The sequence below is a fragment of the Semicossyphus pulcher genome, unplaced genomic scaffold (assembly GCF_022749685.1).
Source record: "Semicossyphus pulcher isolate SPU_LCO1_2020_fin unplaced genomic scaffold, fSemPul1.0.p SCAF_12, whole genome shotgun sequence".
NCBI lineage: Eukaryota > Metazoa > Chordata > Actinopteri > Labriformes > Labridae > Semicossyphus > Semicossyphus pulcher.
The window spans coordinates 10699130-10843308 of record NW_027211626.1 but is presented as its reverse complement, the minus strand read 5'-3'; the positions used below and the strand labels follow the sequence as shown (position 1 = coordinate 10843308).

Below are 144179 nucleotides of genomic sequence, written 5' to 3'. Positions count from 1 at the left end.
TTGGCTGTCCGCGTGCAGCCTCTTCATGTCACCAGAGGGACCTCTGTTTATTTCATAATGCTGACATTTTTTAGAGGAGATTTGATGAAAAATTAAAGTTCAACACAACAACACACAAACTTTTTTTTTTTAGTTAGTTAGACAGTTTCCCAACTGCCGACTCGGAAATCGACGTCTTCATGTCGCGGAAACTTTCCCCTTCTTGCATTAAATTAAAAAGTCAGCTTTTTAAGTGTCCTCACTATTTACAGTGTTATAAACACGCGCCACACAAACACGGGCCTCTTTTTAATAATGACTCCAATAACATGTAAATAGCTGCCATAAGAGGAAATATGTTTTCTATAGAGTTAAATTGCGGCGTTTTATTTACTGGCTTGGTAAATAATCGCCCTGTAAAGACAGTTCAGTCAGCTCCGGGTACTTGTGAATAGCGCTCTCCATTCTGCGCTGAAAGCTGTCTATTTAATTTCTCTCGTCTGTCCTCAGAGCAGTAGCTATTAAGTGCCTTCATATGTCAAGCCAGTGACACCTCCTCCATTCTCTTCAGCTTGTTTAAGCGTGCCCCTGCATTGTTGCCCGCCGTGCTTGACGTGTTAATAGCTTAATAACGTAATCTGGCAAATAATGACACCTCATCACAAAGAGCGAGGCCAAATGTTTACAAGGAGAGCCGTAATGTATGATGACAGTAATCTGAATAAAAATGAATTTACTGGCATCGTCTCATTTGCAGTAAATTTTCACTTCTTCCGTGCACAACTGATGCTCCGCGGACACCTTTCCTTTTTTTTTTTCCTCCTGCTCTCTAGCTGTCTCATTACCCGGCCTTTCAAGTGCTGGGAGAGAGGGGAGAAAAGAGATGGAGAAAGGGGTGAGAGTGTGAGAGAAAGAAGGGGGTAAAAGGAAGGGAGACGGAGAGGGCAAGGAGGAGAGAGGCACTGATAGAGCTTGTTATTTTCAAAGCTCCTCTCTATTGTTTGCGCGCGGAGCAGGAATAAGGAAAAAAGGGAGAAGTTCACACCGATTTCAAAAAGTCTCACTTCCTTTTTGACAGATGTGGTGTCAGCTTTGCTGTTTAATTAAAAGGAAATGAAGGTGATGATTGCAACACAGACGTGATCTGATATGATAATGTATTTACAATCATCAAGATGATCGTCATTAAGGATGTGTCAAGGACGAATTCATTGTGGGATTTGGGGTCCTGAGCTGTCAAGTGTATTTTTCTGAGGCAGCGGTGAGATTGTCAGGAGGACGCCGCGACTATGACAGTCACAATTAATAATTTGCTAAAAGAAAAAGTGATTGAGTTTTATACACTGTTTTGTCGTGGCCATTTTCCAAAGCCCAGGACGTTCACAGCAGCGGTTTGTGTGTGAGCGAGCAAGAGGCAGCGAGAGAGAGAGAGAGAGAGAGAGAGAGGAAGAAGGCCCTGGCATGACTGAAACAAGAGACAAAAATACCCTTGATACATATGCTGCATGGGATTCTATTATTAAATGACTTTGAATTATTTCATGCACGCCGGCTTGCATTTTTCATAAGAGGTGCATATGGAAGGTTCATCAAAACAAATTGTTCGATTTTGACAATTACTACAACAATCGCTGCCGTCTTTGGCTGCACCTGTTTGAAAATGAATAATTTGAAGTCATTTTAATTGCTTATGTGACAGCTAATCATCAAGGCATTAATTTATTTATCGAGCTTCATTTGAACTTCCTCCTTAGTGATAACATATCCAGCCTTACTCTCTAGAGTAACAAGATACTGATTAAACTGTAGCAACCTCCTTCAGTATTATGCAGATGCCGGGGAGTGAGCCCTGGAGTGGCTGCAATAATAAGATGCATGATCCGCGCTAAGTCGAGATGAACCGCGCGTTGGTCATGAAACGCGGGGAAAAAAATAACTTGTTGATTTAACTCAGAATATTTGGAGATAAATCCACGACGCTCAGGATGCAGCGGGAATGTCTTCAGTCAAATGTGCTTTTTAACGCCGTCGTCATCAGGTGACCCCGAATCTAACATTCCTAAACACCCGGTCGTGTTCCCTAAATCAAAAGACAAACTCGACAGTGTTGAGTTATGTGACGACGCACACAAAGTGAGGAACATCTGCCCCAAAACTCTCAGAGAAGCGGAGCATTAGCCTGAATGTTTCTAGCTGCTGGTGGCTCATCTGCAGTTGGTGGTGTGCCGGGATTGGTGCGATGGCTATGGGGAAATCAGCCACTGTTCTCTCTCTCCGGGTCCCAAGCATGGCCATTAACTGACTGCCAGCAGCTCTGGGAAGAGGAACAACAGATGCCAGCAACTGAAAAGCCTCCAGCTCTTCAGCTAAACCAATCCCAACTGAGTCGGGACGGGCCTCTGTAGATTTTTGGACATACAGCGAACAAATGTGGACATGAAAGGGGGAAGAGGAGGGCTGTTCTGGAGGTAAAGATTTGTTAACCCTCTTGAACTTGACAAGAGACGGGACCGAGGCACAGATTAGCCCTCTCAAAGCTGGCTTTTGCGAAAAGGTTGCCGTGTGAATATGTGAATGTCGGTGTGAAGTGGTGTGCGAGTGTGCACATATGTTTGTGTGTTTGTATGCGCTTGTGTTTAAACAACTTTGCCTGTTTGCACACTCTATATGCACACACGTACGGGCGATATGGCTGCTGCACATTAAATGGCACATAATTACAGCCGTGAAACCATTTAATTATATTGTAATTACATTTTACTTCTCTGCCATTATCATATCGGTTCTACGGCAAAAAGATTCCTGTTCAGTCATCAGTGGATATCACTGTAAGCGTTTGGCAGAGTGTTGAAAAGCTGCACCTCACTTTAACTTTCATTTCCTCCTGAAAAGACGGAAAATGCATCCGCTCCAAAAAAAAAGTCCCCACATGTTTAAATGATTCCAAAACTTGTCTTCTACTTGGAAATAGGTAATGAGGTAAGTATTAAGGTGCTAATGCTGCCTCCGGGTGCAGAGGTCACGTGCTTGAACATTATGTTACGCTTAAGCAAAGACACATGAGACAAGTCAAACGGCTCTGACCACATCAGAGCCGTGCGGCGACGAGGAAACGGGGGGAAATGACGGGACGGCGAAGTAGGAAGTGGAGGTGGGAGAGCGGGGTGGGGGAGCAAGAAAGCACAAAGCCTGGGTAAACACAGCTAGGTCTGCATCTGGAACCAACTAAAAAGATGCTTAATAATGCAGAGCCGTGCAGGCGGGCCCTGTGCAGCTGTTGTGTGCGCAGGACCATGAAAGACTCTCCATCTGACAGCTGGCTCCATCTAGCTGGCTCCATCACCCTCTCCCTCTCTCTCTCTTGCTTCCCTCTCTCCTCTGTGGTCCAGAGTGGCAAGGAGACAGCAGATTAGGGATTAGCCAATCCCTGCCATCCTCATCTGTCCCATCTGCCTGCCAGCCAGCCCGGCTTCTGATTCCAGGGAGAGACGGGACATTACTGGGAAAAAAAAAGGGGGGGGGGGGGATGGACGTGGGACAACAGAGGAGACAAAGCAGGGGAGAAATGGGACAAGGAGAGCTACACGGGATGAAGCAGGAGCGGAGGAAACTGTGTGTCGGACACATGAAGACTTGACTGGGAAAGACAGAGACACACTGCTGTGCAGTTTGGGGAATAAAAGATTAGAGACCTCACCCTTTCCATGAACTTCAGGCTACTTTAACAATTTCAGTCAATGCCATGATACATGCCACGAGTCTGTAATCTCATGAAACATTCAAGGAACCTGCCACTCTGAATATTCAACAGCTTTCCCAACGTAACCGCTGTATCTTAATCTGTGACTTTCTCGCTACAGGCAGCACATGAACGTACATTATTTTCCTGTGCAGAAATTTCACCTGAACAAAGCTGGCAACCCTTTCTAGTTGCTAAAAATACACCCTTGTATTTTGTCTCGCTATCAAAGAGACCACTTGTCTTTTTAATAATCTGCCAGCTCACATTTGGCAGAGACCAGAAAGCGCACTCAGAGAAATAATTGCTGTTATCTGTTAGAGTCAATAAAAGCTCTACAATCGCACTGTTTGAGATAGGATCGGCTCCTTTGCCATGTGTTCCTCCTAAACAAAGTCGCTCTAAATGATTTAGATATACGCTCACTAAGTATCTGCTTATACATTATGAGTGTAATAAGCTCCAGGCAATTGGAGGCTATTGGAAGCATCAGTCATTGAACTAAATAACAAGGAAACAAACTCCACACAAAATGCAAATCTGGTCCTGAGCCAAAAAAAAAATTTCATCTCAACGTGCTCTCTTTATTTTCTGCACATTTTGCTTTTACTGTAACCGCTGTAAGTGTATTCACTGTATATTTTCAAGTGCTAAGTGAACGATTCCAGGTCGCAACATTATAGCGTTTGTTTCATATTATAACAATAACGATTCAAACTTAAGGGACCGAGTTCTCAGCAACAGGGGAATAAAAGGAAAAAAAGTTAGCTCCCTTTTTCCTCTAGAAAGGCACCCGGTAGCTTAACAGGCCCTCTGCTCCAGTACCTGGCTCCCTCTGTGCACACCTTTAAATCACACCCAGGATAGTTGCCTTGTCAAAGCTCTCTCAGTGAGCCCGGCATCTGAGAAACATTAAAACACTTCCTCATGCAAGCCAGAGCCTCCCACAGGGCAGCGAACGGGAGCAGAGCCTTTCTCTCAGGCCCAGCATCCGGGGAGGATACCGCTCAGTACCGCTTGGAAAGTCCCAGCTCGGACAGCGGTGGTTAATATTTTAATAGCCTACGGCTGAGGCAGTTATCATCCAAGAGTATTCTTGTTGGTGGATTTAAAAAACCCACTCTCTCTCTCGCTCCCTCTCTCTCTCTTTCTCACAGTTAAAAACCCGATTTGAGTTTTTAATTATTCTTTTTTGAATTCCCCAACCAGCTCTCCTCTGTTCTTTTTCATTTGTGCTGTGCAGTTTTTCCAAGACTCGCACCCAGGGAATCCCTGACAGTGTCCTACTTAACTTTTCACTTTCTTTCCTGTGATTTGTTCTTTTTTTTTTCTCTGGGTTGAGGGACTATTACTGATCAATCCGCGGCTTCTCTCCAAACACCTGCGTTTATATTGATCAGTCGTCCGCTTTCCCTCCTTTTGAACTGAAGGGAAGACTTGTCAGCATTACAGGTAGAAGTGATCAAATCCCCTTATGAAGCCACTGCTCTGTACTGTGAAATCCTTTACATGGGAACAATGTTTGCCCGCAAGTGCTACACTGTGGACTTAAATGGCAGCAAACAATTCCCAATGTTGAACTTTGCAGCAGTGGAAATTCTGCAACTTTTGTTGTGTCTACTTATCTACATTTAAAGCTCCTACAGCGTGCTGCTTTAATGCACACCGCTCGGAAACAGGAGGAAAATAAAGTCAAATGAGCGGGGAGTGGAATAAAAAACAGACGTGTGCATGTTTGTGTGCTTACATTGGCATGTGTGCATATTTGCATATGTATGCATGTGAACATTTGTGTCCATGCAAATGCAGGTCTACAGGTCTTTTCTCTATGTGTGTGTGTGTGTGCGTGTGTTTGCGTGTGTGTGTGTGTGTGGCTGCTCTGAGCCAGCCGTCAGCACAGCCTGCAGGGAAGAGGGGCCGGGGTTACGGCATCAGCTGCAAGCAGGAATGAGAATGGCTGAGAGTCAGACAGACACTGCCGTGGGTTATTATGTTTGAGTCAGACCAAACACTCCTGGGAGCGCCGAAAAATATTGCTGTTACAGTTGTAACATTATCACAACAGAATAAATAAGAGCGGACCCGGGACACCCAAGGAAGGATTTAAAAAAGGGAATATATGCATGGGCTTAAAAAACGGAGCTGGGAATAATTAATTAAATAAATCTCATCACAGCACTCCTCTGCACACTTAATTGAAGTGCGCTAAACGTGGCGAGCGCTTTCAAAATTGAGAGGACGGGTCAATCCGAACCTCTGCACCTCCATAATGAAAGAGAAAAAGGAAGATAATAGCACACATAACCTCAAGCAATTAAAGGCCTCTAGAATGTGGTGAACAAGCTTTGCCCTCTTGGACACTGTTGACCCACAGTGCCCAACACGGCCCCCTGGGAAATAAGCACTTATTAAAAATGGAGGAACAGCCACAATCCCACCGAGGCTGTAATATGCTATAGAGTAATTTAATTCTACTTACATGTATCACTTCAGCTTCCGTGCAGAGTATGAAGCAATTCAGCATTTCATTTGACAAAATATGACCTGTCAAGAGACTGAATAATAACACAGCTAGATCAGATGTGCGGACATGTGATACAGCGGTTCCAGAAAAAGGTCCTGCCATTCATTGAGATAGCATCTCAGCGTAATTGTCGCTTCCTGCGCTATCTTGAAACGCTGCGTTTTTTACAATAAAAAGCCAGACATAAAAAAAAAAAGCCTCATCTACTTAAGGGATTATTTTGAAAGTCTCTCTTTACCCTCCAACAGGCTGATGAAACGCACTTCCATGCTTGATTTGATCATCCTTCATAAAGGAGAAGAAGAAAGTATATACAGCGGAATCACAAGTCCTGGCATGGGTTTGGGAATATTGGTTGTACCCTTCTCCAGAGTCGGGAGAATCCCTCGGTGTGGCTGCTCTTTCTTTGTGCCGTGTAGCTTCATCGCAAATAAACATACTGTCTGTTATTGTTTTCCCACATGAACGTCAGAGTTAAAAAAGTAGATTTTTTTTTTCTTTTGCTCTTCAAAATGAAATACAGGTCAGTGTCCTACATAAGTTTGCTGCAGTTTGGAAAACATTTCTGCGGCATATTTAAAGAGCGAGCGTTCTGCTAAATTCTGGAATTCACCTTTCGCAGCCTTTAAACTCAACCTGTTCAGAAAGAAAATCTGCTTGATGTAATTAATGATCATTGTTATAGGTTTAAGCATGAAGGAGGGGGGGGGGGGGGAGAGAAAAAAAAAGAGCTCAAATGCATCCATGAATAAAACAACTGCTGTAGGGGAACAATTTGGGACGTCTGATTCTCTCTGTGGGTGTCGAGATGAATAAAAAAAAAACGGGCCCTTCTTGAGCATGCATGTGCGGTTGTCTTTGGGAGAGCGGCCATGCCTTGTGGACAGATAAAGGAGTGATAGGACACCGGGGGATAGGGCAAGGACACGTGGCGGCCCGCCCCTGGTCATTGGTGACAAGAGCAGGGGGACGTTAAACACACACACTGGGCTGACTCCACACTTTGATTTAGCGCTTTTGCCTAATGTTACAAAGGGGGGTTACGGAGGCCCACTGGAGATGGGATCAGCAGATCTCACCGACTGTCGTCATAAAGAAGCCTGCGGAGGGCTCAAACCCCGGCTCACATCTGATGCACGAGCCGGTTTAATGCGTGTGTGTGAGAGAGAGAGAGAGAGAGGGAAAGAGGGGTGGTCCGCAGACCATAGAGAACAATACACAAAGGGGGTTTAATGATTCCATATTGATGCTCTGTAAATGCCTTAATTTGTCTGCAGTGCTGAAAACTGTATTGACTCAAAACACATGATTTAATACATATTAATATTAGATGAATGACTCATTAATGGATGCATCAGACAAATCATAATACTTTGCCATAAATAGATTGAGGCCTTTTTAAGAATTTATGGAATATTGGATTATTTTCCCGAACACTGCGATACAACTTCCCCTCCGTGTAGAAACTCTTCCGCCGCAGATGCAGGTAAATAATCCCTCCCTCTTTTTTTTTTTTTTTTTCCAGCTAGTTACTCTCACTGTGGGCTGGGAGCTGATCTCTGCTCCAGACACTTTCAAGTCTACTTAATGTAGCCTACACGGGGCTTCACAGGCTGTTTCATGCTCTTATGGAAAACAGGCCTTTGAAATCCCTCAGCAGCCCAATCTTAATCTCATTTGTGAATATGAGCCGAGCCACGACAGGACCGGGAACATCCTCGTCTTCCTAAAGCACCGTTTCATTTGTCAGGAGATTTGGGGCGGTTGACACTAGAGGAGTGATTTAATTGATTTTAATCACACACCTGAGATAGGGAGAGCGAGGGGGCTGCCCTTAACGATTATTCAGAGGGCCCATCCCGCGCCGTATCTCTGCTCTCAGCCCTCTGTTTGTTTTGATACATCAGCATTTTGATGGATAGGACTTAGATTATGAACTTACAAAGCAGTCGGGAATTTTAAACGTGACCTTGGACCTGCATATGCGAATAGGACTAATAAAAGCATTGTTCGTCAGAGAGAAGTGCGTCCAAATCCTGCACACTTTGGTGAGAAAGCGTTTCCTGAGAAGCAGCGTGCAATATGGATTTCCTATTTCCAAATGTTGCTGTCATCCTCCTGACAACGCTGACTTATTATCAGCAGTTGACTGCCTACTCAATGTTTAACGGACACACACTGTGAAAATGTTCCACAGGCAGCTCTCAACTTTGTACCGCTTAAAGATGAATTTTTCCCCTTTGCCTCCTCAGGAAGTTGGAGCCTTCTCTCCCTTTTCCCCTCAGCAAACACGCGCGGTAATTTGTTATGAAAATCTCCACCAAAAAAAATAAAAAAAGGCGGAGAGGGGGGGGGAACGCAGGACCACGTTGTTGCAAGCTATTAGTTAGGAAAACTGTTTGGTGAACATTATAATGCAAAGCAACGCAGGAAAGAAAAAAAAGAGTGGAAGGCAGCCTGGGGAGAGAGATTTAAATATGTAATAAACTAATATTTCATTTATTCCCCTCACATGGGAACCTGACCATTTAGCTGCAGCACATTCAGATCAGAACCCCTCTCCTTTAATGAGTGAAGCCAGCAATTAAGCACGTCTCGGAAAATATTTGAAAATAGATCTGAAGTAGGCGCGCTAAATATTTCAACGTACAAGTCACTGTCTCGTTTTGCTTATTTTGCTTACTTTGTGCATGTCGATTGGCGCGATTCCTGCAAGCTTTCCGACAAGTTCTTAATCTTCACGACTGCAGCAACGACAAAAAAGTGAAGTAAAAGTTATAAAGCTGCGTTTTGCTCCCTCTTCTTTCTGCCCTCATTCCTTCATTCACAGCGTTTCTCCGAGCTGCTCTCGCAGACGCTCTCTGTGTTTTATTATCTGATTTTTTTTTTCGCCCCGTCTTTCCCCCGCTCCGTGTAGAATACAATGGCATTCATTCTTGATGAGGTTGCTGTCACTTTTAATTTCTGTTAGTTCGGGCAAAATGAATGACAGTCGGCCTTGTAATAAATATAACATGCGCCGCATTAATTTTTCAGAGAACAAGAATAGGAGGCTCCCGTTACTATATCCTTTTCAAATGTTTAGATTTATGGCTTTCTCAATGAGCGCGCCTCTCTCAAACTTTGCTGCAGAAATATATTTCCATCTCATTAATGAGCAATTAAGGAAAAGGGGAAAATTCAGTCAGAACCTCCACACTAAAGGACACGTCTTTGATGACTTCTCAGGGCTCTGTGCGCGTGTGAGTACACATGTAGGTGCACGTGTAGCTAAATTTCAGTGCATATGTGGAACATTTGCTGTTTTTATTTTTTTAAAGTAAACACACATTTTGCTCGTGAAGCAGACGGTGCATACGAGCAATGTTTGTACACACAAGTCCATCATGATATGCAACGTGTGTTTCTGTGTGTTTCTGTGCGTGCGTGTGTGTGTGTGTGTTCCCACCTCCCCAGATAGACTCTAATTACTGTTGACTCTTATCCCTGAGTTTGCACTGTTCCTGCAGTCTGGATATCATCATTGACAGGTCCGCTCAGCTAACCCTCAGACGGTAAGGGGGAAAGCCTCGGCATCACCTCGCCTTGTAGCCACATCAGCGAAAAAATCCAGGACATAATGGTGCTTCTCAGTCGACGTTTTTCAAGCCAAAGTGAGCGTAATGATGGTTCTCTAATAAGCCCTTTATCAGCCATCTTTGTACTTTGTTAGGCAGGAAAATTCACGCGAGCAGTTTTTATCAGGCTGAATTAGTTGGTGTTGAGTCCCTGCTTTATGGCAAAAAATAGGTTTAAAAAAATGAGAGGGAGATGAAAACGTTTGGATATGCTCAAAAGAAGTCCTCTCTCAAAGGCAGTACATCCTCAAAGAAGTTGGGGGAATCTGATATTCTTTTTAATGTCTGGAAAGCTGTTGAAGACATGAGCTACTGTATGTCCTTGTAGTGGCTGCAGCGTGATGCTACGTTACATGAGTGCAGGTTAGCCACCGGGTATCCCCAAATATCACATAAAAGTAGGGATGCACAAAATGATCTGCACGTTATCAGTATCTGCAGATAATGGCTTGAAAATGATGGCCGATATGTCATTTTTCTGCCAATATTTCCTGCCTAAATGCTCTATGATTCCCGTAAAAAAGCTTAACGTAATGCTACAACATTAATGTACGCGCGCTGCCTAGGCAAAGTTATCAACAACATACAAATAAAGACACAGTCACAGAAACTCAAGCCAATGAATACAAGTTAAACAACTTTCACAACTCTTAACTAGCTAACCGTTAGCTCACATTCTCGTCATTTTACCGGACTTGACATCAAACACGCTGAAAATACACTCACAGCAAAAGCTGCCGCTAACAGAGTGCAACATAAACATCAGTGCAAAACTAACTCACATATTCATGGACGATAGAGAGAGTCCGTCGACGATCACTGATGTCTCAGTAGTAAGTGCAGTAAACAAGTCCGGGCATGTCTCCCTCACTGCCGTGTTTCCGGGGGGATGCTGCATTCAGGTGCGCTCAGAAACGAGAGTGATCAGACAGGTGACCGCACTTTCCGTCAAGCATAAAGAAGGGGGCAAGATGTCTGCGGTATGGCAGTTTTTGGCCACTACAATGAGAGTAGGCATGATATCAATTCCACTACAGGTGAGGCTTGATGTTCTCTGCAATGAGGTGGAAAAAAACATGATCCTAATATATCGGTATCAGCAATCGCATATCACCAAAAAAATTGCGTATATTTTATATTTTCATTTAAAATCTACAAGGTGGCCTTGACTTCTACTGTGCTTCACATAAAGGTAATATAGACTTCAATATGTATGCCATATTACAGATATACTGCCCTGTGAACGCCACATTCATACACTAGAAACTCTGACTTAAGGCTATGCAGTATGCATGACTGGCAGTAAGAATGATACCTTGATTATAAATTGGCAATAACCGCAATAATTTCCACGAGTGTCCGTTTTGCAAAAGGTTTTAGTGACATTAATTTTGGTTTTAACGGCTGTAAAAGAAACACATTAAGTGTAATTTAAAGGCATTGGGAAACTAATAACACGGACTAAATCATCTCCATCCAGCCTGTTCCTGGTGCAAATGTCATTCATATTTTAACCCCTTATTAGGAGAGTCTGCTGCCGCGTCTCTGAATTACATTTTCAGGACTTCCTCATCTTGAAAGACAAAATCATTTGAATTCTAAAGATGGCAGACGTTGACGGAGCCGCGACAGAGAGGGGGAAAATATATATAAATCCATGGATACTTTTTCTTCTGGGCTTTTTTTTTTTTAATGAGCTAAAATCCCCGCTTCTTGCCATTTCCCGGCCTTAATTGATGATTATGTTGTTACACAGTAGAAGCGCTTCCCTCTCTCCTCCCAGTCATTATGATATGGACAGGCAGCTCTTGAAGCTTCAAAGGCAGGATGGAGCGATTTAAGCTCAATTCAGCCATCCTCCTGGCCCACAGGTAAAAACCCTTGTAAACAGTGAATGCTAATTGCTAATTAGCCCTGTGGCTGAATCACACAATTTCTGTTTGAGCTGACCGCTGTTACGGTCCTGCTTAAGGGCATGTTGTATCTCTTTTGACGGCCCAATTAGAAATTCAGCTGCAGAACCATAAGGCAACCTCGTCATGAATATTTAAAAAGACTGCCACAGATGAGCACGAAGGGGGCACTGAACCGCATGTCATGGAGGGAATATTCGGCGAGTAACCACAATCAATAGTCTCTTGATGTTCCCGGTATTAACGTGATGATTGCTGTTTTTCTTGAGGAAGACTACAGGTCACGTGACGAGGGGGCGAAAGTAATAAGGGTCAGGTTCACACCGCTGAATGTCCAAATTAAATCTCCGGTGGACATGATCCTATCCGACTCAAAACATAGCAGGCACTCAGGAATCAAGCTCCAGCCTCGGCGGTTCAGCTCCATCTGAGGGGACTGGCAGGTCTGTGCCACTGCCAGGGAATAATTAGGCTACTGTCCTTCACAATATGTCAGGCTAACTGACTGAGGAAACGCTGCGTGCTCTCGCTGCACTTTCCCTCCGCCGCTGCACGCTGAGGCCTGAATATAGAGGTGTGCTGACTCAGTATGGAATATTGTGGAACATATACCGTGTCAAATGCAGACACGTCGCAAAGGGCAATAAAGCTATACACCATTATCATTGCTGCACAGGTTGAGAGCGCTTGCACGCCATATTGGCAGGCCCGACGCCAATCTGCTCCTCCGGCGTGTTCTGTCAACTTTTTTCCGCTGAATTTGTTTTTGCACACATCAGACATTTTTCTTTGCAGGTGTATTAGGGAATAATGGGCAGCTACTTCCTTTTTTCACAATCATTATGTTGCGAGTGTCAGGTAGACGTCGGGTGTTATGCGGTTAATTGGTATTTTAATGCACTACCTGCAACACCTTAAACTGATTCTTCATTTCCAATAACGCTGTAAAACAGCGTGCCATCTCGCATAATTATTACTGTGAATGTGAAAAGTGCCTGTTCAAACGTTCTTCACCTATTCTTGTGCAGGCGGAGCTGTGAAAGCAGAACAAAACCAGAGGAATTCTGGCAAAGCATCAACAGGATTGTGTTGCCTGTCACTGAATTACAGAGAGGTTCAAACACCTTTCTCAAGCAACTAAGGTAAACATGTTTTTTCAGCCTGGGGGCAATGGAATGAATTACCATTCCTCATCATTTCATTATACTGTACTGTATGGTAAACAGCTGTGCATACTGAGCATTATGCGGAATATATGTTCCTTCCGCCGACAGATCTCCCGCTCTAAAGGGTGATGCTTCCAGATTAGCTCCCCCGTCCACCTCGTCACGGATAAGCGAATACACCTGCTTTGATTCTAACAACGGGAGCGTCATTTGGAGGAGCGCGAAACAACAAGTGCACACCTCTCGCCCTGCACTCACTTACCCCGCATCACTCCAGGCAAATTGTTTTTACTCCGGACCCCACGACAGCAACTAAAGACCCACCTGCTCATCCAATAACAGCAAATCAAATCACATAGGCTTCCCCTTTCTTGGTTTCAAAGGGACATTCTCTAAGTTGATTCTTTTCATTTAATTCCTGCAAAGGGATAGAGCCCCCCCCCGCACCAACACCAGCACCAAACACAGCCCTCCACCCCCACGCTCGCCCTTTATCTGCTCGTGAGAGTGGGGGGAAGAAACAGAGGATTATCGATTTGCACTCAAACAGTGGGCCAACCTAAAAAGCCCCAATGAATTGTCACTCATTATTGAAATTATCAGGCACTAATTAAACTGGCAACCCTAAGCCCCCTGGGCTGTGCTCATCTCCAACTGAATTTCAGCTCCTCAGACAGTAATAGGGAGGCAGCATTAGCCGCTACTGGATGCTAATGAGACCTGGAAGCTGTCTCTCCCTCTTAGGGTTTCACAGAAGCAACTGCTGAATGTGAACCACAACTACAGTGCAGCACTGTTTGTGAGCGCTTGATTGGCAGAATGAGAGAGAGAGAGAGAGAGAGGGAGAGGGAGAGCGAGTTAAGCTGGCGACTGGATGGTCCTCCGAGTACAGCGTCAACAGTTACATTCAGCAGTAATTTTTAGTACATGGATTTGAAAGATTTGAGGCTTTTTGCACATAATACCTCCCACCTCCCCCTCAGTCGCTGCTCTGCATATTTCCGCCTTGCTCCGCAGCTCTCATCGCCGCACTGAAGTTGTTGACTTACTCCTCTCCTCTTTTTTTTTTTTTGCTCTCAGTGCGAAATCAACAGACGTGGTACCAGTGAGAGTCTGACTGACTTTATCACATGGTACACAGCTTGTTAATAACTTCCTCTGACAATTCCTCCTCATCTTTGCTGATGACCAGAGGGACAGCCGTGATTGTCATGTTTGTAGGGGAAGAAAGACTCTAAACAATGATGTCACGTCAGCCTCTCTATTAAAAGACTTCATATTTTGAGCGGCATAATTAATACTCTTGGGCACGTCGCTTCCAAGTTGGCACTCCAGGCAAAGGGCTGCCACTCACCTGATAATTATTTTTGGAAATGGAGCCCAAATTACAGTGATTGACAAATGCAACAAAGCAGAGACAGCCTGGAGCATTCGTGAAGAAAGGAATGAGGAAATAGTTAAGTGCTTAATGCACTTGCACAGTGGATTTCAGGTTGAAGCGGTTCGTCCTTTCATGTCTCAGATGTAACTTTGGCTCGGGTCAAACTGCTCAGCGCGGGTATCCTCTTTAAGGGACACTTTAAAACGCCTCTGCAGGAGTAATTAACACTTTCATCATTTCAGCGCTTAAAAGGTTTTTGGTGCTATTTTTATAGCAGCCGTATGCTCAGAAACATTCAGGGGAAAATACTGTAGTTAGCCAACTGTTACTGTGTCAGAGAGCTCTTCACAAATCACAGTCAGCAATTCATATGAATCCAAGTGTGTCCTCACTTCACAGTTGTCTGAAAAAAAGGCAAACAGTTGTTAGCCCGTCGGGTTGCATCCATTAGATGGAGGATAGAGAAAAGCGGCATGCCTCCATGCTTTTTACACCTCTCGCCATGCGTAAATCAGCCACTCTGTCATTCTCCTCGGCAGAGAGGGGGAGGAATTATGTCAAGTTATTTGTTTTGTACCAAAATGAAATATTTATCGGGAGTGAACACCTACCAGGAACAGACGATAGGCCAGGGTGCTTCATCTTCTCAGACTCATATTTGGCTTCCACCTCCGCAAAGGCCAAAGCATGTCCTGAGGGTTTTCAGTGATTCAGGGAAGTCCGCTAGCTTTGAATCCACATTTCAAAGCCTGTGCTGAACCGGAGGACTGTGCTGGAACTGGAGGGAGACATGTGTACACACACTCTAACCAATTATATGGTGATCTCCTCGATTTCTCTCTGTGTTTGATGGGAGCGAGATACATAACTTCATGCTTCCTTGTTTCCTCTTTACGTTTCCGCACTGGCTCTGAAATATGATTTAATATTTCTATAATGAAACATACCGGCGAGTGTGGCTGATTTATGCCTTCGCGGTCGGGAAGTTTTCCACTTAAACATTAGGCCGAGAGGGAGATGTTTAGTTACAGTGCAGTCATCGGGGGTTATTTTGTTTTCCTTCACAACACCCCGAACACACATCATTTGCCATAATTTAAGCTTGAAATACTGGTTTTTGGGAGGAAAACAGAAAGATTGATGGGGAGCAGTGAAGAAAAAACAAGAGGGTGGAAACATTAAATCCTAAAAGTAAAATCAAATTTTAGTTCTGTGTAACAGAAACAAAGTCAGGCAGGAAAACCACGACACATTCGTGCGGTTTTCCGAACGAGCTCTCGAAAAAAAATCCCTCCACGTCGGACCTCGTTGGAGAAAATCCTTTTCACAGGGTGGTAGAAAGGGAAGTATTATTTGCCTATAGTCCAAGTGGACCACTTAAACAGTTGTATTATTGATAGTGGCAATAATGTGGACCCCTGCTCTACGTCCTTCGGTACGTCATTAAAAGTGTTTCAACAACAGCTTCCACTCTCCCTCTTTGCTGGGAAATCCATTACGGACGCAGAATGCTAAATGCATTAACAGAAAAAGGTCGGAAGGCAGAAAGAGAGAATCATTGTACCTTTGTCCAAACCCATTACAACACTGACCCCTCTGACTTCAAAGCAACAATGATTGAGTTGGTGTCATCACAGGCCTGGACTTCCCTGCCAGTAGGCCTACCTGGAAAACTCCTTTTCCGAGAGGGGCCCTCGTTTGATCATGCACGCGGGCGACGCATGTCAAGCCGGGTTATTCCCACAGTTAATATTCTTTCATAACCCGCCATGCGAGCTCAACTTGATTATTTTGGCACCTGGGCAAACAGCTCCAGCTTTCAGGTGGTGCATACAGTATCAGAGACCCTGGTCACAAGGGTGATCTATTCGCTGAAAAGGCAGGGTTCTGGCAAAAGACTCAGCACCTTGGAGTAATGAAGCCAGCCCTACTCTGTGAGCATGGGCAGAACAGGTTACATTAGAAATGCATGAAGGCCAATAGGTGGTTACCTTAGGTCTGCTCCAACCCATTTATATTCCATCAACTGATATCAAAGCGGGAAAATGTTTTTGGAGAGGAGGAAAAGCGGCGAGCGGAGAGGTATATTGAAATGTCTGTGGATCAACAAAACATGCAGAAATGGCTGTCAAATAGCACTGGGCATGCGAAAACGTGCAGTGGTGTCCAAGTCGATTGTTACCACAGAAGGCAAGAGGCGTTTCTTTGGACGCCTCAACTGTGGCTTGGATAAAGCCTGGCTTGGATAATGAATCCTTCCTTTAACAACACTTTAAAAAAAGCACCATGATTTTTACTTTGCTGTCTCATTACCAGTGTCCACTTGGCAGAAGCGGGAGATTGTGCTGCCCAGAATTAAGGCCTGAACCTGGGCAACTTTCCTGCTGTCCACCCACCCACCCTCTCTGCTTTTTTATTTTTTTTTGCCTTTCTCTCTCAGAGACTTGGTGCTTACTTAATCATGATTAATCGCTGCCTGGATAATCAGATACAACATCAAAAGGTTGGAGATGACAGTCCAAGGACGCTTGGGAGGAAACAAGGTATACCAGGCATTCATTAGCTTTGGCATGGCAGTCATACATTAGCCCATAACCCTTTATTGTCCTAATTAGGCTGGAGAGGGGCTGCTAGCATTAACACTACCAATATTATACATACATATACATACCAATAGAGTTGCTACAACTTTTGGCCACACATTGCAAGCCTGAAATTGAACACCCTTTATGTCCTGCACTTTATCATTATTTTATCTCCCCCCCTTTCTGCCCAGGTAGCAGTTTGTCCGTGCAGTGTATTATGTTAGCTCACATCCAGCCCCTAAGCTGGGCAGTGTTCTTGATTTACAATCACTTGCTCGGGACAAACATAAGACAGGCTTCCCCTTCCTCCATTATTTTACTCATCTCACTTCACACTGTGAGGTGCAACCCATACTGTATATTTCATTTCTTTTTTCCCCCCTCCTCCCTCCCCCTGTTTTAAGTCTCCCTGGATGGAGCCTGGCTTGCGGTGCACCATTTTCCCAGCTACAGTAGCAGTGGTGCTGGGCCCTGTTCAACCCCATTATTTCTGGGAGCCAAATTCCCATGGTCCCAGGAACAGGCGTGCCAGCTCTGCCTTCTTGGCTCTCTTCCCTGGTATTGTTTCCTTTGTTACATCCAGAGCTGCATTTCAGCCCGTTAATGTTTGCGCTGGGAGGTCCGAATTCCCAGTGTTCAGCTTTAGAAAAGGTAACTTGAAGTTCAGAATGCATCCACTTTTTTTTTCTTCCTCCTCTGCAAATTATGTTTTTTTTTTTTTCACACTTTTATTTCTTCCATTTTTGTTCTTTGTTGTGATATAGTATATACAGTGGAAACAACACTATAAACTTGTTCAAGATAAAATTCTTGCATGCGGGGCGATCGTAAAATCCCTCCCCTGCAGATGCTTTATCGGAATTTTGTTATTACTTTAGATCAATTAAAATGGATAAAATGTACCTCTCTTAGCAAAGCTGATTGCACCTTTTATACATTTATATACAATTAAACTTTTAACCTAATAAACTGTGAAATATCTCCACCCCTAACACCAACGACATGACACTATCTCCAGATTACACGAGGCGCATCACCGCATAGCGAATCACTATTATTAACATTCAGGGTCTGATTTACTATTCAGGCATGATGGCATTTCCCCGTCTGTAATCCACTTTATCACCCATCCTTCCAGCCTTAGCACCCTAACTCCTTTTCTCTGATGTCAACTCATGTAGCCATCATGGCTGCTCACACATGGGATTAAATGCAGGGTTTGTTGGCTCAGCGCAGCATGGAGGGAGCATTTCCGACTGATGTTGGCTGTTCCACTCCGAGCCACAGCACTTGTCTCCCAGAGCGCAGACACGACGGTGTCAGGTAATTCTCTGAGGAAGAGCCACACGCCCCTGCAGAGAGCAGTGGGGGAGCCTGTATCACATCTCAGGAGTTGTAATAGCAGCTTTGAAGACTCCAGTCCACTAATCCCACATCATGTGATCATGTGTCTAATAGACCGCTTCCTAATTCACAGCATTGTGGGGGATTTTTAGCTGTCACTTCCAGCAGCAGAGGTTTACAGTGGGAGAGTGTTATGTTTTGTGAAAGTAAATATAAGAGAGTCCTGCGCGCGGCTACACATGGACACGCACGCACGCACGCACGCTCGCGCACACACATACATAAAGGATGATAAAAGCCAAAGCAGACATTTAGTTAAATTTTAAGAGCAAAAGTGAGAACAGAACTGATTTTACGTGTGTGAAGTCATCAGAAGCGTGGTCCACAGTGAAATGAAATGATGCACAATGAATAGTCTTTGTGCAGGACTAAAGCTCCCCCTTAATAAACAGTTAACAGAATTTATATTAGGTCGGCCTATGATCAATAATAGCATCTCTGGTGACTCCGCAGACAGTCTGATTATACATCACAGAAGATATTCCTTGTAAGAAATTTGAATCAAATACCTTGAAGACTAGTTTCATACAGTAGAAATTGTCTACTCCATAGTCATAAGCTGTCAAATCTTAGAAAAGAGAAAAATGCAACAAGACCCTCTGAGTATAGTGTGTGATCATCGCAGAAGCCCAGGTCTGCAGAGGTTTGTGTGACATTTTTAAGTCCTTTTTGAGTGATTATCTCGGAGGTACTATGCACATTAAATGCCTGAGTTAACCTTAACACATGTAAAACCATTACACCTATTGACGACAGCAGTGTGTAATCCTGCTTTGCAGTTTGATATTGACACTCATGATCAAATGCTAAGCTCCGCTAGCAGATAGGTTGTCCCTCTCTGGGGGACTGAGAGACAGGCAAATGAAGCAGCACCAGATTGATGAGAAATGAGTGCTCTGTAAATTGTGTGTGTGCAAGGGTGGGTGGGTGGAGTGGATGTGTGTGTGCATGTGTGTGTGTGTGTGTACACTCTCCTCCTGTAAGGGATACTGCAAAGCCAATCAATTAATACTTAAAGTGGAACCAATTCTTGTTTCACTTGGGAACTTACTGAGGGCTTTGCCCCTTCATTTTAATACCGAGGTCTGCATTCCTAATTATGAACAGTGCAAATGGATGTTAAGCCATGCCAAATTAAATCTTAGTTCATTAGATATAAGCTCTTTAAAGATTGAAAGAAAATATTTGAATTTTTAAAAAGTTTCAATGTGCAGTGTCCCATTTTTAATGAGGACGTTGCAATGTGAGGGAGGGAAAAAAAAGGGAAATGTCTTTGTGTGGATGAATAATCTAACCAATATGAAATATTAAGTCACTGTTTTACCCAGTGTTTCTCCTCAGGCTGCAGTGTTAGGCTGGATAATAGAAGATTTTCCTTTGGTGAGCTTCTGCTTTGAATAAAATACAGAGGTGCATGAAGTGGAAGCTCAACTGTCTAGAGGCGACTGCAGCTCTGAGTTACATTGTAAATATATTCATTATTCCGGGGAAAAAAGCGGCATTGTTGACAGACGTCAGTTGCATCATTAGAAGTCACACGGTAAATAAGTCAACGTCTTTGATTTTTCTGCAGGAAATTGTGCAAAACTTCACATTTTTAATGTTTAACACCGTCTCCCGCCTGTGTGAATGTACTTATCATAATGTTGGCTTAATCTATATTAAATGTGCAGATTGGAGCCGTGCGTTAAGGCTTTACCTGTAGCTTTTAAAGTGCTCTCTGGCTCCGCGTGTAATGGAGGAAGCAGATGTTCCGAGCCGCCGTCCTAACTCGGCTTCCTCACACCACATGAGGAGACCGTAATGAAAATCTATAGAAAGTTTCACACTAGAGCTATTAAGGGAACGTTTTCCTCGCAGCCCCTGCATGCTGAACGCAGCATTAAAAGAACACAATGTAACACAGTGTGCATTATAGATAACCCCCAATTACATTTCCTTGTTCTTTTCTTCGCCCTAATATCTTCCTGTTATTTGTCTGTCATTGAGTGTCTTTCAGAGACAAATCTGGTTCTAAAACGGGCCGCTCCGAGGCCCCGTAGTCGTAAGAGGTTTACACAGTGTCCATTGTGTAACAGCTGTAAAACACAGACTAAATTATTATTAACTCCGCATGCTGCTCTGCCGCTGCCTCTGATAAAGTGGAATCCCAGAACAACCTTTGGATTTTGGCCAATAACCTTGGAGGGAGATGGTGATTGAAAACAGTAGTATGAATCCAGGTCGGTCATTATGTCCACACTGCTGAGACGAAGACGCAGGACGGAGCTGCGGGTGTGGCGATGCCGTTTTATGCTTTGAAGGAAAACGAGGGAACAAGGAGAACATGTCCGTCTTTGTTCAAACCGTGTAAAAAGAAACCAAAATCTGCTCTCAAAGAAACAGAACTGCCACTTTCGAACCTGATGGATTCTTTAAAAAGGAAAACTCCCGCTTAGAATTTCTCAACCTCCTCTAATTTCACAATCACTCGCTTTTTTGATTCTCACTTTACCTGTTGGGACAGACGGGAATGTCGAATCCGCTCTAGCATCTTTCAGGATGATATGACACCCAAAACCCAGGAGTGACGGTGTCTCTTTCCCCGCAGGAGAAACAAGGAAGATGATTTGTTGAGGGGCCCCTGGGAGCGACTGCGCCTTGAAAACAGGTGGCGCAACATCGCACTGCAGCGTGCCTTCAGGGAATATTTGTAGATATTCAGGAAATGCAACAAAAACAAAACATTCCCCTCCGACTGAAGCGAACGCCACCTACAGTACGACACAAAGCGAGGAGGTGATTAACTCCGCTCCTGACATGTTCCCCCTAATGTCATTTCCTCACACTTGAAAGATTTTCCTTTTAAGTAACTTGGAGTTTTTCATCATGATGAATGCTTTGTTATGACTTTGCCTCTCATATATTCAACATGAGCGGCTGTAAGCACGAGCAATATGTCGCCCGGGCTCGTCAAGTCTCACCAACTGAGTCACTCACAGCTGAGCGAGATAGGTCAGCGGGAACAATTTCTTCATTTTGACAAATCACTCCAAAATGTATTAGCGGAGAGGCCAACTGTCAATCCAGCTGCCCAAAGGTCCTTACAGAGGCCTTTTGGTGGCTCTGAAAAATGATGTAATCAGCCCGTCCTTCCTTCCTACCAGGGCTCCATCCATCCTCTCTAAAGGCCCGCTCCCCTTGGCCTCGCTCTGGATCAAGTCCCCATAAGGCCCCCTGACCCCGTTAGAGGCGCATGATGGGCGGCCCTGTCACTTCAAATGGCTGCCCAGGTCCGGTCTGAGAGTAACCCCTCACTGTGAGTAAACCTCCACGTTATTTCTGTTTTATAGGCTACGGGTGGATAACTGCGTGGAATGGATGTGGACAACTTAGTTATTGTCACTCAGGGCGAGGGAGTGAATGTCGTTACCGGGCTGCGAATGGGACTCGATTGAAAGGTATGAAAAGTTATGTGGTGTAGTTTCACAGTGTGAGAAAAGTAGAAGCCACATTTCTTACACTCCTACCTTCGCCACGACGACAGCGACGACGAGGACGACGACGGGGGAGTCTGGCACGAGCTGAATTGTCTTAGACGAATGTAAGACATCGCAGCGAATGCCGGGTTACATATTTGGCCACAACTTACCGAAGACAATGTTCAAAGGAGTTATTTAAATTTCAAGGAAGATGAATGCCTCATATATGATGTGTATTTTCACTTCTGGAGAGCTGCGCCTTTGATGGCGCGAGGGGGGGAAGACGTGGGTTTGTTATTGAAGTAAAGAATAATAAGGCCACTGCATGTTGGCCGTCTCTCCCTGTACAAAGACCTTGATATGAATCCAATGCACTATGTATGCCCCTTAGAACAAGCAGGGCTACAGGAAAGCATGTGGCTTTTGATCCTGCTTTCCTTCTGTTGTCTTTCATCTGACCCATCCTCCAAAATTGTCACTAGAACTCATGCAGAAGACGGCGCAGAGTTCTGCTAATCCAACCCTCCGGGGCTACACTTGTTTTTCTTGCTCACTTCCACTTTTTCGGATGCTCCTGGACATTTTTAGTCATTAACTTGCAGAGGACGCCGCCTTAAGTCTTAAAAACCTTCCACTCTGTACATTGTGCACCAAGTGGGTATGAAGCGAAGCACAAAACACATTTCGGGTTTTTGATTCCAACATTTTTTTGTTACCTTTAAAAAACAAAAATCCTCTTCCATGAGTAAACCGTGCTGGATGTTTGAAGAGGTGCCAGGTTAGCTTCAGTATCTGCTCCGTATCGTTCCCCTCAGAGGTAGAGAGGGAGAGCGTGTTCTCCTAAGTCTCTGCATGGTGAACATGTCAGCGAATTACACACTGTGAACAACTGATTGAGGCTATGAAGAGGAGGGCATTCCAAAAGATAATATGTTTGGTTTGGAGCCGATCCGCTGAACATACATTTTTTCTCCCACATAAATTTCCCTGGTCCGCCCTCCACAGCGAACCCCCCACCCCCCCCTCTCCACCACCACAGTCAGAGCAGACTTTAATTCTCTGGATTCAGCATTTTGACTTTATAAATTTCATCCCTTTCACCTAAGGGTAGCATTTATAATCAGAAATGTGAGTTTATATGTTCAGTAAATGATGCATTTGAAAGTTTTAGTGTTTCCATACCGCAGGCCCGCGGTGGCCCTGCTAGTTAGGGAGTATCCACCTCCGGGTAGTTACGGCCGGAGACACGGAGTCATTGTAAAATTCCAGGTGGTTGCATGGACGAGCCGGTGGAGTGAACCGTGACGCTCGGAAAATTGAACAACAATAAGATTAAGTGCTTTAAAAAGTTGGAAGTTGAACCGTCTCTTTAAATTCTTGCTGGATGTTTGTTTGTCCGTCACGGCAGCAGCGAGAGGCTGAACTCGCGCTGATTTTTCTTATACACATAAAAAAGGAGCTTTTATTCTCGGATGCAACACCCTAGAAAGGCTATTACGCCACTCTTCCACATCGATTTTAAGGCAACCTCGCCACTTCCGAGGTAACAACAAGGTATTCATATGATAATAATCATAATATGTCAAGTATCTCCAGCCATCAGAGATGCTAGTCTCAGTTTAATGACTCTGGGAAATTGAGGATTACCCAGGATATGAGAGCAAGCCTACAGTTTTCATATGGTGTGGGAGGTTGCAGGGCTCTGTATTAGTAATCACAGGGGAGAGCCGAGAGGTGGGAGAGAAAATCTGCTTCTTCTCTTCTCTCATTCATCATAGCAGTCCTCTGGTGAGGAAACATGGCAAATGGCCAAATGAATGCACTTCATAAAGCGCAAATGTCTCCTCTGATGTGCCTCTCACTGAGGATCTGCGGAGAGGGGGAAAGATTTCCACAGATATATTATTGTCAAACCCGGCTGCCCCCGCTTCCAAGTGTTATTATGATATTGTAGGAGATCTTACAATAAGATTTGGTGACTTCACTCACGCAGTTACCATAACAATGTTACAATGATGGCAGCGGTTTTCAATAGCCGCCTAAACTGAATGAAGCATATTGTCAGGCTGGATGATGAGTTTTCGAAGAGGAGCACTCTTTTTTAATGTTTTATGGCGCAGTAATTTAACGGGGTAATCGTAAATGGAAAGAATATCCTCCGTAGGTAGATAAAAGTGACTATAAGTAGAAGAGATGTAAGATAAGATATTGAAAGTGGAAGCGATTCACACCACACACAATAAGATGGTCAGCACCACAGGGAGGTGCTATGGATCTGTATCCACTATTACATGCAGCTCATGTACTTTTATGCTCCAAATACAACATTTACAACACTTTAAGCATGTAGAAGACGCGTTTTTACACGATACATTTTGTTGCACAAAAACAATATAATATAAAACAGGGTTTTATTTACGGCAGGACGAAGAGAAGACGCTTTAAACCTTTGTGGTACACAGGAAAACAAGGAAAGGGAAATTGGAATAATTTCAAAATAAAAGTAGTGTTTTTTTAATTAAGCAAATAAATGTGAAATTATTTAAATATGATGAAAATTTAAATAAAGTATGATATTATTTAAAACAATATTACTTGTTTTATTATTAGATGGTACTTGATAGATTATCAAGAATGATGTCAAGAAAATTAATGCAAAATAAGAAAATGCATAAAGAAACTTTTCTAGGTGACAAAATAAACAAACACATAGAAATTGCAGCTCAAACAGCCTCTAATAAAGTTACCTGGCAGCTTCCTGCTCTCGTATGTTTACTATCTCTGCGTGATTACAGTAATTATGCCTTTTATGTATCGTCCCTCATTGTATCGCTGTATTAATTAGAGTATTGATTCAATTTAAACACCTAATGCCCAAAAAGCATAAATCACATTTTCCTCCTAATTGTGTGTTTGAGCTAATTAAGAGCAGAAGCTGAAGCTAAAATAAATGTGTAGGATTGTTATTTATTATTTATTCCCCGGGCTGTCACCGTGCAATCTAACGTGATTAAACTGTTTGTACATTGTGCACAGTTATTGTTCTTTTCTTTAATTAAGATACAAGGTATGTTGTTTAGATTGTTTTTATGAAGCTGACAAAGCCTCTTTTATTAAATGGATCTTCACTTTAAAACTACCCATTCCTAACAATACTGTACAGTTGCCAATCGTGGCATACATACAGTATTGTAGTGCAGCTTTGCTCCATTTATCGTGCCAACTTACGCTTACATTTGGACATCTAAAGTGAGACTGTAAGGGAAACGAGTGGCAAGAGAGGGCAAAGGAGGCGGGAGAAGGAGATCCAAGAAGGCTTGGCTTGTATAATTACACTCTCAAGATGGCATATTTACCGTCTCTGCCAGCGAGGTCATGCCTTCTGTCGTAGTAAACGTAGTGAAGTATGAAAGAGCCAATTACGGCACACTGGGTGACCTTTTAACAACTATTACCACATCCCATCAACACATTATCATGATGGAGATTGTGATTCGGCGAGAATTACAACATTATCCTGTCACATCGGGGCCTGAGACGGCCTTGCTGTGTGACGGCGGTGACGGCACAGCTTTGAAGAATCAGCACAATAAAGGAAGACAAGTGAAATGAAAAAAAAAAAAAAAAAAGGAGGAGAGGGAGACGGGAGAGAGAGATATGGAGGGAAGGATGAGCGGAGGGGTTAGAACAATAGCCCCTGTACAGTACATTAGCTGTGGATGTCAAGCACCCGAGTCGTTCCCAATGAAAAGCACAACAAATAAGACGTTGGCCTGTTTGTATTCATTATCAGTCAGCACATGCCCCGGCTCCTGCATTAAACATTAGACTGCCTCTGATGTCTGCTTAACAGTTTAATTCCCTCCCCGCCGCTCAGCCTGTCATAATAAACCCAGCGAAGCACACACAAAGTCAAATAAGAGTGTGAGGGGGCCGCCTTTGTGTGTGCGTGTTTGTATGGCTGTCCTCGTGTTTGTTACTGCGTGTGTGTGTGTGTGTTATTGAGCAACATACAGATCATTCATAATAGCCCGTGCCCTCTATTGCCAGGCTCGCCTTTATTGTAGTTTATCTGATCACAGATTAAGTAGATTGTGGAGTGGCAGGCCCGTGTGTGTGAGAGTATTTAGACGTGTGTATTTATCGGTGACTTTTTCCTTGTTTCGTTACATGTGTGTTTACTGCGTTTTTGCATCTGTGTGTGTTTTTGCTGGTTTTTTTCCCTCCTCTGTGCGCTCCCCTATCTCGCCGCCACAGCCAGAGGTTGGCACACACACCACATGGTCATAACAGTCTCCTTGAGAAGGGGACCAGCCTCTTAGTCTGGCAGCCTGGCAGCCTGGCACAAAGACGCCAATCTCAGTCAAAAAGGAGGAGACCAATGGGCACAGAAATCCCCCATTCAAAAGAGATGATTGGATTAATTAGATAAATCCACTGTATCCAATGCAATTGTGTGTTGTCCAGAAATATGTTCATGTTATTGGTAAAGGTATGGCCTCTGACACGAGCGTTCGCGCACTAACACTGGCATAAGGGTGACCATCTGCTCCCTAATCTGACAGCGCCGGAAATATGAAGTCCTTCACTTCCAATGAACGTTTGTATTATTCCATTTATTCCACTTTGATAATTTAATCCACTTATGAATTTATGCAGTGTAGCTGCTCGTGCTAATCACCGGCTATGAAAACACTGCAACAAAAGCTGTCTTCTAATATTAATAAATCACAAGCAGTGGTGCTCTGTAAATATGTTTCAGCAACGTTATCAAAGAAGGGGAGGGTTTTCTCTTATTTCTGCCTCTCAGGGAAAATAGTGTAATTACCCCTTGGCGTTGTAAGAGAGCAAAACAGTTTTGGGGTTTTTACTTTTTCATGACATTTGAACAAAGATATAAAATGTGAAGAAAAAGAAAATAATAAAGCGTTGGTTTGTCTATTATTCATATGCTAATGTGCACTCCCTGAAAAGGGTGTGACATTAGTAATTCAACACATTATTATTGTATTTGGGGTCCTTTTTCTCCCGCTGCAAAGCCTTTATTTGTCTTGTAAACGAGAGGCGACGAACACAATGCATGTATGTCTTTTAAAAGGCATGTTTAGCCAGCAGAATGTTAACTAAGGTAAGCAGTGTTGTTTTAGCCCCTCAGTAACCACGCCAATTATCTGTAAACTTATTTTTTTCGACTTCCATGCATACTTAATGCATCCCCTGTTTCCCTCTCTCGCCATCTGCCCCCCCTTTCCAACCCCAGCCCCCCACACACCCCCCTCCGCCCTCCCTCCCCTTCCTCCCCCCCCCTCTCCAACACTCTGGAATTTTTATGAGATAGGACAAAAATGGGCACTTCCCTTATTAACATCTCACAGTGGAAATCAAATATGCAAGGAAAGTAGTGTATCTACTAATTAGTGCTGAATTCATAATTACTGTGCTCATTGATGGAGATACATTTGAATACGTTCATTTCCTTAGGGAGGGAGGCAGGCTGTCCGGGATAGACTGGGAGAAAAAAAAAATCCCCTTCAGCCCCCCTCCCTCCCTTTTCTTTTGGAAATTAGGGATCCGTGGCACATGGCGATACTACCAGACTAAGATCCGAAGTGCCCGCAATTTTCTTCAGATATAATTAATCAAGTGAAGCATGTAACCTAATGAATGTGTTTGATATCCGCTCCTATTCAAATATGGGCTTTATCGCGATGTGTGCCGGAATTGCTTAGAGCTATGCATAGACAGTGACATCGCTTGGAAATGTTCTTCAACAGTTTCCCTTTGCGTGTAAACAATATCCATGCTTGTCAAGGCATGAAAAAAAACAGACAGAGAGACACATTTTAATTGCAGTAAATTAATAACAATTAAGCCGCAGGATGCTGGGTATCTTGACAGTGCTTTGTTGTTGCCCTGGAGATAATTTCAGTGAGTGCCTCGCAAGTCTGACAAGCAGGTGAAAAGGTAGAAAAGAGGGGAAAAATGACATTTTCACAGATAAGAATAAAACAAAAACAAAGCAGATTAAATAAAAAAAAGGCTTAATTAAGCAAAACATTGACTTTGGAAGTTGCAGAGATTTTTTAAAGCCATAAAAGTTGACGGATGAGTTCAACATCCAATCGAAGAAGTGTCCGACGTGCTCCCAAAAAATATGAAAAACGAGGACGCGGATGCGCCCGCGACGCCGCGCGGGTCGACAGATAGACAAACGGACGTTGCGGGAGGAAGATCCATAAGTCCTTACTGTGACCTCAGAGTGTCAGAGCGGCGGAGTCACGTGACGGACAAAGGCTCTCTAATTAACAGAGAGGACTCTGGAAAGCCGCTCTGTAATGAGGCACCATGCTGGACGGGCCTCCAGTGAGGCACTCGGCCCATATGCAAGGCCAGCATTGCAGGAATTTACATACTGCAGGTCAATTGAACATATGCACACTCAAAACTGACTAATGACTTCCACTCGCGCTCTGATTCTATTTCACAGCCTGCTCTCAGGATGAGCGCGGTATAGAACACTAATGAGGATAACATTGGGAGGCGTAGCACTGCAAACATTAATATATGTATCGAGACATGGGTTCAATATTAAGGCTGGTTACTGGGGGAAATGGGTACAACCACAACACTTCCTTGGGCACAAAGGAAGGGCGGCGTTCTATAGTGTGGCTGATCAGCAGGGAGCAGAAGCCAATGTCCAGTAAAGTGCCCATCCTTGTCTTTTTGCCGCACATTTACTCCCAGACAGCTGATGCCCAGTACCTGTAAGGCCACCCATTCACTATTAAACTCTTCCCCCAGCACCCCACAGTTCGGACAGTTTGGGGGCTCGGCAGGGGTGTGTGTCCATCTGTGTGTGGCTGCATGCTTGTGTGCTTGACTGATCGCGAGTGCGTGCAAGCGTGCGGCCGGCATGCATGTGTACGTATGTGCATGTTAGAAGGGGGTTTATGTTGTGGGGGCGGCGAGGAGTCGGAGGGTGTTAAAAGAAGGAGTGCTGCTGGTGGTGGTGGTGGTGGGGGGTGGCTCTTATTTGGCTGGGTGTAAAAAAATGCCCCCAGGTCTCCTGATGGAAGAGACAGGTATTAGCTCTGAGACCTCCATAGTCCCAGCTTGCCATTAGTTTCCTCTCCAGCTGCACCAGGATCCGGACTATGAATCTGCCATGGCTGGTCATTCATCAGTTTCACAGTCCGCACCAGCACACACACACATTCCAATAACAACACTGTGAAATAGTGAGTGAGTGAGATAGAGACACAGAGAGAGGGATGGAGGGAGAGAGAGTAAAAGTGTGAGAAAAATATCTTGTCATACTGAGACTTTTACTTCGGCGAGTGTGTACGGCCGCTGCATACTGTACCTTTGACTCAAATGGGGGGTACATTACCAGTCCGTAGAGAGTGTGTGTGTGTGTGTGTGTGTGCACAAGCATGCATGACCAAAAGTAGCCCTGCGCTCAAATGTTTGTCTCTGCCTGATTGTGTACATGTGTGGGAGCAGTCTTCCACAAAAAGGTGATGAGACATGATATAAATTAAGTCGGGGTTCCGCGCGCTGCCGTTTCGCACAGTTGAGCGCTCGCCCCTGGTCCCACAGAGTGATGTGGAACTTCCTGTCAAACAGGAAGCATTTAAATGTTGGCTGGAGAGTTATGGAATTGCCTGTGGAAACATATTTGGGGAGGTCAAACGCAGAGGTTAGCACTCCAAGACTTTCCATGTCAAGGTCCTCTCGCGTCAGAGACTTTGAGTTTTTCTAGTTCTGCGAGGGTTGTTTTAATTGTCCTGTGATTGGAAATCAAGCCGTGCAGGAGTTACATCACAGCTGATTGCGCCTTTCTAACCTGATATTTTCTACTTAAAATAACTTCCTTTAAGTCCTAACTTTATTAAAACAGCAAAAGTATGCGCCTCCGTTTCATCCAGACGACCTTGCGCACCAAAACAACCTTTTTTCTTTCTTTTGTTGCCGCCCTGAGTGAGTGAAGGCCACAAGCTCTGTCATGTAGTGTATATGCTAACTCAAAAGGAAGGACAGGTCCTAGCGATTCGGTCGCTTGGGTTGATGTGACCAGGACATGGCCATGGCAGCAGTGAAAGCCCGGTTGAGCCATAGTGACACGTCGTCTCCATCCATCTTCAGTCTGAAACATTTTACGCTAACTGACAGAGCGTGGCGCTTGCTTACCCACCTCCCAGAGGAAATAGTCCAGACTGGTGTCTTCTTGACATGCACTAAAGAGTGAGCAGTCCAGAGGTCCAGAGGGGCATTGTGTATTCAGTCCAAGACGAAAGGTTAGATCCTCTGAAAAGAAAGACTACTTCAGTATATATTGTTGGAAGTGACAATGACTTTTTTTTGTGTGTGTTATTCAAGCAAATAAACAATTCAGCCGGGCCTTTCACTTTTTTTCTCCCCTCTTGTTGTTGTTATTGTGCAGAGGCGTGGTGTGCAGGTATAATGTAGGTGTGTGTCTTGTTTTGATCATACGAAAGGCAGATTACTGAGGGAATATCCTGTTTGAATTACCAAAATAAAACTACCTACAATTAAAATATGTGAAACCTAAAAATTAACATAAGTTTAAAAAGGGGGGGGAAAAAAACAACGCTGCTTTTTCCACTTGATTTTAAATATATGTTTTGCTTATTCAAACAAATTATTCAAAAAAAAAGCTCAAATATTCTAACACAGACGTAACCTGCTCGGTGACATGCTGAATTCTGTCTACACTTGTGTTCATATCCTGTATCTCGGTCAGGTACCTAAAGAAGGGGGGAGGTAGAAAAGGAGAATTGAGCAGTGGCTGTAGTAATAAATCACAGGATCGCTGGTGACATTCATACAATACGGATACAGTGTTAACTCAATGAGTCGGACAGCCCTAGCCTGTTCCTCCATCCTGACCTTGCCTCCCTGTCGTAATCAATCATGTTGGCACGGCACACACGCTCCTTATTTATTATTACTCTGGACCCGCATGTACAGTAAACAATGAGTAGAATACATTGGAAAGACTGAGAGAGTGGGCTGCTATTATAAGAGAGGAGGTAAAGGTCCGGTGGAATAACCGGGGGGCATGTGTGTCCGGCTGGCTGGTTAAAAGACGACTGAACAGGACGGCGAGCAACCACTGTGGCCGATAGTCGGCTATAACGTGCAAAAATGACCAATACTAAGTGCTCATTGCACCAAAAAGGTCACCGTATTGTCACTAAATAAAATTTACAAGTGCTGCTTTCGACAAAATAGTGTCATACAATTACTGCCCTTTGTGCAGAGACGGCTACATACACGGATATGTGGAAGGAAGGTGTTGTTGAAGCTGTTTTCATGTCTCTACTTTCTTCAAGAACACATTAAGAAACTGTCAGACAGATGTCATTTAATCTAATACCTTTTGGCTGTTTTTCCATTTGGAAATATTGTAATTTGACTTCTGTTATTCTCAGGTAGCAGGTGTATATCCTGAGTGACAAACCGTTTTCTTTGTCAAACTAATAGCTTACAAAGTCAGTGTAAATTAACAATGACCCAACGTGAAGCCTCCGTAACACCGCCATAACAATCCATGAAAGCCGGCCAAGCCAGACGTCATATAGTCCCATATGCAGCCTATGCAGGGGGCCTGTCTTTGGCAACAAAACAGGGGCCCCCGTGTACAGCAGAGGGCCCCTGAACTCTTCATGAAGGATGGCTGGCTACGAGGAGGGCCGAGGGGGAGTCAGTTTAAAACACATACCATATGCAGTTAGGAAGAGCCTCATTTATCAGCCCCTGAAATTCCTGGGTTTTTACACCTCAGACCCCCCAGCACTTTCTCTCCTCCCCCTGGGGTTAGCCACCTCCTAACTGTACACCGCAGATGACAGGGCGCTGAGACCTGGCTTTAACTGCACACCACAACTCTGATTTGTCTCTGCATTGAAATAACAAGGAATTGATTATGTAAGATGTAGTGACAGGCTGTACAGCGGAGAGAAAGTGATGAATATTCCATGAAATGAAACGCACTCATGTTACTTTGATTTAGTCTCTATTTTTTTGGTAGTTTTCTTGTAAAGTCAATCAACCTCTCCTGTCTCGTTTGCCCTTCTCCTACCCTTCCTGTCCGAGCTCTTCTTCGCAGTCGGACATCATCTGGCCCGTGAATGGCACATTGTTATGCCTGTTCCTCAGTGGCCGTCTGAGCAGATGCCACGAACAGCCGCAACACCGGTCCCAGCACAAGGCTGGTGAGCTCGCATTCAACACGAGGCCGTAAATTACATCCCGCGAACACACAAACACTCTGCGCTCAACTGAGTTTTCTGCAGTTTGGAGCACCATTGAAGGAGCAAAGCATATCCTGATTTTGTTTGAGTGAAGACCGGTTTTTCATGCAGCGGGGGGAAGTGGCCCCGTGGCGCACGGCCGTGGCCTAGACGGAGAGATCACGCACGGACAGCTGGGCTTTGAACTTCTTACCCCTGCGTTCCTGGGGTCAACAGCTTGGTGGCCGCAAGGGTCAACCAGCAGTAAGAGGCCGTCTTTTACTGAACTGCCGGACTTGTTTTGACGGGGTCCCTGTGGCACGATTACCCCATGGCGACTGGAGGTGATGCTCTTCAGAGGGATCAGGTGAAGCAAAGTTTAGGAATAACATTTGGATTGTGTGCATGCACGTTGCCGAGCGTACGGGAATTGGAACTGCTACAAATACCTTCTTGATGTGAGAAATGTCGGTTCAGTTTAAGACTTGAACAATTAAAAACGACTTGCCAACACTTTGAGCCTTTATCCGAACAAAACTTCAAACAAAATCACAGAGTTAAGCTCGCAAGGAAGTACAGTAAATAACACTATAGATCTAAGATGAGGCACAATAAAGTTTGATTTGTTATGGTCTTGGGAAATACATGGCTCAAAATCCAATCAAACATATCACCAAAGTGTGTTTGAGGAAGAATCATCCTTGTTGCGACTCGCTACAGACAATATTTACACACTCAAATCCCACGTCTTGTCAACGGATGCATAGTGGCTCGCTAAGATATATGGGTTACTTTATTCATAGCACTTCAATTACAAAATCATGTATTGGGGGAAGAATAAATTAATAATAAAAACCCCCTATCTGAACTTCTAATATTTTGCTTGGCGAAGGGAAACGAATTACCCTTTTCAGAACTGATGATGTATTACTAGCGTTTGATCCTTGGAGGTTTCACCGTGCTCACATTCATTACTTTCAAGTGCTGAGGTGTATCTGCAATTAGAAGCACCTTGCAGTGGATTTCTGACACTCCCGCAGACTTGAAACACCAGATCATAGAATCATCGCAGCATTATACTGCAGGAGAGGGGACGGTGTCTCCTTCGAATGGAGGCGAGGATGGGGGGTGGGGTGGCGGCGATGGTGGTGGTGGGGGGGGGTGCTTAATTTAACCATGTGCCCGTAAGTGAGGAGAGCCGGTAAGCAAATGAGGACCTTTCATTAAATCAAAGGTGATTTTTGTTCTGCTAATGGGTGCCCCAAAAATCTAGTACAGCAGCAGAACATGTGATCATTCTCAGTGGAGCCCGCTATACTGCTACAGACCGGTCAGGGCTATTCTTATTACAGTATGCATAATGTAATGAGCGTGCTTGTTTAATTTAATCACACTGAGTGGACTGTGTTAGTATTTCTTTCAGACGACAAAGCCATACAAGCATGTGGTCTGATAAAAAAAGGGAATAAATAATACAATCGCTCACCCGGCTTGTGCAGTTAATGCACTTTCTATTTCACAAACGGCAGCCGTTTACATGCTATAGTGAGTTCATGGCATGGAGTCGCTCTGAAGCCCTCTGCAGTGTTTTTTCCCACCATAGTGTTAAATTTTACATCCGAATGCCCAACTCTCTAATGTCTTTAGAATTATTGTCCTCAAGAATCGCTATCATCCTCAAGTCCTTCACTGATTGGTCATGACAGGGCCAAAATGGCCACCGTGGTGAAACACCTCAGAGAAGCAAAGGAAGTTTAGCCAAAAAACACGCTGAGCCATTATGTTAAAGTAAACGACAGCACTTCCTAATGTCATTTGGCAGTGCTAGCACTCAGCAATTAGGGCCTCTCTTAATGCGACGCTGGGAGCATTTCTCCTCAAGGTTAGCGCCTCATTTCCCCACGATGGGTCTGCGGGGCCGCACCAGATGCATTGTGGGAGCTGGGGGGCGCGAGTTAGGACAGGTGTCCGCCACCTTGGATATCTCCCCTCGCAGCTGGCACCAGCTGGCACCCCCAGTGCCCCATCCGGACGATCTGCTCTCCCTTCTCCATGGAGGAGAAGGCGGAGGAGGAGTAAGGGGGGCATGTCAAGGGCAGACCTGGTACAAGCTCACTCACAGGGCACCCATGCCATGACATGACCCGGCCCCTAGGGGAGCTGCCAGCAGTGAGGGGTAGGAGTAATGTGGTGCAGCCGTGCCCGTTTGGAGACCTGCTCCAGCATCCCTAATGGACCGGCAATGATGAGGCCCAGCAGTGCCAGAGGGTCAGAGGCAGCTTCTGTGGAGGACGCTGCTCTTCCCACTGGAGAGCAGAGGATGTCATGTCTGAAGGTGGTCTCTCTGGATGCGGAGCAGCCATTTTGCCAAGAGCTAAATGGGAGACGCATCTTAGAATTACTGAATTACTGAGGTATGTATGGAACATTTGCACAGGCCCTTACTATACGTAGCCATATCACAATTACATATGCAAGAATCCAATATTGTAAAATGTGCAGTTTACTAACTTTACTTATGACCACGCAATGTTAACATAACATGATCTGCAGGACTGTGGCCAATTTAATATGTCGCACAAAATTAGCTTAATGCTAGTTTAGTACTACTAACAGTTTTGTGCTATTAATGACATAAATGACATTTAGAGACAAATGTAATGAGCGACTAAATTACTAAAAATACAGTACCATACATGGAGGGGAAAATTGGAGATACAACAAAATATATGTTGTACAATTCATCATTTAAATACAGTTTATTTTATACTTTATTATTTGTTTACCTTTTGCCAAACTGAATATTAGCAGCTAGATATTGTACACAGTTCATGTAATAGTTCTAGATTTAAAACAGAGACTATTTTTGCCTGCAGTGAAGGGTTGGATGGTGCAGGGTTAAAGCTAATTATTATGAATGCAAACTGGCTGACTTGTCTCCAGTCAGGAGAAATCACTTCACATTATAAGCACATTATGTTCCGGGCAATACCACACAGTTGTTCCCTACTCATGATGCGAGTTAATTCACTTAATATGTCTTTAATGGGGAGAGGCTTTTCTTTGTATAAAATGGTTTCCGCGCTGACCATTATCTGAAATCAAGCCTAATGATGGCTCCGGTTTATGATAATGACCATTATCACACAGACCACCATCATGTCTGCCAAATGATCAAATGATCTTGCATTTCTTACTTGCAGTCTGAATTCGTTACTCATGTAAATTTAAGCCCTTGATGAAGCTCGCCCCCCGTTTCTCCTCGCACCCTCCTGTATAATATTAGACATCTGATGCTTCTGCTGCGCTTGTTCAGACCTTAAACTGAACTATGGCTGCTTTTGAAGTACAGCATATAGATGCAATCTTTGCCCTCATCAGCCCTTAATGTGCCAAATAATAATGATAATAATAATTACATGCAGGAATATCACAGTCTCCTTAGTTAACAGCTTCAGCACATAAAGGTAACTGAGGCAATAATAACAATTTGTAATAACACACACTGGCTCTCAGTGTCTGATGCCACATGAATCCTTTGAAGTGCAGACTGTTGATTACTGTAAATGAGAGCTGTTTCAGGGTGGATTGTGGGTAATTATATGCAGTGCACCCCAGGGAGCAGTGCTAGGACCCAGGGGACAGCAGTTCCACAGGAGAGTGAAGCACAGACAGAGCAACACATGCTGGGCCACCGATTCCCAGCATGAAACAAGTCAACAGGCCTGTCTTTTATTTCTAATGTCTGTGATTTACATGAAAGAACCACTGTCACCCAACCGCAACAGTGTGTTGTATACCGCGGTTTGATTGACAGGATTTCATATTTCACATGTCCCCGCACCCCCCTCTGCCTCCCTGAACAACTTGATGATGATTGCAGCATTAAAACATAGAACATATTGTCTGTTTAGCTACTGTGAAATGTAACTCCGCTGTATTTAGCATGTGACACGGATGGCAGTTTTAATGTGTGACAGTATGTCACGTCTAGAATATAATTAACTGTAAGTGTAGATTTAAAGTAATCATACAAGTATTTAAGAAAAGAGGAAAAAACAACATTTAGTGTATGCAGAGTAAAGAAAAACTACTTTTGAAATAAAGCATTTATAACCACTTTATAAACATGTAATAAACCGTTTATAACATATGTAGATTTAGGCAGATAAGGGAAGTGTTTTTTAATATACACTTATTGTCAACAATAAAAAATGTTTTATTTCCATGTTGTTGGTCACTTCCTGTTAATGCAACAGCCTCCTCTCATGAGGACTTACAGCTTGTTACAATGTAGTTGTAAGCACATAAAATGTACTATTAAAGGATTTTTTGGGACCAGTGTGTGGATCCTGTTGCATAAAAAGATAAGGAATAACTACCATGTAACACTAGTGTGTAATAACCATGTATAACAAACTATAATGTAGACTGAAGCACATTTAAGGACATTAAGACAATTCTGCATTACTACAATGTTGTCAGTATCTATCTGTTAAGGCACCAGCTTCCACTTAGAGCTGCTAATGAGGAGTTATAGCCATTATTATTTATTGCTTTTGTAGGCCGTATATTATTGTTTTCAGATAAAGGTATTTATTAAATTATTACACATAAGTGGATGTTGTTGTGTAAACAGATAATGAATGAAAGCAATGTAGTAATTGTGTAATAACCATGTAGCCTATAACACACTTTAATGTGGTATAAGGCCAATTTATTAGAACGATTTCTTTGAGGACATATCCTGTATTATTTCAATGCCGTCAGTCACTACTACTACTCATGGCTGCCTCTATGAAGAGTTACAGTCGTTGTTATAAACTGCTTTTACAGGCTGTATAAGATATAATAAATGGCGAACTCACTATAATGTAGTTTAGAGCACTTATAAGGACATTCTATGGGATTATTGATATGCACCATTTGTCAATTATTAGAACTTCTATGAAGACTTATTTCGGTGTTGTCAGTCACTATGTGTAAATGTACCTGCCTCTATGAGGAGTTATAGTCACTGTTATAAACTGCTTTTACAGGCTGTATAAAATATAATAAATGCTTTATAACTCACTATATTGTAGTTTGGAGCACATGTAAGGACATTTGTTCACGCACCAGCCTCTTCTTATGGTTACATATAGGATATAAGGAGTTATATTCATTTTTAAATGCATTTAAAGGCTGTATGAAAAGATTAATACATGGTTCACGGTGCACTATTATGTAGCTGTAAGGAGACTCAGATATTTATGAAAGTATTTGTGGGGACTTAAGTGGATCCTGGTGTATGAAGAGATAATGACAGACAACAATGTTTGTAATTGTGTACTAACCATGTAACACACTATAAATATAGTTTTAAGCACATTTAAGGGCATTTTAAGTGTAGATTAATATACACAAATTGCCAGCCTCTACATATGGCTGCCTATATAAGGATTGATAATCATGTTCATATAGTGCATTTATAGGCTGTATGGAAAGAGTAATAAATGGTTCATAGTGCACTATTATATTGTCGTAAGCAGACTTAAATATATATTAAAGTATTTGTAGAGATCCTGTTGGATAAAAGTGTTAGACAATGTAACACAGTTGTGTAATAACCATGTTATAACAATAGTTATAGTAATGTAATATAATAGCCATGTGTATAACACACTATAATGTGGAATGAAACACAAATAAGGACATTTTAATTGATTATTAATATACACTAATTGTCAATTATTAGAGCTTTTTCTTTGAAGGCATATTTTGTATAAACATAATGTTGTCAGTCACTGTGTGTTTATGCACCAACCGCTTTTATAGGCTGTATAAAAATATATTGTTTTATGTTGCTCTATAGTGTAGATTAAAGCAGATAAAAGTGTTAATTTAATTATTTATAGGGACCCTTAAGTAGATGTGTTTGTATAAACAGATGCACACAAATATTGTGCATTAATAAATGTCCTTATATCTACTTAATACTACATGACAGTGTGTTATAAACCATTTATTACACCATTATATGCCACTAATAAATAAATAGGGGTGTTAAAGTCACCAATTTTGCTAAGTACATATTTTCTAATTGTCCTTATCTCTCACATATACATTGAAAATTGAATTCAAATTAGGATGCAATGTGAGGCAAAGTTTCCAATCATGCTGCGAGCCCCGCAATCTCTTTCTCTTCACTTGAGCTCATTTCTCCACTAATGACTTTGCCCTCTGATGCAAGCCAAGGGATCATCAAAGGTCCTTGAAACAAAAAGGGAAATATAGCAATTACTGGGACTTTCATCGGCAAGAAAGAGATTAAAAAGCCCGTGGTTGTATAAGCACCCCGAGAAGCAAACCGAGATGTGTTTCACTATTAAATGTATATTCAAGCACTTGACTGCAGACGTTATTCATCATCAACGTGTTCTACCACCTTCATTCATTTTTTTTTTTTTTCATGCATGATAATAGAATCAAATGTATTATGTATTACTAATCACATGGTAAAACCCTGTGGTGCTAGTAACGCATGTAGATTCCAAAATGCTGTGCATGTACAAGAAAAGTCATTGCCTTTTTAACAGTGGCCTGAGGGAATGGAATTGTCCCTTAGCCTCCATAACCATTGACACAAAAGGTCCCCAAACAATTTCAAATTACTGCTTTATTTCTCTCTCTTATATAATCCACCCACATTATTAAATCTACCACCTTCTGGGACTTTACTGATACAATAATATTACAGTGCTAAGATGTTTACATTCGAGACCGCCAGCTTTCCTTGTTATAAACATGTATGCCCTCAGGACTCGTACAATACGCATGCATACTACTTGGCCTAAATGAGGCACAGGTCATTTTGTTTTTTAAGAGGGGTCAATATTACCTCAAGCAAAAGGGGGCCAAGGCCAACGCCAGAACCTGACTGAGCAGAAAATGGCTCCTGATACTCACAGATGAGATCTATTATACATTAAACATGCTTGTAAATATTCACCAGCCAGAGCATTCAAATGGAAAATATGGTTTAGGTCAAAGGTCTATGAAAATGTTGTCTCCAGAGGAAGTCCCCGTAGAATAGAGGCAATGATGATAACAGGGAGAAACACCCATAGGGGACTGGGGAGAACATTAAGAGTTGTTTTACATGTTTGACTGTGGGACAGCGATGATACCGGGGAGATAAATGATGGGCACTTATCAGAGTGGACGGACCTAGAGTTATGTACCATGGCTAATGGAATGTAACACACCCATCAATTACACACCGCCGGGCTGAATTACAATGAATTAACGTCCAATAAAGTTTTCTAATAATTCTGTTCAAGCATTTTATTAGCATTAAAGTTAAAAATAATTACAGCAGGACAAATAATAAGGATTGTGCCGCATCAGGTAGGCTTTCTCAGCACAACAATACTTATTGAAATCTATGAATAGCAACGCACCAGAGGTACAGAGTAATTCCTGGACGTCAGTTTTATTAGCGGTTTGTCTCGCTGACAGGATCACATGGCTCGAAAATTATTTCATCATGTTCAAGTCCAACAGTGGGACTACGGTGTTATCTTCTATTTTTGTCTCTCTCTCGGCCGTATATTTCAGAGGCCAGGAACAATGTAGTCTGACAGACATATTCTTTATGAGGGGCTCGTGGCCTCTCTAATTTGACACAGTTGTCAGAGATAAAGCTCCTTAGAGAGTGTGGCCATGCTCTGGGTAAGAATGGGGATTAAATTAACACCCCCACCTTCACATCCTCTGACCCCAATACTGGAGAATAAAACATACATGGTGACTCACTCCAACACCCCACATCTGCCTTCCAACTTCAGCTCTGACTGGGTTTGATTATATGGCTAAATAAAACTGTTCAGCTTCTTACTGCTGAAATCTTTATTTTCCCTAAATTGACCAAAAATTCCAACTGAATTTTATCTAATAAAAATACTAAAATTAATCCAGTAAAATCAAGTTATTATAAGAAACAAAGCTGCTTATCAACAAGCATCTTTACTGTAAGTGTGTCCAGTGAGAGTGAAACGACACCTAAACAGCTCACACGGTGTAACAATACACTCCCTCTCCCTCTCCTTGGCAGTTTCCTATCAAATGACCCGAGCACGTAAAATCAAATCAACACTGGAATGGATCATATCAAATTCTAATGAAAACATAATGTGCTCTTAAAATGTGTGTTGGCCCAGCAGCCAGTCATCCAGAGAGTCTCCCCCAGATGACGTGATGAATAGGGAACACTGATGGAATATGCATCAAAGTCGAGCTCATGATTTATGTAATAGCAGTCACTTGGACACTGATTAGCTGCTCTGTCAAGCGTGTAATACGAGAGGCACAACCCCTGGTTTATCAGTCATTTATCTGAAGTGCGTCCTGATATTATCACTGGATCCTAATGTCATCATTATGCCGCACAGCATGTGCGGGCCAGTGTGTCATGGTGCCGGCGACACTGCCTGTCAGGAGTTCAAGCCTCTTCATTTGCAAAGTGCTCAGACATTCATAGCACTGTGTCAACAGTAAAATAGAGGAGCCACATCATATCAGAGATGGAGGGACAGAGGCACACAGGCACTAAATGAGTGGGCACTCAAGGGTACAGAGACGTTTTGTCAACGCTTTGTGGCTGCAGCATTTCTTATATGATGATCAGGCTAATTCTTCTGAGAGGAGGGGAAAAACAAAGTGTCAAAGTAAAAGAACAAAATATCGACTCGCCTTTTTCATGGTTTGATTTAGAGGAACAGACATAACATCTACTGTACACTGGGTATACACAATGAGAACACTCAGACCTCCTCGATGTGCAATGTGAGGCCCACAGAGCCGTTTTCTCCTGATTAAAATGCACACTCACACACACCGCTGTGTGAGAGGATGCTAGTTGTTCAGTCTGTCAGGACTTTCCTGCTCTCCTGGAGAATATCTGATATCATAAATGACTTCAACTCCTCCCACGCCAACATGAGAGTGAGACTGCGAACACAGGAAAAGAGAGCAAAACACAGACAGGCAGTTTATATGACTGAGCTCTGACAATCAAATGTTACCGGATGGACAAAACTGCTAATAAACAATTTCTGTCATTATGACAAAAAGGTTAGGGTTGTTATTCTCACAAACATCTGGTGCTGTACACTAAAAGGAAGCTGTGCAGCGTGTAAGTCCATCAACACCTCGCACAAACAAAAATAGTGAGGGAAACTGAACAGGAAAAAGAGCTCTTTGAGTCTCAAACAAAAGATATCAGCCCGGCTGCCAACACAGACAGGGCACCACACCTTGGCACTGATGCCGCTCACAATCAAAGGAACAGTCGTCATCTGTGCAGCCGTGTTTTTAAAGGATATCTTAAAAAGATTGAAAATATGTGTCATTATGGAAAACAATTGAGTCCAGAGCCTTTAAAATACCAGGTTGTTGTGTCACTCACACGCACTTCAGGCTGTTTATTTTAACACAGCATGGCTAAAGTATTTCCTGTTTTTAAAATTAATTATCTGAAGCCATCAGAATTAATAAATGTATGTGTGACCATACATTAAAAATAAAATGTGAAAAACATCTTTGATGTGCCAGCAATAATTAAAATGTATTTACAATAAATATAGGATGACAAAAAGTAAAAGTTACTTTTAAAAAATTAAACTGCACATTTGAGTTTTTTCTCTAAATGTTATAATGCAAATGCAAAAAGCTCCACTGTGACTGCCACATATGATAATTGTTTGGCCACTGAATGCAGCATTAAAATGATTTCAAACAGTATGGCTCAGAAGATCCAGCAGAGGGGGCTGCTTACTGCAATCATATGCTGATTAATTGAGCTTGATTCTCCCCATGCTGCGAACATAAGTTGTCCCACACTGTAGGCTACATGTTGGTATGTGGGTAAAGGTTACGAGGCTTTATGGAAGTCACCTTTTACCACAGGTAGCCCTTCACATCATTTTTGATGAATATTAAGAAAACATTGATTTTCTGATTATCCCTCATCAGCCTATATCAAACTAGGTTATGTTCATTTTTATTAATTGTGCATGTTCCTCTCTAATTAGCTAATGAGAGACAAAAAGCAGGTTTAGAGCAGAAAAATGCAAATGACTCTTAGAAAATAGCACAAAAAAAGTAAATGGCAAGGCTGAGAATCATCCTTCATTGAAATGTCAGAGATAAATGGCTCAAATGTCACATCAATTAAAACGGGGGACAGTTAGTAGTTCATTAAAGAGAGAGCCATATTGCACCGTCGGGTACCGTTGCCAACCCTTACTATCTGGGGCAGACTGGCAGCGGGTCCAGATGGCACGGAAATCCTCACAGATTTCAAAATGGTCTCTGCAGGGGTGGCGTTTTCTCCCCCGCTCCCACCCTCACCGCTGAGACGGGGTGTGGGCCACAGGCCCACGCCGGCCTACACACTCCAAACGGAGGCATGCAGAGAGCTGAAGGCACCAAAGAAAATAAAAATAAAGCTGCCGAGGACAACAGACACTTTTAAACAATACACGACTGATGCCACAATTTTGGTCATAATGACCAAAATATATGCTAAAGTTAAATATATGACTGCTCAAGGCAACATAAGGCAACTCCCTCTCCTTTAAACTGCATAAAACCCCAATAGAAGGATTGTTCGCTGCCCTGTGTTGTGTTTTTCATGATAACATGTCGAGTTTATTAGAAAGTAATACATAAGATGTCAATGCTTGTTGGATCCACATAGGTGTGGGGGGTTTTTTTACCCACAAATATTATGCCTGGGACCCTGAAGACCTCACTGAGAAGCTGTCACTGGAGACACAGAACTGGATAAATGTCTCAGTTATAAGGAGAAAGATAACAGTATTTGAAATTAATGCTCAAAATATGCATTATCATATTTTTTCCTGCTTTAAAAATATCAAGCAAATCCAATATCTAACTCACTATCATTTCTAGTCTTCAGTGTACTGGGGACCCCCTGAAGGACCCCAAATCCCGACTTGAGACCCATTAGACAAGCCTTCTGTGTCTGTCCCCGGCAGGGGGAGGAGCAGAGACTTTTTATCGGCCAATTAGAGAGCAGGAGCGGACTTTTGCATGTTTTGATTGGCCGGCTCGACCAAGCAGTCTGAGGAAACAGGAAGAGACCTTCTACCATGTTTATTTTGCAGAGGTGAGTAAAGCAGGCACAGCTTCAACAACGTGAGCATTTTTAAGGAAATATTGTCAGCAACAGTGCTAATTTACAGTTAGTAAAGCCTTACATAACCTGCAGTTAAAAAAAAATATCCGTATACATTGATGTACCGATGGCTATCTTTTGAATATTTTAGTGTAGCAACTCATGGCACGAACCCACAGTACATTTTTCCACATTTTAACTGCACACTTGGTATGAAAGGTGTGTTTAAATACGTTTTAAGGTACTTACATACTTAAAGAATTGTGTCAAGCTTCGTCTACGTTTCGGCGTGAATTTCCTCAATCTCAAACGGCACAAAATGGACACATGTTGCGTTTTGCACACCTGCGCAGTCGCGGTGCGCTTTCTACTCAATTAATCACGCAGGTTTGACCATGAGCTAGTCTAATGAGAAACGAGTCACATGATTGACGAGCACGAGGATGCTGCCAGTGAATTTTAACAACACAAGCTGCTTATTGTTTGTTGTTTCTCACCGTGAAGAGCTGGGTAAACAACCAAACCTTCAAGTAGTCACTAAGACTAGTCTACTGCGCCGAAAACGGCACAAAACAAACATGATAGCATTATTTTTAATCAGTGGGAGACTATTAGCCAAGGCCATTATTGCCAAAGTCCATTATTCTATCTATGAGTCTATTACCAGCTTGCTAAATGGCAGGCAGTGTGTTCAGAGCTTATCCAAAGTGCACTGTACCATTGTTTGGCTCAGAAATTTCTCGCCTTTATTGTCAGTTCAGGCAAACCCCCGATGAATACAGTGAGAGCTGCAAGAGTAGAAACAAGAAAGTTGAAGCAGACGCATTTGTGATCGCATACCATGACAGATGTGCTGGTGTTGGTGGTGTGTGTGAAAAGGAAGGGGGGCAAACTGCAAGTCTAAATGAAATACTGTAAATGCATGACTACTTCTCATCACATAACGTTGTTTAATCTATAAATAAATGCATCTGTCTTTAAATTAAAGTGCAGACTGCATTAAGCAGTGGAGAATTTTTTATTTATAAAACTATAAATTGTTTGTTTCAGTGCTACAGCGAGTGGTAATCTTTAAATTATTGCCTGCTATAGAAAATGTCACAAAATGGTTAAAATATCCATAACAGTATACTTAAGTTAAGATGACTTCTTAAAGATGCATTCATTCCCCCTGTCAGAATAAAACTCCAAAGCCCCCAATATTCAGTTTACAGACACATGAGACAAAGAGAAAGCATATTGTCACATTTGAGAAACTAGAACTAGGCAGTGTTTATATTTTATTATATGTGTCCTAGATAAAATTAATTAAATGTTTAATTGGTTTAATCAGAATAGTTGCCACTTACAGTTAATTGACTTATTTTCTCAGCTGTACTTTTTGCCCATTGTTTAAGGAACTATTGTACAGACTGCATCTTCATAGTGTTAGATGTTAACTACTGTTTATATTGCGGAGGAAATTCTCCATTAAAGCCTATTTATTTGAGAGCTGCAGCTTTTAGACAATTAATTAAAAGACAGGAAGTATTACTATTTTTATAATACATTTATAACAGTGATTTTTTAAATAGGTAAAACTGTTATCTGGTTACAGCTAAGTATGTTTTTGTTTTGCTCTGATGGTCAGACAGAACAACACATTAAAATGTCACCATGGACATTTTTCACTATTTTCTGACATTTGATAAACAATCAGTTGCTTAATTGGTAAAATAGTGAGTATAATTATAAATAATAGAAACAATCCTAAGTTGCAGCTTTATATAGTCACAATTATAATACAAACATATGAGTTATAATTAATGGATGTGAACTACATGTGCTATTAAACCTGAATAAAGAGATAGATGCTGTATTTGTACCCTTTAGACACTTTTCAGTTCAAGGTTCCAGGAAGGAAAGGTTTCCTTAGTTGAAACTCTTACAATCAATGTGACCTTTATTTATTATAACCCCCATCTCTCAAAAACTCACATATAACGTAGTCAATCATCTCTCCTTCCCTCAAAGTAAAAATAAAAAAGGAACTGCTGTCTGGTTATTGCCAGTATCCATCTCAGTCGTCAGAAAAGCTGCACGTTTTTGCTGTTGTTAAGGGCTGGAAACCAGAATCCCATCGGAGTTGCACCCTAAGGAACAAATTTAATGCTAGAAAAACATCCCGACCATCAACCAAAAATGACGGATTGAAAATAATGTCGAGCTATCTTGGGAATCCCCCACCAGACAAGGGAACAGACTGCATTGTTTTTCTCATTTATGTGATATATAGAACAGAAAGAGGGGAAAAAATGGGCGATTTATTGGTTAGATAGGCGTATTCTTTTCCATGCACAAAAGAAATATTGGATAGTAATGTGGGGGATCAAGTCACATCATGACATTGTTTGGAGGCTAGGTGTTCAAATATGTAAGTCATCATCCGTTGGTGGCCCGCTAGCTTTTCAATAGATCATTCAATGCAAATATGTGTGAGAAATTGTGAAAGTTGCCACATGAATATGTCAATGAACGGAGTGTAATTTGTGCTTCCTTAGCAGGGCAGCGATGAAGAAGCAGTGGGAGAGCCAGTGCACTCAGAAGACCATCTCATTGCTGAGCCCCCTGGGGACCATCCAAGTCAGTGGATGTGAGAATGGTGTGCACACCATCCAGATCCTAATGGATGTCGCACCTGCTGAAAGGTACTGTACAACAGCCGGGATGGTGACGTGATAAACAAAGGTGTGAAATTTACAGGCGGACAGAATCCACTCCTGTGATGGAGTGCCACCATTCCTCATTGGAAGCAGGGCATTTTTGTAGATCCCACAAGAAATATCCGGGAGAAAGTTGGGCAAATATGAGCCGGCACTAGAAATATGAGGGGCACTAGAATACAGTTGGGCTTGAAATTAGATTTCTGATGGCATGTGGTTGTGATTCTTCCTGCAGTATATTTGAAATTTCAGAAAAATAACTTGTTTATTACCCACAGGGGAGTTGATTAGAGCTGATGTCTGTAGGGTCAACAGAGGCCATGGGGAGCATGGACTGTTCGCTCCTGTTTATTTATGTTCCCTCCAAGTTGTATGCAGTAGCTCTGAGTGTCAAGCGACACTCAGAAATGTAATATGTGATTGCATTTCGTGCCCGACCCATCCCTCAAAATTGTTAGAATGTTGACAGTCTTACTGAAGCGATTGAAACTGATTAAATTCTGCGTTAATAAGCGCTTATTCCTTATTTTTACAGGTCCACATCCTACATCTCAGATTAGTTTTGATTAGATTGAAATTAAATATCCATGTATCGCAGATTCGCATTTGATAAACTTGAATGGTTTGGGAAATTAAACCATTTCCAAATGCAGCCGGATAGGAAGCTCTCCTTTTGAAAATGTATGTTCAAATTCTAATTTATGGAAACCCATTAATGACCGTGTATATTATACCTCAACATGTGTTTCCTTCTCCACTGTCTGCTATTTCCTAAAATTCATCAAGCAGTAAAAACATTCCACTTGTTGTTAATGAGTTGAAGTGAGAAAATTAATAATATGGAATTTTGATTATGGAAGATGTCCTGTAACCATGCGCAAGCACCTTTCTCCGTCTCCTTGTGAACAGGGTTTAATTTGTGTGTTCAGGTTCAGTAGGAATATGCAAATGAATTTAATGATTCGCATCACTAGATCATTTCTCAGTTTAATATCATTTGCTACGTCGGTCAGAAGTGAGGCTCCGATCACATCGCTGTCTGTACATTCTCAAAGGTGTGAGCAGGAAATCATTAAACAAAATGTTTAGATTTTTATCTCGACCAGTTGAATGCGACGTTATTGTCACAGGACGGGGGAACTAGAGCCCCCTCAGATATATGGAGTTACACAATGTAAACAGGCATTAAGGGAGGCGAGATAAAGTGACAAAATATAGGCTTATCTTTCCAAGCGGCTTTACATGTAGATCTCACAAAAGCCCGCCTGTAGCAGTAATAGTTCAAATCAGCCATTTCCATTGATTTATTTATGACATACTAAACAAGGCTCTTTCCAGCTTTGGCTGTGGTGTGGCACAGGCTTAGGCAGTCACTGTGATAAATGATCTCTAAGAGCATATTTTGGATAAGGGAAATAGATAAGGTCTATGCATAACATAAAGGGAGACCTACAGTACATATTTGTGAGCATGTCACAGCTTTGACGGCTTATTTAACTGAGTTTGCTTTCTCTGTTTTTTCGCTATTGGTTAGTGTTGAACAGCCGCAGCAGCAGCAGCAACAAAAGCATTTGTGGCATTGATAGATAGTTATTGATAAATGCCATTATAGCTACATAAACGCCCGTGAAGTATTGCTTACACACCATGACCGTCAGCTCTTTCTAATAGAAACGTCTCAAGCCCCTTTTGCTTCCTAACTGATCTTAGGAACATTTCCTAAAATCAACCTCCTCTGCCAGTCTAACGACAGCCCTGAAGGCACCATCAGATGAACAAATTCATTACATCTCAACAACCCCTGTTGGGGCCCTGCGCACCAGCCTCCCTGTTAACCAGCTTTTCCAGCCCTTTTAGTTTTTTAGCATGGCCTCGGCGTTCACAGAAAAATGATCCGCATTTTGTTTACAGGAGATTACTATTATCTGAAATATGATGCTTCTCGCCTCTTTCACACAGAGCACAGACACATAATACCGAGGAAATCATAGAGTACTTTTTTATTAGGGTGAAAAATGAAAAAAGGGCTGGACTCCTGCCCCGAGACATTTTGTGAGCATATTATTTTACAATGCTTTGATCAATTTGTCTGTCAAGCTGGCTGAGATGTGGGGGAGCAGGAAAAAAGCAATTTAGCTTGTGAGGTCCTCAATAGAAATGTACTACAGGAGCCTGTGTATGACATGTTGCATTAGAACCTGAGTAGCCTTTATTGCCTGATAATGTCGCGAGGCAATGCTGATATCAATCACCCTTTAACAGCCAGTGTGATGTGTTTTTATGAAAAGAAAAGGAAAATAATGCATGAAGCATTTCTTGGAAAATAATTGATTTAATTCTGAGCTGAGGGAATTCTACTTTTAACAACATAAAAATATTGTGTCGGAAAAAGCAGGCACAAAATGTGCTAGAAGCTAAAAATTGTTAAGAACAAGCTTTTTGCATACGCTCCTATAGAAAAATTGTAATTAATTTTACACGGATAAACATTCAGTCTCATTTGCATATAGATATAAACAATATATTTGTGCATCTGAATTCCCAGCACACATGGGTCACGTGCTCTGCCTAAAATCCTAAGTGGCTAAAACCCAAAATTATCATTATATTTCCCCGACCATAAATCCGCCTTTTTTCCCCGACACAAAGCCGTATAAATCTGTGTCTGATTTTCACATTGCACATTGTTTTTAGTTAATGATTTTCATCTGTTTGTTGTTGCTGTGATAGTGGGGAAATGTACCATATGCTCCGGCAAAAGACAAATGATTAGCAAATGAAATTCTGGACAGCTGTCTGACTGAAAGCGTTTGGTTGATAGCATTCTGCTACCATAATTAGCTTAAGCTTTGGGTTAATTAACTTTCTACCTGGATATGCATAATAATAGCATTCTGCAGAAAGCCAAGGAGCTTCCAGTATATCAGCAGCAAAGGCTGGCTTTTTATTTTGTATTTCGGCTGCATATTTCAATTTCAAGAGGCGATTTAGCTCGGGAGCATCGTCAAATATTGTAGATTTTACTCCCCAAGCCAGATAATTCTGAAACAATAGGGGTGTATTATGTGGCAGAAATGCCATTTCTGAATGTAATTAAAGCGGATGAAAGCAATCACCAATTTTTAAACGCTTTTGTCTAGCACGAGGCCTACTTGTAAAAAAAATACCCATCAAGAGGAGAAAAGAGGCAAGAGAACCCCCAAGTCCTTATATAAGAGGCCTTTGAGACTGAAGTGAAGTACAACAGTAATTAGTCTTTTGTATGAATTTGCCGGCCATGGTCATGATTAGTTAAGCATATGAGAGGACTGCAGGACTGCATTGGTCTTAAGGAGGAGGGTGTTAAAGTCTATTTATCACCAGTTATCCTCACAGCTTTCCATTATCACTGACAACACTGGATGGGGCCTGAGAACAGCCTAATTGTTCTGAGGTGGAGTGTTTTTGTGTCAAAGCCGTCACCCCGGTCACATTGGCATTCATAAGCAGCCAGACATTTTCCATCTATCTAGCTCTAATACCCAAGCTGTCACAACAGCTTTTACACACTACCAACGCTAGTGTGAAATATCTGAGGTGATGCATTTATCGTTTTTCTCACACTCGTGTAGTGTTGTGAATCAATGTCCTGGTTCACACTGAATAGCGGTATGGTAAATGTGTTCCCTGTTTGGGGCCTGTTTACATGATGTGCTCACACACCGGGAACCATACCAACAACTTATTTCCCCTCCTATTATTCCTCCACGTCTCCCTCTCTCTCTCTCTGTCTCTGGGTCTCTTATATTTAGTCTAACACATCATTTTAATCAGTTAAATTATGATTTTTCTTGATATATAGACACTAAGCCGTGTTCTAAATAAACTGCTTACATTTGTGAGTAAAATGCTTTGTCATACAAACAGTGATCTGCTGATCTGCTATTGAATGAAATCATCAATAAAGCAGAGGGGAGACTTTCCGACGTGGTCCCTTTAGAAATGATATGAATAATTCATCATGTAATAATATTCAGATGATTTTTGTGCTATTTTTTACTGCGGCCTTAGAATATTGTTTTGCATGTTGTGAAGTGTAGTACTCAGCTGCGTATTCATTAAGGTGCTGCTCCCACTGGCCCTTGGACCCATCTGTGCTCTATGTTTATGCCTCCCTCTCTCGGGACCGTCCCAATCAGGCTGCATGTGCCATTTCCTGTGTAAACCAACACCTGTGTAACACACTACCTGTAAACCGCCTCACACAGACGAGACACTGACATTCGCTGGGATGAAAAACTGCAAATGTTGTGGTTTCTAAAGCAGAACCTCCAGGGTGAGGACGGGAGCCGAGCGAGAGTTTCCCCCTCGCTGTAGAGACGCAGCTAAAAGCAGCTCCCGCTGTTTTTTTTTTAATTTTATTTTTTCCCTGCTGTCGACCGGGAAGTTTTTCCGGCACGGGGGTTGTGCTAGTTTGTTTTAGAACTTGATTGGATTCTATATCTGCAACATGCAGAAGTGTACAGTGTGTGACATACTAAGGCAATATGCAGAGAGATGATTCCGCTCTGACATCTTGGAGAGGAGTACGAGTCAATTATGCCCAAGTGTTGTTCTTGCTTATCTTCCTGCGGCACCAAACAAGGATTTAGTCAAGGATTTAGGGGTGAGGGGGCGGTGGTGGGGATCATGGTAAGCGGTTCACAACAAAACACTCAAAACTCCTGGGAGCGGGCACTGATTTAAAAATAAATTACAGAAGACGAAGCGCTAACACTCAAGGGCCCTCAGCAGTGCTGGCGTACACAGGTGAAGATTAGCCTCCTCGCTAATCAGAGGAACAAGGCAGTAATTTGCTCTGAACACAGACAGTAATTAGGACTTGGTGACACTGGATTCCCATAATGCCTTTGAGCTTGACGTGGTCAAATTTTGACAGAGGCTATCCATGCAGGGTCACTGTCCCCCCAGTCTCCCGGCCCTCTTCAGTTGAGGCTCTAAAAGGTCCCTGCAGTTACAGGGGATCCCTAATGTACTTTATGCCTCCCTCACTGGCTCCTTACCATTCGGGTAATTGGAATCTCTTACTGTGGCACTTGAGAATAGAGGCTAAAAACACTATTTGAAACTGCTCAGTAGTCTGTTGTAGATAAACATTGCTGCGCCTCGGTGTGGATACACTACATAATGGAGTAAGAGTTAAGGCTCTGGTAATACATGCCTTCACTGACTCCTGTGGCTAGCCAGTTGGGAGAAGACCTAATTGTTGTGTGCTTTGTTGCCTACTCCGCAGTATTTTACCACCACCACCTTTATGTATTGGATGGAGTGTTGCGGCCTCTTCGGCGGACGTTCGCTAATAAGAAGTTGTTGGATATCTAGAGAGCCGTTTATCCGCCCGGCTTGTTTTTATTTTGAAACAGCGGAGCACAAAACGCGCGCCCCACAACAGAACGGGAAAGCATTCCTTACAGCTTACCACTCCAAGAGCTCTCCACTTTAGTGCTGCAGTAGCCAGATAGGCATCTGAATGATCTTCAAACGGTTGAACGAGCTGCATTGAGCAAGTGGCTTACAATTGTATCACAGCCTCTGGCTCAGAGACCATCAGGATCTTGACATTCATAGAGACATGCTGTATTTTTTTTTTCCCCTTTTTAGACAGTCATTTTAGGCTTTTTTCATGCTCTCTTGAGTCTTTGACGTCTCTGAGTTAAGTATCTGCAGCTATAAGGCTGAGGAAAATATTGGACTGCTCTTGGCCTTTTCTATTTCATCCTCTGACCCGCCATGTTACCCATGATCGGTGAAGGAGAACTCTGGCAGGCTGTGTCAAAAGTGACAGCCGATCGAGTCAGGATGAGCGCCATCACGCTTCACAGGATGGAGGCATGAGTTCTGAGTTTTTCCCCCTTTTTGTGCAATATACCATTACACCCTTCGCCAGATTCCTTTCAATTAGATCCTGTGGTTAACCTGTTTCATTCTTACGTCTGCTGCTGATAGAAAAAGTCTCACTGAAGTCCTGAGCAAGTAGAGACACAGAATATGCCGAGAGGAAATTGACAACGCTTTTTTTTTTCTCCCCTCCTTTTGTCTCCTTTGATTGTTCCTTCCAGGATGAATGAAATAACCTCCCAACATTATATACATGCTCAATTCATTCTTTATATTAGAGCTGGAAAATAGGTAGAACTCCAAATGACTCCCACTTTACGCAGCAATGATTTATGGTAATTGGAAATTGATTGTGACAGGAGCACAATATTAGAAATTTTCTCAAATCACAATCTTGTATCAGGGGAAATATTCTTTTTAGTGCAGCAGATCCTGGCTACTTTGGAATTAGTTTCTTATTTCCTTACCTTTGATGAAACAGTCAAAGCCTGAAGGACGTGGGGGGAGAAAAAAAAAAACAGGATTTTAAGTAGTCGAAAGATAATAAATTAAAAATTAGCTTTAACGAAATTTTAATTGTCTATTCAAGTTTAAACACAGATATTAAAAATCCTGTTTCTAATCACTTCTAATAACGATTGTTATTGATACAGAGGATGGCGGCTACTTTAAGACAGATGGCTCCTCCTCTGAGAGCTTCTCTGTAATCAGCCCGACATTTATTACACTTCTCTAATCTCCCCTTTGAAGGGCAGAGTTTGTAAAGTGCCAGTCTGGACTCTGTAAAGATCATATGATGCTGCTTGATTTGTGATTCATTGAAGCGACTGGAAATGTTGCCAGCACAGGAGCTACATCTCCACTGCCCACATGCTCTTTAAAAACAATCCCCCATTGCACCTAGAGGTGACAGACTTCAGCCCGACTGATGTTGTTCCACTTTTATTTATTTATTTTTGTGTTGTTTACCGGCCATAACATGTACTGCATTGCATTAACTTTTACTACTGTCAATGTTGTATCACTCAGAGCACCTTTTACAGGCGGTGCATCCGCAGCGGAGGGCTGAAGGGAGAGGAAAAATTAGCCACGGTGACAAGTCTGAAGTGTGAGCTGGAGGTCAAAGGTGGCGAGCCTTAAGCAAAGGTGCTCTAGCCTTTGTCCGGTAGATTGTAAGGGCCTGCGGGTCCAACAGGAACATTTCCACACACAATATCCCCGAGCTGTCAGTGTGCAGCGGCTGGAACATCCTCTCAGAGAGAAAGAGAGGCTGTGGAGGGGTAGAGGAGGTGGTGGGAGGAGGGCGGAGGGGAAGGGGGGGGTTTGGAGAGAGGGGAACAGTGGCCTGAAGATCCTTGCCGAGAGAAAGAGAGGTGGGGGGATGGTGGGTGTGTGTCTGGGGGTGTAGGTGGTGGGGAGCCAAAAGAGCTGGAGTGGGAGGATAGAGAAATAGAGAGGGGGGGGAAATGAGGAGGGAGAGCAAGGAGGGGAGGAAGGGGAGGGATAGAAAGGAGAGACAATGACAAGTAGGGGCTGGCTGGGCACTCACCCATGCCGACAGAGATTGCCATGAGCCATGGCCATTGTTTGAGCGGGTCTCAGCACAGGACCCGCCGGTGGGTTTCCGAGTTTTCACCACTCAACTATAAACTGCTGCGCGGTTTATTTAGAAATGAGGGTATTTACACATTTTACTGTATTTACACCCACTGTTAAACGGCACCCGGGAGATTTTCATCACACAGCCACAAACGAGCAGAGGCAGAGCGCTTTCCCTGAAAAAGTGACCCGCTCAAGTCATAACACTCCAGTAAACCTCAGCTTCACATGTCCAATATAAAACGCTGCTCAAACTGTGACCCGCAGAAGTGTAAAAACACTTTAGGGCCGTGTTGTTACGGCGGCCAGGAGAGAGACGGTCTGTGTGTTTAACAAAGTAAATGTCTATTATTAATACCATACAGGATAAGCCAATTTTGAAAAGGGGGCACTTAAATGGTGATATTATTTATTTATAAGTCCTGTACACCAGTTAATGGAATTGGCGGGCCAGCTTTAGATCCACAACACAGCTTGAGGTCCACTTTGCAGTAATGCACATGCTAAGAGAGGACCTTCCCAGTAGGGTCTTTAAGTGTCAAATATGGGTCAGTCTACTTGCGTTGACCTGGGGGGTGGTCAGCAGCGGAGAGAAATTCAGCTGTTAAGTGATGCCAACTCAACCATCGGCAAATTCCTCCAAGCATCTACTCATGCTAAGATGCACGTCCAAGTGCAGCGCTTTGCCGGCCAGCGCTGCTCTGGCCAAAAAATCCATTTATTCTTGTCATGAACTATAAACTAGACCCAAGCAGGGTTGAAGCTGTTGTTAAATCTGAACTTTTTTTTTTTCCTTAACAGCTGCGAGACTTTTAAAAACTCTTTTTTTCATGTCTTTCCCAAAGCTGGTTCTGCTTCCTTAAAGTTGTTTGAAATAAACTGTTAGCACCGTTCCTTATGACCCGACAATGTTTTCTTTCATACTCCATCATGCTGCACTTCGTATAAATATATATCTACTGTTACAAACATCTGGATTACTGTCTTTATATTTGCTTGAGCTTTTTTTTCTTTCTTTCACGGCTCTGATTTTTGCCAGAATGTACAACTTTAGATTTTAAGCACGTTTTGCTTAACAACTTTAGTTTCACTCTGCAAATTATGTCATCTTGCATCTGTGTCACTGCTGGCATGTTATTACACTCTTGTGACATATTTTAGCACAGTTCAACCAAGAATCGGGTATTATGATTGCTCCTCTGATCCCCACCTCAACTCCCCATCCTGCCTTATATCCCTCACAGGAGCGGCGCGGCCCCCCTGAGCTGTGTGGTCAACGATAGCCCGGCAGAAACGAGCCCCGAGTTGCAGCGCTGCGCCGAATGGCTCCAGGCGTACTTCAGTGAGCCGCGGACCACTGGGAGTCTCCCGCTCCCTGCCTTTCACCACCCCGCCCTGCAAGGAGGTCTGTCACGGATAAATATTTGCAGAGCCATGACTGGGATCAGGCTTTCACTCTTAATTGTCAGTTACATCACTTACACTCACTGGCTCACTGTGTTATAATGAAGTATTTTATGGCTGAGAGAGAGGGAGAGAGGAGAAGCGAGGGAGTGGGTGAGCGAGAGGAGAGAGAACAGAACACAGAGCTGTAACTTGGTTCAGTAATCTGTGGCAGCTCTTACCACGCGTGTTAGTCTTGGCAAGCTTTTCCATGATTCTTGGCACATTCTTTGAAACTGATCGAATTCCACTCTTGACATTTTCAGACAGGAAGCTTTTTTCTTCAATGACAACATGTGAATGGTTCTAAAGTTTGAATGAGCTTATTGTTGGCTTGACCAGTCACCTAGGGCGAGTAAAACGAAAGCACCCCAAAAATGGACAATTAGTGTGCTTTCAACTGCTAGTTGCGGCTGCGGAGTGAATGATGGAGGGCGCTTAGGAGGAAAAATGAGGAATTAATTATCCCTGGCGTTTTCTGTTTCGAGGAAACAAGCAACACTCGCAGGCTGACAACTCATTTTTTGAAATCATAAACTTATCGCACTCGTGCCGCTTCCAAAACAATTACCGGCTATTTCTTTGTCACTCTGAGACGCTCGCTGCATTTTAACTTAAAGCGCTCATTTACACCCAGAAGCACACCTACGCAGGGAAAAAAATAACTCTTAATATATGCATTTAACAATTGTGCCTCTCTTCCCCTGCAATCAGGCCTTAGTTGCTCTCTAATTTCATGCAGATCTGCAGTGCTTGAGTGATGGCATTTTCAATGAGCAGGTACTCCATCGAGACCCTGTATACAGCTATGAGTCCCACGCTCCCGCAAAGGCAATGCAGAAATACATCAGGACCAATTACGATATCAACTTTCAGTGTGATTCCCTTCGCCACCAAGTGCTTGTGTACCAGCCCCAGGCTCTTTCAAATCGCATCTCATCTGAAGTCTTTGGGGTTTTAATTAAATTTCAGGATAGATGGAATTCTTCATTAGTACCTGATCTGAATAGGTGATTGTGCTGTGTTCCACCTCTCTCCCTCGCCTGTTGTTTTGGGGCTCAGTAAATACAGGGTTTAGGCTTGGATTGCTCTCAGTAGTCAGAACCATAGGCCATGCCAGTATAAAAATGTTAAATGTGAGCATCAAGAGTATTTGTCTTTTGAGGGAGGAAAATAGAAGGTTTCCTTTTCTTTTTTTTTTTGCTTGTTGATTCAGAAATATTAGGGATTAGTTTCTGCTTTAGTGCCGCAGAAATTCCTCCTCCATCTCGTCCTGGAGCGTCTGCCTGCCTGGGAAAAAAATACAAGTTTAATCAGGTCATTACAATCTGTGACAACCAACTTTTGTTTGCTCAGTTATCTTGTGGGAGAACCTGAACGCGACAGCGCTCTCGCTGCACTTGTCATGTAATATTGAGTTGTGACCTTCACTTGAAGTGTTGCCATGTTTATTTACACATTTCTGACAAAACAAGCCACTTTTCATATTAGCTGTCACGATATACCTGAGCAACAGAGGTGACATGAAAGGAGATACGAGCAGCGGCTTCCCATACTGTCTGACTGATTGTCACGGCAACATCACACGCAAGTTTGGTCGGTGGAGGTAGAGGGATGGCGAGTGCGTGCGCGTGTCCTGCTCGGGGAGCGTGTGTGTATGTGTGCGTGCGTGCGTGCACACGCTTCCTCAGAAAAACACAGACACCATCACGAGTTCTTAAAACGATGCATATTCTTATCTCATTAATTATACATCCATATGTAACAGACGAGAGGATCTTAGTCTCGGTAAGCGGCACGGGGAATATGCGGGGAGGGGGCCAGGCAAAGGGGGGGAAGGGCGCTCTTCAAAGCCCAAATGACTGTGTTCCTGCAGGAGCCTGAACCTCCCCCTGTGCACAGCACAGGGCGAGATGAGACGCTCACCAGGACTCGCCCCTGTGATGTGGAGAGGAATTAGGGAAATGAACGTTTTCAGAATATCGAATAATCAGAGAATCATCAGCACCCCGTCAGCCTTCAAAAGTATGGATCCCTCAAGACTCAAGAGACACTTTGACTGGGAGTCAAAGTCTTCCCTCCCATTAGACACAAAGGATAATGAGGGAGCTGCATTTCCACTATTGTCTTTTTATTGTCACTGCCATGTATGAGGTGACTGTCAGCTGGAAGTCATCTCTCCAAATCTATCATTAGCACGCCTGATGGAGTTCGCTTTATTGTTTTTATTCCTTTCAAATTGCTCTCATATACACAATTATGAGCAGATCAATCACACATGTCAATACGTTCATAATCACTGAATGTGTTCGATTTTTCCTCTGCCTCAATCTGTCCCTGCCGCTGCCTCTGCACTGGCCCCATCACCTGGCCTCACGCTAGGTAATGACCTGTGACATAATTATGGGATGTCTGTAAACATGTAAGTGGTTCCTCTCAACTTTTATTTAAACAATTGACATCACTGCACCCCATCTAAAGAGGGTCCTGACCCCAGACACAGCGTATTAGGCTCTTTATGAAGTATGGGGCTGGGGGACCGCTCGCCAAATCATTGCTGGTCACCTCGAGTGACCCGCATGAAGTCTCTGTCACTAACACTGATGAGGGCAAAGTTCTTTAACCTCTGTACGGGCGGATAGAAGAGCGCGCGCGCACTTGTTTTTTTGTGCAGGACTGTTCGAGAAGTGAAACCTTCCAGGAGAAACATCTGCTCGGGATTTTAAAAAGGTGTAAACAGCCCTGTGGCTTGTTGCTCGGTCTGCTCGTGGGCGAAAGTGTTCTGCTGGCGTGACACCGACTTTGGTTGTTTGTCAATAACGTTTGCATCAACAGGGATTTGTCATAGCCACCGTCTGGGCAAGTTGTCATCTACCCACCAGTGACAAAGTGATATCAATGTGTACCGCGCTCGTCATGTGGCCAAATCCGAGCTTTATGAGGGAGAATAATGCATAAAAGACATTTCAGGGGTGTATCTTATCTCCTCATAACATTAAGTCTGTCTGCGTAAGAGCCCGTCATCTCGTTGACAGCGTGATTATTACCTGAAAAATTATTAAACAGTACCTACGGGCCTTGTTCAAGACAAAGAACTCACATGGGTGCGCATCAATCAAATATATCCCCTTTAGGTTTTACACTTATTCCCCCCAGTTTAGGCAAATTGCCTTGTTCGCGTGGCTTTGTGTAGCGGAGAGTGACTATAAGGTAGCGAGGGAGCCTGGGGAGCAAAGGATGTTCACTCTGTAGAAGAGAGACAGGGGTGTGACATGTTTTCACACAATGCCAATTTAGAGGGATTTCTCATAGATCACTTGTCATGTGCTCTCTTAGACCATATAAATGAGAGAGAATGGGAGATCACTAATTGAATTTTCATGACTGAGTACATGTATATACTAGAAGAGTGTCACCCCCTCTTGATAACGAGACTATTGTTCCCCATCTTGTTCTCCGAGCTAAAAAAAAAAAAGTGTTGTTCGCTCGCTACACGAGCTCAGAGCGTCAACGTCTCGAGGTTTTTTCAAGACGCTTCAAATACTTTTCTCCCTTTTTTCTTCAGAGCTAGACAAACACGCCGCTCAGTCACTGCCTGGTAATCCAGAAAAAAAAAGATAATGCTACCGCTAAAGTGCTAATGAAATCAAAGCCGTTAATGTGGTCGGTTAAGCTGCGGATGATTTGAAGAATTCCGCCATTTAAGCGAAGATGATATAATGAATCTACTCTGAATAGAAAGCAATTAAAAGGACAAATTGGTCTGATTAACCTCAAAGTCATCCCACTGCCACAAATGGTATGCAACATTCAAATTATTATTATTAAAAATCTGGAGCAGATTTGCAGTCTTTTTGGCCTCTCTTAATCCTTTTAAATGAAGGAGCGAACTTTTTTAATTTTAGCTGTGACCTTTCAAAGCATAACCTAGATTTTTCTGCCAGAGAAATAATTTTCTCCCATCCGCTGCTGTGGCGTGTTGATACTAGTTCTAAGGTCAAATTGAGGGACTTCTATGTATTCAGTTGTTTAATGAGTGCAGTGAGGGAAAAGAAGTGGGAGTCAAACAGGGTCGTACTGGACCTCAAACATGCGGATGGACTTTATTACGTTGATCAAAATGTAGTGATGTCTGAAATCATGTTCTAAACTGTTGTGTTGTTATCATCATCCTCACTCAGCCGTCTGTTTGATTGATTAGACGAGTAACCCTCTCTCTCTCTCTCTGTCCTCCGCTCTGTGGAAAAAAAAAGACGCCTTCACCAGCCACGTGCTGCGCGTACTTCTGAGGGACGTGAAGTTTGGAGAGACGGTGTCGTACAAACGCCTCGCCGAGATGGCGGGAAACCCCAGAGCGGTGCGGGCGGTGGGAGGGGCCATGAGGAGGAACCCGGTGAGTGTGGCTGACATTGATTGACAGGTCTTCTCGCTTACTTACTTACTTCATTTAGTCGGAGAGGGGAAGTCACTGCTTTTCATGTTTGATGGAACTTGTGTTTTGTGTGCAAACAAACACTAAAGCTGCCAATAGTTATTAGTTTTTTATAATTAAATACTATAAAGGGTTTTTAAAAAGCACCCTGATGTCACTTGTTAAACATAGAACAAATTAGTCCATTGACAGAATATTAATAAGCATCTATTTTAACTTTAACTCTGTTAATCAATTGAGTCACTTTTTAAATAAGAACTCTTGTCATTCTTCTTTTTTTTTTCATCACCACACACAGAAATCTTTTTGTTTTAGATTGTTTGACATAAAAAAAAAGACTTTTGAAATGACCTTGGAAATCGATGGATATTTTTCACACTTTTTGGATGTTTTTTAGACTTGAGAATTAAGTAATCAATGATAAAAATGATCATTAGTTGTGGCCGTAATTAAATACCCTTAAATACAATGTGGATTATGTGAAACAACCAATTGAGTTGCAAAAGATTTTAAGGTTTTAAATCAAAATTTTAGAACGTAATGATCATAAAACAGTTTAGAATGAGGTTAAATAAATTTATAATTAAAAAAAGATAATACTTTATTGATCACCAGAGAAATTCGGGTGTTGCAGCAGCACAGAGACAGAACAAAACACAAAAACAAGAATGGATCAAATGAATAAAAATAAAATACGATGTATATACATATGTTATACAAGTAAGAGGAAGTGACAAGTTAAAGCGACAGTTATGGGATAAAGTGAGATAATACAGTATTGTATGAGGTCTAAGGTTTACAATATAAGGTGCAGTATAAAGGGGCAAATAAATACAGTGCTGTATATTACAGTATGAACATGTTTATAATTTAGTAGGAAGAAAAAATGTAGTATAACAGTGAAAATTGCAATTATATAGTATAATATAGTGTTAGTAATTAGTAGTGTAATATAATATAATATACAGTATGCTATTGTATTAACGTAATAATGTATATTATGAACATACAGAATACTAGATATAATATACTATATAACAGTGACTAGTAATAATAATAGTGTAAAATAGTGCAGTATAATATGGAGGTAAGTAGTAAGTACAGTACAGTATATGTAAGTCAGAACAACAGAGAGTCAGTGAAGTGAGAGTTCAGCATGATGACAGGTGAATGACTGAATAAGAGAATGAACAGTGTGTAAGGCAAACTGTGTCTACATTTAAACACTGAAAATACATGAAAGTTGATTATAGATGAAATAGTTTGAGTTTCTTCAGGAGGCCCCGTCTACAAAAAGTACATCACTAGAGTTTTCCTTTAAAGTAATTTTCAAACCGTCTTCCTGTCGGAGGATGTGTGCAATCTAAACCGTAGGTGTGTTGGAATATGTGCAACGTGCGAGACAAACGCCTCCCTCTGAGCGCGGCTGAGACGTGAAAGTCTACCTACAGCACGATTTTAAGCCCACACCTTTTGTTCCCGTCCTCTCAAGTCTTTACTGTAGATGTTCGCTACAAATCTCCGCTTCTTGTCGGAAACCTGGCCCGCATCGTTTTTTTCGCCCGTGAATCCACTGTGTACAAAATGGAGGGCTAGAGGGCAAGTGGTGTGTCTTCTTTTGATCAAACCCTTTGATCAAAGCCCGTTTAGCTCTGCCCATGTAGTGCTGTGGGCACCACCGGTGTGCTCTGTGAGGCAGAGAGCACTCCTTGTGCAGAAATGCAGCCAGTGAGATGTTCTCCCTCTTATGTGAAACACCTTGTGTACATCCTCATCTCAGATTTTAGTTTTTCCTCTGACATCTTTTTTTGTCATTCAGGTGGAAGGAAAAATAGTTCCCTGTAAAAAACAAAGTGATTTCAACACAGAATAAACCCTAAAAAATACATGTTTCTTGTTTTTAAAACTATACAATAGCCTCTTTATATACTTGAATATTACATTAGCCAATGGCATTGCTTCTGGATGGCTGTATAATACCTCTCAGTCTCATGTTTTACAGACATTTCTCCCCTTTCGTCAGGCAGGCTGGGAGCCTGAGCCCTCAGCTCCTGATACAGATCCAGAGTCAGATTGTCAGTGTCAATTACTTGTCAGCAGCGCTGCTCCACTCAGGCTTCAGCTGCGAAAAGCTCAGTGTGCTCAATCGATCCTCGCCTCTCTGTGGCACTTCTTCTTCACCAGGATTTGAGTATTGATAAGCCTGGTGTAGTGCTCTTTTCCCCCCAAGTGAAGAGGCAGATCCGAAGGCCTTGAGGGTACCCTGCTCTCCCTCCAAACCCGGGGAACAGTATTGATCGGAATACTCGAGCAGTATTTCTCTCTCTGCAAGGTTAATCTGGGGCTCGGAAAGTTTTATTGCTGTTGATATGGGAGCGGGTTTAATGATGGATTTGAACCGAACACACACTGCATGTCCAACTTTTCTGTAAAAGGCTGGAGGTGTCAGGATAACACGTTTAAATTAGAGAGAAAGAGTCACAGCAGAGAGGCGTTTGTGATGTTCCTCCTCGTACTGTAACAGGAACAGAACGAGGGCACCATTAAGTATTGTTTTAAAGGAATTAATTGCTGTGATTCACTCCAACCATCTCCACTCTCCTTGTTCTGAATTCACAATGATCGAAGTGTTTTAGGCTTGCTTGTTTAATCTTTCTCCAGCCATTTAGTTTACAAAGAACTCGGGACCCCCCTGGCAGTCGTCTGCAACAAGAGTAAACGCTCCACCGACTTCCTCTTTTTAATGATCACAGGGTTATCAGATCTTAATGTTGACACCCTCTCGATTGAATATTCATCCTGCTGGTGTTTTTGCCCATTAATTTTTGATTGCTTCTTTGCTTTACACTATTAAAGAGTAAAAAACATTTATACCCAAAGACTGAGCCATCACCCTGAATGTGGATTTGCGCAGGATCAAAACAGACACTTCTGGTGTGGCACTTTGTTTTCATGCCGTGCACCGACATGAAAAGGAAAAGGAAAGTGCACATTCAATATTTCCTGCACGTTGGGTACTTTTAAGTCGCACCGTTTATGTGGTAAATCAGATTCTTTAATACATAATACATAGCTACTATCAACACCTCTGACTGTTGCGTGGCTGTGACAAAAGATGTTAGCGTGAGAATAAAAAAGCAGGCATGTGTGTTGTTTTTTCCCCCCAAATATCAGGTTTTAATAGCGCAATATATTTATTGTGCTAACAGCATTCATCCTTCATTTGATTTATATTTTTAAACTTAAAACATGTGAATGGGAAAAAAAGCTTTATTTAAAAAAAGCTTCACATGTCTCCTTTCTTCCTGCATTTCAGCTAAACTTGTATTTATTTCCTCACAGTTGAATATTGTTCCCTCTCTCTCTCTCTCTGTGTGTGTCTGTGTGTGCCAGGTTCCTCTCCTCATCCCCTGCCACCGAGTCATTTCGAGCAGTGGACAGAGCGGGCCGTACATGAGCGGCAAGGGCGACCATCTCAAACAATGGCTGCTCACCCATGAGAGGCAGAGAGGGGAAGGCTAAAGCATGACAGGGGCCGACTGTCCTTCATTCAGTACACACACACACAGAATACACGCACCGCACGGGCACACACGCAAAGACACACGAGGACAGTGTTAAAAGAAAAAAAGCACAAACAGGGCCGTAAAGTTTAGCGTGTTTGGCTCACTCTGTGGAACAACTGGAGGTACTTGTAGATATCCAGTTAATAGTTCTTTTTTACATCTAAGAATAGAGACGCTGCATAGTTAATGCGAAACAGAGTTGTTGCAGAATTAGAATGTACAAAAATAACTTAAACAGAGAACAGTAGGAATTACAAACATATGCTCCCGTGGGTCTCCGTTGCGTTTGCCAGATAGTGCTGGAATGGTTTTTCTAAAGAATTATTATTCCCTTAAAAATATGTCTCTCGCATTGTTGTTGTTGTTGTTTTTTTTTTCTCCTAAGCAGAATTAGTCTTTGTACCTCTCGTTGGTTTTTTAATTTCCTGCCAAGTGAATGCTTTGTTCAACATCCAGTGATAAAGGCTCTGAATTTTACTGCTACAAAGCTTTGTAGTGAGCATTTGTTTTGTCTTCATTTAGATCTCATTGTTTGCTCTCGCCTTACCATCCACCTAGAGTGCGACGTGTCTTATGCATTATATACTGCACTTTTGTAACGCGTTTAAATAAACACACCTCAAACTGACAAACCCTGCCTTTTCATCATTTTAATTGTGTTTAATTTTAAAATTGATTCCATGTAGCGCTCGCTCAGTTCAGCTCATAATTAATTATGCTGTATGTCTTCTCTGCTCGCTGCAGCTCCCTGCATGTCAGAGCTCCCCTTTTTTTATTTCTGAGGAGCGTTTTCCATTAGAGGGCAGTACAGAACGGGAAACAGGAATCAACATTTCAACCTTGAATTCATCCTGCACATTTAATCTGTAACTTAAATGTTTATGTGTTATTTTATTTCCATCACATCCCTCTTTAATCCCTCTGGGATAAATTATTCCTTCTTTAAAAAGACCATATGGAGAGGGCAGCAGTGGCGGCGTGTGTTTAGAAATAAGTTGCTTTAATTGAATTTGTCCTTTACTTTTATTTCCCACTTTTCCTCACAATGATCTGCTCTAACTTCAGCAGTTTAGTCTTTTTTTCCTCTTCAATTCCTCATTCTGCTAACAGTCTAGTGCAGCTCCAGAGTGACCCTCACTCGCCCGTAGTTATTCCTCTTCTGTGCAGCCCAGGTAGCCTAATAATCCACCCTCCAAAAATAACCTCGGCTCTAACCTTTACAGAACCAATTCAAGTGGCCCGCTCGCTGAATACATTTGAACTTTGCTGCATTTTTGAATTTCTGATCCGATCCGGGCTCCGTGTGGCTGTCTCGCCGTGCTGCTGGACTCGCTTGCTCTGCTGTTGGAGGAGCACCGTGGCAGCGGAGATGTTGAGGCAGCAGACAGGCAGATGAAGAATGAGACTCAGTCTGTGGTTTCACAGAGGGCTAATGATGCCTGTGGTGACTACAGGCTACAGTCAGCCCCCTAACGAAGGGAGCTGTGACACAGCCACAAGGGGTCCCATTTAAGCCAGGCGCACTCTGAAGTGCACTGTAAGCACCCTCCTTTTTTTTTGCTTGTGGCTAAGTAAATTCTAAGGAATGCTATGAATTTAGCAACCAGAGATACTGATGTCTGCAGAGTTCTGTGGTTGGATGTTAAAAAACAAGTCCAGCATGAAAGCTGCAGACATGCTGCCAGTAATTGGCCATGTAATTGCTTCGGTACCAGAGGAATCTCTTTAATATAATTCACACCTTTTATTTCCTCCGTTCTTTCCTCCATTTTCACATCATTTTAGTGGTTATCAGCATAAGCAGCAGTGTTATTATTATGTCTGTATTATTTTGTCGTCCATGTGTACCACTTCCGTATCATGCTGGCTCCCAGATAAAAAGGAATTAGATTAAAAGAGGCTGAGACGATCTCATCATCCGCACTGTTAATCTCTGTGAAACCTTTAATTTTGGCCTAATATCTGCCTCCATTTCCGAGCGAGAGACGGAGACTACACGAGCGCGTGTGCTGCGTGCTCGTGCGTGTGTTTGTGTGTGTGTGTGAGCATGTGGCCATGCGTGTTGGTGTGTGCACATGTGTATGTCCATATGTGTGTGGGTGAAGTGGATGATATTGAGTCTGACTTCATAAATCACCCAGACACTGATAAACTCCCCATGCACCCACACACCGCTAATGGGCAACCCTTAAGGAGTGTGAGTGTCTCGTGCGGCGTTTGATTCAACATTTATTAACCCCCTCACACACACACACACACACACACACACACACACAGGCTCACTCTCCCCTCACATACGACATACACTCATTTGAGCCCCCAGAAAGAGCGAGGATATAGTTGGTGGCATTCGCAGCGTTAGTGCAGTTTTTGACCCGGCCGGGCCGTATTAATCTTAGCGGATAGTCATAAAATACATTTTAGCTTATACAACAACAACAACCTCTGCATTTCCCAACATTAGTTTCCTTCTCATAACTTATATCCTGTCTCCAACTCCCCACTTCCCATCTCATATCCTGGCACCCCTCCTCATTATAGAACAATTTTCTTCCCCCACATCAAATACAAACACACTCTGCGCTTCCGTCTCTTGCTCTTCATACATGTCGGCTCATAATTCAAATGTTATCCCAACCTGCAACCCCTCGGTACGAGTCTGGAGCTTAGTGGGGACCCTGCAGAAGTTAATCCTGCAGCCACATCAGTGGTTCATAAATAGCTGCTTTTATTCTTCCTAAAAAGTTTCTTTGCTTAAAAAAAAAAAAAGAAAGAAACTTTTTGGAAGATATTAACTGCGAGCTGAGCGCTGCTGCTGGGAAGCCAGAGGAGTATCCGGCATGCAGATAGGCAGCGTCCAACAGTCAGTCAGACAGATAGGCACAGGGATAGATAGCTGGATAGACAGACATTAGACTGGGGCTTGGCTGCACTATCAGGTTTCCTCCCCCTCTGTCTGTCTGCCGGGACAGCCGGGGCCTCGGAGGCCCTGACACCGAGGCACCGCGCAGCCAGTCACGACAGCTGCCACAGCAGCATCTAATACCAACACACTCCACGCTACGCCACAACTACAAAGACAAGTATCATCTCAAACATGGCAGACTTTGATGCTCTTGTAATGATCTTTGTGTTTTGAGAGAGAACGAGGGAGGATGGAGGATTCGTATGGTGCCTTTTTGTTTTGTTTTTAAGAACAAAGAGACCCCCCTCCCTCCATACGAGCGGGTTCAGGACAGTGATGATGAGACGGAGCAGGATTAAATGAGAAAGTAAAAGAAAACCCTGAGAGGTATCAGCGTGCGAGCGTGTGCGTGTTAGTAACCTTGTATCAGTGTGTCATTGTAACCTTCTGAACTCGAGTGCTGGTCTGGGGGTCTCTAATTAGGACCGGCTGATGAACGGCCATGCATAACGTGAGAGCGGGTGCCTGCGAGCGTGTATCAATCTGTGACTATACCTCGGGGTTGTCAGCGTGGTAAGGAGAGTGTCTCAGCCTGGAGAAAGTGCAGGTCTAGCCTTGGTCATGTTGACGGAGGGGCGGCACTTCAGAGGCTCCAGGACCCCATGGCACCAGTCTCCCCAGTCCCCCCAGACAGACTGGGAGCATCTGGGCTCTGTCAGCGCCTCTGGCCCCCGCAGACTCCGATCTATATGACGGGGGAGAGGAGTGGATTGGATCAGGGCGAGGGAAAATATGAGCCAGATTCCTCTGCCTTGTGCAAAATGCATGCTCTGCCAGTTAGCATGTTACATGTGTGTGTATGTGTGTGTGCGGTTGCATTAAGGCCTGATAACAGGTCCTACTGATTAATTTTGTATGATGTGAGATAGCGCTTATTGATTAGCGGCTAATGCTGGAAAAAGTCCTCTCTTAAGATTGTCCAATTAAGCATTAATTAAAAGTGTGCAGCTAAAAACATGCAAAGCACGCTCTGAGCGGAAAACTCCAGATTAGACTGACAGATTTCCTTCCAGAGCTTTCTTTATGAACGCCGGCGATGATTTGATCAAGCGGGCTATAGCTGCATGGAAACTGATACACACACACAAGACTAATTAATCCATACACTAAATTAGAAATATAAATTGTGGTCCCAGTTTAACAAGGTCAGCTTTAACTTCTCCCTTTACACTTTATTTAACTGTGCAGAAGGAAAAAAGGCAGCCCTATCAATGTGCTTCGCTTATTATGATTGACGATTGATGATTAAGTCCTCCAGCTGACACACACCAGCAAAGCCGGTGAGTTGGAATTGGATGTGACACATACACAGTTCTGCGTGTTAGGTAATTCGTTGACGAGGGGCCAAATTCATTTATGGAACAGCGGTATTGGCAGGCATGGACACTCTCTGCAAAAACAACGATAATCACAGAGGTTTGGCGCGGCGTGACAAGGACTCTTCAGGGAAAGGCCCTTACACGCTGCTTTGTTGGCCGTCCCTCCCTAAGATGGAGGGAAACATCCGCCGCTGTTCTTAAGATGAGAGCCGCTCGGAGCGGGAGGAGAGAGCTTCATGTAAGGTGTGGATGCTGTTTAAAGGGCTTGATGAGCACTTGTTGGGTCTGCTGTGATGGAGTAGCTTGTGGTCCATTAAAATATCTGGATTTAATAAATATAAATCTTTACTTTTAGCGGGAAGAAATAGTTTTTTTTTAGTGAGGAATTGATGAAATAAAGTCTCTGATAAATCCCCTGTAATGAAACATGAGGGGGACCCAGTCTCAAGCCATTTAATCTCTTTTCGCATTCTCCATTTTTTCTGCTAATGAGCCTTATTGACAATCAAACAGAAGCTGTCATCCCCCAGGATGCAACACTCCCAGCCCCTGCGTGTTTGTCATAGTGTCCTGGCAATCAGAGCCGCCTGCAAGACCAGGCTGGCAGTTAGTGGTTCTCACAGCAGCACTGCCTGAAAATGGCACACTTCCTGTAGAGTTGCAGCTGCCACCTCTGCTACTTCCATTACTTTCTATAGCATGCAGATGTTGTATCAACATTCCCTGCCAAGGGGACTGCAATAACTGTGAGATTCATGCCATGTTTCAGAGGCACGTCAATTTCTCAAGTGGCACAATTAAAGAGGGAAATACAGTACCGGGTTTTTCACAGGCGCTGAAATCGGAAAAGGGCTTTTTCACTTTTTTTTTTTCCTTTCCAAAAAGGGGGGCTGTTTCATAAGGGTTCAGAAATCCACCCGATTTTTACTGCCCTTTTCCTGAGTGGAGCTGTTCTGTGAGCCTTTGTGAGGCAGACCTGTCGTGACCCACAGCGGATATGGAAATGGGGCTAAGGTTTTATGGGCCAAACGGATTGGACACAGTCAAGCTCAGGGGGCATGAATATTGGATGTTATTTCTGGTCCCTTTTTATGTAATCCATTGCCAATACATTATTAATAGATGATATCATATCCAGAACTACTGGACAAAGCACTACAGAGGGGCGCTATGAAAGGAGCTCTATGTGCTGGAGACTGTGGCAGAAAATACAGTTGAAGTGATATTATTTTATCACCGTAGCCTAACACTCCCTGACCAAGCAAGTCTTTACAGCGAACATTTTTTGGACAAAGTGAAGTTCATAGAAGAAAAATATAGTGAATACTCCTCCTGCATTTGTGGGTTTGAAATACACTGAAACATTGATGAAGTATCAAATGACACCCAAATACAAGTTTAATGGATTTTGAAGCACTGGGATACTTTGCTCATCCTCCTTGACTGCAGTGAGTGAAGTGGAAATCTTTGGCGAGGATCTGGAGTTTTTCCTCGCAAAGCTCGCCTGCCTGCGCGGAGTAGCAGGGGAGCCGAGTCTTATCTGATGTGCCGATCCACTGACAGGAGGCTGTGCTAATGTGCTAAAAAAAAGGGGGTCAGATTTTCATATGTAGAGTTGTTCTAAAAAAGGTCAGACGCTCTTCTTTTGATTCATTGTGGTCTTGAAGTTGCGCTCTGTTTTTGTGAGTCACAGCCGCAGCGCACGTATCCTGCTCGTGTGTAAACTTCACGAGAGTTGCGGGCGCTGTCAGGAAACACAATCAGCGCTTACACAAATCCCGCCTGTGCGAGGGGAAAATCCTTAAAATGTACCTCTCAGCACTTGCCCGTCGAGCAGAGCAGATAAACCATGTCCACCTTTTAGTTTTACGGCCTGATTCGATACTGTACACATATCGGCACAAAGGCATTATCACATCACCCTCCATTAAAAGTGAACGTATAAGCCCGTCAATAAGCGCTACATAAGGAGCGGATGCGTAAGGTAATATTCTCTTTTTAAGGTCAGTTTCAATTGTTTTTTCTCATGGGAAACGGCAGATTGATAAAGAGCAAACAAAACCCCCTCTTTTCTGAATGCTTGTCCTCCATGGCCTCAATGAAGGTTTCATTCCTTTATATCATCCAGCCCAATTCCCAGCATGCACGGCCATTGTGGCTCTTTCAACTGGGAGCTCTCCATTGACTGGCTCATTGTCCGGCCGCTCTTTTGTGCGTGCTATCACCGGAGCACAATCTTTCACCTGAACAGCACAGGAGCGCAGCCTGGATGTGGTGGAAAAAAAAAAAAGGAAAAAAAAAAAGCTACTGAGTCACACATGCAGATGCCAGGCTGCACAATTAACCAGCGCTAATTAAGAAATACTCATATATCAGCTTTTAAAAGAATCTCCAGTGATGCTTGTTAATAACGCGGGTATTCGTCAGCATGCGTCACACAGAGATGTTCAATATTACCGCTCAGGCTTCTATTATTGAAAGGAGTTTTTTCTCTTTTTTTTAAATCTAACAATGCACGAGCAGATGTTTGAAGCGTGGCCCTCGGCAACACAAGGCTAGTTAAGATCGATATTGCTTTCAATATTTCTTTCCTTTGACAGATAACCAGTACTGAGGAAAGTCTTGATAAGAGTGGCAACATATGGATGTGGCGAGGCTCGCTCTCTTTTGATTGCGTGACCCCGTGACCTTTCCCTGTGTTTGAGAGGGAGGCAGCCACATGGTACGGGTGGGGGTCTGTCAGGCTCTGGTTATGGGGCATTATTGACCCAGGATTTATAAATATTTAATGCACACATTAAGATCATGGTGGAGGGTGGCCATTAGAGTTCTCCAATAAAGAGGCTCTCACGATGATTGAGTGGTGTGGCAGAGCTCGGAGCTGCTCGTTGGGTACAGGGAAACCTGCTGAGACAATCTAGTGTTCCTCCAGCCTGCCTGCCAGGCTTCGGCGCTCTTAAAACTGGCAACAACTGAGCAAACTTCATCCGTCATTTTTGATTGTACTTTTACCCTTAGAATTGTTCTTTTTGTGTCTTTTCTTCCCCCCTTTCGGTCGGTTATTGTTTCAGCTCCGAGAGGCGGCTGCCGTGGTTTCATTTTAAAGCAGTAAACACTAAATAAATACAGTTTGTGCAGCATTGAATGTTAGAGACAGAAACCTGTGCATCTGAGGCAGATAGGAGGCAGATGTGTGGCCGTTGTTATCAGACACGTCGGATTATCGAGGGAACGATTTGAAGCACAAGGCGATCGCAGGTTGAAAATTAAATCGCTCTTTTGAGTGTATCTGTCCTTTGCGCTATCAGCAGCTCCTGGACTATCTCTCCCCTTCCCCGCGCCGTGAGATCCGTGCATGCCGGCTGACATAATAAGCCGTGATATGCTGATTGCCACTCGGGTTCGCCGTCGTTTAATTGTGCATCAGAGGGAGAGGTGGCCTCGGACAATGTTGCCTTGATGAGAAATTGACATTTTGTGACCTGCTCTGGGCGACCACTCTGGATGCCAGATAAGACGCTCAGTTGTTTTTAAGGAGAACCACTATTCTTCCCTCAAACACTTCTATCCTCCTGTTTGACCCACTTGATGAGTATAGATTTCACAGCGGCCCCCCTTTCAGCGCTCAAACTATAAGAGGTTCAAAACGATACCAGCCCTTATAGACAAAGGATAACCTTGCTCTTTCAATGTATTGATTCTTTATTAACTAGGTGGCTTAATGCAATGAAATGAGGGATTTGAATGAGCCCCATTTGGGCTGCTTTGAATAAAAAGCTTGCACTGTTTATGAATGACTACAATGAACCTTTGAAGCACCACAGATGCAGGATATGCTGAAACAGAGACCAGTAGGAATATGTCACAATGTCAGAGTGCTGTGCTGAAAGAATGTGAGTATAGCGAGCAGTTTTTTATCTTTTATGGATGTTACACTTTTCCACAGGTTTCAAACAGTTATCTCTATGGCAAAGTCTAAACACTACAACTTACAGACGTATCACAGGTTTGTCCTCAGGACTGTCTCTTTTCTGTGTCCCGACCGTCAGTTTGTCTGCCGGCCAAACTGCACTCAAAGCTGAAGGAAGTCCACAGTTGAGGAGCTATTGTGTTTTTACTGAAAATTTTAATAAAACATCACTTATTCATTTCTGTTTCCATTCCAAATGTTGACATTTTAAGATTTTTCTTCCCTGTAAACACATGTAAGCTATGTGGCAGAGTCATAAGTGGTGAGTAAAAATGACTTCTATACATTCTACAAAACAGAAAAAAATACAACCACAAATGGAGTGTTTTTTTTAGCTCCAAGGTTGTCCCTCATGCACATTAGTCTCTATTGGATCTTAACAACTATCATATGGGTCACAAACAATTTATTTGACAATACAACCAACAAAGTTTTCTCCAAAATGGTCTGTATAGATAATTTAAAATCAATATAAAAATAAACAATGAAGTTTGACTTCCCCTTTAAAAAAAATGGACAGAGAGTCTCGACGGAGTAACACAAATAGTTTGAGGATACACGTGAAATATATGCACATTGCATTTCATCAAATACAAAAAGAAAACAAATGAAGGCAACAGTTCTTGGCTGAATTATCTGTGCTGCATCACTATATTAAGGGCATGACGATTAATACATACATAATGAAAAGCAATATACAAAATTTCAGAGATAAATACATTATTTATAGTTGATATGTTACAAAATTTCCCTCAGTGAGCGCAAGTGTGTGTTGGAACAGAAATATGACAATGAACTACTATACTCCTACATTCTCAATGGATTTTAGGTTTTTTTTTTTAACGTTTTTTTGTTGATCTAAAAGAACATGAAAAAGACAGATGTATAAATATTTAGCACAAGTTTGGCAATATCACAATAGTCTACAATTTTTTTAACCACATATAAAACACATAGGGGGGAGTTGGAGCTAGAAGGGGGAGACTGCTCCTCATCAACAAGAAACAGACTTCACAGTAGCCTAGGAATGCATTAATATACAGTGCTAGCAAAAGAGTTGAAAAACATGGCAAAACACACTTGCTTAAAAGGAAGCTCTAGACATGGAAGTACATCATATTCATCAACAGAGCAGTGTTTTGTACACGTCAGTGTGCTTGTTGAATCAAAGAGGATTTTTTTTTTCACTTTTGAGGATGATTTCTAGCTACAATAAATTACAAAATTTAAGTTAAAATGCAGGAATGAAACATGATACAACCTTACCCACCCAGCCCCGCCCCCTTTTTTACTCCTATTTGTTGTACTTTTATGATCAATTTTTCTACATTATATATCTCATATATTTTCCAGTTGAAATTGTCTTGGCCCCTGTGTATTTTTCTCACACATAAAAATACAAAAAAGTCACATTATAAAGACACACAACTGCTGTGAATCTATTAAAAGAGAGTTGAAACAGAAAAAAGGATTTCTGAAGTTCGTTGGCAAATGTACTGTACATCAGTGTTTTTACTTTACAACCAGATGCGGAGTCCACAGAGTCCCTTCCAGTATTGAATGTGTTTGATTGGGCGCATCCGAGGCCGAAGCACAACCCGACAGGTATACAAAATAAACCCTTCATCATCCCGTGTCCTCTTCAAGGGTGGTCAAATGTGTGTGTGCGTGTGTGTGCGTGTGTGTGTGTGTGTGGAGAGGGAAGGAGGGGGACAAACAAACCAAAAAAAAGTCCCACAGAAAAGAAAAATATTGTTCCGCATGAAATCCTTTTTTTTCTGCAGGTTTTTCAAAAGTCATTTTAAAAGAAAAAAATATCTTTTTTTTTTCTTCATGTTTAAAAACAACAAGCGGTTGACTATACATTACACCAGCGTGTCGCTGAGTGCTGAGGGGGTGTCCTGTGAAGTGGTAGTAGTGTGTAGACTGGTGCTTGAGATGATGAAAGTGCATTTACATTGGAGGGACAACCAGGCCGGACATGGCTGCAGAGAAACAGAGAAGAAAGAAGAGGTTAGTTTTGTTGGGCTAAAACAGCTGTGGAAATAATATATGAAAACATTATAATTTATTGTGTGTGCATGCATGTGTGTGTGTGCTTGTATATGTGCGTGTGTGTGTGTGCATCCATCTGACTCTGCACAAGTGCGTGAATGTATGCCTTAATGTGCCTGTTTGCGTATGTGCCTGTGAGTGTTTGCCGTGTCCGCCGGCCTGCTGCTGCACGTCCTCCTGACGGGGAGGGGGGGGGGAGAGAGAGTTTGAAAACCTCCCTCCTGCTCTGACATTTCAGCCCCCAGCATGCCAGTCTCGCTATGTGTGATATTTCTCCTGGCGTTGGGGTAATGGCAAACAGTGGCCCAGACTCCCCCGAGACGCGGCCGTGGTGACGGCAGAGCAACAACACGGTCACTTCCCACAATGCCACAATGCTACAGTACTAGACGCTCCTCCTCAGACTCCCCTCAGATCGCCCTCCTCTCCTCCTCTCCGCCCCTCGTCTCTTTCTCCTCCACTGTACTGCCGCACATTAGTCCCACATTTCCTCAAGTCGTGCCTCTGTGTCATTATCTAAGAGAGATTAGGCAAGATCAAAGGTAGCTTCCGTTATTCTACCAAGACCATCTGCTTAGGATGTCATTAGCAACTGTACCTCACCCTGCGAGTTTATATATTCAGTATTTTCACACGTTTTAACAATTAGGCGACTAGTGAAGTGCTGGGATGATATATTATTATATTGCTCTGAGTATATTTGTAGAGTCATGGTTGAAATGCTTTTAAGTTTGCCAGCGCAGATGATGGCAAGGCATTGCTCATTAATTTCTGCACAACATGTATTAATAAGTATGAACGTGTAGCAAGATGAACTTTAATTTCCCACTTCATTAAGCCCAATGTTATTAATCTTGGGGCACACACTACGGCTAAGCTTGTTTTCAAAGCAATCATGTTGGTCATGACACATGCACAAAACCTAATAAACATAATTACTAAAACAATTCTGGGAAGGGTCTTTTCCTGCGACATCGGAGGGGATCATTTGTATGAAAGGGCAACAAGGATGTGCGTGTGTGTGTGTGTTTGCACAGTCCTATACAGTGCTAGCATGTATGTGTGTGTGTGTGTGTGTGTGTGTGAGCTGAAAGGTGTAAATTGGCCTGTCAAAATGCATATATTTGTAATGATTAATCCCTCACCAAACCGGACAGAGGCCTGAGCAGCGGTATCTGACCAGTAGTCCGTAGGGAAGGGATGAGGGGGTGAGGGGGGCTCACCTTGCAGTCCGTTGCCGTTGGCGCTGGTGCAGGAGGGGGGTGGGGAGGCCTGGGGTCGGACCACAGGGGCGAAGGCGCTCTTTTGTTTAACTGCGGAGACGATAGGGAGGGAAGAGGGAAGGAAGGAGGGAGGGAGAGAGTGAGAACGTGCTGTGAGTAGTGCTCGAGAGGGAGAGGGCAGTTAAGGTAAGGCGAGGATAGTATTACTGCCAGGGGGGATACACGATCAGCACTCACAGGCCCCTACCATCAACATCTTGTCCGGTTGAACAAATACAGGTGGCATACGGCGGAAAACACACATAAAACTGAATATTTCTCCGACTCTGAGCTACATGTGTGTGTTCTCCAAAGTACTAAAAACCAAACAAGCTCCCTGTGAATGAATAGTAATATATTATCACCATCAATAATGTTATAACCCTGTCAGAGGTGATTCATAGAAGTGAAAACGAATGTGGGAGCTGGAATTAAATCAGGAGCAGCTTAGTGCTACTACGGCGTAGCGATAGTGGCAAGCTACTCACTTCCATATGGGGAGTTGGCAGAGGATCCGTTGAGGAACCCAGGGGAGCTCGGCACTCCCAGGTTCATGCCGGCGTTGCCGTAGCCATTCATGCTGTTGCTGACGGTGTTGTAGCTCGACTGCTGCGGGGTGCTGCTGGAGATGTAGCCCCGGGGGGACACGCTGCTGGTGTTCCGGCTGTAGCCCACTGAAAAACACGGGTGGGAGAAGGAGAGGGAAACTCGTTCATTTCTTTCCTTTAGTGCAGTGTTGACTGACGTTTTATAAATACAGTAAATGCTGCAATCAAATGTTTTTATATCAGCACAGACTGCAGATGCCAGTTTAATAAGAAAAGAATTAAGCGCTTAATTAAACCTTTAACTGCCTATATTATCTGTGTATTATCAGGCAGTTACAAGAACATCCAGGAACACAGTTTTCCTCATTTAAATGACTCAAAAAGAGGAATTTAACTATTTCTCATGCTGCTAAAACTCCCCCAGAACCCCCTGAAGGACCCCCACCGTGTCCCTGGACCCCACTTTTCCATGGAGCCACATCCTAAATCACATACCTTGGTCGTTCCCTTGTGACTCAGACACATTCACTGCTAGCTGGCTGCTGAAGGAGTTGACTCCCATCATGCCGTGGGAGGCTGTGTTAGCGAGCGAGGGGATCTGGTTGTGGTTGCGGGGAACGCTGTACAGGGCCTCGGCGATGTCAGCTGCCCTCTTCAGAATGATCTCCTGAGAAGCGCGGAGAGGCAGAGGTTTTGTTATTTATGGTTTGTGTTTTTTTTTTCTCTCCTTTGCTTTGATGCACGGTTCATGGCTATATGGTGAACGCATGTAGCCTACACAGCTCCAGATATAGAGGTTGGAAATACCCTTTGGTGATACTATCAGTAAATTCTCAATGCTTTCTTATTTAGCCGAGGTTTAAGCAGCTGCGTGCATACAGACCTGATTGTTGTGGGGCATTCCATACAGGGCTTCGACGAGATCAGCCGCCCTCTTCAGTAACACCTCCTGATGAGAAAAACAGGAAGAGTAAATGTTAAGACCCCAACAGATTATGTTTGAGACCCCAGTGGTCCGTACTGTAACAAACAATATCCAAAACAACATTACCCAGCAGGCTCGTGCAGAGCTTTGGAAAATGTTTACATATTCAAGCGCTAAATAAAAGCCAGCCCTGATTTAAGAGGCACCGGCGCTGCTTTTATACAGCACCACCACTTTGCTCCTTCCAACCATGCGGAGCAGTGAATAATGTTCCCTATCTTAATTAAACTGGCATAGTCCTTTAAAAACAACACCTCACCCCTGATTCTGGGCTCCACGTTTGCTCTGGAGTTCAGCGCTGCGTCCCCTCTCTTCAGAACAATAAAGTGAATTAGCTCTGGGTTAATCTAGTTCTGTTGTAATGACATTAAGGAATTTTTCAATTAACCTCTTTGACTGGCTGTTGCAAAGGACTTCACAAATGACTTCCCATCCAGCAAGAGCTGGGTGCTTGTGCCTTGGGGACACGGATGCTCAGGATGTGGTCTTATCCATGTCTGCATGCTTGCCCCCGCTTGACAATGCGGATTAGCTGTGTTGCTTTGGCTCTTAACACTGAAAATGAGTTGGCCCCGGATCCCGTTTCCCCCCACTCTGTTTCGGGCTTTGAGCAAGGTGGGGTTTGGCCCGTTTGTGTGTCTTTATCTGCTCTTTGAATTCAGCACTTACAATTAAATCCCTCTCAAGCAACCAGGCTGCTCTCTTTGTTTTCCATAATACAGAAGGCAATATGCTCTATGAAAACCCTCTTCTCCTTTTAGAGTGCATCTAATCTGACAAAGGCAAGTTGCAGACATGGCTGCTGCGTGTGTTTTTAAAATGCTCGCTTGTTGTCACCTGCTGTAGAGCAGAGATTTGTCGACTGCGCTGTTAGAACCCTGGTTAAAAGCAATGCAAATCTGTCACCAGAAACATCTCAGATGGTGCTTGTTTTCTTCCCACATTCGCTGTGTTTTCTTTTGCGGGCCTCGGTAATTTGTCTGAAGTGTTCCATCACTTGGCAATAGCAGTGTGGGATTAAGACGGCAGCTGCCGTAAATGAATGTAAACACAGCCTTCGCGCCTTCAAACAGCGGCCTCCAAGACTTGGCCTGCATTTCCAAGGCGCAGCGTATGTAGTGTGTACGGAGTGTGTGTATGGGCCCTTTCATCCAGAGGAGCATATCTACCACAGCCCTTGATTTATCAAGATGAATCACTGTAGAAGCCACTTCCAGCGTGTGCCATGCTCTCTTATAGAAACATATCGCTTAATCCACCCCAAGTTACCGGATGGGTGGCTCTTAGAATGGGCATTTACCTCTGAAATTGGTGTGTATGCTCAACGTTGCATGCATCTAGTTTGCATACAAATAAAGAATTATGGTTGTCGTGAGGCAGGTAGACTAAATGAGAGGACCAGCTGTCTTGATGTGTTCTCATCAGGCAGAACAGATTTCTCTCTCTCTTGCTGAGTGAGATAAAGTGGTTTTCTTTCTTTTTGTCTGCAGTTAATAATTACCAATAATCTATTCTATCATATTTCAAGATCTCCTACATGGCTCTCAATTTTAAACAACAATTAAAGCAATTAAGACTGTCGCGTTCACAAGCCATGTTTCATTCCGTGTGAAACGTCCTCTCCCTCCTTGTCCATATGGTACTTTGCAGCAGTGACATAAGGACAGCTTGGAAAAAGGAGGAGAGGAAACGATATTGCCTCTCATCCTTAATCTGTCGTTTACCGCGTGGTGTCTTAACTAACCGAGCCGACTCGCAAGGCTATGCTTAAGTGGCAACCTAGTCATATCGGCGGATGATGAGAAGTGCTGCACCCAATCAAGGAAGAAGTTTGTTTTCTTCTGACGAGACGCTTTCATGCGTATCAGCTCACGCTGTGAATACGATTAGCACGGAATAGTGTTCTGAGGGCATTTCCATGTAAATCTCAATACTACTCCAGCATAAGTGTAATTGGCTTTCTTGTCATGGAGACATATCAGAACACACCATGTTAAATTGAAACAATTAAAGGCCTCAAATGATTTCTGTTGTTCTGTGACAAACGCGTGACAGATTTCTGCTATTGTTCGCCTCGCTTTGCATAAAGGTCTCGTGTTCGACGACTGCTTAAACGGGGGGCCGCGCCGCTGACAGATCACCCAAGATTTAGAGGCTGTTTTTTGCGTTATCGCCGAAGAAAAATGAGGGGAGGCCGTAACAAATGACGTGTTATAAAAAATATCTAACAACGAGCAGACGTGCTCCCGAAACAGCCCCCGACGTGATTCTTCAAGCACTAGATTAACATGGATGTTGTATTTATATTATCACAGTTAATAAAAGAGGGCCTAGGTTATGTAGCTTGGAGTGCTAATGCCATTATAAAACTGTAAGGCAATTACTCTGTTAGCTCTAGCCTGAGGTAATGAATGCATTTAGAAGCATAGGGCCATTAGATGAAGGTACTTCAAAGAGCACAGGAAGAGAGATTCATTTAAATACATGGGTAATTGCTTGACATGAACACATTTGTAATATTTTCTCCTTGTGGATTACACAAAGAATTGGAAAAGAATGGGCTTATGCTCATTTTGGGAGGAAAGAAAAGAATCAAAAGCAATCAGCTTAATAATAAAACAATATTGAGTTTCCACTTTTAATTTCATAATGAATCTAATTTGTTACAGAAGAGAGAAATTGAGTGTGATATAATGTGATATCCAGTCTATTTGTCCATTACTGCCAGAGGGCACAAAATGGTATTATAAATTGTCTTTTTTATATTATGAATAGAAAATTGTTTTATAACAAGATCTTAAAAAGGAGGGTGAATTCCAAAGTCTCTGTTCACTTAACGCCATGCCCGCAAACCAATCTCCTTTCTCATCACTTGACTGCTCACACTTATTACTTTCATATTCACCCTGGACTTTGCATTGAATTTTTATATCTCCACTCCTCCCACAGGGTCAGACTGTCATCTACGATGTTGTCTTAGAATTACGAGGTAAACTTCAATCAGAGGCAGCTTCCCCCCTTTTTTCTCTGTGTAGCAACAATATTAGCGTGCATCCCTTGCTATCCATGAGCACTCCCATATTGGCTTTCTGTCTCCTTACAATTACCACGTGTCTTACTGGTCCCAGGGAGAAGGCTGGTGGAAATCAATATAGCGCAGTAATATTATCAACTGGAGGGTGAAGTCATGGGAGGGGGGGGTATAGAGGCGGTGAGTGGGCCTGGTGTCGATTTGCCTTTCTGCTAATGCACACCGCGCGTCCTCCAGCTTTATCTTCTTTTTATAGAGTCTCCCAACCTCACCTGCACCTTGTAATGGCTGTTCTCTATATGCCGCTTTCTGTTCTCATTCCAAATGTACATGCCAGCCGCAGCCCGCCGCCGGCTGTTTTATTGGGAATGTGCTTTTGACCCCGAGAGCTGACCCTCAGATGGCAAGCTTAACAATGACGAATCACTCGGTGGGATCATTTACATGCCCCCTGAACCCCATATTTGGGTCCATTAGAGAGCAAATCAAATATTTATGTTGTTTATTGGAAGTGCAGGGTTTCATCTCACTCTGTGATTGTTTCATGCAAAGGCGGGGAGAGCGTGCTATATTAAGTATACGACACAGCCAGGAAACTAATCTCGGGTTCAGTGTCAAAAATGTGTCTCACAACCAACAGACGCTCTTGTATTCAGGGGAAGGAGTGAGTTTCCCCCTGTAATAAAGCTGTGTTTAACATCGTTGCGCTCTTTGTTCAGAAAGACACTGTGACTTTATAAAATTGAAGCAGTGCGGCCAGTTTGGCCAGCGCTGCCTGCGGAGATCCAGAAAGCCATGTGGATATTAAAGGTAAGTGTACTTTACCTTTTGGTCCACGTTTACAGTTGAAATTAGAGCAACATTTCATGTCTAGGTGTTGTTTCCCGTCTCCACGGGGACCGGCTCTAATTGAAACACTTCATATACTGAAGCAGGGACTAGCTGTGATGTTCCATTTCTCCACCTTGCCTTGGTCAAACCTCTATAGCTACCACACAGTCTGTTCTTTATTAAATTGTCCGTTGGACGTTAATGATATTGCTGTGTTGCATGCTGGGATTTAATAGATAAGGTCTTTAAAGGTTTTACAGTATTATTAAAACTCTGAGGTGGCCGCCGCTTTACGGCATGCCGAGGGCTTTTGAATGGACTAATCAGTCATATTATTACACCTGACACATCTGGAACGTCAGTCACCGAAATGGTTACTGGCAGGGTGGCAATTAGAGAAAACACACAGATAGATTTTATCAATAGGAAATGGGAAGAATAAAAGAATCAAAGGGAATGAAAAGAGTAAAAGAATCAAAGAGTTTCTGCAGGGGGAGGGAAGTAAAAAAAAAAAAGGGTCTTTCAATATGGCAGCCTATTCATGTGTCACACCAGTGTGGTGAAAACTGATGTGGCTTTCAACTCCTTCACCCAGGTTCAAAAGAAAACAATAAGAAAGCCAAAGCGTAATAACATGCAGTCTTTGTCTATTAGCTGCAGTAAGACGAGGGGGTTTACGGCACAGGGTTCTGTAAACAAAAGATTAAACCAAATCGAGCTGCAGAAAATGAAAGGAAAACATGAGTGGGGTAATGAGGGTGCAGACGTCGTTTCTGACCAGATTACCATCTCCACAGACTACTGGAGAGGAAAACGCCTGATTGAGCTATTTTACCACACAGAGAGTTTACGCCTCTCTCCGCGCACAAAACCAATACCATTACCACGCTGGTTAGAGGGTAAGCCACATATGTGAGGCAAAGCTGTCACGGTTTGGGGTCACAGTGCGCTGCCTTGATGCTAATGTTGTTTTGTTTATTCGTCGCATGAAGAGCATTAAGGTTTTATGTCGCAGACAGCTCCGTCTCGCTGCTGTTTGTGTGTGGGTTTTCTTTTTACAGACACTCTACTGACCTTTGGTAACCTCTCAGGGTCGCCGGGGTGTCTGGGGATGACCTTCTGCAGCCTCTGGAAACCATAGTCGATGGTTGGCTCGTTCAGGGCTGGAAGACAAAAAAGGGAAATGAAAGTTAGATCCATTCCAGGGTTAATTTTGCTGAAACTAATGGAGAAATCTGTTGAATTTACAGTACAGAAGTCATTTCAGAATGCCTAATTTCAAAGAAACCTCAGAGGAGAGACAATGTTTCATGAAACATCACCGACTCCGGGGGGCGGGAAAATGACACGAGCTCCTCTGACACTTGTGTCACCAAGTGTTATTCCATTAACAGCCGTGATGACCTACATCAGTGTGAGAATCCTTCACGGGGACCCTCCCCCTTTTTATCTGCTTGAGAATATTGACTACAGCAAACTACATAGCGGGGGTCTTTTAATCTAACAGAGCCTTAATAATCTGTGAAAGGCTGTCCACACATTGATCTAGTGTAAGTTGCTGTCATTTCACCCCTTCTGCACCGACTGTACTGCAACACTGGGCCCGTGAAATACGGCGGCGGATCCCATGGAGCCATTAATCTCTCCCACCCCTCAAATAGTAATCTGGGGCATGAGGCATATTGGGCGATGAATCAGAGGCACAAAGTAAATGAATCATAACCCAGACTTTGGTGAGAGCAGGGCCGTTTTATGTCTGACAGTCCTAATGGGTAATTGAAGGCTTCCTTACAGCTCCGCCTGATTCTAAACAATCATGTGTACACTCATAGGCAGGACAAGGAGAAAGGCAGGGAGGGAGGGAGGGCAGAGGAGAGAAGGAGGGGAGGCAGGGAGGAGAGCGGTGTAAAGGGGGAAGGAACGACTTAATAGAGAACATCACTTCTCAATGTAGATATCATTTTCAGGAGAGTAACTCCGGAGAGCAAGGCGCTTCATAAATCAATGGCTTTCTATGGAGACTAATAAGAGCTGCCTGCCTCTATTCATTGTTCAGCCTGTAATTTGGCCCATCACTCATTACTCAGCATGTAATTTCAGCATTAACACCGCACAGCTCGCTGAACCTGCCGAACACCAGAGAATGTGGAAGCAAGTAAACGTCACCCCCCCTTAAACACACACACACACACACACACACACGCAGGCAGGCGGCGGGCCCACTGAAGCACACACCCGAGTCACGGCAGGAAAGCGAACAGTTATGTGTCTCACTCCTTCTTTTGTTCCCTCGTCTTGATACACATGCAAGCATGCTCACACGCATACTGTACCTACTCACGCATACATACTCAGCCGTGTCCTGACACGTGCACCCCCTCTGCCAAAACCCCGAACGCGGTAATTGCCCGCCCGAGCGTGATCAAATGGAGCAATTATGTGCTCAGGCATGGACAATGCAGGGCGCTAATCGATAGCAAGGATCTAGCTTGCAAATCCTGTGGCAGTGGGCACACCTGAATAAACCCCACGCCACACAAACATACACTGCTGGAAATCTGATTTGACATGTCATCATGCGTCCCCGATACGACAAAGGTCCGCTCGGGTGTGCGGGGGGGACGCCATCTTCTCCTTAATAAAGGATTGATCTGCCGTATTGATCGTACATGACAAGGCTGTAGCGAGGAATTTGCCCCTTTTCTTTTGTTATTTCCACCCCCTTTCTTATCTATGCACTCCGGCAGTCCCATACATGTGTACACACAGGAGCATGCATATGTGTGTGTGTGTGTGTGTGTGTGAGTGTGAGTGCACGTGCCCGGCTGAGAGGGGTGCGTGTGCACGGCAGCCCTGCCAGACCCCGCTGCTCAGTGTGATGTAAATTGTGTATGTGTAAAAAGCACTCCATAATCAGGCCATCCATCATCAGAGGCTGTCAGTGGGCTCTCTCAGGGTGATACATCACGCTCTCCTGTCCTCTGCCTCAGCTGGGGCCTGCACAACCCGCCAGGCATGCTGGGAACACAGCCGGAGAGACGTACAGTACAGGACGGGACCTAGGTTGGGAGAGGTGTTCTGTTTGATGTGGCTTTCCAATGATAATGATGCCCGGGCCTAAGGATTGCGATGCATGTGATTTAGAGGGCGGGTTGTGAAGAACACTTTAAAGTGAGTTTATATAAAGTGTGGGACGCCTCACATGGAGGAATTTAACTGCATGAAACAGAACCAAACTTCCTTTAAAACTCGCCTTGTTTTCGGCTGAACACACGCCTCGGCGCTCTGCAGCCCCAGTCCGAGCGCCAGGCGTGATCTCCACATGTCGACATGTCGCCATCTCATCTATCATGGAGATGATCTTTGTAACAACCCCGGCGTAATGAAATTGGTGACACACACCGCCATCTGCTATTGATTTCATGCAAATGCTTTTGACAGCTGATGGAGACTTGCATTAGCGCTAAACGGTGCTGTCAGTTGATGAGTTGACAGTTTTGTAGTCGTAGCATGTACACTGGGCGCAGACAGACACAGACAATGTCAATAATCCTGTAAGAGCTGCTGATGATATATACTGAGCACTTATATTCAATCTGGACAATAAATGTGTTGTGTGTGTGTTCGTCGCGTTGCTCGGCGCATTTTTTCATCCCCCAGCAAAGATTTCCTTTCATCTGCTGAGCTTTTACAAGAATCATTGGGGCTGCTCTTCCTGCTCTTTCTTACACCACACACATTGACAGCAGCCTCCTCCTCTTACACCCCTTTTTTTTTTTTACTCCCACCTTTTCACCCGTATGTCTTTTTTAATCCTTGGCACATCGTTATGTTCCAACTTCACACTCTGTCGTAAACTTTACTCTCTCCTTACGACAAATCTAGGTAGCTCGGCGGTGCCCTTGCATGACTCCATGCATGCCAAACCGAGTTTGGCCCTCCTCGTCCTTCCAACATAATACAGCAGGAGAGAAGGGAGGGGGTTAGGGTGTGGAAGGAGCGTGCCCCCCCTCCCGTACAAGTCGCTGCAAGGAAACATGAAACCCTCCACACACATCCCATAAATCCTGCACTGGGTGGGGAGTCTAGCCGAGGGGAGGAGGGACCCGAGGAAGGTAGGGGGGGAGGTATGATGTGGGGAGGGGGGTCGCTGGCACGTTCCAGTCACGCCCGCTTCCCGGCTCGCGGCCAATCAATACCACTTTCCTGTTTTAGAGGCGGGTAATTATGAGGTGGAGAGATTGTGTGACCTCTCACCCCTGCTGCATTACTCGTCTGATATTAAGATAAATTGCCTGATTTTGGGTAAACATATGCTGCAATTCAAACTGTCAGCACTGGTTTGCTCAGGGATAATTTGTATTGATCTCCTGGCTTCTTCCCCATTTTGCTTACTGACCTCATGGATAATTAGAGAAAAAGAGACACGGGGAGGTAAGGCAGGGCTTGCATTTGAATACTTTGCAGGAGGGATGAAGAGCACACGGGGAGGGGGACATTATGGACTAATAGAAATTTCATTTTCACTCATTTTCTGTCAGATTTAGACGAGTTGCATGTTTTGTCCAATCACATCTTTTCCCTCTGCTTGTGCTGCACAAACAGAGATATAATTGTTCACAGATTTGTTTCCATTGTTTTAATTTCAGGGATGATTATAATTTAACAAACGTAATAGGACAGAAAGAGAAAGATAAGAACTGTCGCCATGTTTGACTTAAGAGAACAGATTTCTTCCCTCCGTCTTCACGGCTTTTACACATATTCAGTAATTTTTCTCACTCCAGAGACCGAATGATCATGTTTCAGAATATGAACAAATGGAATGCATGACTCGGTGTGCAGCTGTGACCATATCATTTCCAATTTTGAATATCGCGCATGCGCGCGAGCGTGCATGGCAGCGCTTCAGTGGAAATTCCTCTGCCTGGAATGTGCACTTCCCCAATCTCATTTTTGATCTGACGCCTTAATCTGCCCGTTCTTTCATGCTACAGACACATTTTCTCTGAGAGCTCCTTTAGCCGCCTTGGCTGGCCACTTCACTTAAAATGTAGAGTGGATGGCGTGTTACATGGCATCCGAGTGTGGTCTGCTGCTCCTTCTCCATGTTCTCTGGAAATAGGACACGAGTAAACGCTCTACAGGAACGGTGTAACATGGCCGACGTTGGCAGCCAGAAGTGCTTACATGGCAATACAGCCCGGTGTGCCCTCGGCCTGTATGGAAGTGGATTGAACACATGTATTGACTTACAGTATGGGAGCATAAACATGGGGAAATGTTTGAGCAAAGCAGTAAATTTAAGGGAAATTGTTCCTTGTTAAGTCTTGTGAGTCTGAATGGAAGCTCGCACAGAGTACTAGCATTCCTGCCAGCCATTACAGCTTATTACGATAACTCTATCTTTCCAGGAGATAAAAACCTAGCCTTGTTGCCATTTGCCAGCTATTACTTTCGCTAATTATACTTAACTGCTTCGAGCTTATCTCCACTCCTCCTACACCATTGAGCAGTTATTTTTTTCTTTCCCCTTAACACAAATTAGAGGTGGAGTGGGAGTTGGAAAAGGGGGAGACAGATAAACAGCGCAGGCAGAAGTTCATTCAAGTGTTATTGCGTTTGTGACTTGTCAAACAGTCTGACTGAAGCCTTCTAGGCACCTGCAGTCTGTTAGATGGATGCAGTTCAGAGCAGCATCAGCACACATAATGACCTCGTCTCGCCGTCTCTGCTGCGGGAAGAGTTCTCGGTGTCACTGTAAGGAGTTAAAGCTGAACACTGAGCATACATAGAGGGTAAGATTTTAAGAAGACATGCTGCTGCTCCTCAGTATAGATTTGTTCTCAGTGTTGAGAGAAGGAGAGGAAACACGCATGCACATGTAGAGACCGTCTTTAAAAAAACCAAAGCAAGCCAAATTGGAATTTTCACAGCAAACCCACGCAAAGCAAACCTCATCTGTTTTAACACTGACCATATCATCTCCATCCACTGCAGCCAGTTACCACTGAGTGATTCCATCTCCAGCAGTCTCGAGATGAACAGGAAATTAAAATTTCAAAGATCTGCAGTTAGGATAAATCAATGGAGACAGATCAATGTTCATTGAAATTTCATGAACTTTGAGCCAATACAGATGAAAAAACGCCTCGACAGTTACAGTCTCCAGCAGATATTGCTCCTGCAACAGATAAAATGTAATTAACACGGTTAAAAGGGAGCAATGTTACAGATTGCACATCCATAATTTCAGACTCCCTTCATATCGGCCGTTTTATTAGAAAGGGCCAGAGACACCTGTTCAATCCTCTTAGATGACATCTAAAGTATGTGTGCCACTTCTCTAAGGACGCCGGCGGACTTTCACACATTACCGGCCAACAGAAATCAAATGGGTTCCCTTCACAGCTGATTGCAAGCGCAAATTAATATTGTAAAATGAAGATCAATACATGGACGGGGCACAGATCGATGACGGCTAAATTACGGCCGCGTTTTCCCCCTCATTCAAGATGAGTTGTGTTTTCCTCTCAAAGTCAATACCGCGCTGCCTCCCTCATTCATTTCTCAATAAACTTGCCGATGAATTTCAATCAAAATGCAGCAGTGGAGGAGGAGGAGGGAGGGAGGGAGGGAGGGCGGGTGGAGTTCTTTTAAAGCCCGTTGGGTGTGGATCATACTGAAAATGGGGCAAGAAGAGGAGGTAGAGAAAAGAGGAGGAGGAGGAGGGATCCTCGTCTATCAAAAGCCCCCCTCCCTGCCTGCCTCCGTCTATCTTTCCCGTGGCAGAGGACTGATGCTGTGACTTAGTGAGGACAATCCATTTTAAGAGCCATTACAAAACAGACCTCTAACGATACTGTGGGACAAAAAGTGGGTCCAATTAAAATCAAATCAATGAATACCATCCTTACTGGGAGGAAAAAACACACAGCCATACTTTCATTTTTCTCTTGAAAGATACCCACAATGCATTTCACAGAGAGATGTAATGGGGGGAAAATACATGCTCAACTGCAAGTACTCATTTCAATCAATTTCCTGGAGCTGGATTTCACAGGTCACTTGCTGATAACACGCTGTGGAATAATGCCACAGTGTGCCTCTCAAAGCCTACCTGACAAGCTGCCTGACAGTGGGGGAGTGCGAGCACGTGTCACGTCAGCCCTCTAATTGGACACAAGGACCTTCCTCCGCGGAACCTTGTCGCGCTCCACATAAAGCTCACAAGGCCTTCAAACCGGGGCCCCGTCTAACTTGGCAACCTGTGTCGGCTCCGTTCCTGCGGAGCTAGTGCTAAATACCAGGGTTGTAATGAGACAGGCAGGTATGGGGATATGGCGAGTGGATAACACGCTTTGACACATGCTAAAACTGTTGTGCCAACTGGTTACAGCCCACTTGACTGTGGCGATGACATTTATAAATGCCTGATTCATCCTCACTCGTAGGAGTTCACGCTGCTGAGGGATTTTTTTCTTTTGATCAGCAGAAACATTTTAAAAGTCTTCCATCTTAAAAAGCTTTTACTTTGAAGTAGATTTAGAGATTTCAAATTAAAAGTATTTTGCCCTCACAATCCGATCTGTTTACATACCTCCTTGAATGCCTTTGATTATCGCATATCTGTGCTGTAGGCCACACCCCATCGCTGACCAATGGAATAGCCAAGCCCAACCCTGCAGGACAGGAAATGGAAAAGGAAGCGCTCCATCTGATCAGCTTTAAGTCTGGGACTTCAAAGTGACGGCAGGGCGGAGAGGAGACGTAAGGATAGGCTCGATTCACAGGCTGAGCGGCGCGATAAAGACGTCTCTGTTTATTTAATATTCTTTTCCAAGAGAGGAGGGTCCAAGACTGCATGACATTTTGTTCCTCCTTTTAGGAGTGGAACAGGAAGTGAGTTAATTTTGGATTGAGGATATCACAGCTGCTGCTTTAGTTTGGTTACAGGCATGTAAATACATATAAATTATGCATGTTTAATAGGGATGCGCGATATTATCGGCACGGTATCGGTATCTGCAGATTATAGCTTGAAAATATCATATCGGCATTGACAGATATGTCATTTTTCTGCCGATATTTCCGCCGATAAAACACTCAATGATTCCCTAAAAAAGCCTGACGTAATGCTACAACATTAACTCGCCTCTTCCTTCAAGCGTGAAGAAGGGTGCAAGATGTCTGCTGTACGGCAGTTTTTCTGACAGCAAGGTTGCTATTAGCAATGGATGCTCAGCATCAGTCATGCAAGGAGATGCCAAATCTCATCATCCAAGCCTGTCTAAGTTTTAGGATTATTACGGTTTTATTTGAAAGACAATGTTCCATACAAGCCACGCATTTTAAAAAGCACTGTATTATGTTATTTCTGCAGCAGCCACTGGGCCACTACAATAAGAGAAGGCATGATATCAACTCCACTACTGCAATTAGGTGGAAAAAAACCTGCCTAATTTATCGGTATCAAAATCGGTCTGGAAAATATCGGCTTATCTGATATCGGCAAAAAAATCCAATATCGTGCATCCCTAATGTTTAACATTCATAAAGTACAAGATTTTATTTGAAGCCTAATTACAAGGAGACCTCACAGTCTACACTATGAACATCTTCCTTCTCCATCCCTTACACGCCTGACATTTCTTGATCTCCACCAGTATTGAGTGAAGCACACATGACCCCTTTGTCCTTATGTTGATGAATGACTGCCTCATACCCATTTTGTCAGATTTTGGTGCAGTGGAGTCGATAGCGTCACCTTGACGAGGAAAGTTTGTGATCCATCAGCCCTCAAGGCTGTCTGGCCCTCAACTAAGGCCTGGCAAGAGCAGCTCACTGTATGGGGCACCGGCTCCGTCCAAAATCCTTCACCCAGTGTGCTGCGATCTTGTGAGGTCGAACGAATGGCTCTTATTACCGTCGCTTTACAGTGAGGGGGGAGAACAAAAAAAAGGAAAAACACTTGACTTGTACTAATAGCTGTGAAGCCATGCCGGTCACCAAAGGTCTGAAGACGAAGCACCCTGTCAGTGCCCAGCTTGGGAAATTAGCAAATAATGTTCCCTTCCCCCTGACAAATGTGTGACAGCTCGCCTTCGCCAATCATTCTCTCCTAACGTTATGATGCATGTCCTGGATCCCCACTGGAGGATACAGGCGAAGTTTACTGACCCTCAATTTACCCATGACAAATGGGGTCCCGGTAAATGTGCGTTTTCTGGGGCGCGGAAGGGGTTCATTTTAAGCAATCCTGGTTATGTGGATGTCACTGATTAGGATAAATAGTGGCTGAGTGTGTTAGGACTGCTTGCAGAACCATATTACCAAGGGCCTGCATCACCGCCCCTGGAGGGGAGCTCTCGTGGAAACTTGGCCAAGATAGAAAAGCAAAAGCTCTGATGCAATTAGGAGCTTAAATTGGATAAATTGTACGCTCAAAGTTTTTATTTATGATTTACTCTTTCATACAGTGCTGAAGCCAGGCAGTAAAGAGGTTAAGGTGCCGCAAATGAGGCTGAAAATTGAGATTTTGCCGGTTAAGAAATATCTGATCAAACCAGATTGTGCTGCTTGCACTGCTTAATAACGTAGAAAGTATAATAAAGTATTGACCTCAGGTACAGCCAGGACTTTCTCCTTTTGATTTTCTACAACCTTGCTGACAGTTGGACCAATGGATAACCAATACATGGATTAGACAGAGGACAAGCCAGGCGGCTCCAAGGGACGAGCGTTTGTTAGAAGGTAAAAGGTACAGACTGTAAAACAGCAGAAATAGCAAACATGTCATTCCTGTTAAAAATGTGCCGATTAAAACACAGATATAAGCTCCTCGAGGCAGTCAGTGAACTACAGCCTACTAAAGTTTTATATAGTATGTCTGTTTGTCTCATTAGTGTTTTAAACGTTCAATAGTCAATGCCAACAGGATTATTTGACATCTACTACAGGGTGCTCTCTCTCGGAGAATGGATTGTGAGTTTTGGAGCCGTTCCAGGGTACTAACCCGAGTGAGGACGTGTCCCTCCGCTGTTTCGACTTGGCTGCAGTCTCCTCTGTGTTGACTCTTGGTAATTTGTGATAATTTCTTAAATTGAGCGAGTTAAATCTCCACAATTAGGGTGGCGGTGCAAGAAGAGTCAACATGAAAAAGTCGAAAAAGGCACTCCTCTCGAGCGGCGCTCTCAAGTCACGCTTGAAGCCTTTGATAACTAGACCTTTGATATGCACATGTTGCTCCCCCCCCCAGTACGACACCGGAACATTCCGCGCCTGTGTCACTACATGTAATTCGCTATTGTAACTCCAGGTCATTTCAAACCTATTTGCTCGTGCGGTGCAATTTTTTTTCAAGTGGAAGAAAAGCTCACGGTTTGAAATGAGCTGCTCCACTCTTAAATACATGATCCACTCTCCCGCACTCAATGCATCAGCCCCATTCACTTTTTAATGTCTCGCAAGAAGTAGCTAACATCCTTTCAACCTGGCAATTACTGTACATGTGGAGCAAGCGATACCTCATTGTGGCGTTATGCATTCTGCTCTCTTTCTCTCGAGCGTCAACCCCTCGTACAATCAGGGTGAGCCACACGGGGAATAGCCGAGCGAGGGGAGAGGAGCCGGACCTGTCTATTGGCGACTTTCGCTTTTAATTCAGCGCACTAATCAATTGTACCACCGTTGCCTCCAGGGGTAATTGTATCTTTATACTAACTGGAAGTGAGTAGGAACCAAGGGAAGACAGAGAGGAAGAATAGGGGGGGAGGAAATCAACAAAGATAGAGAGAGGGGGACACGTTTCCCCAGTAAAACCTGATGGTAATCATCCCAATCCGCTTAGCCTCTGTGACTAATGGGGTCTGTTCTTAAGGGACCTGGCACTTTCACCAGGGTGCTATAGAAGCCATTAATGTCTTAACTTATACACCTTCTCAGGGCTGTGCAGTAACACATGTACACACACACACACACAGACACACATTTCTTCCCCCTCGCTCGCTCTCGCACTCTCACACAAACAGACACACATACATTTACGCAGCCACACACTACACTCCTGTTTCATTATCCCGGTGCCTTGTTGGCCTCTGCTCCGCTCCTGCTAGGGAGGTTAAATGCAGGAGAGCCGGGCCAGACTGCACGGTTGGAGGAGAAGGGGACGGATGGCTGGGGGTGGTAGTTGCGGTGGTTTGGGGAGCAAAGAGGGAGGTGGTGGACGGGGGGGGGGGGTTTGATGAGAAACAGCTGCCCCGGGATGGAGGGGTCTGGATGGAGAAGGAGGGAGGAGGGAGGGGGGGGCTCACTTTGCAATTCTGCAGCGCTCAAGGCCAGGGCTGTGCTGCTGGAGGCCTCGGGGTGCTGAGGTTCGGGGGGGAGTGAGAGTGCTTTGACGCGCCCCCCCCTCGTTTCATTCTGCCCATCAGAGTTAGAACAGACAGAGGCTTCCAGGTCAGACAGGCTCTGACCCCCGCAACCTCTGTCTCCTCACCAATGATGACAGATAAGACCACCACTTCCTTCTGTTAGCCAAGATAATCAGATCCCTTACTTATAGTGTCACACACACACACCCTTTCTTTCCCTCTCACACACACACACCCTTCTTGTCTCTTCTGCACACTTTCTCTCCTCTGAATTCTTCCTTGAACACACACGAGGATAACTTCAGACACGCTCGTGCACTTAACCTGGATATTGCCTTTCTAATCTGATTCATAAAAAATGAAACCCCATTTTGCCGTACAAAATCAGCAAATTAGCAGAAAGCATTATCCGTCTCACAACAGGGCGGCTGTAAAGAGAACTGGCAGCGTGAGTTATCCCGACAGCTTGAGTTTAACAGAGCTTGGCAGCGCCCTTGTACGATGGCAGGTCAGAGGGGGATCGAGTTGCACTTATAGGTGCCCCCTCCGCGAAAACACCTTTTTCCACCCAGCCAGTGCAGATCTCACACATTTTTAACATTCAGCAAGCAGAGCCCTGGTTAGTTCATTATCAGCAGCCTGGACTTGGGGTTGAGGGCTCCATCCAGACAGAGGAAGGGAGGAGAGGGGAAGGGAAGAGGGGAGGGGGGAAAAGGCTGTAGAAAGCGAGAGGAAGTGAGGGAGAAAAGGTTTGGACTCACCAGTATAGACGAATCTCCCAGGGGCACCTTTGCAGAACTGCTTGGACTTGTAGGACAGCGTGACTTCCACAACACCCGGGATGTGTCGAGGTGGAGTCTGGACGCGGATGGCGTGAGGAGTTATCAGCTGTGTTACAGAGGAAAAAGAAGAGAGAAAATTAGCCCAAAATGAACTCTCTACTGGCTAGAAAGTTTGTTTTTTAAACATAGATTTAACAGGTTTTTCAAAATAACAGACAGCCTTAAAATTGGGTATCAGCCAGTTCACCAATCAATGCTCTGATCCAATACCAGAATTGATTGCAGCGCTAAAAAATGAACTTTTTTTCTATCTAAAAAGTGGGCTGTGTCCTATATATGAGTGCGACCAATATAACAGTATAAAATGCAGAGAGGTATGTTACTGTATTACGGTATGTTACCCAGACAATGGCACTATAATCTAGCTAAAGTTGTCGATTGTTAAGCGTTGACGTCACACCTCCACATTAAACTGTTTCCGGGTCCAAGATGCAAGAGTGGGCTGCCAGCTACCGCTAGCTACAGCACGGATAGCTAGCAGGATTGCAAACTCGACATGGCGAAAACAGATGGTAGGCTGTAATTTGTGTGCGTGTTGAATGTGTTTTAAAGCTCCTGTGAGGAACTTTCAGTTTGTGTTGATTTTGGCGCCCCCTGTGGACAAAGTCGTACCTCTTATCTCTTTGCTGATTTTGACCTGTACATGCGTAAGTGGCTTTTAAACAACAAATCTCATCCTGCTTTCTTTAACAGTCACAGAAAAATGTAAACAAAGGCAGCGTGCAGTTAACCGCTTCATCTGACACCTACCCCCCGTCAGCCGCTTCAGCCATTAAAAATAACTGTATAGAAATAATCACTTGTGTCGCTGATGGTCTGGTTTGCTTTTGTAGCTCATAAAGAGTAATCAGAATTAATTTCAGTCTGTTTCATAACTGGTGAAAAACTCCTCACAGTAGCTTTAAATATAGATTTAACAGGTTTTTTCAAAATAAAAGACAGCCTTGGACTGCGTTGTTGGCCAGTACGCTAATCAATGCACTGATCTGATACTAGAAAATAAACAATAAATGAACTAGTATCTGGTTAATTATCATAAGACAATAACAAACAATCACAAAGCAGTGCTAGCAGAGAGTTTAATGTTAGTAAAAGTAAACAAAATGTCAGCAACCAGTGTTTTCTCCACCAACAATGCATATTTATTTTATGACACTGTATCGGAGGGGTACTCGGTATCGGCCGAGATATCAGGAATGACAAAACAGTATCAGGCCGTCTCTAAATAAAGTTTTTACACTGGTTTGTAGTCACATCTGAGAAAATGTCCGTCATACCTCACTCCATACGAGCATGGTGCCGAACACGACTTGTAGGCCGTCAAAGAAGTTGTCCCCTATGATGATGACAGTGGCTCCTCCGGTGGTCCATCCCTCACTTGGGCTGATAGCCTTGATGCACGGGGTGGCTGCTTATCCAACACAAAGAGAGAAGAGCAAATTCAGCACCTAAAGCTTCAACACCCGAGCCCCATGTCTCTTTCCACACAGACACATCACTGCGTCACCTCCACGATCTACCCTGCATGTCTCTCCCTCTCTCTCTCTCGCTCTCACAAAGACATATCATGGAAATTGCCCCCTGGAAAGAAAAAAAATGATGGATTTGTCCTTTAAGGCATGAGAATCAAAATCATTTATCAGCGCGGCGGAGTGGTGTAGTTAAGCAGACCCTTCAAATGGTCCACTTCACAAAGGCTAAACGCCGGGCTCGCCAGGAAAATGATTTGATGGAGCAAATTATGTGTCAGGGCAAATGTAGCTATCAGAATTGATTAAGCATGCAGCCGGCATGTACAGTAAAATTTCAAAGTTGAACACATCTTAAATGAGTCAAGGATACAGGCTGTTAAAGTGGAAATGACAAGCTAAAGCTTTGCTGGTTCATGTTATTTCATTACCTTTGTTCTGCATATGCAGTACAGTGCAGGCGGGCACTGAGTGGAGTATCAGGTTTCATAACGTGAAATGCACTCATGAATTATTCAGGCCGTGTGTTTTTTCTTTCTTTTCGTGATCGATTCAATCCATTTCATATTGTTTATTACAATGCTTTTCATCTGGCATGACTTCTGCGACGGAGCTCTGCCATTCATCAACAGTCCGGGTTGTTATTATAATCTAATTTGAGTGATCTGGTGCCTCACATTCACTGTCATTTGATGCATTACCTTAATATGGTTTTCAGCACAACACCGTGTTTACAACAGAAATAGCATGACAGCTAGCCATAAAGTAGCAATATCAAATTTAATCTATTTCCATCAATATCTTTTAATACACTATGAATCGTGCATGTTTTCCCCACTCCTCAAAATGTGAGCAACTATTCCGGCAAGTTCCTTCTCTCCGCTACAAGCTCAGCACTGCACCTCTATTATCCTTTCCATCCAGTAAGTAAATCACAGGCGGCCATTGTTGTATGGATCACCTCAGACAAGACATCTCCCTTTGTTTGCTTTGCTGTTGGGTCTGTTCAGGTCATGTTTGCTCTCTCTCGCTGCCCATAAAGTGCACACACACACATCGGTACTACAGGGAATCTGACTTTAACAGGCGCTGTTGACTTCATGCTAATCACCTCGTACAGATTTTCATTTGTGAGGCCTGGAGGAGTGACATTTGCTTTCCTTAATTGCGAAGCGGAGCGTCTGAAAGAGGACCAACCCTCCATGGGCATGCTGGGCCCCCTCTAAGGGCCTGACCTTCATCAGTGCGGACGATTACAGCAAATAATTCACCCTTCAAAATTACTGTAAACAAATTGACTTTGGGGATGAGAGAGCGGGAGGGAGGGGGCAGGAAGGAGGAGGCGAGAAGAGGGCCTGATGGTGACGGCGACTGTTGGGGGGCAGCTGCAGCCTGAAACCTACGACAGGCACACACAAACACCCACACACACATACACACACCACCTCGGAAATCCCAGCGCCCCCTCCCACGCGCAGAAGGACCCATGGAGAGGCAGCGACTGAGGCCCTAAGCCGTCCACCCTTCTGCCTAAAAAATTTGCATATGTCTCAATGCACAGACAGAGAGGGGAGCATGTGCTGAATGGGGACCGTGGCGAAGTGGATTACACAGTCAGCGCAGGCGATCTGATGACAGACACGCACAATGCCCCCTCAGCAGATGATCGGCATCATGAGGAGTGGACGGATGAGGATGCAAAGAGCCGGCCTGCCGCTCCGAGTGTTGCATCACTAAGTCTTTGCAAACTTTGGGAGGCGAAATTTTGATTTGAATTCATATGTCGCGGCTTGTTTGGGTTTGTGTATTTGAAGTGTTGCCTTTTCGATTTTGTTTCTATCGAGATCCACTTTGCTGTTAAAATGACCCCCGGGCGGCCGATCTGTGATCCAGCCTAATCTGTTCCCTCTCTGCTTAGGGTTAGCCGTGGAGGACGTCAAAACTGATCCGAGATCTGAGCAGAGGAGGTCTCAGCTCTAGTATTGTGACACTCAAACAGGTCTGATGTGGCCCCGCGAAGCCGTCCTTTGTTCTGCCTGCTGAAATGTGTTGTAATTGTGCTGTGGGATGTCCAGATGGTCGGTTGATAGTGCAGCTGATGGGATTATACCTTTTACCTCTCCCTGGGCCATCTGTTCCCTTTGACTCTCCCTCCCTCGCTTTCTCTCTCTCTCTCTCCCTCTGCCTCGCGCTCACTCTCAACCTCTCTCTCTCATGCTCTCTCCTTCTTTTTCTCCTTTCCTCCTTTCCTTTTTTCCCCCCTTTCCTCCTTTTTCTCCCTCTCTTTCTTCCTCTTAGGCCCAGCAGTCTGGATTCACTTGTCTTTATTGCATAAACCCTAACAGCATTACAGCCACTTGGCATGCAAATGAGGCAGGCGCTGCAGGCTCTATGCTGAGTCTCCTATATTGTCTGGGGCTCTATAATGGTGGAACTGAGCTGAGGAACGTGTGTGTGTGTGTGTGTCTGTGCTGCTCGTGTGTGTCTGTATGTGTGTGTGTCGGAGTGGGGGTGATGCTGCTGTGTGTGTGAAAGAGTGGGCTATTTGTGAGCATGTTTATGCACCTTTGAGCCTGAATCTATACATGTTTGAGTGACAGGCAGCCACAAAGCACGTTCGTGTCTGAATGCATAATATGCTTGTTGTGTGACAGTACACACAAGTGAACAAAAATGTCACATGGTGAGATTCAGGCTGTCATCCACGGGCGATCCCGGGTCTGCGCCAATAGGGGGCAGCACCTCTTGATCAATGCGAGGCAGCCGGTGCAAGTGCAGAAGGATGCCTCTGTGTTTCACTCACATATCTGAGGCTTCTCGCCCGCTCAACTCAAGAAGAAGAATGTGTTGCTAATTTAAAGCACGCTGTCTGTCTGCCTGCTCGTTGTCAGAGCACGATGGAGGACATGGCTTGAATTACATTTTATGACCCGCTTTCCCTTTCCTTATGTGTCACATCTCTGTTTTTTAAAGGTGACTCGAACAAAGCGAGCGATCGCTGTTGATGCATGTTAAATTAGTTTGTTATGGAGCCGAGCCTGTGAGGGCGGGGAGGCGCGGGGGGGGAGGCAAGATAGATCTCAACTTGTGGGAGCGCACGCGGTTAAGCAGGGAGAAGGTGTATTAAAGTTATTAGACAAAGACATGTTCAACTGGGCGGTTGACAATAGCTTCTCTCCCTCGCTTTACGGGGCGTCACTCTGCTGCTTTGAAGAGTGTGGTGAAGAGAGGAAGAAAAGGATGGGTTGGGGCAACCTGTAAAGAACACAAGCACACACATACATACATACACACACACACACACACAGAGGGTCCCAAGGGAGCTGGGGAACATGGAGGCGAGGGCTCAACCTCTTTAATTGCTCCCCTCATTAAGAAACTGGTTGCTAGGCGATCCACACCTATCGTGTCATAAACGTGAAACACACAAACAGAACGTCAGCGAACATAATGACTTTGGTGCTCCGGGCAGGACTTTAATTATTTGATTTTGTTCTCCAGTAGAGGAGTCATTAATAAAGACAAAAACAAATAGATTAGCTTTTTCCCCCACCAGGACTGCAGAGCACCGAGATATATTAATTGTCTGGTCTTTTTTTTTTTTTTATTAGTCGTTGTTGTATTAAACATTACATTTGCTTTTGGTGATAGAACCATTAATGCCCATTAATGTGTAGAGGAGCTTGTTTTAGTCAGTGGTGTATATAAACTGTTTGCCCAGCCATAATTGGCCCTCCAAATCTGAAGATAAGCAATTTGCACAATTGGCCTGAGTCAGTTCTGTTCTGTTTCTTTTTTCTTCCTTACGATCTTTCAGCTGCGCGCGCTCCCATCTGCGAGCGGAGGCCACGGGGGTCAGGAGGTTATGTTTAGTGCGTTTCACTTTTTGGATTTCCCATGGTTTGGTGGTCCTTCTTTTCTCTCTTTTGGCTGAGCAGGCAATCAGTCTATCATATGGAATCAGTTGGAAGAAAAACAGTAAGTTCTGTTTTTCTCATAGGCCGCCCCCCACCCCCTCCACACGCACACACACACCATCAACCCCTCCCTCCCTCCTTTCTCTCTCTCTCCTTCCTCCCCCTGTTTCAGCTCTCACAGCTAAATCTGCAGAACCCAATGACAGGAAATTGACCTCACAGCCAAATTCTTAAGCAATTTGATCATGTTTCACATCGGCTTTCAGGACAAACGTAGGTGCATGAGGAGACTGGAAGTAGTATAACTTTAAAAAAAATCATAGCCTGAGTATAAATCATCCTTATTGGTGATATTGAAAGGATAGATCCGCTAACTGACGCATACTACTTCCAGTCAGAGCAACAACAGGTATGAGCGAGGCAAAAAGCAACTTAAAAAAGTCAAAATGAAAGTGATGGAGGAGCAGAAGGTCGCTAAGAAGCTACGAGCAGCTACTGTAGGTGTGTGATTGTGTAAAAATGGGAGGATGTCTGAAAGAAACTAAAAGGAGAAAAAAAAAAATGAGCGTAGCAAATTATAAGATGTAAAAATGTGCCTACCATTCTCCAGATAAGGAGGCGTACCTTCTGAAGGGTCGAGTCTGCGAGCCCTTCGCCCATGCTTGGAATTGTTGTGTACGAACATGTTGTCGGAGACAGCCAACACATGGCCGTCCACATTGACGGTCGTCGATACGACAACCTGCAACAGGATGGAAGGGGAAACATGTAATTTAGTACGCAGACAGATGAACAGAGAAATATAGTTAAACAGTCATTGTCATTCTGGGATACAGAAGATACATGAATGCTTTAGAACAGTGGTTCTCAACTGGTGGGTCAGGACCCAAAAGTGGGTCGTGGAGCCGATCTCTACTGCGCAAGATGGCAGCGCCTATCATGGGGCTATTTTGGCATCAATTCCGTTCAGTGAGAGCAGATGGAGACACATCGTCCGTCTATATATACAGTCATTGGTATCCACTGACTGAGTAATCCCAGCTACAGTTACATTTACGAAACTTGATGAGCCCGACAGTCGTTGGACTTAAGTTGCACTTTTTTAGTTTAATTCTGTAGAGGGAATATTTTCCTCTTATGCACGGCCACCCGCTGCCTCTTTCTGTTGACTATAATACTGCTGTGTTTCGCGATGTTGACACACTGTGTGTAACGTTTCGTTCCGTCTCAGGTCCAAACCGCACCATTTTTCATTAAAGAAACTTGAGTGGTTGAAAAATTTCTGAAATGAGGGTAGTGATTTGTCATTAAGGAGGGGGTGGTGGGTGCTGAGGTGAGACCAGTTGGGAACCACTGCTTTAGAGACTCTGTTGTGTTCAGCTTCATGCCTGTGTGCTATTGATTCCTATTGTCAAACCTCCTGAAGTGGTTCTTCTCTTCGGACAGATCGCATTACAGTTACCCCTGCTGCCCCGCCATTTTGTTTTTGCTTTTTACTGTCTTGCATTTGCGTACAGCTAATTGACTTTTCAATCACTAAAATACCATTTCCGTTCACCCACTCCACCAACTGTCATCGCAGCCTGAGCTCAGAATTATTGATCAGCTTGTCCATCTATTTGAGGGAGGAAGGCCTCCCTTTTAAAATATTACTGGAGTCATTAGCAGCTGAACCGTGCTCCATCCCATCACTCAGCAAACATTTTACCAGGATCGGATTCCAGGCCACACTCCATATTTCATAATGCTTATTTTTGTTGTTGTTTTTTCGGCTACCACATCTCCAAACAGTGAGCCGCGTGTGAATGGGCCAAAGTGTTTCTGAGCCGGAAACAGAGAGCCCCTCTCAGGTTTGCTTCGCCGGTGAGTGACCTCGGTGTAGCAGTGGAATTTAGGGGGGCGCTTTTTTTTTTCTCTCGGGTTGGTTTGGGAAGGGGTGGAGGGGGAGAGGAGGGGAAGTGAAAGAGCTCCATTCTTGTGAGCAGGTTCAGAGCTGGGCCAAGCTGAGGATGATGGATTGGGCCCTCTCTGGCCTCCAGCTGGTTTTTGGGGGTAATAAGTGGAGTGGAAGGCATGCAGAATACACAACTTTGGCCAGAGAAACACCTATGGTGGAGCATCTGGGAAATCTATTTAGGGAAAGTAACTGTTGGCTGCAGACAAGAGATGATCACCAGCAAAGAAAAAATATCCTAAATCTTCCTCTTTACGACTTGTAATGTTGCTGCAACTTGCATTTCCTTTGGCACACAGGAGTGAGAGGTGAAAGCCCTTGGTGGCTGTCATGCATCAGTCCACATTCACCCTGAGGGAAGATTTGAGGAGGCAGGGGAGGTCTGATGGTGGTGTCATCAGGAGGGGACACCCTGTCTTGTCTGTTTCATGTCTGGGCTCCCTCCTGCAGGATGCTGGCTTGTACGCGCGCGCTTGTGTGTCTCTGATAGGACAAATCACACTAAACTCTCACTCTCTCACCTTGACCTGCTTGTGGTGAGCGTGTCGGAGTAGGACGGATGGATGGTTGGACAAATGGATCAGCTGGGGGGGGGTGGGGGTGTCAATAATTTCAAGGCTCAAGCAGCTGACACATTAGGAGTGAGAGGGTTAAAGAAGCAGTAAAAAGTGCTCGACGGTCATGTCCTTTTAGTGTAAATCGCAGCGCTTTGTCAGCCCGCAGTAATGATGGTTTTCAGATGGCTTAAGGTGGTTTTCATTGGCTATAGAGAGAGCTGCATATGTGTGAGTTTAAGTATATGCATATGTGGGTAAGAATCAGAGAAAGCAAATATATGCGCTCCTAGCATTTATGGGAATGCATCCATATGTGTGTGTGTGTGCGTGCCTGCGCATATGTGTGTTTAAGAAAGTATGCGTTTCCGCTGCCAGACAGATCCTGAGTTAACACTGTTGTTACATGTGGTTGGATCGTCCTCCCCTCTGCGCTGAGGCTCAGAAAGCTGTCAGGAAACACAATTGATGGCACTCTTAAATCCTATATCCTTATTTGTGTCAGATGCTATTCCCTAATAAATATTCTGTCCAGAGCGCACAGGACACAGAATCCCTCTCTCTCTCTTTCCTCAGGTTTTTTTGCCTCCTTCAGTGCCAGTAATAGAATCGTATTCATATGTGAGAGCCTGTCGATGTGACTTAGTGTAGCGCCGTTGTGCTTTTGCAGCACCTGTGTTGTGTGCAAAAAGAGAGGGAGACAGAAATAGACAGAGCATATGTGTAAAGTAGAGTTTCAGTCACCTGGAATCTGCGCATGTCTCGTGGATTCCCTGCATTCTTCAGACAGTTCTGATTGCACTTGAGAAAGAACTTTAGGAAGAATCTGAAAGAGAGCACAAAACAGAAGACAAATTATAGCTTTGAAGCTAAATGACATAAAGGGAAATATTAAACACTCCCACGTCTGATCCGTTCATGCACTCAGTCAGAAACAAACCTGATGTTGCTCGATTTCAGTTTAAGAAGTCGCCGTATTTATACATCAGCACCAGTCTCTTTGTCATCTCATCCGCTCACCTGAGTTCACAGGTCTTTCCCAACACCCATCTGCCACTAACATACAGGAAGTCACTTGATATTCCACCCACCTCTTTAATCCCAGGACACCCCCTGTGCAATTAAAGTTCTCCTGTTCAATAGGGAAGCAAATGAGGCCCACCTGTGACCAGGTCTTGTTTGAAGAGCATCAGGGATAAAGGACCTAACAAGGTGAGAGCGCGCCACAAAACTTATAGTCCTGTCAGGCAATTAGGCGGACACTCCTGGGACCACCGTATGCCACACACACACACGCAGACACGCAAGCATACACACACCCATGCACTTGTGGGTGGGTGAGGCAATTATGCCACAAATTACAACCTGGCTAATCGTCTCTGAACAAATGTCACGTCTGAGTGAGATCTGGGCTTGGTTAGTTTGTGAGACGCTTCCCGTCTCCGGCTTTCGCTCGTGGTCTCGCTGAATTTATCGATGAAGCAAAAAAAGAGGGAGATTAACAACGAGGCCGGTGAGAAAGATTGTCTCACATGTAGCCTATTGTGTAAAGTCTACACAAACACAGAGTAAACAATGAAATTGACTTGTTGTTTTTTTGCAAATTCTCCCCACAGAATCATGACTGATTGTGCCTTTGCCTTCTCCGACTCATTATACATACTGCGCCGCGCTATTTATTTTTCATCACATTGCACGAGCATTACTATATGCAATATTGTGGTTTCCATTGTAATACCACCTTGGCTCACAGAATCGCAGCGGCTCATCGGATTACCATAGATTGCACCATAGATTGCACGGCCATTTCATTCAGCTAAATACAGTGGCTTGTGTGGCCTGCGAGGACGCTTTCACAACACTTAAGACTTCTCGCTCGCCCAGTGGGATCCCGGCCAGGCCATAAATCAGAGTCTGAAATGACCCTTCTAACCCCGGCCGCATTAACACATGCACCGGTCATTTAGAAGCGTTCTTCGATAGACTCCTGTACCTTGTGCTTCACCGAGGGCCTGGGAGGGAGAGGAGAGGTGAGAAAATATTTTCACTCCACATCCAAGGAGCTTTGGCTCGGACATCAATAAAAGACGTTTTAACCCATGCCAGAATGCTGATTGCCTGTCGGTGTGTGGCGAGGCCATAAAAAACCTGACTTGTCATTAGTGCATTTCGCTTGATTGTGTTCGCTGTGTTTTCGGGTTGCATCTGTTGGCTGATCATCAAAATGACCATTATGTACTCTAATTCCCTGACCCTGTTTTTATTTCCCCAAAGAGTCATAATGTAGAGCAGCAGACATCTGCGGAAAGCAGACCTGAAATACGACTTTTATTTGTCTGTCGCCTCTCATACAGATTGGGTAAGGCCGGTGTGTGTCTGCAGTGCACACGCGCGTATGTGTGTGCACGTGCGTGTACATGCAACCCCCGTTGGTTCACAATTTATGTCGGAGCAAGAGATAGAATACATTTCCTAGGCAATGCATTGACTTCATAAAAGAAACACATTACTCTCAGAGTTAGGCTTGTCTCTTTTCTGAGACACTTTAACGCTTTTACATACTGCTCCTACTGCAGCGAAGCCAAAGTTAAGAAACAATAAACACAAGAAATGGAGAGCCCACGCTATCATAAAGCAGCTCCTTTATGTTTACTGTTATGAAGGCAATTAAGCACAATTTCTCTGCTAAAAAGATAAGCTTAATTTTCATAGTCCACAGCCGTAGCAGCGCTATAGCATCCATTACATTTGAGTTGGTTAAGATTCTCCATGAGCGCGGTGCAAATTGGTCCTTGGTGAAAAGGAGAGCAATTAAGACAAGGCCCCTCTCTCTCTCTTTTACTTCTTAAATATCTACAGAAGTTTGTGCTGGTGTTTTGGCACGCACGGAGACAAAAGGAGGTTGTTTAATTGTTTTTTAATGGGATATCAAGTCGTCGCTGCCATTAGATGTTGGCAATGGAGGGCAAAGGGGGATAGAGAGAAAGAATGAACTGCAATTAGGTTTGATTAAAGCTATCCTTCTCAATAATCAGCTGTTCTGACAGGACAGGGGGACCCTGGTGGCCGCTGAGATGGAGGAAGGTGTTGAGTGATATTAAGGCCAATGAAGGGGATATTAACATGGCTAATTAAAGCTCTTCCAAAGCCGGGAGAGGAGGCTCTCAGTGGACCGCACTGGATGAAATAATCGGCCGAGGCAGCTATCAGTTGGAGGAGAGAGAGAGAGAGAAAGGGAGTGCATGTGGGGAAGGGGTGGGGTGGAGTCCATCTGAGGGAAGGGGGGGGGGGGGATAGTGGGAGGCGTAAAGGAAAACTATGAAGTGTGAAGAAAGACAAAGAGGAAGACATCGACAGGCATATAGAGAAAGACTTCCAGGGCGGCTATGGAAGCTCATTTTGACATCAACCCTCTCTCTCTCTCTCTCTCGCTCTCTGTCCGCCTGCCCGAAGTCTGCCAGTATAACTAAGACCTGACATCGGCTTTTATCTCCGACAGCCCGTCATACAGGTCCACAAATCAACGTTAAAACAATCCCGCTCATGCCTCGGTCTGAGGCAATTAATACGACTCTCCTGTAGTACCTCCATGCTCGCCCACTGCCGAAGCTACTAATCATGCCATAATGATTTCTCTCCCTCTGGTCAAAGGGGAAATAGATTGTCTCTTTAGTAATGCAGCAGGCTCGGCGCCTTCCACTCCCTGGCTTCACAGACCCGGTAATTGAGGAGAAAAAGGCCGACTTTGGCACTTTGACTGATTTGAGGGCTGCTAGACCCTCTTATCTTTACTCTGATCATTTTAGGCTGACACTCAAAGGAAGACCCAGCGCCCTAATTCGAGCTCACCCTCTCCCATCATCAAACAGTGAGGGGAATAGGGAAAAAAGAGGGAAGAGAGAGGGGAAAAAAACAAACAGGCGAGGTGAGGAAGGCCTTCTCTCATTTAAATGGCCAACTTAATTGCGGGGTTGATGTCACTCATGCATAAATGTCCATCCCTTTGATTTGAGTGAGGAGGGCAAATAAGGATAATGCTGTATTATTAAGAAGGCTGCATCGACAGGAACGTGGAGGCCGACTCTCATGTCAATTTCATTAATTTTTTTATACATTTGATTATTTTTAACGCCTGGAAAAAAACTTAAAGTTCAGCTGAGCTATTTGATATTACTTCACCTGCTGTTTTCTTAACATGAGAGCATGTTTTCTTCTTCAGTAGTACACCTTGTTCTTATTGTGCAAAAGAGCCTCCATGTATTTGTTACACAATACACTGACAGATGGCCACAGTATCTGGAAGAGTCAGGTATTGACAACTCTAAGCTCCTGATTGGTGCCCCGGCACTAATGACTAGCATGCAGTGTCCACAGCCGGCAGCCATGACAGTGAGGTCATCCGTTGCGGGGCGCTGAGTATCGATCACCACCCAGCTCCAGCCCATCAGGCCCCAGCTGCCTCCCAGACTCAATGGGCCCCTGTTACAGGAGCCCTGTAAGAAACGGCTCCCAACACCAGACTACAATCTGCTGACACCAGATCTCTACGCTGAGATAGTAGTACACGGGTCAATAGCGTATCGGATTTCCAAAACGCCGGGGTCTTAATGTCAAGCCTCCTGCCTTCCCTACCTACTGCTCCAGTTATTAGGCACTCCACTGAACTGCATTCAGATCCCTGTTGTGACAAGGCGGAGCAGGTAAAACGAGAAATAGAGACACTTATAGATCTTAATCTTTCCCCAACACTTATTTATGCAACCGAGCGGCCTCAGATACATACGGCGGGTAAGTCCCCGGGAGGCCGCGCCGCGCCGCGTAGCTCTTTCCGTCCTATCCTGGTTGGCCGCTGTCTTCTCTCGTCAAGCGGAGCTGTTTTTCTCGCCTTAGCCGAAGTAAACCACAGCACATTAACAATATTTGCTCTACCCCTGTACAAGCGCCGAGGGACCGGACCCACAGATCCTATCACTTCTTTATCAGGGAACAAGTGCCTCGCTATACAACCTTATTGGGTTTGGGAGATTAACCCCTTCCACTCTCATCTTCTGCCCATCTCCTCCGAGAGCGGCGGAGGCAGATGTCACTGTGATTATTATTGTTCGACATCGACGACAACGTCTCGCAGAATTTATTGGGTATTTCCAAGGCCCTTTTTTTTTTGTTTCATTTCTTTATTTTTCCAGCTGCTATTGTCAGTTCATTCTGTTGTTTCATATTTCATATTTTTGTCAGCGGTGTGTGTGTGTGCGCGGGTGTCACAAATAATTTATGTGCTTCCTCTGCACCCTCACATGTAGCCGTGTCCCTCCATTCATCCCTCTTTACCCTCTCCTCCACCAAACCCCCCTTTCTCTCTAATGGGCAGAGTGGCATTGACATTATTTCACTTGAGGATCCCTCACTCTGTCAATCCCTCTTCATTTACTCCATGGCTACAGGACTCATTATGGTATCTCTTCCTCCTTCTCCCTCACTCATTCTCCTCACCTTCTCTCTCTCTCTCTGGACACTGTTAGTTTCTTACTTAAGAGAATCGCTCGTCTTCACAAATGGTTTCACGTCAAACCCACTCCTAGCAGGCCCCCTCGCTGATTCCCTTCAGGCTTTGGCACAGGTTTACTGTAACAGATTAGACGAAGACTCGGAGCTCCTGCTAACTATCCATCACTTGCTAACAGCGGACTAAGGCTGTGTGCTTTATGCAGCTTTTAGCTCCAGCCCCGCCACATACTGCATGTTTAGCCCCGAGCTCTCTCTCTCTCTCTCTCCCTCTCCCTCTGCCTCTCCCATCCCCTCGCATCAGGATACTGCTGAGGCTGTGTACTGTTGCACGCTGTTCTTTGTTTTACTCCGAATTCGCCCTTTTCTCCAGCACGACTTTGAACACAATATAATAAGACGCCAAACATAAATAATTCTGCGTTGTTGTGTCTTGCGAGGCTCTCTTGTAAAAAGCGAATCAAACAGTGGTTGCCGCAACAGAGCTAACATCGTCTACACCCAAACTGGAACTCATACATACTATTGAATTATCACCGGCAGCCTTAAAGAAGTGTGATGATGATTACTCATAATGGCTACGACAGCCATGAGGTTGCTGACTTTTCACAAATAATCATCAACAAAGCAGGAGTCGGCTCGCCAGCTGGACGGCGCGGAGGTATCTCCAGGTTATTTCTGCGCGGGAGGAGGAGAAATGTGGAGTTTTGATTACTGGTCAAAGCGTTGGAGCTCGGGGCCTTGAGGAAATACCAGTCAGCACCTCCCTGCTCCAGTGAGATGGAAGATAAGCATATGTTGGAGTAGCTGGCTTGAGTGAATAGTAGTATTTAAGGGTGTTGGACGTCGGCTCTACAATGAGAGCCATACAGCGCCGTGATCAGACCCAGGCGGGAACGCGGAGGAACGCAGCTGCGCCGGCGAGGCCAGTGGGGGGGCTTTGACCGTTTACCGACAGCCACGCTGGATACTGCAGGCCAGAGGGGGCTTATTTGCATGCGTGTGTATGATCTGTAAGTGTGTGTGTGTTGCATATAGGTCGGTGAGTCAGTGGATTTGCCACGCATGCTCGAATGTACGAGCGTATTTCTACATCATATTATTACTAATGTATAATACATACATCTAAAGTGGCTGTCAGGACTGGTCAGTCATCATAAAACATGAGGCAGCCACTTTGACATCGCAGCCACATTAACGCGTCCTCAGAAGAAAAAAAAACACCCACTGTGGACTGTCATGTAGGCAGGGGGGATAGAGACAGAGAGACAGAGAGCGGGTCGGTGCTTAAAGCTAACAGGTAACCTTTCTGTGCACCTAGGACAAAGGCAGGGGGAAAAAGAAAATGTCAAATTAAGAGAGGCCAGGCAGAGAGACGTGGCTGCCATATTTGTGTGAAAGCCCAGTGCTGTTGGCAGCAGAGATGGCTGCTTTCTGATTCATCTGGGGCCGTATGGCAAAGCTTTGTCAGTCTGTGCGAGGTATAAATAATTCAGGGTGAGAGATGGCAATTACAGGGCCCTGCACAACCAAAATGAATATTTTATAAGGACTAAAACTGCCCTGGAATGAATCACACACATGGAGTCACACACACATACACACACACACACGTGCACACACACAAGCGTAAGTGAATGTGTGCACACGCATACACGTAAGCACACATATACCCCAACACACACACAAAGGTAGCACATATGAACCCTTAGCATGGCATTGTTGACAGTGCTGTTGTATTATATACAGCAGTGCATTGTGGGTTAATAATTCTTAATATGCTTGTGATTTTTATATTTGTTTAAGAGTGAACAAACATGTCTGGTGGATACAAACGCAGCACAAACAATGTTTCTGCTATTCAGCCGCCCGTTTAAGACACATTAGCAGGGATTAAATATAAAAGCAGAAAGTGTTGTCAATACATGGCAAAGATCTACACAAAAAAAAAGCAGTCTCCAGAGAGTCACAGCCTTTACTTTTGACCCTGTAAATATGGTCTTTGTGTGAGAGCAAGAGGGAGGGGGTGGAGGGAGGGGGGGGCAAAATGCTAATGGGAAAAGATTAAACCCAAAAGCCGCCTGGAGCATTTACCTCTAAAGGGTTTTGTCTGTCAGGTTTCCTGCAAAACTCTGTCTTTATAATTCTGAGACAAAAAATAACATTGTTCCCAAGTCCTGAGGAGCGCAGTGGCTTGGTTGAATGGCCATTGTGTGGGCCTAGCTAATGATACCTTAGCTTTTGTGAGAGGGAGGCCAGGTAGGTCTGTGACATCAGCGCCACACAAGTGCTCCTCTGTCCGGATGTTTAGGGAAGGATTTCGTCCATGGTGGGAAAAGGGTATAGAGAATAAACAGGTCCTGTTTTTGTAACCAGCCCCTCTGCAAAAGACAAGGGTATCCTGAGAGGGAGAAAAGCTGACTTTTTTAGTCGATTTTAAAGCCTTACTTTTATCCTATAATGTGAAATGTGCATCATTTCTGCAAGATTTGCTCCAGCAGAGAATGATGTAATTCCAGGAGTGTCTTCTTTTTTTTTTTCTCCCCCCTCCTCGTCTTTTTTATTTTCAGCGGGAGTGTGGGCGTTTTATTTGTCAGTCCAAAGGGAAGATGGCAACCCTCTGAGGGAGGAGAGACCCCAAGCATGAAGACACACATCGCATGTGTTGGAAAAAGTGACAGCACGGCAAATGCTAAGAGAAAGCTGCTTCCTTACCGAAGCGCGCACTGTTAGCGATATAGCTAGCTGTTGTGAAGGCAGCTGACAAACCCGTAGCGTGGCATGTCTCGCCCCGTTTGTGAGTTTTCAAAGAATGTGATTTGCAAATAACATGAGTCTCTGGGCATAGACTGGGCATGTAAGTACGGTGAACAAAGCCCCCCTGCTCTGCGGAGGGAAACCCTTCCTTGTCAGCTCAGTTCTTTGTCAGGAACCTGACAGATAAATAGACAGTGTTTTGCCTCTCACTCCTCCTGCCTTATGTACACAGAGGCGTGTGTCTGCTTCCACATACAGGTTGACTTGCTTAAGGGGAGGAATTTGTTAAAAGATACCCCGCCGCTTCTCGGGGCAACGACTGAAAAATATTGTGGGCCACTTCAAGACCGCCTCAAACAACAAACAATGGGGGTTGATGTGTAACCAGATAAAACACAGATCGAATAGCTGGGTCTAAGCACCACTACAGGGCTTATTTTTCATGCAAATTACTACTAATGAGCTTCCTGAAATCTGACTAATTATATCAAAGTGATTTCTTTAATTAGTTTGTAATAATTCCTCACATAAACATCATAGTAAACAGATTAAGCTATATAAAAATATCAATTTGTCACACTTTATATGAGGTGCTGTGCGGGTTGGCGCTAATCTTGCTTCTCTAAAATGCCACAGCAAACATTTATTAAAGAATTAAACGTGTTTGCTAACATTTAGGAGGCATATCTTTTGCAGATTTGTCATGGTGTCTACACGATGATCTCTCTTATAGAGTATTTTGTTAATTAATATAAGAGGGACGCCTCCTAAACATAATAAAGTGAGCATAATTACTAACAAATGTGCAATATTAAATATGTGTCAGTCTCTAAGTGAAACAGAGATTACACCACTGAGTGACTGGAAACACCTGCGTGTCCAATCCAAACGCCCGTTTGAAAACTCGCAGACGACTTGAGGAAAGATAAGAAATTGCGTTTATCTCCCACTTTGCACCTCTCGTTAATCCAACAACATTCCTCAAACCCCCGAAGAGTAAAAACATCTCGTATACTCGCAGTCACAAGAGAACTCGCACGACTACCGATCTTTCTGATACCCTCAATCTGCACTGAGATGGATTAAACATTCAATTTGTTACTCGCCAGACCACCACCCAGGTTCACCACTTACCATACAAATGGAAAACACGCTAGTAATCTATTAGCCTGCCCGGCCTGACACTGTATTATGTTGTATTTGTATTATATTTACTTCAGGGAAATTACGATTCAAGTCATATTTATCTTCATGTGGAAATGTGTGTCTAAATGGAAATCACCTATAGTGCGAGTGTGGATGCAGAGCAATACTAATGTGATCCATGAACCGTGCGATTTAGTCACCCTCTATGGATGCACTATGGGCTGATTCTACATATCAAACATGCTCTCCCCCTGTTAAAGCCCGTACCCAGAGCCCCTGATGCTGTTTGATAATTATTACGCTTACATTACAACACAAGACCTTGCCTGTGGAGCTGGAAGAGCAGCCCCCTTCCCCGTAAACACACACACACACACGCACACGCACGCACGCATGCACAGCCTTTGTCATATACAGTAGTAAACAGCTTCCCAGTACGCTGTTTGCACTTCACTGCCCGCTCTAGGAAATAAAAACAAAGAGCAAATTGGGGGTTTTGCGTCTCAGTGAATAAATAAGGTTGTTTTACTCACAGAATCCATTACCTTTTAAAACACGTGCCTAATGCGTTCAGCCTTTTCATTTTACAAACAAAGCCTAAATTAGGAATTAAATACATTCGGTATTTAGATAACGGCATTAGCCGTGTGACATCAATGTGAAAAATTTGGACGCCATCCATATCATTCCCATGCCTCCATTGTTACGTTAAATTGCAATATTAATCCTGGCTCAAACCAAGGTACTGTAGCTTTTATGCGGTACACTTGAATTATGCTATTGAAGTAATTGATAGTGATTCAGTCATTGAAGGTACTAATCCCATGATTCACTTCATCTCTCTCAGTGCCATTTACCTCCAGATGTTTAGAGTTTGGGGTAATCAATAAAGAGGGAATAAAGATTGGCATTCACAATACTCCCCTTGACAAGCTCCAGCCGAATGTTTGTCAAGCAAATTAAACACACTTAGACTTTTCACCTGCTCCTACAACGACACCACATATGGCCGTGAAGTTAAAAATAAGAAACTCTGCATACATTACCATGCATAATGCACAACTCCCTCCATTTAATATGCAAATTTTGTAAAATATTACTGAATACCTTCTGTTCGGAATGAATAAATTTGAATTGCAATTAGAATAATCTTGTATAATTAATGAAAACTGTCAATTTTGGTTCCGAAGTAATTTGATTAGCATGTTGATAGGACACTTATCAAGTTCAGTAAACTGTTAGATTAAGAAGATGAAAAAAAAGATTCTAAGGATATTTTTCTCAACGGCTCTGACATTTTCCCTTGGCATTGTAAACAAAGACGGTAGCTGGCAAACTTCCTGAATCGAGGGGCGAGGGAGGGAGGGTGGAGGAACAGAAAAAGAGAAATAGAGACGAGGACAGAGATAGAGAGCCTCTTGAGATAATCTGCGAATCTCAGTCCGCACATGAAAAGGAGTCTATCGTCAAGGCTCCTGAGTGAGCTACTCATCTCTGCCCTCTGCTCTCCAGCTAAGCCCAAGTTTATGGGATTTATCTCGTGAACCATTTGTAGTTTTCACATCACATGATGAGTTAAAAACAGCACACAGCTTTGCTAAATGTTTCCAGGCTATAAATGTAGAGTTCTCAGCTAAAACCCACAGACAACTGATCCCAGGCTGCAATCCTTCTGAGAGTAGCTATCTATTAGCGATCAACAAATTGATGTACGCCATTGTTGTATTGTATAAAACAGAACCATCTGTACTGTCTACAGATGAACAGAGCGAGTGACCTCCTTTTCCCCTCTCTTTCTCTGCTCATTAGCTATCCTGCACCTCTTTCTCTCCTGCTTTCAGTTTTCAAACCCCCAAATGAGACCTAAATCGCTTGCAATACAGGTTAGCTTGGGGAAGGGGAGAGGGAGGGAGGGGGGAGGGAGGTGGGGGGGGGGCAAACATCTGTCGTGCTAGGTACCCACACGCAGCTCGGGGTATCTCCTGCGAGGAACTTTGGGGATGTTTAATTCATAAACGCTGTCATCCATGTAAACCTCCTGATTTCATAATGACTAACTCTTGGTGGTTTAATTAATTTAATAATGCCTTTCAGAAGCCATAAATGAAAGGGTCTCTGAAGTGGTGCATTAATTAGCCGGCGCCGATGCTAGCCCTGTCAGACTGGTGGCTGTCAAAAGCGGGGCAGAGCGGAGGATGGGCACAGCTGACGTCCTGAGGTCAGAGGTCGTGCCAATCATGCACCTCACCACACTTAATGAGTCATAATTTGTGTCGAGTGTACACATGTAGCAGGGTCAACCTATGGTCATGTCCATAATTCTCTCACTCCCCTCGCTAGGGTACATGAAAATAAGCGGCGGGGCGACACGGCGGTTACATTCTCGCTAATAAGCTGCCGCGCGGCCACATTATGCTGCCGCTTGTGTTTACACGGCGGCCACCTCCGACAATCCGGCGTTACGTGGTTAAAAGGTGGCTCTTTTGCTTTATGCCTTATAACATTGAATAAATCAAAGTTCATTAAAAGTCTCAGCAACTCGACGCATGAGCACACGAAATCATCACAGAGCCAGCCAGATTATATTCCAAACTAACTCCGTGCATCTCATAAGGAGGTTGTTTTCCCTTCTTCATATTTCATAAACATGAACCAGGGAGGTTTGTGTCTGTGCCTGTCCATTTATTACCATAAAAATCAGCTGACTGAAGTATCTCACTATCTGTGGAGGCAATTAACTGTTTTGAGAGAATGCGTAATACGGGACTTTGTAATGGTATCATTTGGAGTCAAGGCACAGATGCGCCGTGCGGAGCCATACTGTAATTAGAGAGAAACGCTGTACAGGTTTTCCACTAATTAGCAAATTATGCTGAAAATAGCATCAAGCTAATTAACAGTTATTATGGCATTTTTGAAAGTATGACTTTAATTAGCAAAGTCCTGACGCAGGCAATTTCAAACTCGTCTCCGAGAAGATGAGGAAGAAAAGAGGAGAAAAAAAAAAACATGGGGCATGATCAAGAAGATACCCAGATTATTATGATGCCGTCAAAATCTAAAGGAAGGGGAGAAAAAAAACAGGAGGGGAAAAAAAGAGAGTGAGTGAGCGAGGGAGGGAAAGGGAGGCGGAGGAGGAGGAGGAGGAGGAGGAGGACCGGGGGGGTAAAGCTTTTGTGTGTTGTGTCTGAATCTCCATCCAAATGAGGGGACATGTGTGCTGTGCCACGTTGCCAAGAGGAGCCCTGAGCCGTGTGCCCAGTGTCAGGTGGCAGCGGCTCACCCCTCAGCTACCAGGCGAAGACGAGAGTGAGCTCAGCTGGTGCCCACAGCCACTCACTTATTCTACTCCGCTGCACATTAAAGGAGCCCTCGAGTGGAGCCAAGCAACGCCAGCCAGCCAACCTGACAACAACACTCCACCTCCTCCTCGTTTCCAACAGTTCCTCTTAGCACTTCCAGGGACCCACCTTGGACCTAATGACGCTCCATGAAAACCGGAAGAATTCAGCGTCCTCTCAGTTAAAGGGGGGGAAAAAATTTGGAATTATTTCAGCTTGGAAAAATGTCAGTCGTTAGCATCACAATTGTTGATGCGTTGGACGAAAGTGAGTATTTGGGAGGAAAAATGTGTTTTTAAAGGCACCTGTGCCGAACCTTTTGAAGGGAGGAAGTGTCACCAGTGGAAGTGGGGAAAAGAGTAGAAGAGGAGTGGAAGAGATGGAGGAAGAGAGGAGAGAAGGAGAGGGGTGGACTGAAGGGTCTTTGAAGGCCCAGTGTGTGAGAGAGAACAGAAGTGTGCCTAGCCCCAGGCAGCCTACGGCTCAGGCCCATTAGCTAGACTGACCTTGCCCGCGCCTTTGTCTTTGTGCTCTCCTCCCGCTGCTTCCCCTTCTCAAGCATTCCCTTTTTGTTGTCTCCGAGCGAGATTGGGAAGGGGGCCATATCTTTCAGCTTTCTAAACCTCCCAACCCCCCATCTACCACTCCACACACACACCCCCGCGCACACCCCCACAACGCCTTGCCTGGAGCTTGTGCCCCAGAGGGCTCGGTGCAGTGACACCCCTCGCCGGTGGCCACCTCTGCCCGGACGAGAACTTGGCTGGAGCGGTCAGTGCCCCCGAAGACCCCCAGAGAAAACGCTACATATCAGGAGGAGGGGGCAGGGGGGGGCCCCCCAAAAAATCGTGGCGCTGCAGGCCTCGCATACGTGCACCCACTCTGGGCAGCCTGCCTCTTTATTGCCTGCCTCTCATTTGAGAGGATGGAGCTTGGCTGCCAAGTTTTGACACCGCCACATATGGCCTCCTCCATCAATCGGACTAATCAAGCATCAAGGGGAGGCAGGACCAGCTTAATTGCCAGCCAGATATAGCTGCTCTCACTTGACGTGCAACCTGAAATAGAAGCAGGTCTGAGGAGACATGACAGAAGATAAATGAACACAGCCATTGTTCTAATAATTATATCAAAATACACTTCTTTACACGCGCGCTAAATGCGACCGAGGCTGTTATTTCAACATGACAACAACACGATTGCAAATATTGCCTTAATATAGCGTCATCCACTCATTAAAATGGGGATTATGTTCACATTTGTTATATTCGCTACCTCGGGTTAGAGAAGTGTACAGTAAGTTTTTTTTTCCCATGCAGGCTGCAGCGCTCTGCTCCTCCAGAGTCCTTGAGGCGTTCTGCCTGCCTCTCTCAACTTCCTGTTTCCCTTCGCCCCCCACTGGGGTAGCAGCCACGGAATAACTTAGCACATGGAATGAGGAGGAGAGATCAACAGCGGTGATCCATTCATCTTGAGTTTCTCCTGTCACTCTCTCTTTCCGTTTGTAAACACTGAGGGTCTGTGGTCAGAATGGCCTTTTGTCCGCTGTGTTTTTCCGCGTCCCTCTCTTATTCACTTCAAAGGTAACAAGTGACAGATGTCTGTCTTCTCTGCGGTCTTAAACACTGAGGCTCCGCAGATAGCATCTGGGCTGAATGTCAAACTGTGAATCTTGCCTAAGAAATGTACTGTGGTTATGCCAAGCTCATTGTTATTAATGTCAGGGACACTGCCTACAGAAGTATTTAAGATACTCCCTGTTGCTCACAGCTGGGTGCACGTTGGGAGGAGGGGGAGGAGGAGGGGGGCATGTAAAAATGATGGACAACAATTATTAGAAAAAAATATTACAAAAAGGATAACAAAGGACAACGTGAATGGATGAAAAGCTCAATTAGATCTATATCAAGATTTCCTGGTGGGCGTGCAACTTCTCAAAGCTGTGACTCTGCGTGAATCAGTTAAAGTGCAGGAGACGCTGAAAACAAAAGGGAAGTATGAGAAGCAGAGGTTTAAACGGATTAAAGAGTTCCTTCGGAGTCGCGGGAAGTTGACAAAAAAAAGAAGTGGCAAAGGTGGTGGTGTTTTGAGCTTGTAATCACAGCACGGTGCTGTGTTTATTTAACTTCCTCATCTCCGTCGCTGCCTGCTTTTGGTATTTACATGTTTAATTGAGAAGTGTGCTGCCGGTTTCTTCTGCCCATCTGCCGAGTCCCTTCCTCTTATCAGGCTCATTCCTCAAACTGACAGCTCTGCCTCTCTGCATATCTCTCTTTCGCTCCCGTGCCACCACACTACTGACTCCCTTCTCCCCGCCTCTGCCGGTCCCTCGTCAATCTGCCGAGGCCGGATATGAGTAATGACGATGCGTTTTTTTCCGCGCGAATCAAACCAGTAAGTAGAAACACGGACGGTATCGCGGCGTGAAACTCTGCGTTGTGTGGTCCCCGCTTTTTTTTTTTTTTTTTTTAAGCCCACGTCTAAATCACCGCCTGTCAGACGCAACATGTGTGTCATTGTATCCCCATCAGCGTGTTTCATTGTACACACTAGCACCTCTGAAGAGCTGCCTCTTATCAGTCGAGTGTCAGAGAGCCCCCACCGCCGCCGCCGCCGCCGCCTCCTCCCTGCTGCCTTTTCTAAATGCTTTTCTATTAAGAGCAGTGTTGTGTCCCTCTGATAGCGGCAGCTTCTCCACTTCATCATTCATAATCCCAATGGGCATCAATGGACTCCATTGCCTCGCTATCCACACCAAAGGCTTTGTCAGTCACTGCGAATGAAAACAAACCTAAATGAGAGCGAGAATCTGAGGCCCAATAGGCCGAAGCACTCCACTCATGAATAGTCCACTCCACAACAAGGCTTTGGCGACACCTCACATGTTTGGAGAGCGCTTTCAGGCTGCTTTAAGTCTTCCTGGATGCCACAGAACATACGGGGGGCGTTTCACAAGTGTAAAACGATGCTACTTATGTGTTTTGTCTTTTGAATGCTGTTCTATTTTAGCTAACGGAGGAAAAACAATCAATTCCCTCAGGTGGACAAGTGCTCCTCAAATCAAGGAAACAAGGAGGGAAAATATGTGCTACATTACAGCGACGGCGCATGCTAACTTTCAGCAGCTCGCAAAGTCTAAAATGATGTTCCCGCCCTTCCCAGCATGCAGAAGTCCCGCTGGGGGCCTCGATGTGATCAGCAGCATCCCCACCACGTCTCCTCATTATTGAGTAAATAGGTTTGGGCATGTCCTCAGTAAACAAAGCCAAGACTGACAGTTAAGGGAGTGAGGGGAGTGGGAGGCAGCCTCGTTCCCAATTAGAGTCGCCTCAGGCAAAACTTTAAAGAGGAGATCAATCCTACAGATCGCTAAACTGATCCTGTCACAGGCTGGGGATATTTAAACCGCGGTGCAGAGCGGAGCGGCGCGGGGCAGTTCTCACTACAGTTTGACTGTGTGTGCTAATGACTTGGGGGTAGGCTCTCTCACCAGGACACACACCCCACAGCGAGGCGGCGGTGATTGACGGGTGAAATCGGACCTCAGCTGCAGTTCTCGGCACAGTAGGGGCCAGATGGGGAAATAGTGATTTGCGTTTTTTAGTATGCAGCTCCTGCACTTACGGATATTCCCTAATTGTCTGCCTTACTTACCTGTGAGGCTGTTTCCCATCACAGATGCAGAGTACATTTCAAATTAACCCAGGATGTTTTGATTTTTTTCCCCCCCTAACCCTACACCTTTGAAGCAGACTTATTAAAAATGTGCCAGTGGGGCTAAAGCCTGTCTGTCTAGTGGAGGTGAAAAGTTACTTCTCGCTCGCGCCGAGGCAAAATAAAGAGACTAACATGAGGTGAATGAAGCTGGAGCACCTGAGACGACACCTGAGATTAATCGCATAGCCAATTCATGACACCCATGCTTCAGCAGCACATAGCTGGCACACTCCGACTCCCATGCAGGCGCACATGGGTGATGTGTAATGAGCTACCAAGCTCTGTGCAACTGCAGAGGAACTGAACATTTAAATGAGCGAATGATGCATTATGTATATCAGCGAGGTTCCTGTGCAGGAATTAATCATGATCATAAAAGCCAAAGACAAAACAACATACTCAGGCCGTTGCTAAATTGTTGTGATCTAATGCAAAACAAATTCATTTTTCATGCCATTAAAGATAAAGAAAATCTTAAAAGGTTCGGTTTTGCTTGTCTGCGTCTCTTATTGAGAGTCATTCACTTTCAACTTTATTTGCGGATTATTGCAAATCCCCGGTACAAATCATATCATGAAATCATGTAGCTGGGACATTGGATGTGTTCTGCTAATGCTCAAGGAAGATCCCCTGAGGGAGCCATTGAGAAGGGGGAGAAGGGAACGAAAGAGAGGAGGCAGAAAGAGAGGAGAGAAAGCAGAAGAGAGGTGGAGAAAGAGAGAGAGCTACAGGACGGCGAGGGGAGGGAAGGGCGGGAAAGAAAGACGGAGAGGAGGGGAGGGCGGCAGCAGTCAAGCTGCACTTTATCCTGACAGATCTCCTTTACACACTAATTTCCTTGTTAAAGAAGAGAAAATGGCACTCAATCCGGAGAAATCCTTTTCTCCTGGAGCAGGCCTGTCAGCTGAGGGATGAGTGGATACAAGCAGAGCTTTCCTCCTCAGGCTAGCTCCCTCTGGCACACAGCAGCTAGGCTACCGCTCACAGCAGAGCTCTCTATCTATAGCCATAATTAATACACCATCGGAATATAATGAACCATACCATGATACATGAATTTCAGCGGGCGCTGGGAGTCGACAGCAGTCATTTAAGCGCGTGCTGGAAATCAAACGTGAAGTGAATTGATTTTTTCATCATGTCATCTCCATCACAAATGGCAAACAAATCGTGTACAAACATTTCATGCTCAGTCGCTGTTAATAAACATTCAGCCCCCGCCCCCCTTTTCGCTCACCAGCTAAAGGCATCGAAACATATTTATCACTGAATTTCTAATTCTCCAAAGTGTATTAGCCGGGATTTGAAAAAAGGGGAGAAGAGAAAAGCCTGTTTTATTTTAAGTCAGGGGTGTTAGCTGCTCACTCTGGATGTTCTCATCTCCCAAGATTACTATTCTGCAGGGTGTGTGTCAAGACTACTTTTCAGAAATCTCGGTAACAATTCAGATGCGATCGATAAGGAGTGACAGTTTATTCTAAGGCTTAGCACAGGCCAAGAAAAGAACGACTGAAGCATCAAGTTTAGAGGAATGAATTTGTTTTGTATTTGATTTTTCCATTAAATTTATCACCACTTTAACTCTGCCTCCCCCCCTCTCTCACTTTCTCCCTCGCTCTGTCACTCACATCGACAACAAGGCTGTAAACGGCTGTCAATTCCTCATCTGTGATTTCCATGTCTTCACTTTTCATCCATTTTTGATTGCTTCACACCCTATACCTACGATGCTTTTAGTGCTCATCGGTGACCTTGCGAGATGATGGGGGAAATTATAAAATAAATGTTCAGTGGCAGAGTGCGGCCGCCCTTTATAACACTTCATCATATCTTCCGGGGACGGGGAATAGTTGAGAAACATTTCCTTACAAAACGGCCCTAACGCCGCTTTGGCACAGAATCATATGGTGAATCTATTACCACTTTGTCAAGAGAAACCGCTGGAGGTTTCCCACAGTGTAGCAGCAGGCGGAGTGGGAAAGTGTGACCCTGAAACTACTGTCCGATTTCTCTTATTACAGTGTTTTCAAAATCGTCTCCCTTTTCGGATTTAAGGGTCATTGAGGATGCCAATCAGGAGGACAGGCCAGTCAGGAAGCCAGCGGCGTGAACAGGACGGGAACCAGCTGATGAAATTCATCCATACTTCTCACTTATGATGACATGATTGATTTTCCCTCAGAGTGCTCAAATGTAGGATTGTCTTCCTACCCCCATCTCCTCCTCCATCCCGCCTCAATCTGCCCACCCACCCGCCAAGCCAGCAGCTAATGGATAAAGCCTCTGTCTGTCTCGGGCAACGGCGGAGAGTTGACGAGTGGAAGAACAACTGCAACGAATGAAGGGTGAAATCTGAGAGTGCAATTTTCCGTCTGTCAATCTCCCTTCAAGAGAACAAGTTGACCACCAATCAGCGGAGTCGATTCGGGGCTGCCGGTTGATGGGAGCGCGCTGAGTGACAGCGTCATGTCACTACATTAACACGGCAATGAAAGACATAAAAAGGCATTTTTTGAAGGGCCCGGGCCGGTTACTCCATCTCTGGATGTGATTTAGTCGGCGCTGCCTTAACAAATGAACAAACTGACAGGTTAATGCAGAACACATCACTGTATAATGCATGCTTTTGAATTTGGGAGACTCCTATCATACGCTAGGTGCTTCAAAATACAACCAATTAAACTTTACTTAATTATTAAAGGTAGAAAGTGAGGGAGAAACATGCCTTAAAAACTCTTGCTTGCAGTCAATTACGATAAAACTTTAATGAGGCTGGATAGAGAGCCATAAAAACTGATAGCCCCTCCGTCATGAATTATATATCCATATCGATTTTGTTTCTTTGCTATAAGAATTGCAGGTAATCGTATGTTACCACATGTAAAGTGCACTTCCCCGGCGAGGATAAATATTAACTATCAAATATATATGAGGTGTGTGTGCATTTATGACCGGGCTCATGTAGAAAATGAAGAGCAGAGATGTCGAGGCGAGGGCCATTGGGAATGGATGAAGGGTGCCATATCTGACAGTAAGAGAGACCCTTAGCGGTGCCGGCTTGATATGTTACCTAGTTAGCGTCACAGAGAGAGGAATAAATAGTTCTTTATTATTTGTGGTTGCCATCATGTCTCTCCTAATAGACAGGCTATACTGAGTTTAAACCACATTATCCTCTGCGAGACCATCGCAATTACTCTTGAGAGCCGGGTCTGATGTGTGGATAAGGCAGGTCGCCCATGTCTTAATGAACACAAACAATGTGAAATGGAGGAAGGAGCAGTGGGGGGAAAGATAATGGCAAGGGAGGGCTTGTTTTAATAGAGACAGCACTAAGTTGTTTGCTATGATCTATGCCAAGTCTGAGGATGCTGAAAACCCCCAATGTTAGTTTGTAGAGATCCTTTTTCATGATCCTATTACCCAATCAATCCGCAGCCTCTGCTCTGCGTCTCCACCAGCAGCAGCAAGCGGCAAATCCTGTTTAGCAGATCTCCGCTCGTGGACTTGTGTGTCTTGCTGTCATTGTCACGCGGTCCCGCCTTGTCGGACACCCGCGAGAGGTTAAAGGGCACCAAACTGGATCACCGTGACACCCAGCGCGAGCCTCATCCCCGGCACAAACGGCTCAGTGCTGGGTTAATTGATAAACTGCCGCTCCACTTCATTAGTCAGACAGACCGGGCTTAACGAACGAACACAGAGAGAGTGTCACTCTGAATATGTTAATCATGACCGGCCATTATGGGGCTCTTCCCTCTGCCTCCTCGTCTCAATCTGTGGAGAACTACAAAGCCCAGGGACTCGCTTCAAACTGCGCGTCCGCTCGTGTCGAGCACGGCTATTTATCAGCGACAAAAGAAAGAAAACAGGAGACAGACAGACACAAGAGTGGTCCTCGGTGTTATTGAATATAAATATATAATAACCATGTAAAAAATGCATCATTTGGCCTTTTCACAAAGGCGGTTGTAATATAGCACTAGGTGAGCACTGTACTTGACGTACACACTGGAGGTGAGGGTGTCAGGGGAGAGCTCGCTGGAGCGAGAGGAGGTTTTATTGTTGCCCAGCCCTTCCGCTTAAGTGCACATGGCTGGGAGGAAGCCGGGACCTCCAGCTCTGACCTCTGCGCATGTATATTTAATAGGCCATCAGTTGGCCGGGGCAGCGCTCTGATCAGGATTCAGAGAGGGGCTTTGAACACCCCTGTGTATTCCTGAGCGTGCAGCCTCAAGCTGCTCTCCCCAGCTGTGTCAATCCGACAGCACTGTTACAGGCACCCAGACAAGGCGCTGGGCACTCCACTGCTACCGCCTAATGACTACAGAAAAAAAGCAAAACAAACACAAAAACAATAACATTTGGCGTATGGAGCTCTGCTACCATCTAATGAGTGCTTTTAAACAGTGAGATATTACGCCAGCTGATAGACTGTAGGGTGAATGGGATGTGTTTGGGTTACATCAGCTCGTCTATACGATGCCGTGTTCGCCTTAATAATAACAAAATGGCAATCTCACGGTGACTGCACTACACACGCCGGTAACGATTGCAGAAACAAGACGGCAAACAGAGAAGTGCCACTCGTGTGTCTTTTCTTCTAACAAGGTATCACTACTCTTTGAATCAAATCGGCTCCTTGTGTGGGTGTGTGTGCGTATGAATGTCACAGTGCACGCACGAGTGTGTGTGTGTGTGTGTGAGGGCAGCTTAACGAGGGTGGTTCATTTGACAGGCAATTAGTTTGCGGAGCTGCTATTGACAGCCCCTGTGCTTGTGTTTGTTCAACAGCTCTGGGTGAGTTCCACGCTCCCTGGGCTACGTGACAAAGCACCTCCGACAGGGAGCTCCTGATCTCCACCGAGGCTCGGAGGCTCGCACTGTGAGGGGTGGCGGGGGGAGGGTGGGAGGGGGTGGTGGATATGTGACAGCCTAGCAGAGAGAAGAGAGGAGAGAGAGAGGCGGAGAGATACAAAACCCACAAGGGTCTATTAGGGGGTTGTTGCAAGTTAATGTAGCTACAACACACTTTTTTGTGTCGTATTTTGAAAGGCCTGAGCAATGATGTTGTCATTTGTTGTTTGATTGCGGGGATAGCGGAGGGTAATCTTAGGAGACACGCCGGCTCTCACACTACATGCACACACATAAAAATGCAGAAAGAGAGGAGGCGAGGAGGTGGGGGAAAGCTGGAGGGAGATGGAGGAGAGGAAAAATATAACAAGATCCAAACACTCTTTTATCCTCGAAAATCCCATATTCTAATGCAAGGGCCCATCCCTCTTTTAGTTGCAACCATTTCGTTTGTAGAGCCGAGCTCCAATCAATATCATTATTTTCACAGAGGATCGAAGCGCCTTCACCGAGTTAATGGGGGATTGAGGTGGTAAACGTTTACCCTCTCACTGTCAGCAGAGCAGTGGTCCATAGTGGGCCCAGATGACAGCGCTGGCCCCGCTGTGGACACACTATGTGGAGATGTCCTGTGGGTAGACAGGCTGCATGGACTGTCAACCGCCTGCCATGCCCTAGATGGCCTAACATATCAGCCACTTGAGTTAGAGCAGCAGCATGGGCTTTGACTTCTGCTGGAGCTAACAGAAACAAACCGGCCAGCGCTGGCAGCAGCATTACTGCGCTGCTTGACATTGTTATTGTTGATACAAGAAGGACTGGAGGAAGACTTTGTTTTTCCTTGTGTTATTTTAACGGAATAATTCAGCGTAATGTAGAAGTAATTAAGTTGAATATTAAATAATGTGCTGCATTTGCATAAAACAATATTTAGCTCATTGTTAGCCGTCTGCAGCTATGGATCAGCTGTTCTGTCGGATTTTTGAGAAATGAAGACTAATCTGCAGCTGGCAACAGCGGAGCACATTCTCTCGTATAGCAGCATATGCTAAATAGCTCTTCAAGCGCGCAGATGCATTGCTGTAAAATACTTCTCCTGTCTGCGTATCTGCATCTCCCAGATGGGTCCCAAGCTGTGCCAAACTGCATCTCATCAACTGCTATGAACTATGGCATCACATGACCACAGGAGATATGTGGAGTCCCATTCTCCGTCGCTTTGGCAGAACATGGTCAAGCGATGCATCATCAGGAAGCGCCGCACTTTGTCATAACGGAGGTAAGTAACAGAGAGCGGAAGCAGGGGAGAGAAAGTTCTGCTCAATAAACCGGAGAAAAGACTTTTGTCCGATTTCTTCTTTTTTTTTTTTCTCCTCACTTTGGAAAAAAGGCTAATCAGCAGAGTTTGAGCGGATTCGGGGTTTGCATGTGGGTGTGACAGAGCAGTGAGAGATTTCATGGGACGTTGCCCCATGATTCATTGAGTTATTGGTTTCCGCCCTGTTTTAATCGCTGCAGGGCCGGAGCCAAAAAATCTCGGAGGATTCCGGAGAGCTCGTTTCTCCACCATTCAGCAGAATGGAATTTGGTCTGCAAGTGCCTCACGTCATTCGAGGCGTCCTTCACAGTTTCAGGGGCCCTAATTCAAACCACATGGAGGCCAGCGTCCGGTTACGGACCTCTGCAGGAAAAAAAAAAAAAAGGACACATTCCCATTGGCTGCTCCGGGATGGGAAATGGGGTGTCTTGATGGAAAAAGATAACAAACACATCTAAGTAGGAGTCACAACATCGCCAAAGCACACACACATTCACATGCATAAATATACATAGACATGTACATACACGGGGACATATACAAATATACATGCATATACACAAATACACACACAGGCTGCGGAACGTACACTTATGGGCCTGCAAAAGCTGTTTGCTTGACATGATGGAAGAATGAGCAGCAGGCTCTGTAATATTGCTCCTATTCTTCATTGACAAGCATATATATTTTTTGCTGTTCCCAACTGACTTTGCAGCGCTGAACTCCATTTATGAATTATCTGACATATTTCCTGCTATTTTTTTGACAGCAGTACTCAGAGGAAATTTCAAGGCACCTTTCTCCTGACAAGTAGAAATATCAATATTTGAATAAATTGCAGATTTGGATCTCCTCACATGGATGCTCTCCAGCAAGAGTGTGTGTGTGTGTGTGCGGATGCATGAGTGTGTGTTTGCCTGGGTGTGTGCGTGTTTGTGTGTGAGTGAAGGGAATGGGAAGGGGTTTGTTTCATTCTGTTACCACGGTCTTATCCCCCCGAGCCCGCAGGCAGAAATCTGTATGCAGCATTTCATTAGGAGAGAGCTCGACTGAGTGACATGTGAAGCACACCTCGCCGTCGACCTGATGAAGTTTACTTCTCTCAAACGGCAAAAAAGCCACTTTGTAGACTAGCCCTTTTTTCCACAGAGGAAGAGAGGGGGGTGATGGCTGAGCACCAATAAAAGAATCATGAATGTTGTTTCACAGAATGACAGGCCTATCTGTACACAAATATTTCTCTTCCAGAAAAATGTAAGCTTCAGAGCTTTTTTCCCTCTCCTCATTTTTTAAGGTTGATTCGACTTGATGGGACTGACAGTGTTCAAAATATGATCACCTGGATTCTAAGCCTCGTAGGGAACATCTAACAAGACGCGCAAAGGCGAGAACAGGAAGAGATTGTTAGCTTACAAAAGTGGCATGTGGTTACGTGAGGAAAGTAGCATCTCACCCAGTGAGCTCAATAATATACAAACAAATACACCGTTGTCCTACAATCTTGATAAATATGCTATCTCTGTATGAGAGGTCAATGTCAAGCATCCATAACACTCAGGCTGTCTTCTTAAAGCTGCTGGTGTTACGTATGAGAGACTTCTGCCTATCTGTCTCACTCTGTTTAGCTGCAGTAGCTGCCATTCTGTCTGCATGTCTGCTGCTGCTGCCGCTGATAGATCACTCTCCTGCCCACCTACCCCCTCCCCCTACGACCCCCCCGCCCCTCACCACCATCGTTTCAGGGAGCCTGAGAAATGGCTTAGCCATGTGAGGTTACTCAGGTACCGAAAAGGCTGCGACCCCATGACCCCGCGGTCCGACCTCCCTGACCTGAACGTCATACTTTCTACCTCTCCAACAGAAAACAAAAACAAATCTTATCATGCGCCTCCGCGGCTCAAAGAAGAAAAAAAAAAGACAGCCCTTATATCAATGTGCTGCTTTGACAATCATCTATCCACATGACCTGTGATTTCTCCAACAGGGCCGGCTTGACACTTACAACGGAGAGGTGACGGCGCACAGGTTGTCCATCTCTCGCCTCGCCCGCCCTTATCTCCTCTGCTCTCAATCTCTCCCCTCACTCCTCCTTGTGTGCACAACTTAATAAGCAAGCAAGGGGTTGATTCCCATTATGGAAACCCTGGAAAATGGCCCGGACATTTCCCCCCCATATCTGGGATCTCCATCTGGAGAAGGCACTCTCGCTCTCACTGCCCCCCTCGTCCAATCTCTGTGTGTGTTCTGGTGAGCCTATGCTGCAGAGATGGCTTTCACTCTCCACTGGCTACAATGAGATTGGCCCACCAGGTTGACTCTATTCGAATCGACAACCCATTTCAATAACGTAACAAAACAGAACAGAGTGCTGATGTTGAATAAAACATTTGTGAGGAGCGCCCAGGGGCCGAGACGGGGGTCTTCAATTATCTAAATCTGTAACATTTTGGAGCGCTTGAGCAGAAACATACAGTCATCTACACATAACATAACACAGTGATTTAATAAGAGCATGTAATTTGGTTAGTTTCCCCATTTGTTTTGTCCTAAAGCATGCCTGTCACTGCTCTCACATCGGTTCAGGCCGCTTCATAGCCGGAGTATACGGTTAACAGACTAATAAAGATTACACTGAGGTCAGCGAGTCACTAATCCCCGGCGTTATTAGTAAAAACAAAGCCTACAGCTTTACGCCATGCACCTCATCACATCTGAGTGCCTGTGCACGTGCATAAGGTCCGAACATAATACGGTGTGACTTAAACCATACAATGAGAAGAGAAAATAAATATCCTAAGAGCAGCAGGGGTGGACCGGGCCAGGCCTCTGCGGACCTATGTCATCACTCCCTCTGGTCCCGGCTGCGCTCCCCGCCCGAGCGAAAGGCTGGATGATTACGGAGGCTCAGCTTCCCTCTAAGAAAGCAAACCGGAGCTGCAGTCCAAACAAGGCCGAGCCAGCAGCGAGGGAGCGCTGCTACACCAGGCGGCTCGGGTTTACCGTCGCCTCCGACCTGGCTGGCCCCCGGGCTTGCATTAGTCCCCCCAGCCCAGCCTCTCTAGGACAAACAAACAACCAGCACTTACACAGTCAGGGACGAGCAGCGAGGCGGGGAGAGCCGGTGCCACCAGCGCTGTGCAGAGGGGAACCTGACCCAATTGGATTTGCTTTATCACCCCATATAATGACTCCCAGACCGGCCTGTTCCAGTGGTAGAAAATCAAAATTACAAAAAAAAAATGGGCCTGTCTGCCATTCTCAGTTTGGCCCAAAATGGGCAGCTCCCCCAAAACAGATGGGGAGGCATCTCAAAAATGTTCTCTGCCTCTGGGGACATGTGGTTTTCCCCATCATTATATAACTGTAAACTCCTGGATGTCAGAGATTGGGGATAATAACTTTCAGATGTTGGCAACCCGGGCCGAAGCCGGGACCTGCTGGATGGGAACGCTTATTTAGCAGAGGGGAGGAAGTCCGAGAGATTAGGACTAAGATGTGACAGGGGGGGGGGGAGTGGATCTGGACTGGAGCTGAATGGGTCGCCTTAGTCTGTAGGAGTGTGTTGGACATTAAACCGGGACCTGATGATGTGCCGTGTGGGAGGCAGAGGCCCGGCATGTGTGCGCTGGGTTAGAGGGTGAGACACAAATTAATATCAAAACCACAGGAAATCATGTCATCGTGTTAACACGCCGAAATCAAGCTCAAGTGCTCGGGCTTGATCCGCCACTTTTAGCATTCCATTTCAATTTCCAGACACATTTGATATGACAGCTTTAGCACTCCCCATTGCAGTGCAGATGTGCCACTAATTCAGAAACAGACACACCTCCTTCAATAAATGAGTCCTTATAGAAGTGTCGTCCCATTAAACCATTTTTATTGGTTTGTCTCACACGGCGGCGGAGGATCATCGTTCACGCGGCTGCCGCTCGCCCCGCTCGTGGTCAAGGCTTGGTCACTTAGAGCCGGACTGGTGTAATGAAAAGAAACATCTTTTATGTATTCCAGCTGGTCACCGCACGGTGGAAAGCACAATCTCTTCTTTTTAAATATTTTCTCCCCCCTTTTGCTTTAAAGTTATCGATCGCAGTGCTGAACAAGCAGAGGAGTGTTTTTTATTGTAAATCAATACTGATCGATCGGCTGCCTGGGTGTTGAATATGGATCAATATCACACCAGGCTGTGGAGGAGATCTGATTTCAATTGGCAAGAGAAGCCCACAGCAGGTTTCCATCAAGCGGTAATTCAAGACATGGGAACATAAGTCAGATGGATTGATATAGACTAGCCAGGACCTTTCTTGCCACTGAACCAGCTCAAGGAAATTTCTGTCATATATCATTAACGCAGTCGGGGCAGGCGGTAAAAAAAGAGGGGGAGCAGAGTGCCTCAGTGACCCTCCATGAAGAGCAGTGGTCAAACATTGAATAAATACTCCATTATTAGCATGAATAGTATGTTTTTTAACAACGAAACTCCAGCCTGTGCAACTCACACACAAACTCTGTACGCACACACACACACACACAGCACAGTGCGGTCATGTTCTGTGCAACTTCTGGTTCTGATTATGCCGAGGTCAGCCTGAGATTCATACTGTAAGCTGTTATTAATTTACTGAACAAATGTCCTGGAGAAAAGCAGTGAATGGTGAAATATTTTCATTACACTTATCATGCGGTCCGTCTTTATTAAAGCTGCACGTTTGTTTCATTTAAGCGCAGGCAACAAAACATTTAACAAACGTAGCATGTGTTTAAAAAAAAAGCAGGTCGCGCCGCTCGTTCATCACTTGTTTGTGAGTCCTGAAGAGAGAGAAAGAGGGGGGGGCGCCGTTCCAAATGACAGCATTGTAAAACAATAAAAACAGAGCTATAGTTAGAAATAACTTGTCACTTTTAATAAATGACACTGGTTCAGGGCTCTTTCTCAGGGGCTTCTCCTCCGATACATCCCAGGCACCCCTGGGGCCAACAGAGCAGCCAGCGGACCAGCTCGTTTCCCCGAGGTAACTGATGACCCTCTCCCCGAATTCCCCCCCCATCTTTGTCCTGTGACCTCACACCAGCGGGAGCAGGACCATGTCCGATGAAATCTTCCGACTGCTTCCCATCCTAATCTAGCCGGTGTCACACTACAAATTGCTACATTCAGAAAATGGAAATAGATTGAGGTGGAGGATGGAGGGAGGGACTGACAGAGGTGGGGAAGAAGGGGAGCGGAGGAGGAGGAGGAGGAGTGAGCATCGACAAGCAGTCCCCTAAGAAAAATACTTGAGGAAAGAACGACTCGGGAGATCCCGACAAGGAATCACATCTCAGCGAACATATTGATCTGATTTACAAAACCTCCACTCTAATGCGAAACAAATGGCGTGGGCGTGAACTGGTACTTAACCATAAAACCCCAGCATTACTCCGTCTCCGATGAAATACCACATATATCCCTCACCGGGGCCTAATGTGCTGTTTTACGGCCAGATACGACTGAGGTTGACCCAACAGTTTGTTTGACAATTAGGGGAAACCTAATAAGGATTGAATGGGAGCGAGAACATGCCAAGAGAAAGAAAGGAGACGCTTTTTCAAATGGAAAAAAAAAAAAAAAAGGCTAAAAAAACACTGAGTCCTGAGTGACCTAAATGTGATTCACAGAATCGGGAGCTGTTCGACAAAGCTCTTGCGTCATTAATGCTTTAAGAAACCAAACAACATCTTCAAAACAGCTACAAAGTTGAATTATAAAGGAGCGCTGCTAAATATTTGAGAAAGAGTGGCATGTTTTATTCACTTTTAATTTCAATAATGTAGCGTTTTTCACCGCGGTGGCTCCTTTGCAGCACAGTGTCGCGGAAAAGTGAATAAATCTTCATAGATTGTTTTCTTTCATAATATCAGAATAAATCTCGTTGCGTCACAGGCGGATTTAAATCACATTAACGAGCACTTAACCAAGTCAGTGAATGCAGCAGATGATTGTAAACTTTAACAGCATGTACACTAAAAAATATATTTGATAACCTTTTCTTATTTCCGTGTGTGTGTGTGGGTTTTAACCGTGTGTGTATACAAGGTCCAGTGTTGCTTTTGGCCCAGCATTCATCCCATCACCCCAGCTCTGGCCTTGTTTCTGTCAGCAGTGAACCAGGGGAGTAAAAGAGAGGGGGGGGGGGGGGGGGGGAAGGAGAGGAGGAAGAGAAGGAAAGAGGGAAAGAGAAGGGGGTGGTGAAGGGGGGAGGGGTTGTCTCCATGGACAGATGGACTGCTCTTTCTCAACACATGTGGAACCATGTTTCGTCTTTCACTGCCGTCAAGCTGGAGCCGAATCCGTCGCTCTGTTGGCCCGCGCCACTCTTTTCGTACCGCACACCTCTCTCCTTAGCACAGCAAACACACACGCACGCACGCACGCACGCACACAAACATCTCCGTCTTTCTCTGCACACATGTTAAAGTCATCACCCCTGCTCAGCGCTAGTAAAACACAACACCCCCGGCTTCTCTGCTGTTGTCAAGTCTTGCCATTAGCTGATGCCACTGGGGAATCCTACCCTAGTGAGGTGGGTCTCCCTCGGGAACGTCAGGCACCACGTTACGTTCAGCCGCCACTCATGTGAACCCAAACATGTGAGCATAATTTGGAAAATATCATTTATACTGTGCGTCTTTGTACGTGTCTTGACATTTACAAACTGCGATAAAACCGACATGAGGGAGGAGGGAATAGAAAACAGGGCGAGAATAATTTGAGGTAATGTTTTGCTTAGTGAACAGTATTACCCAATCCTGGATGTTGGAGCGCTGGGAAGGAGGTTCTGGCTCTGAGGGCTGCAGAGAGGGTCTGGGTTTCATTTTTCGGCAAGTGCAAGCCAAAGGAGAGCTGCCAAGTACAGCTTTCGCTCTCAACACTTCCTGCTCTTCCTACTCTGGCTCGAGAGGAGACAGGCTTCACTCAAACATCACGTCGGCTCGGGCAGCGGTGGCCAGATTACTCTCTCTCCTGTTTCTCAATGGGGCGTCAAAGAAACACATCTGTCACACGAATTACACTTAATGCAGCCTTATATAATTAAAGCGGAAGACGGACGTATTGTTAAGCCACATATTAAAAAGGTGTGAGCAGGTGTTTGCACGCGTGTGTAAATATAGAAAGTGAGCATTTCCTATACAAATTAACAGCTTTAAATGACTCACTGTAAAGCCTGAAAAAACAGCTCCCAGGGCTCCGAGCTGGAGGTAAAAAAATCCAGCAGGAACACCTGCAGCAATCAGCTCTCAATCACAACAACAGTGACCCAATCCCCTGCATCATTTTCATTATGGATGGTGGGAGCTCAATGCTAGATTAACACTACCTACCGAGTGCCATCTTAATTGCCCCTCTGCAGATGCAGTGAAAACATGTCATTTAGGTGCTTCATAAACACACTTCCCTTCGCAGGTTATCACGACAGCCGCTCAGTGGAAACACACACCCTCTTTTCCAATGCTGATGTGCAATTAAAATGGTTTTAGAAATCCTCTTTGACAGTCCGGGGCTTAGCCAAAAATGTAAATGACATTAAAGGAGACAATGAATTTAATTTTGTTTAATGTCCCCTTTCGCTGATTCTCATTTACATCACATTTCCACATAAAGGGCTGACCTTATAAATACTGGCATTTGTTCAGCTTTTGGAGGTAATCACGGTTTTGCAAAAACCAGATGGGAGCGCACAAATTTTCCGATTTGTTTCTTAGAAGGCCGAGGGAACCACATGTGAGGCGCTCTAAGACTGCGCTCTTTTGTTCCTGGTAAACAACTTGACAACAAGTCAAGTGCACTCTGGGAAATGACCTCGTAGGTGTTCCACAAATGAACGATAACGCAAAGTCATTTAGAAAATACAGGCGCACTAATGAGGGACATAACGGAAAGCTAAGCAAAATTTACATTAGGCCAAAATTTAATTGCATTAACACACGAACAGGTGCGGTGAGGCCTTTATAAATGAGCTAAATGAATAAAAGCCTCCCACAGCACAACCATGTGTGCTGACCAAAAAAAAAAGAGAGACAAGGGGAAAAATAAGGGAAAAAACAAGTCAATGTCATGAATTATTCAGTGGCTGGGCTGCACTCCAAAGGTCGCCGCTCTTTGACCTTTGTGACAGGAAGTGAAAGGGAGTGCCGCGGCCGCTGGAATAAACGGAGCTGACATGTTTAGGTCTGGTCCAGAGTCTGTTTGTGAATGGCAGCCTAAATTGACACAGGATGTTAAACTGTACCAACATACATTAAATTCAAAATTCATACACGAGAACGCATTCCTCGCTCTTGACTCCGCTCGCATAAATCGCCGCGGCTGCTCAGGGTAAAGCGCGACCTTTGAACCCTGACACGCAGAATGAGTCATTTTCTCTCCTCTTTCAACAACACGCGCATGTCTTATTACAAAATCCATGTGTAAGCCCGAACAATGTATCTAATCTTTCACACAAGAGAAGACAAAGTCAATATGCGAGAGAGTGAAGACAGATACCAGAGCAGGAGAGTCATCGCAAATTGAGTTATGTTTGGCTACATGCACTGTAAATGGGAAAAGCATCTAATCAGATATCGGGTACCTCATCACCATAATTCTAAAGACTCAAATTACCGACTGAATAAACCTACACCCCCACTTACTTTAAGGCACCATTAACTTATAAATGTGACATCTGTAGCACTGCTGGATTTATAAAGAGGAGAGATGATTACACCGAACTGCAAAGTGATGCGGTCATAGCAGCAGCAGCGCCACAATTAGCGCCTGGATAAATGTACCGTTTCTTTTATTTAATGTAAGCACCAAAAGACTTTTTTTTTTTTTTTTGCTCACTTCATGTTGGAAGAAAGAAGAAAAAAAAAGTGCGTTCTCGCCTCTGAAAGACAATAGACTTTTATTCCAGAGTAAGATATGTTCTGATTTTCCCAAAAGATATTGAAATTTGAGTCATAACACGTATAAACTCACCCAAATGCAACAAAAATAGGGCCTTTCTTCATCCAAAAAAAGAGGCGTATGAATAATGCAAGGGCATCAAATGTAAGTGCTGAAATATTTAAAAGACCAAGCAGTGCTGAAACTTTGTGACAGCTGTTGGGCCTATATCTAACCAACTTTTTTTTTTTTTAAAGAGAATCCTTCCTCTTCAAAAATCTGAGTGAAAATCTGTATCAAAACTCCGCGAGAAAATAGGGTAAACAGATGTCTGGCTTGACCGCAGGAAAATAGGACACATTTGGAATGATAAGTTTCCCAAACTCCGTTGGATATGCCAGATCCATGGGAACGCCAGTTAATGTCTTGCTAGATGCCAGCTAGCTGTGTGCGCTTTCCCCTCTTACCATCTGGGAAAATGTTACAGCGAATGAACGCCATCAATGATTCACTCCAAATCTGTTTCTTAAGGTTCGGCCATGCTACTGTTTCTCTGGGAAAATGTGGCAGTGCTAGCTGGTTTTTATACTGTAATTGTAGACAGATGAGACATGCCTGATTCAACAATCAAACCTCTCCTCTAGGTTTATGTCACTCAACTATGTTCTACTCAATTGGAAATAATCAGTTTCTGCCAGCAGCGACCGCAGCACAGGTGCCTGTAATGATGTGCATGAGAAAATGACAGATGTAACAGGAATGGCTGTAAAACATGGAAGCCTTAACTAAAAGCTTGCCCATATGCACAGCGGGAACAGCGGAGTAATTGCTGTAAATAATCTTACGTACGAGCCTACAGTCAGAGTGCTCTGGTCACGTCGGTAACTCTTTCTAAACCCTGCAACCTTTCACAAGCAACCCCTCTCTGCGAGCCTCCCTCAGTCACTGGGAACCTGTGTGGGTCTGTTAGGGTGAGCTGACGGGCTCATAGTTACGACATGGAGACAATGGGAGGGTCTAATGAGGAACATATGCTTTTGTGTTTCAACAGAGCCGCTCATTGTGCAAGGAAAGGGATACTCTACTCCTATTCAGGCTCGTCACAATGAAAATCCGAGCCCTCCCTGAGCCGGTTGAGCTTACAATATCCATCCGCTTCTTTTTTTTTTTTCTCCCCCTGCTTCTTTTTTTTCCCACCCCTCTTCTTGACTTTAATTCTCCATGCATTCATTTTGCTTATTGTACTTATGTTACATGTTTTGTCCCGCAGATTGAAGAACAATGGTGTGCGAAACTCTAAGCAGTAAAAGGCAGCAGAGCGACACAAAGCAAACATAAAAGCAGCGGAAATTAGGCAAAGTAGACGTCTCAAGTTATATGTAAATCGCTCTTTCACCAGCACGTACAACACGACTAATAAAATAAGAAACCCACTTCTGTAGCAGATATAAAAACACCTTTTACTTAAAGATGATGCACTTTAACAGTCGAGCATAAAAGCATAAACATACAAGCAGCATGCGTGTGTGTTTGGTGCCCTTGTCTGTGTGTGTATCCTCGTGCGTGTCTGCGTGAGTTTGGGTTCAGACAGCAGTAGCTCTGGTAATCCATCCAGGCTCCCAGGGCAGCCGGCTCCTACTTCCTGATGCATGAGAAGCCGCTGGAGTGGAGTGGCAGCAACAACTGCTCAGCCCTATTTGATTACTAATAAGAGAGTTGTCCCCTCTGTCAGATACCAGGCATTCTCCGCTAAGCAAACAGTGATTCCGGCTAGTCAAACATTAGCATTGCTGTCTCTCCCTACTACGTGGTGAGAGTTACATTGAGATCGACGCTCAGACTACACCCCCTGCCTCACCCCTATATCCACCTTACACACACACACTAACACACACAACTACATAAACATATTCAGGCTGACCGGGACGTATAGTTTCTAGTGTGAGAAAAATGTCAATGCCTGGAAGAAGGCCATTTATTCCCCCTCTTTAGAAAGTGATGAAGGGAATATAAATGTGGCAGATGTAACTTCCCTCAAGGTGCAGAACAAAACAGCACACATAAAATGTTTATCCCTTCTAAGGCGAAACTTTAATGGCATCTAGCTCGCAGCTAACTCGCGAGAAGGAAACAGTCAATGAAAAACAACTATTGACAGTGTTAGCATCACTGTCGTAAACAAAGAAGGGAAGCCAGCCAAATAAATGTGAAGTTGCCTAAGCTAATTAGGTGTATTCCCAGCATGATCCTCTAGTGATTGAACCACCTGTGATTGAACAAACCCTATCCAGGTGGTGACCGCCCCTCGGTGCACAGGTACCTGGGAAAGACGCCCCTCAGACGCTCACACAGAATCACCCACGGTTCCCACACCGAGGGCTGCAGAGTCAGCCCAAGCGGGCCCGTCTGTCACACCAGGAGGGGACTCATTTGTTCATCCGTTTAGACACTCTCACTCATTCACAAACAGAGTTGAAGCTGCGCACGGCCTTACCTGTCAATGATCACAGGGTCTGATGGAGTCTCGTTCCTGTTTCCACAGCTTTTCTTGTCACAGCATCGGCTGTGGGGACACAAGACAGAGTGTTTCAGAGCGGGCGACACTTAAAATAAATAATAATAAATAAAAAAATCATATACATTTATTAAACGTCTCGGATATGAGTGGGGGGAGAAATCGCCATGAGATTTCCTTCACTCAATCCATCCATTGCATTGAGGCTGATGGCTGATAAAAATGGTGAAAACAACATGTTGTGTTGTTTGGCTTAGCGTTGGAGGGGAGGGGAGTGGGGATTGGGCCAGGAGGCAGGGGAGTCACTTTTCACAGCTTCAGCTTTTGTTTACCTCTAATTGCCAAGCTGCTATTTCTGAGGGAGATGCAAGGTGCCACCCTCAACCAATATTTCTGCGGGGCATTTATCAATTATGGCCTCAAAAGCACTAATCTATCTTCCAGCACATGTTTCAGCCATCTCCTCCCTGAGCCTATAGCTCGCATGCCTCTCGCTTCTTTTGATTGGGACTTGAATCAAAAGTGCAAAAATAAACAAATACATCATCCCGGACCTGAATTTGAAATGAAAACATATAAACATATGTGAATAGGATTGATTTATGCCATATGGCGCTGCAGGAAAAACAAAGATTTTGTGCAAATGTCAGTCAAGCAGACGTTATTTAAATGTGTGTGTGATTTACTTTCCAGCAGCAATAATAAAGATGTGTTTTATGTCTCAGGCGCTGCTAAGTATTAGAGGGGGAAATATCATTACAAATCAGGTATATTAGAAAAAATAAGATTATTCTGATTATAGCTGATCTTATTATGCACATCTTCTTATGTGATAATAGGCAGCAGTTAAAGTAGCTCTTCATTCAGCAGCACCTTCCTGGCTTAAAAAAAAAATATTACCTCCAGAGCACGAGCATATTCAACGTGTCACAAATAAGTGATGGATGCTTGTATAAATTGAGCGTGAGTGATGAGTTTATGCATGGAAAAAGACAAATCATTCTCAGCTCTCATGCCTCGCACTTGCTCCCCAGCAGTAACTCGAACAATGCAGCGGTGCAACAAAGGAGAGGTTAACCGACAGTATCCGAATTCAATGTTCACAAAGCTCATGCTGAGCTCGACAATAACAACAAAAGGCGTTTTTTCCTTTTAGTATCAGTGACACCGCTGAATGGCGGCGCAATATGAGAGCTTGAGATTTATGTGGTTAAATGACGCTAAAAGGCTCGCTGATCATTGTTGACAGGTGGGATCAACCGAGAACTGACTCTGAGCGTGGAAGAGAGAGAGAGAGGAGGGGGGTAATACGGATGCATAGCATGCGACGTGTGTGCATAACTAAACAGGAAACTGTGTCTGGCAGCAATTCTTAAAATGTACAAAATAAACTACATATTAAAAAACATAACTTGGATTCTGTGTCACTGGCTGTTTATTATACATTCAATTTGCCTTCACTGGGAAAGACAGTCAGTTCATTTCCTCTGTCATATTCACACTGCTATCAAAGTTGAATCACATCATATCAAAGTTAGAAATGACAGCAGCTCTCTCTCTCCCTCTCTCTCTCTCTCTCTCCCTCTGTGGTTGCTGCAGGACCACAGGACAGTCTGGCTTTCTGCATCACATCATGAGTGTCAAAACTTATTGAAGGGGAGGGGAAGGGGAGGAAGGGGGGGGGGGTACTTTTTGCCTGGATGTGCAAAACACACAGAAGTAGAAAAAAATATTTAAAAAAATAATAATACTGCTTACCTGCACATAATTTCATGAGTAAGAAGAACTCTGCACATTTCTGGGTTCTTGTCTTGGCCCTCATAAATGATGGCCTTTGAGACGGAAATGAGACGGAAAGAGAGTGAAAATCTGTTAAACACATATTAATTCACAAATAATTAGCTGCTGTGTTTGCACTTAATAAAATAAACCCGGGTGTGAATACGCATGATGTTAGGACAAGAGGATATTTTACATGAGAGCAGACACTGGGTAAGATAATAACAGTGTTGTCAATTACATTAATTAATATAAACATCAGTGACATCTGCTTCAATAGAAAAATACAAGGATAAATGTGGGTTATAATAAAAATAACAGCGACAGTATTTCTAGAAGCAGTTATAAAATTAATAATAATAATAATAAATTGTATGTTTTTTATTAATCTCTATAATATCCTGTGGCTCAGAGAGACAGACAGAGCAGGAGAGAGAGACAGAGAGGTTTTCATAAGGAGAGATCCAATAGAAGTGTCATCAATATGCTTATAATCTGGGGATATTTGGGGGAAAGTGTTAATGGGCAATCTGTTGTTTATTTTGAGCCGCTAACAATGATCTTTCTGTGGATAAAAAGCGGTGTCTGGCGGTACGGTTGAGTAATTTTTGAGCATTGGCTGAAACAGATGGCGTGGAGCTATCAGTTCTGCCGCTCTTCTCTCCCTCCCTCGATCCCTCCCTCCTTCCTTCTTCTAAGGATAGACACTTCACTCCCTCGTATAGTTAACCGGCAACCAATGTAAACGCTGGCACGTAAACGCCACATTATTTACAGAATACTTTAAAAAAAAATACAGTTAAATAAACAGCGTTATATTTTTTATTTTTATTTAATAAAATTAATGATATTAAAGGGTTATTTTCTGGCATGTTTTAGGCCAATTTAAAAAAAAAATAGTGACTTTGAAAAAGTGACATATCTGAACCAGGTCGCATCACTCCCTCGCTTTTTTAAAACCTGTCCTACTTGACCTGATGTGTTTTTTTACTCTTTCTTTTTTTTTCTTTTTTAGTCTAGGAAGCGGCCGATTATCTCTATTGGTTTGATTTATGTCGCTATTTGCAGCTGTAGAAACAGAAATCCATAAATTGCTTGTTCTGCGTCATTGACTCGGATCATTCGCACAGGAATGTTGTCTGTGACCAGTGGCCCAGGCTTCACGGCTCTATTCACAACAAGATCCGCCTAAAAGCCGACATTTAATAACAAAAACTGGGCTGCAGAGCTGAAATAAAGACGTCTGATTTTATTCCCGGAATTATAAATACTCCCACAATTCTTTGCGTTGGCTTAAAACGTGCATTAAGACTTGTTTTGCGCGTTTGGATAAAACAGTCACACACATATTTGCAGGGTGAGGAAGGAAATTCACCTCAGCATACAATAATATTTATATGTATAAATATAATAACTAATGCAAATTTATAAATAGGTTTAAAGCGTCACCTTTGAGTCTTTGCAGGGGAAAGTCAAATCAGATCATAGGAGCAGACGTGCTGTTTAAATTTTAATGTTGAGCCTGCAAAGACGCCTAACTCTGGCACACTGAAATTGACTTTAGAATCCTGCAATATGATATGACCAAACGCAAACAGCCAAAATGGAAGCTGTCCCTTCGTGTTACGCCGGTAATTTGATTTTATTTTGTGCCACAACTGCATTTTGCAAGCACATTTTTTTGGGGTGCATGTATATCTCATTTGCACGGCGTGTTAAGGTTGTTTTTTTACGCAGGTGAAAGCGTGGAGGTGCAGCTTTTTTTTTTTTTGCACTGTGCGTAAAAACAAGTGTAACAGCAGCTTACCTGCTTCGTCATGGAATCGATTAACCGTATGTAAAGATCCTGTTCTGTTCTGACGCCTGGGGAGAGGAGAAGAGGAAGAGCAAGTGTGAATTTTGGAGGAATTGTGGGCAATGAATAAAAAAGAGCAAGCCCTCCAAAATAAAAGCTTTGCATGCAATAAAGAATATAAAAAGTCTGCAGACAGTTATTATATTATTAAAATTATTTAGTTGCCTTTATTATTGTTGCTACAATTATTATTATTAAATGTGTTTTTCTGCAGACAGGCAAACTTATGTTTGATATATTCGCACGTGTTTGCAAAAATATGAGTGGAACTTGAACTCACCATTGCTGTACAATAACTGTAGTTTGTAATGTATCCCATTGTTAGTTTTTTCACTGGTTGGTTCCTGCAGGAGACAACAGTTTGTGAAAATCAGCATCAACGCAATAAACTGCAAATCACGAGTGTGTGATGGGGAAAATATATTTCAGTGTAAAAGAAGAGAAGCAGCTTTAAAACGACTCTCTGTCATCAAGCAATTGAGTTTTTAAGAAAATCAATATTACACGTGACATCCCCTTTAGTAACCCACTGCCATTTCAGAGAACATAATTTCGATACATGTGCTGATTATGTGCAGGAAGGAGTGCATGCGTTTCCAAAATAGACACCGCTTACTTTTTCTTTCTCCACAAAGTCCACAAAAGCTGTCCTTTCGATCTCCACCGGCTGACCCTGTCTGTCATACAGCGCCAGGACGAAATGGAAAAAATTGGATTTTCTGAGGTTGGAAGGGGGCTGCTTTTCATAATGTGCCCGTGCCAAGCCGACACCGCTGCGGGGAGAAAACAAGAGACCATGTCGGTTAAGCACCGGACACCGGGGATGCTAGATGATGGAGAAGCTGATGGAAACATTGGAGATGCAGACGCACGCTTGAGTCTACGGGGGAGATTTCTTGATTTGTCACAATAATGGCTAATCTGATGTAATGAAAGAAGGGGAAAGCCGAAGGGGGGGCATTTATTGGGAGACCGTAATTGATACAGAGTATTCAGGGGATTGAGGGGTCGATATGATGAGGAGGGAATGCGTGAGAAAAATCAGATGCTTTTGGCATGCGTACCTTTGGGCGGCTGTGTTTGCATCCACCACCCCAGCTGTGTGCATCCAGGAGCGGACCGAGTTCAGTCCACCCAGCGGTTCCTCCTTCATCGTCGTCCCACCGCGCGGTATAGTTTCCTGAATCCCAAACATTTAGGACAATTTGCGTGGAAAAAAGAGCCTCCTGCGAAATTAGGGGAAATAAAACGTCCAAAGCGTGTTATCCTTCAGGGTTGGTTCTTTTTTTTTTCTCGGGATAAGTAGCGCGAGCCGATTCAGACTTGCGAGGGAAAACCCGGTCCACAGGTCTTGCCTCCCTCTTCAGTCCGTCCGATGTGAACAATTCTCAAAGTGCTGTACTTAGTTAGAGCGGTATCCACAGACTGGAAAAGTGAATTGTTCAATAGACAAGATTTTTTTGTGTTGCTATTGTTCCTCTTTGTTTTTTCTTTTTTTTTTTTGTGCTATTCACAGAAAAATCGATGGCAGTTGTTTGTGTTTGTGGGTGATGCTGCTCTCAAAGTGCCCACATCCCTGAAGCACCCGCATCCAAAACCTTCAGGACTTCTTGTTGAATAAAAAACCCACTCCTGAAAAGGTGCTGCTGCTTCTCCACAAGACAAACACAGGCAAAGGCTGATCACCAGTGGAGGTGTTCCTAGTACACAGGAGAGGTGGATAAGGGGCCCTTTCGCGTCGTGCACGATGGATGGGAACATGCAAAACTAAGCCCTCTTTCCCCGAGGACTGAAATCTTTCCCGGGAGCCAAAACTCTAAACCCACGGGAGAGGCGCTGTCAGAATATGACGCTGAAGGGGCGGGGCGTTGACCATATATGGAGCTCTGACGGTTCCTGTCAGGCAGCGGCGCTCCACTGTACGGGTACAGCCCTGTAGTGCAGCAGCCTGAGAAACACTCACTCGCTCCACTTTTCCTCTTGCTTAGGCCCTATATGTGGTGAGTTTGACTTTTTTCATGATATGGAAAATTCAACCGGGTGTAACCATCACACATAATGAGGAAAAAAAATAAAAGAATAACACATTAAAATTCATTATTCATTGCTTTATATTTTTTAAGCTGGCCTGATGATAGCAATTTCCGTGATTACGTTTATTATAATGGATTAAAATTGATAATATTTGATTTATTTAATCGATTAAATTTGCGATTATTAAAACAAATCGACTTGATGAGACACTTTACTCACTTGTGCATCGAAAGAATCGCAATAGCTGCGTGAATACAGGCCATAAATCATATTTGTATTATGGCAGATCATATTACGTTGTATATTTTTATTATGTATTTTTAACTCTGCGCTGCTGCTTATTTTATAGTAAGGAAATGTGATTAATATGACGCTGATTTCAGAGAATCAGACGTGATTATTAATTGAAGTTAAGTTTTCATTGTGAATTTTTAACAGCAGGTGATTGACTTCACTTGCTCTCCTGTATCGCACAGCACGAGCTTTTCTTTATTTATAGCGGTAAGAATAAAATACGCTACCACATCATCATCATCACTGTGCCGTTTACAGAACATAATGTCAGATCTCCTGACCTCTTTATATGAGGCTGGGAAAGAATCAGAGCCACAGAGTCTCGTGACATTAAACAAAGTTGAGGAAAATCCACGCGTCTGTGTCTTTCTTTCTTTCTCGCACGTGCTCTAAAAATCAGTAATAACCTTTTTTGTTATTTTTAAAGAGCCAAATCGCCTCCATGTCCGACTCTGAGAGGGGCAAGCGAGCAAAATTCGGTTCATTAGTGGTGAAAAGGAGGAGAGGATGGAGGGAGCGAGGAGGGAGGGAGCGAGGAAGAGAGATGTGTGCTGTATCCTGAGCAATCTATCTCGCTGGTGCTGAGGGTTAATAGCTGCTGCCAAAGATAAGTGAATTATAAGCTGTTGCTTTCACCTCGACACAATCTATTGCCAAATTGCCCCGGTCACAAAATAAGGGTGTGGGTTTTCTATGCTTGTTTTTATTGTTTAGGAAAAATCAAAGTTTTAATTTGTGAAAAACTGGAATAAAAATAAATAAAGGGGCCTTTTGTAAGGAAGAAAAATGTCAGTGAAACAAACCGAGACGCGTGTTTTAAATGTTTTGTCTGTTCAACCGAGATTGCAAATATCTTTTTTTCACAGAACTCACTTTTCTTTTCTTTTCCTTTTTTTTTTTTTGGTGCACATTTTCAAGTCGCTTATTAGAACTTAACCCCTGATTACACGCACCGAGGCGATTTAAATCTGATTATCAAATTAGGAGACTTTGAGACAAATCCTCTTAGATCTGATACTGTTGACTGGAGAGGGAAAATGGATCTCCACACCCGTCACGTAGGTAACGATGCTGTCCTGAAAGGGACTTTTAAACCGTATTTGACAACAAATGCAGCTGCCCCGCTATTTCAGAAGATATTAGAGGAAAATGAATGCAAATCTGTGTGCAGGAGCCATCTGGACGTGGAGAGAGGGAGTCAGCTGCTCCGCACACTGAGGCGCGGAGCCTGAATCCGTCTCAGCTCATTCTGTGGGATCATCTGCGTGGTGGTGGGCTTACACCGTGGAAAATGCGCTCTCCATCATTAGGTGAAATGTAAGCATTAAAAAAAATAAAGGAAAGTGTTGATCCTGCTTTGTTTTTTAGAGCTTGTGTGCATGGAAACTTTGCACGGGTTTTTGGATTTAGGGGGGATCACGTTTGCTCATTTCTCACTTTACAAAATAAAAGCCTTTTTTTGTCTGAGCTGCACGCTGGAGGTAAGTGATGGGTGGAAACAAGTGCAAACTATCTGTGCATCTAGGCTCTTTTAAATGACCGCTTGATGACACGGCTGGCTGTTATCTCATTCTTCTATTCAGTGGCCACAATGAATGAACCCCCACAGATTCGGGCCTGACCATTGATATAAAAGCAAACTCCTCGGCGCGCGTGGCTCCCCATAAAAATGTACACGATGACTCCGAAGACCTCCCGTCTCGGCGGGACGAGCCTCCTCCGTATTGAGGGTGACGTCTTCTTTTTTTGTGTGTGTGTGTGAATTTACGGGGCGAGGCCCTCATGATCTCCTTACATTTGCATGTAAATGGCGACATCAGCCTGCGCGCGTGCCAGGGGCCAGCGGGCCTCCCAGATGTCAAGGCAAAGTCAATCAGCCGGCCGCTGCCCAGCTGTCCATCGATGCACTTTATTGGGACAACACTTTCATTCTGCTCACCTGCATTGTTTCCTAATGAATTGATTGGAGAGAGAAAAAGAAATCTTATTAGCAGCCACCAAGCAAGTTCGCTCACGGCTTTATCACAGAGGTTGTTTTAAAGTGATCCTTTATCCATTAAATATTTATCTAACACGCCTACAGTTACGCTCCATTCACATTTCCATATGGAAGTATAGGCAGCAAGCCCACTTGTTTACAACTAACACTGTTAATTATATTGTTAAGACATATTTTGTAAATAAAGTTTTTCTTTCTTTTAACGTGCAGGTGACATGTGCCATAAAAATACTATGACATTTTAAATGACTTGTAGTTGTGTTTAAAATAAAACAATCTACATGTTTTTTTTTTCACAAGTGGTAAAATTAGACAACATTTATAATTAATATATTATTTTTAATTAAATAACTAAAATGCCTGATTTGTTGTTACAATTATCCTCCTCTCCAAACGTGCTTCCACCATCTCTGAGCATGCAGGCCTGATAAATGCACCTCTGAGATTCGATATGACGTATATTCAAAAGGTCTAATTATTAATATTAAAACACACGTTATTTTTAATTATAAGGAGAAAAAGCACAAATGGCTGGGAGTGATGAGATCAATCATGGAGGCTATCCGTGTCAAGTATTTAGAGCTGATAGACGGACAGCGCCCCTCGTTGGTTACACTTGAGATCATTGTGTCGATATGAGGCAGCTGTGTTCTTCACTGACAACACAGCTAAATCTCAACATAGGTTTATCTAACACCCCCCTAACAAGACCCCCGAGCGGACAAACAAAATGGTTGTTTATGTGTTGGACAAATTATCTAAAAAAAAAACACATTTTAAAAGATAATTATTAAAGTTTGCTGATAAACGTGCACACTAGATAGATAAAATAAAGCTATCTAAATAGCTTAAAGATTAAGTGGAGCAAAGCGCGTGCTTGTTTTTTTCGGGGGTAAAATTACAACAATTAAATTTAAATGTGGCTTTTTGGAAATATAATTAAAAAATATATTCATATTACAGAGTCCACGTTTATATTTTTAAAGCGTTTATTGTTCTGAATAAACACATTCACAGTATCTGCCTCGCAGCCGCTGTGACCTCACATTTCGTCACTAACTTCTGTCAGAGCAGCTCGTGTTAATTGTGTGCAGTGGTGAGTTCTGTCAAGGGCATTGCCCGCGCGCACGATTTGCATTTCCATTCTGCTGTGGAAATGATGAGAGCGAGTTTGTGCCGCGGTTTAGAGCCTCGCGGCGCAGTCTGTGGGCGAATTACATTTAAAGAAGGCGAGAGAAATTAAATAAGAAACCGAGACCACTTCAGGGCTATTAACATCTAAAATATCCCCTGGAAATTTAGACCAAAATACACATGACCAAATATCCAGCATACCTTCGCTCTTATGCCAGAGCCTCGTCTTGATTGTGTCCATCACTGTGCTTTGTGGGCCTATCAGAAAAAAAAATCTTTATTTAAAAAAGTTGCCACACAATGTGGCGTTGATGGACGTTAGGTAAATGTGATTATTCAGCCCTAAATCTGAATTTCTAATAGGGACGCTTTAATTCCAAGTGCCACTCAGAAAAAAATGGTGCAAGAAAAAATCTGACTCTGAAGGTCATTTAAAAATCTCATCAATAAGTAGAATATTAGCACGTGTTGCACTGGGCGATGTGGCCTCTAAACGGGAGGCATCAGCTTTAACCTTGTTTTTTTTCTTCTTCTTCTTTTAGAGCGCATGTGCATGACCACACAGGCAGCAGCCTTTGCCTCAGTCCTCAGGAGAACTTTAATTTGCCTGTTGACCCCTGTGATGGAGCTTTTGCCAACTTATAGTGAGACTGGCAAAACCTGCAGGAGTCCGATGATTCTCCAGACGCTCACATCAAAACGTATATTTTCTACGTGTTGCATCAGCGCCTCTAATTTCCTTCTGCGGGGATTAGCATCATTAAGGAGATTCAGATTTGATGCTGATTGGCAAGGTGTCTCTTATATGAGCAATGCAGAACAATTCATTACCGCTCCAGCGCTGCATTTTGATTTCTGTCAGAGATCCTTATTAATATTGAACTTTGTTACTATTAACAGAAATGTTAATTATGATGTCAAGACAGAGGGAGTCAAGGTGAAAGCTGCACAGCAATAGCTAAAAATAATCCACGCCAGCCAGAGTACAGTACGATCCTGCAGAGGAGTGTTACTGGCAAGGGACCTTTTTGCTGCAACAAAGAGGTGGAAAAGAGGAAGTAAATGAATTAGAGTACAAGCCAGATTTTGTCTTTGTTTCATCCGCACTTGTCCTGTCCCTATTTTT

At 44.1% G+C, this 144179-nt stretch overlaps 2 protein-coding genes across 8 annotated transcripts; one reads left to right on the top strand and one right to left on the bottom strand.

Annotated features, from left to right (window-relative positions):
• The first annotated feature begins 43168 nt into the window (after positions 1-43168).
• Positions 43169-63445, top strand: mgmt (O-6-methylguanine-DNA methyltransferase). 3 transcript variants are annotated; one of them, XM_069658687.1, is made up of 5 exons: positions 43169-43198; positions 45751-45894; positions 54630-54790; positions 59082-59221; positions 62654-63445. In XM_069658687.1, the coding sequence occupies exons 1-5, from the start codon at positions 43182-43184 to the stop codon at positions 62780-62782; spliced, it is 591 nt and encodes a 196-aa protein (XP_069514788.1). In that variant the 5' UTR covers positions 43169-43181; the 3' UTR covers positions 62783-63445. The 3 variants fall into 3 exon arrangements, with proteins under 3 accessions (XP_069514788.1, XP_069514787.1, XP_069514789.1); XM_069658686.1 differs by having other exon boundaries at positions 45748-45894; XM_069658688.1 differs by lacking the exon at positions 43169-43198 and adding an exon at positions 43219-43227.
• An 8926-nt stretch (positions 63446-72371) lies between these two features.
• Positions 72372-139364, bottom strand: LOC138588212 (transcription factor COE3). Of its 5 annotated transcripts, none has more exons than XM_069658157.1 (16): positions 138657-139364; positions 138209-138365; positions 137873-137936; positions 137545-137600; positions 135717-135790; positions 133938-134006; positions 100645-100726; positions 97993-98134; positions 93284-93417; positions 91926-92052; positions 80867-80955; positions 75829-75894; positions 75441-75612; positions 74886-75071; positions 74281-74448; positions 72372-73065 (listed from the first exon to the last, which is right to left on the bottom strand). In XM_069658157.1, the coding sequence occupies exons 1-16, from the start codon at positions 138785-138787 to the stop codon at positions 73034-73036; spliced, it is 1749 nt and encodes a 582-aa protein (XP_069514258.1). In that variant the 5' UTR covers positions 138788-139364; the 3' UTR covers positions 72372-73033. The 5 variants fall into 5 exon arrangements, with proteins under 5 accessions (XP_069514258.1, XP_069514259.1, XP_069514260.1 ...); XM_069658158.1 differs by having other exon boundaries at positions 74359-74448; XM_069658159.1 differs by having other exon boundaries at positions 74359-74448; positions 93284-93414.
• Positions 139365-144179: the final 4815 nt, after the last annotated feature.

What these genes read in the sequence shown, in the direction of transcription:
- mgmt (XM_069658686.1), top strand. An exon ending in CCACCCCGCCCTGCAAGGAG is followed by an intron (nt 54,791 to 59,081) that starts GTCTGTCACGGA and finishes GGAAAAAAAAAG; the next exon opens with ACGCCTTCACCAGCCACGTG. An exon ending in GGGCCATGAGGAGGAACCCG is followed by an intron (nt 59,222 to 62,653) that starts GTGAGTGTGGCT and finishes TGTGTGTGCCAG; the next exon opens with GTTCCTCTCCTCATCCCCTG.
- LOC138588212 (XM_069658157.1), bottom strand. Translation starts at nt 138,787, where the DNA reads ATGTTTGGGATTCAGGAAACTATACCGCGCGGTGGGACGACGATGAAG. An exon ending in ACTTTGTGGAGAAAGAAAAA is followed by an intron (nt 137,937 to 138,208) that starts GTAAGCGGTGTC and finishes TGTCTCCTGCAG; the next exon opens with GAACCAACCAGTGAAAAAAC. An exon ending in GACCCTGTGATCATTGACAG is followed by an intron (nt 100,727 to 133,937) that starts GTAAGGCCGTGC and finishes GCTCTCTTTCAG; the next exon opens with ATTCTTCCTAAAGTTCTTTC.